At 36.4% G+C, this 144,179-nt stretch overlaps 1 protein-coding gene across 1 annotated transcript; it reads left to right on the top strand.

Annotated features, from left to right (window-relative positions):
• Positions 1-32,429: 32,429 nt before the first annotated feature.
• On the top strand, positions 32,430-143,779 carry LOC106872643 (UDP-glucose 6-dehydrogenase). The gene is made up of 11 exons (XM_089355152.1): positions 32,430-32,627; positions 38,804-38,941; positions 94,787-94,951; positions 100,763-100,960; positions 102,463-102,610; positions 103,927-104,021; positions 116,652-116,782; positions 128,476-128,571; positions 132,074-132,114; positions 139,736-139,827; positions 142,151-143,779. Exons 1-11 carry the CDS (start codon positions 32,469-32,471, stop codon positions 142,322-142,324), a joined length of 1,437 nt encoding a protein of 478 aa, XP_089211278.1. The 5' UTR covers positions 32,430-32,468; the 3' UTR covers positions 142,325-143,779.
• The last annotated feature ends 400 nt before the right edge of the window (positions 143,780-144,179 follow it).

The raw sequence follows: 144,179 nt of genomic DNA, 5'->3' as shown, positions 1-144,179 counted from the left end.
CCCAGGACTTATTCTTTGTAAGCCTAGTACTTATTCTGTCGGTCTCTTTAGCCATATCACTAAGTTACGGCGATGTAAACACACCAGCAACAGTTATCAAGTGATGTTGCGGGTAGAAAGACAGACACACAAAAATATACACACACATACTTATATATATTTGACAGGCTTTGTTATGCTTCTGTCTACCAAATCCACTCACAAAGCTTTGGTGAGCCCAAGGCTATATTAGGAGACACATGCCAAAGGTGATTGGTAAGCAGGCTACTTACCACACAGCCACTCCTGCGCCAGCACAGTCACTCCTGTATATTTATGTAAATCAAAGGTTAGTTGAGATAGAAGTTAAAATAACTGTCTAAGGGATAAAAGTATCCATTATGCTACCTGTATATTACCTATATTTAACCATGGGCATACATATGCAAACACATTATGCTCATAAATTATAGGTAGAGACATGAATAAACATGGGTTTATCAAGAATCAAAATTTAAAGCAAACAGAAAATGGAGAAGTACTGATGAACAACAATTGACTTACATCAATTATTATTTATTAATTCAATGCAAATAGACTGTATCCCATCTAACAGCTGTTTCTGCTTCCAATGTTGTACTGTATTGCCATTGATATGCAAAAGTATGTAAAAATATTTATCAAATCTATATTCAAAACTATAAATAAACACTTTGTTAAAAATAGCAGGTACTCGGAAAATATTAATAGTAAAACAATTAAGATAGGCTAGTCTGACACATAACTTAGCTAGCATCATTTCCTCCCTAAATAATAAAAAACTAGATACTTTTTATTTAGATAGAAGTAACAATAGTAACAATACCAATAATAACAACCTCAATAACAACTCCAAACATAGTAATTATAATACCAACAACTATAATAAGTTTATTAATCATAATGCACACCTTCATACAATGTAAAAAATAAGGGATCTTTTCAATCTCAGTCACAGATTTTTTAATTAATCTTTTTTAACAAACAGTTTGAAACTTCGGATACTGGTTGAATGTGTCACGTAGAACACGGTTTACTCAATGTCTTTGACAAAATTTTGTATTCTAGAAGTTATTTTGTGTTAAAGTTGTCATATTTGGGTGATTTTAACCAATCAATAACATATATTCAGCTGAAGAAAGTTACTGCTGTTGGTGAACGTAATGGAAGAGCAACAACTACTGGGTCATTGGGTCATGAAAGAGAGGGAGAGAGTTGGGAGAAAAGTATAAAAGATAAGAAGGGTGGGTAAGAAGAACAGAAAGTTCTTTTATAGGGAATACATACATGTGTGTATGCATGTGTATTTTTTTCCATCTTATCCAATGTGTCCTCTCGTTTATATAATGTTAGCATGTGGCACTTAGAGAGATTTGGGTGTTATTTCCAACAAATCGTAGAGAGAGAGAATGGAGAGAGTGATGGTGTGTTGACGATCTGAACGACAGCTTATATAAACTTACCAATCCCCTACCACTGCATATTAATTTATTAAACACTCTCCTTTTCCTTGCTTCCATTTGTGGTTTTATCAGCTTTACATATGAATGTGTATGTGTGTGATGGATAGCAGAAACGCTGCATCAACAACTGTCATCAACTTGACAATCCCCCTCCCTCCTTAAAGCTATGTATTCCTCACACCCACCTCCCTTTCCTTTCCTCAGCATTCTAAAAGTTACATGTGTGTGTATGTATTGCTCAGTGTGTGTGTGTGTATTTACATTTGTCTGTGTATTTATGTACATATATGTATGCAGCATCCAAAACAGATGACCCCAAATCGCAGTAACTTTCTTCAGCTGAATACACTTTATTGATTGGTTAAAATTACCCAAATACGACAATTTTAACACGAAATAACTTCTAAAATACAAAGTTTTGTCAAAAACGTTAAGAGTAAACCGTGTTCTACATGACACATTCAACCAGTATCCGAAGTTTCAAACTGTTTATTTAAAAAGAAAAAGAAAATTAATTTAAAAATCTGTGACTGAGATTGAAAAAAATCCAAAATAAGAAATGCCACTTGTGCATCAATGAAAAAAATGTTCATATTAAAGGCTAGACTACCACTGCTTAACACTAGGAAAGAGTGAAACAATGTCTGCCTGCACAAGATAAATTTGCTTTCTCTAGATATAGGCATCTAATAGGCATTTTCTCCACTAATGGCACCCATAGTTCTTCACCATAGAAATAGTAGAATTTGATTCTTAATGTTGGCATAAACTACTTGTAATTAAGTTTGGTTAATAGATTTACTTACCTAAGCCCCTTTTAAGTAACCCAGTATTAATACCCTTTCACTAACCTGTCTGAATTTTAAGACCCTTCTCCTATGCATAATAACTAAATCATATTATATTGCATTATTTTACTACTCCTCAAAATAACCTTTACACCCTCTTATAAACCATATAATGCCAGTTCTCTTAACTTGTAACATAAATTTAGACTATAAAGTGCACAAGTATCTATTCCCCTACCATACACCCTCCCCCTTAATAGTATCTTGATCCTCCACCATAATAAGGAATGAAGTTGTCTATTTGTAACATACTTTACCACCCCATACTTTGTTTGCTTGTTTCACTCTAGTTTATTGTAGACCACTCTAAGTCAGTATTGGTCTACTTCTATTTAATGAAGACTTCCTATCGGATTTATACACTTCACTACTCCCCACATAACTAAATATTTATTTAACACTTGAATACTAACTTGACACCCTACACCCCCTTTTAGTTATGTATTTGCTTGTTCTTTGTTTTGCAGTTAGCACTTATCTACATGCTATTAATGCTGTTATTATTGTTATTATGTGTATTAGTAATTGCATGTGGGATTATTTGTTGAAATAGACATATGTATGTAAACCGTGTGTGTGTTAATATAACTATATGATATATTATAATTGTTTGGGCACATAGACGCTGTGCACGTGAGTGGATAGATGCTGTATGCAAGTGTGCATATGTGTATAGTAGTGTACATAGGTGTATATAATACACATATATATATTTATACGTGTGTGCATATGCATTTATATGTATGTTGAATTTTTTTGTGTGTATGAATGCATGAGCAAATTGTAGCAAGAGCTTACATCTGTAAAAACAACTTGCAAGTATTCTAATTTTGAATTTTAACTCAAAATTGTAACCATTAGTTTAATTAGGGATATCTACTTTTACTTATTTAATTGACCACTAGGCTAACTGATTTATAGATTATTTAACCAATTAGCTGGAAAATTAGCTGTTAGTTAGGCTAGTCAACTCATTTTTTACGTGTACTGAATGGCAAACAGCAGTCCCTAATTATGGCCACTTACCCTAGTTATTACCTCCCCTTAACCAGAAATATTTCCATAACTTTCCTACAAAATAAATTTGTTGCATCGTTTTTACTAATTTCACATTCCTATTAATAAACTTTTACTCCATTTCCGACCCTAACCGTCTCACTTCCTAAATGTCCGAATAGGTTCCTCTTTTAATATTTATTCCATAATATATTTTTAATCTAGTATTTACTATTTTAAGCATTTTAGGGTCCCTTACAACATACACCATTTCCCTATTCATTTATTTATTTATTTATCTTACCCCATATAACTGTCTCAATAGCTGGTATTTTGTTTTTAAATTTCAACTGACCAATTACATCAAACGTTGGATCTTGGCCTATCTCGCTTCAGGTTGAAGGGCTTAACCACCTACTAGTAAATAAATAAAAAATTACATTTAACCGATTAGCACTTTATTATGATTAATACTATTAATTCCATATTGATGACATAACTGAGTTTTATTAACCCTCTAGACCTAGAATTAGCTTTAATTCTGATAATGAAAACTTTGAGATTGATCCAAAAGTAAGGCTTATTTGCCCTTGTAAATCAGACCTAGCAAAATTATTATATTGGGTTGGCAACTAAATTCCCGCCGTTGTTTTAAATTAAAAATTTTTTCTAAGGTTTAATAAAAAAATGACAACTAATTAATCAATAATGTATACACTCTTGTTGTTTACAACTTCTTCCCAACGTTCAACATGATTTTCAATACCTCGTTTGGTAGAAATCATCCAATTTCGACTTGAAAAATTGATCCAACCAAGGTCTCAATTCTGCATCAGTATTGAACAAAACTCTGTGCATAGCATTTGAAAGAGATTGAAAAAGGTGGAAATCTGTTGGTGCCAAATCAAGAGAGTACGGCGGGTGTGGCAGCACTTCCCAGTAATGCGTTTGAATGGCTTCCTTGGTCATATTGGCGATATGACGGCAGGCGTTGCCGTGCAGCAGCAGAACTCCATGCTGCCGATTAGGTCTTTTCTCTTGAATAGCCATGTTGAGTCATTCCATCTGTTGAACATAGAGTTCCGTGTTGACCGTTTGGTTCCGTTCAAGCAATTCATAATGGATAATCCTTTCCCAGTTCCACCGTATGCACAACATTGTTTTATGCAGATGAAGATCTTGTTTCACATGCGGTGTTGCTTGTTTACTGGGGCTAAGCCATTCCTTATGCAGCTTCATATTTTCATCGCCAGTAACGATTTGCTAAAGAAATCGTTGCTTGTGTCCATGAGTTGAGCGGTGATGAGCAAGCAAACCAGTAGTGATTGTGACTCGTTGATTTTTGTTGTTGTCACTTAAAGCATGCAGAACCCCTGCTCCATACTTCTGAACCTTTCCCATTGAATGAAGATGCTTTTCTATAGCAGTGTGGGAGCATTCTATTTTCTCTGCCAGTTTCCTTGTCATTTGATGAAAATTTTCATACAAAAGTTGGTTTAATCGCTCTTCATTGAACTCAACTGGACGGCCAGAATGAGGTGCATCTTTGAGATCAAAATTTCCATTTTTGAACTTGGCATACCAATCACGAGCGGTCCTTTCAGCTATGGCACCCTCTCCATACACAGCACAAATGTTGTGAGCAGTTTTTGTGGCCTTAGAACCTTGATTAAAAGCAAAAAGAAGGAGGTGTCAAAAATGCTCATTTTTCTTAGCTTGACATTCCATTTTAATGATCTGAAAATAAACAAAATTTAACTAAAATTAACTAGAAAAGAAAAAAAATAGATTCCAAAATGATTCAAAAATAGAATTCTCGAAAAAAATAGATTCCAAAATTTAAAAATGCAATAAATTCCAAAATTTAAAAAAACCATGGGAACTTAGTTGCCAACCCAATAGATAAATATCTACACTCACTTCAATCAAAAATAAAACTCAGCCTTTGGTCCAAAACACTAGATGCAATAAACTGGTTTACCAACATGCATGACAAGAAAAAATGAAAATTCATTCAATTGGACATTAACAAATATTACCAGTCAGTTAACCCAATATTATTAAATAAGGCGCTAATCTTCACCAAGAACAGAACTAAACTTATCTATGAAGGAAATTAAAATTATACTTGCAGCTAGGAAGACAGTAATATTCCATGAAGGAAAATATTGGACTAGGAAAGATACACCTGAATGCTTTGATATACCTATGGGCACGCAAGATTCCGCCGAAGTAACTGACTTAGTCGGAATATACCTACTGCACAAATTTAAGGAAGAATTCCCAGAATTTGAAGGTTGATTATACGGAGACGACACCCTATTAGTCAGGAACACTTCAAATAGAAAATTAGAACTCTACAAAAAAAAAAAAAAACTGCATACATTTTGTAAAAACCAAGGACTCTCTATTTCCATTGAAATAGATAACTTTGTTAACTTCCTTGACATCAACTTCAACCTTAATCTTTCTACCTACCAGATTTACCATAAACCTAACACCAATATAACATACATAAATGTGTACAACAACCATCCACACAACATTATAGGAAACCTGACCACTAACATAGAGAGAAGAATAAATTTACTATCATCTAACGAAGAAATATTTAATAAGCATAAGGACTATTATAACCTAGCACTTAAGATGGCAGGATATAAATATGAAATGAAGTATAACAAAAATGATGACGCTAGTATAAATCATTCAACATAATTACCAAAATAATAAAGTTAAAATTAGTGAATCTAATACATATAATGAAATAGTATATCCTAATGAACAAATAATAGAAATTCCCAATGATAGTCATAAACATAACATCAACAATAGACATGATCATCATCATTATAATAACAGTACAAAAAAACTCAAGCATTACAAGCACCACAACAGAAATAAAACTCAGAAAATTAATAAAAATCTTCGTAATTACCACCTTCCCAACCACACTAATGTAAACAAACCTAAATATACTAGCAACATACACCATAACTGTATAATTAATGATAAAAATAGGAACATAAAGGCAACAAACAGAAAAAAACAGGAATAATCAAAATAAGACAATTTACGATGATGATATGTATAACCATAATACTCTAATAAGGATAGGAAGAATATAGTAAAAAAGAAATCTATACCATGTATGAGAAAATTTGACTCTAAATACAACCCAATTCTTTACTAACGCAGACTAGAAAACCATTTGGATGATAATTCTCTTTGCAAAACACATAAAATCAAACTTTATTAGATCCATCAGAATGATAATTAATAAAAACTTCAAAAACACTAAATACACAAAAATATTTAATAATAAACATATTACATTTTGGATTTTCAGTTTCTCCAAATCTTTTTAGGTTAATATCTTCATATATGTGTGTGTGTGTGTGTGTGTATATAGGGAGAATTCACAAAAAAACAACAGACAAAGACAGGTGGTGTAGAAAACAAACAGATGTATTAGTATAACGCTCGGGAATTGAAAAAGTCTTTAACATTTCAAGCCTATGCTCTTCCACAGAAGGAACACAGAAAGAAACAAGGACAGAAGAAAGGAAAGAAAAAAATGTGTGTAGTGGTTAGCGATCTATCCTGGTGAATGATATATATATCATTGTATATGTATATATATATATATATATATATATATATATTAGAAAAAATAATAAGGTACTCAGATATCTGGATGGTTGTACATTTACAAATTTTTATTAATATGTCATATGTCTTTATAAAATAGGTCTTGCATCTATTCTAGTAGATTCTCCAGATTTAATTTTTCTTGAGAGGATTTGTCTCTTTTTATAGTATTATTGAATGTGTGGGGGTGGAGAGAGATGTATAGGATAGTAAGAGAGATGTATAGGATAGTAAGAGAGGATGAAGAATTGGGGGGAAAGTGAGAGAGAGTGTGTGTGTGTGTGCCTGTGTATCTGAAAGGAGTGTCAATGGGAAAGAGAAGGAAAGAAAGAAAGAAGAGTGAAAGAAGGAAGAAAATTGTGTTTACAGCTGGTCAGTTCTTTCAATGACAAGTTGATTCTTGGCCTTCAAAAATGGCAAAACCAGGTGGCTATTTAAGGTGGGGCATTGTTTGGAAGAAAGTTGTTTTTCAAAAAGTTGCCATCATTGTCCAGTGAGAGAGTAGGTGTGTTTTTGTGTGTGTGTGTGTGTGTATGTGTGCGCATGTGTGTGTGTGTGTGCCTGTGTATCTGAAAGGAGTGTCAATGGAAAAGAGAAGGAAAGAAAGAAGGAAGAAAGGAAGAAGAAGGAATTGTGTTTACATCTATACAGCTGGTTAGTTCAAAAAAGGAAGGAGACAAATATGAAAACCAAGTTAACCAGGTTCAATTCTAGTTGGCACGAAAATGCCCCATTATCTGGGTTTCTTGCCTTCTTTAGGCTCTGTTGTTCCAAAGTTGAATAACGATTAAGAATAATGAAATCAATGAATCAATGAGTGAGCTATCTAAATATTGGTAAGTTCATTTTGTCATAGGCATGGATCAAAAATAAATATAAAATAGCATTTCTGTAGTCATTTACCAATATAAATTGGCAAATGGTGCCATTGTTTTAGATACTGAAATAACAAGTTCTAAAATAGTTTTGGATTCACTTTTAGGATCAAATCTGTTATGGAATAAGAATACAAATAGCTATAATTACAAAGATAAAGTAAGTATATGTAAAGGTATGAAAATATAAAGATAGTGAAGTACATGAAAGGATGAAAATTGTTGGTGAAATATTAAAAAAACTCCAAAAAAGAAAAACAAAGAAAACATCATCCCTTTCATAAACACACACAACCCTGGAATCACCAACATGTTTCACATTATACATTCAAACTTACCAGTAGTCCTCCAAAGCCCCAAAATGGGAAACCTACTAAACAAATATTGCATAAAAGACAGTAAATGCCAAGAGAAAAACCTAAAGAAACACCTAACAAGAGCAAAATTCTTATCAGAGAATAAAACCGAATTCTTTGTAAAAGAGTGTGGAGATGGTAGATGTGGAACCTGCAGTAACCCCATCTACAAATATATAGAGGGGAACAAACAAATAAAATTTAAGTGTGGTCACACATTCAGAGTAATTGCAGACATGAATTGCAAGACACGGAATGTAATATACTGCATCACCTGCCCCACATGCAAGGAGAATTATATAGGCGAAACTGGAAATTCTTTATGCCAACGAGCCAGAATTCGCTGATATGTCCAACAGAAGGAACTACGAAAGATTCCACTGAGTGAACACTTAGAAGCATGTGGAGAAGGAAAATTTAAGATCTTTCCCTTCTATAAATGCCCAAAGAATGACACCTCCTTCGGGAAAAATATGGTAAAATACTTCATAACAAAATTCTCACCCAAACTGAATGGCTGAAAACATGAAAATCACAACCCATCTAGAACTATTAACTTAGTCTGTATAATAATGTCCTCACAATGTACAAGAAACTGTATGCATATCTGTTTCATTGAGCTCCTCCACAAGACATTGTCCCTTGTACATTATTGCCCATCCTAATATCTTCATTTTTGTAAAGAATTGTTCCTTATCTTCATTCCTCTTGAAAAATATATACATGTGTGTGTATGTATATATATATGTGTGTATATGTATATATATGTGTGTGTGTAGGTATATGTGTGTATGTATATATATGTATGTATGTATATATATATATATGTATATATATATATATATATATATATATATATATATATATATATATATATATACACACACTTCACTATCTTCACTATCTTTGTATTTTCATACCTTTACACATACTTTATCTTTGTAATTATATTTATTTGTATTCTTATTCCATAACAGATTTGATCCTAAAAGTGAATCCAAAACTATTTTAGAACTTGTTATTTCAGTATCTAAAACAATGGCACCATTTGCCAATTTTTATTGGTAAATGACTACAGAAATGCTATTTTATATTTATTTTTGATCCATGCCTATGACAAAATTAAATCTGGAGAATCTACTAGAATAGATGCAAGCGCTAATTTATAAAAACATGTGACATATTCATAAAAATTTGTGAATGTACAACCATCCAGATATCTGAGTACCTTATTATCTTTTCTAGAATATAATTCCTGTACGTCACCTCCAAACCTTCTAATATATATATATATATATATATATATATATATATGTATATATGTATATATATATGTATATATAATAATATTAGGGAAAAATTCCAAATTTACAAAGAAAAATTTAATTTAATTTATTAAAATTAAATTAAATTCCACAATATATAATATATAAATATATAATTTAGAGAAAAAGACCACAATTATTCAATTCATCCATGAAAATCCACAATCACATATAGAAAAGTTTAGTAAGTAAATACACTAAAAAGACCTGTAATAAAAATCAAAGAAGTACAAAGTAATAAATATTAAATAGTAAAAATGACTACACATGCTTCATAACCATATTTTCAAATAGAAAATAAAATAAAAATCAAATTGATTCAAAATAAATTGATCAAAATCAATTCTATTCAAAAATATAGCTAATCGTCAGGTCAAAATACAATAATAATAACAAAATCAATGTATATATATCGACTAACAATAAATATCAAATGAATTTATATAAAAAAAATACTTATTTAACCAATAAATAAAAGAAAAACATTTAACATCATTACTGAAAATAAATGCAATACTTATCTTATTGAAGCTTTAGTTTAAACTAAAATTTTAAATTTTATACTTAGCGTTTATTAGAATTAAGTCTCGTGAAAATATGGCGTAAAGAAAAGTAATAGAATAAAGAGATATTTAAATATGTATTTAAGTTTTATTTATAAAGTCAAAATGTATTTTAGCTATAATCATAATAAAAAATTAACTGTATTATAAAGATTTACTGGAAAATATTAAATTCTAAATAATTTTAAAGTCTAATAAATAAAACTAAAATACGTAAATTAGATAATATACATGAAAGAAGCTAAAATACTATAAATTAATATATTTACATTAAATAAATTAATTAAAATATTTAAATTATTTATTTTATAAAAATCATAGTATCATTTAATTATTAATATATAATATTCACTAAAAATATTATCGTACTAATTAATACACACTTTATAAGTACAAATTATAACTACTACAATGAGTAAACATAAAATAGGGTTATATATATATATATATATATATATATATATATATATATATATATATATATATATATATATATATATAAACATATGGTCATCTAGAACTATCAATTAGCACATATTTATATTGATAATTGAAACTTTATAACATATATTCCTGATCTCTATCCTTAACATCTAATCTACTTAAATCAATCATCAGATTCCTGTATTGATTATCCTTGTTATTTCCTAACATCCTTCCTTTTGTCAGTCCCTTAAACATTAGTAAACACATTATTATAAACTAATATAAATCCGATAATAATTTTTATCTTTTATTCACATTATATAAATAAAGCTTACCTATGTGTCTCCTAAATAGTATCATTATCTTATCGTCAGCTAATAAGTTTCTTTAAAGATAATTCAAAATAGTGTTCCTGATCACTATATACTTAATACCCTTAAATTTTACACCCTATCCAGAGCCCCTGAATTCAATATTGACATTATTTCATGATTTTTGTGGAAGATAATTATTTTATTTTATTAACATACCTCTTATTATGTAAACATTAGTTAGAGTTCTGTTGTTGTCTGTACCACTATACTGTTACTCTATTCAGACTAAAAGTAAAATACCTATTTGACCCATATACCTAGGGCTATAATTCCTCAACATTAATTCCTCAACATTTTGATAGTAATAAAATGACCTGATACTACTATGACCAGTGAAACCTCTAGATTCTAATACTTTTATAGCCTTGTCCATGCATACTGCTTACACCTTCCCTCTCTTTAGAAGTAATTGTCCCTCTGCTATCACCACTAGATAAGAAACAATAGAATTCTGAGACAGTTAAAACTTTTGTCTAGAATCAATTACTAGCCTGATAGACTCCGCTATGTCAAGATAGACTTATATATTCTTCCTCACATTTGGATTTTATGTATGCTCTCTCCCACTTGGATTTAATATGTTGCCACATTTATATGTCTTTTTTTTCTGCATTTTCGTGCAGCTGAAGATTGCTCTTCATATTGCATTTAAGGTAATGCTCACATTACTTAAATAAATTGAAGTAGCATGAAACGTGCGTACTGCAATCACTTTTGAAATCCGTGTTGCTTATTATTTGATTTTAATCACCCATCCTTTTGGGATGCGATATTCGGGTGCCTTCGCATAAGTACCATATTCAAGCCTTGAATCTATATATAAACATATATATATATATACACACACACACAATTAACTAAACTTATTATATAAACAATTTAACTTATGTCTACATTTAATTTTACATTCATCAAGGGAGTTAATCAAAGTATTATTATTATTTAATACTATCTCCTTAAATTTATTAGTACACAACTTACAAAAATTACTACCTATACGATAAGATTTTGCCTTACAAACTATCTCCCAATTTAAAATGTCCTTAATATTTTTAGATTTTAGTTCCCAAATATATTTACTAAAGGCCAGTAGAATTAATCAAATTTCTATTCTTAAAGGAATTCATGTGTTGAGCCACACGTAATTTAATTTTATTTGAAGTCGATCCTATGTAAATCTTATTTAAATTATAACCATTAAATTTATTCCCATCAATTAAAGTCACTATACATTTATATACCACATTCTTCAAATCACATTTATTATTAAATTTACCTTTGGTTATATCTCTAAATGTACAATTAATTATATCCTGGTCCTTATTCTTATTATTAGAATAAGTATTTAATTTATATTTGTAAAACTTATTTAACTTAAATCTATTAAAAGAAAAATAATCTTACCAACATTATTAGTAGAAGAATAACCAACTCCCAAATTATTACTAGAAAAAAATATTTTTTATTATCTCTAAGGAATATATCAATTATATTTAAAATCTCTTTAATAATGTTAGTTTTAATTTGAATGCCATAAGGAATAATTAGCCAAATTTTGTTCTTATTATTGATATTATTATATTTATTATTTATATTATTAAATCTATTATTATCATTAAATGAGTTAAATTTAACCTTATTATTTTGTCCATTATAATTATGCTTATGTTTTTTATTATCATAATACCTATTATTCTTACCATTATTACCGAAGTATACCTTATCATAATTCTTAATGTTATGTTTATTATTATAGAAAATAAATGGATCATTAATATTATAATCTTTGATATTATAATTATATTTCGAATTATTAAAGAATTTTATTTTATTAGTTTATCCCGCCTCATGAAGGGCTTCATTATATAATAAGGTGCATGTTTTTGGAAAATCTCAAAATTAGAAGAAAGTAACGATATTCTCTTACCTATATTATATGTTAACGATTTCTTAATTGAGGGTGGATGATTACTATTAGCATTAATATATCCAATGTTTTCATTAATTTTATGGAGTGGTTGGGTTTTACCTGTTATTAAATTAAAATTAGCATCTAAATAATTAACATTATAGTTCTCATTATATATAGTAATCATTAATCTATTTCTTTTTTTAAAAAAACTATATAGTTTCTTCTTATATAATTCTATTCTATTGGTGCAATTCTTAGTAATAAAAGGTCATCCCTTTATAAACCACTCTCCAATTTTAAGTTTTCCAATTGAAGTTCTGATAATAAATATATACCTACTAAATCAGTTACCTGTGCTGAATTGGGTGCCCCTTTTGGTATATCAAAATAGTCCCTAGTATCCTTCCTAGCCCACAATTTATTATTATATTTAATCAACGATTTCCTAGTCATTTTAACTACATTAACTTCATCATAAGTCATACCTACCTTCTTCATTGCATAAATTAGGGCCTTATTAAGTACAATCTCATTAATAGAAGAATAATAATTATCTATATCTATTTGAATAAATTTATGTGTATTTTTATTTTTAATATTATTAAACCATTTTAAAAATATCATTTAATCTATCGATATATTTATCTAAAATGATCTTACTTAATTTACCTAGATCTGATTTGCAAGGACTTTAGGGTCAGAATAAAAATTATCCTTATGGTCTTTCTAAGTAATTCTGAGGTGCATAGGTACATAAGGTTCAATTTTATTATCTAACTCATATTTCATCATTATTAATTTAGAGGCCTTATTTATGGAATAAAGAGTATTTTCTGGAACAATTTTATATGTTTTATTAATTTCTTTCTCTAATAGGTTATCATATAATTTAACATCTAGTTTATACAGGTTCCTAGTTTTATCTGATTGTACTATAATTCCTTCCATATTTCACATTTCTTTTATTTTAATAGCTAGATTTCTTAAATAATCATTATGTCTATTTAGGTATTTATGAAATTTAATATTTTTCACCACCTTCCAAATATTATATCATAATACAGATAATTATTATGATTATAGCTAAAATACATTTTGATTTTATAAATAAAACTTAAATAATTATTTGAATATCTCTTTATTCTATTACTTTTCTTTATGCCATATTTTCATGCGACTTAATTCTAATAAACGTTAAGTTAAAAGTATAACGTTTAAAATTTTAGTTTAAACTAAAGCTTCAATAAGATAAGTAATGCATTTATTTTCAGTAATATTGTTAAATGTTTTTCTTTTATTTATTGGTAAAACAAGTATTTTTTTAATATAAATTCATTTGATATTTATTGTTAGTCGATATACATACATTGATTTTGTTATTATTATTGTATATTGACCTGACAACTAGGTCTATTTTTGAATAGAATTGATTTTGATCAATTTATTTTGAATCCATTTGATTTTTATTTTATTTTCTATTTGAAAATATGGTTATGAAATACATGTAGTCTTAATTTTTACTATTTAATATTTATTACTTTGTACTTTTTTGATTTTTATTACAGGTCTATTTAGTGTATTTACTTATAAAATTTTTCTATGTGATTGTGGATTTTCATGGATGAATTGAATAATTATGGTTTTTTCTCTAAATTATATATGTATATATATATGTGTGTGTGTGTGTGTGTGTGTTTATATATATATATATATATATAGTTCAAAAAAACAATAACAAAAAAACAAAAAAACAACAAAGTGAGGACGTGATATGGATAGTATTATTGGACGCTCAGGAAAGGAAAGAGAGAGTGTATGACGTTTCGGGCGTAGCCCTTCGTCGGAAAGATGGAAAGTTCGGAGAATGGAAGAACGGAGAAAGAGGAAAATGGTACCGATGCCCACGAGGTTACATGATGAAAAGACCGGAAGAGGAGGTGGTGGGGGAAAAGTTCTTTCTAAGATAGGAGAGTGAAAAAGGGAGATGAATATCGGTGCGCGTGCGAAAGTCTGTGAGTGTGTGTGTGATAACAGAACGTGTGTGTGCGTATGTATGTGTGTGTGTGTGTGTGTGTGTGTGCATGGTTTGGTGGTTTATCTGTTAGTGTGTTTGTGTGTGTGTGTGTGTGTGTGTATGACGTAGTGGAAGAAATTAGTAGCAGGACTGGTTAGTGGACGCTGTAGACAGTGTAGGTAGAAGGTCAACAGGTGGTTATTTGTGTGTGTGTGTGTTCGTGTTTGTGTGGGGTTGTCGGTGTTAGGTACGTGTACGTGTATATATATATATATATACTAGACTACCCATGACCCATTGGGTCATCAATAGTTCAAGGTACCCAAAGAAATTACATAGTTTGGTAATCCATGGTCCAATTTATGCAAAACTTGTTTTATTCTGTTTGTATTCACATGAACACCTGAGTCATGACATCTGCTTTTCTCTCTTTCCCTCTGTTTCACCAGATGCTCAGTTTTCTGAGTGTCCAACTCCTGATCTCTCCTGCTTTTGTCTCTTTCCCTCTGTTCTTCCAGATGCTCAGCCTTTTGTATTCTCAAAAAGACCCATTCGTACTTTCGTGTGAACTCATTTTTTTGCACAGGTTTTTAGGAGTGCATTCAATGTTTCTCACCTCCATATCCACCACAAACCACTTTCTTCTGGAAAAGAAGGGGGAGGGGTGGTGGGGACCTTGGAGTTTCCCACTCCAGGTTATTTCATATGCTTTCAACAAATGTGACATCGAAATCACACATAAACAACTTCTTTCCCCTGAAAAGAAAAGATTTGGTTGCTATTTCTTGCATGCCTTGCTACCAAATAACAGCTGTTTCAGGTCCTTTATTACAAATAGCTGTTACATGGTAGCAGGTCATGCTCAGAATAGCAGCCAAATCTTTGGAGGTGAGATACATTGAATGCACTGGGAAAAATCCTATGGAAAAAAATTATTTCACACCAAGATTAGGAACAGGTCTTTTATGAAATATTTACTGTATTTTTAAAGTCATTTTCACTTCAAAATATTTTTTAAATATACCAAAAAAAATTTTTGTAATGGTATTCACTTGAAAATAATCTTTAAAAAGATTAAAATATTGTTTGTTTAAATAAAACTAAGCAAAGTTGTAGTAGTGAGAATGGGTATTAAAAACACCCATTCCCATCACTACAACTGTCTAAGGCAGGATATGACCAGGAAATTACTTTTCTTAGTCCTGAAAGTTTAGCACCTATTAATAGTAGAAATAATGAGAGTTTGATTGATGGAGTGACTACTAACTTACTTAGTTGTGAAAAAATACCAAATGAAAAAGCATCCTACAAACCCAACAATTTAAATAATAATAAAATAAGCAACAACAGGAAATTAGATGCTAAAACTGGCAGGAAGCTTAGGTTAGATAATAAAGGTAGTGAAGAGAAAGAGTTGGTTACTCCTTCCTACATAGATATGAAAACTACTAGAATTGGGGACATACCTAATAATCAAGTCACAATTCTGGGAAGCAGTGATAGAACAGGTAGATCCTGCCCGTACTTACACCATAAGTTTGAACGTAAGGACTTCGTCTGGTTCAATATTCCTTACAACTGTGCCATACCCACAGACATATATGAAATTTATGGATATTTTAGAAAAAAAACTTCCCTACTTCCCATGGATATAACAAAATCTTTTCCTGTAAGACAGTTAGAATCTCGTATTCTACTCTTCCCAATATGGGTACTATCATAGCTAGATTAAATAAGGAGAATATAAAATTAGCAAGAGGTGATAATAATGACTGGTGTAGCAGCACCATAGTCAACTGCTACAAAGGTAAAGGTGACGCTTTAGATACAAATAATTACAGAGGTATCAAGTTGTTAGATCAGGTAATGAAAGTCATGGAGAGGGTCATAGCCCAACTAATTAGGGAGAGAGTCAGTTTAGATGAGATGCAGTTTGGGTTTGTGCCAGAGAAAAGCACCACTGATGCTATATTTCTGGTAAGGCAGCTGCAGGAGAAATACCTAGCCAAAGATAAACCTCTGTACCTGGCTTTCATTGACATGGAGAAAGTCTTTGACAGGGTCCCCCGATCCCTTATTTGTTGGTCAATGAGGAAACTAGGGATAGAAGAATGGTTAGTGAGAGCTGTGCGAGCCATGTACAGAGATGCTATCAGTAAGGTGAGGGTTGGCAACGAGTACAGTGAAGAATTCCGGGTAGAGGTAGGGGTCCACCAAGGTTCAGTTCTCAGCCCCCTCCTATTTATCATAGTCCTCCAGGCGATAACAGAGGAATTCAAGACAGGATGTCCCTGGGAGCTCCTCTATGCTGATGACCTTGCACTAATTGATAAGTCACTATCAGAACTAGAGGAGAAGTTTCAGGTGTGGAAGCAAAGATTAGAATCGAAGGGCCTTAGAGTCAACCTAGCTAAAACCAAAGTCCTAATAAGTAGGAAGGTAGACAACACACAAACCCCTTCAGGTAGATGGCCCTGCTCGGTCTGTAGAAAAGGCGTAGGTAGAAACTCTATAAGATGCACCCAGTGCAAGCTATGGACACATAAGAGGTGCAGCAATATCAAAGGCAGGTTAACTAGGAAGTTAGTTTTTGTATGTGGCAGATGTTCAGGAGCTATAAACACTGTAAATGTGCAGAAAACAACTTCTGCCACATTCCAGGGAGAAAAACTAGACGTAGTTGATAGCTTCCGCTATCTAGGTGACCAAGTTAGTAGTGGGGGAGGGTGTGCTGAAAGTGTAGCTGCTAGAATAAGAATAGCCTGGGCAAAGTTCAGAGAGCTCTTACTTCTGCTGGTGACAAGGGGCCTCTCACTCAGAGTAAAAGGCAGACTGTATGATGCATGTGTACGAACAGCCATGCTTCATGGCAGTGAAACATGGGCTGTGACTGCTGAGTACATGTGTAGGCTCGCAAGGAATGAAGCCAGTATGCTCCGATGGATGTGTAATGTCAGTGTGCATACTAGACAGAGTATTAGTACCTTCAGAGAAAAGTTGAACTTACGAAGCCTTAGTTGTGGTGTGCAAGAGAGACGATTGCGCTGGTATGGTCATGTAGCGAGAATGAATGAGGATAGCTGTGTGAAAAAGTGCCACACCCTAGCAGTTGAGGGAACCTGTGGAAGAGGTAGGCCCAGGAAGACCTGGGATGAGGTGGTGAGGCACGGCCCTCAAACATTGGGCCTCACCGAGGCGATGACTTCTGACCGAGACCTTTGGAAATATGCTTTGTGTGAGAAAACCCGGCAAGCCAAGTGAGACCTAAATCTAAGGCTTCAGCCAGTCCACTTATGTGTACCTTCCTTCATTGGACACTAGACTCCACTTGCGAAGACCTGTTGAGGCAAGTGAAATCGAAATCAAGTTAAATTCGATGACTGGCACCCATGCTAACGTCGTCTCCTTCATTGGACACGAAACTCAGTTTGCGAAGACTTATTGGGGCAAGCGAAAACGAAATCGTGATGGCACCTGTGCCCAGCGTCGCCTTTCTGGCACTTGTGCCCGTGGCATGTGTAAGGACTTTCAAGAGAGATCGTTGCCAGTGCCCCTGGACTGGCTCTTGTGTGGGTGGCACATAAAATACACCATTTTGAGCGTAGCCGTTGCCAGTACCGCCTGACTGGCCTTCGTGCGGGTGGCACGTAAAAGCACCCACCACACTCTCTGAGTGGTTGGTGTTAGGAAGGGCATCCAGCTGTAGAAACTCTGCCAAATCAGATTGGAGCCTGGTGTAGCCATCTGGTTTCACTAGTCCTCAGTCAAATCGTCCAACCCATGCTAGAATGGAAAGCGGACGTTAAACGACGATGAATAATAATAATAATAATAATAATAATAATAATAATAATAATAATAATAATAACATTAATAATAGTACTGTCAATAATCGTAAACCCTCACAATGAGAATAGTAACATTAATGGTAAAGTGGCAGATAGAAATGGCAGTGTTAATACTTCTAATATACACAATATAGACTGTAGCTCTGGTGCCTATACTAGCATAGAAATTAATGATATGCCTGTTGATGTTGAAGCAGATTTGAATAATACTACAGTTGAAGGAGGAATAGATAATAGCAGACTTGAACATAACACACTCGATAATAGTAGTAGGATTAATAATAATAGTGATAATATTAATAATAACAACAATATGAATATCAATAATATTAATATTAACAGTAGTAATTCTCCTAGTTGCAATTGTAGAGTTAGATCCTACTATCTGTTATTAGGCCGATGTCTTACCCAGAACGTAATTTATAAATGTACAGTCATAACTATAATTAGTAACTTTATATATATAGGATGTTCGATTAATATGAAAAAACGTATTTATAATAATTTTTCCTCTTTTAGACTTAAGCACAATGCTAATTGTACATCATTATCTAGTAAGATTTGGGAACTGAAGGAAAGCAGGATTGAGTCTAATCTTAAATGGGATATAATAAGGAAAGCACAGCCTTATAGAAATAGTAGATACGGATGTGAGCTGTGCTGTATGGAAACATATGAGATTTTTAAGCATAAGGATAAGAGCAACCTGATTAACAATAGATTAGACCTAAGGGTATCATGCATACATAGTGTCACCTGTACATTTAAATATTTTCGAAAATCGCATTTTATAGGCGTTGTGCTTCAACTGAATTGATGGAAACTAATTTTAAAAATTTTTTATTGTTGTATCTAATTATACTTACCCTCTAGTATTATATATATATAATTAATCAGGTTACACGAGGCATTAAAATATATTGCATATAATATAAGCTATATAGTATAGTGAGTTTGTGTTCTACATGGAATTAGTATACTATCCTATGAATATTCATCATGGTTTTAGTAATTAAACTATTTATTCCTTTCTATAGTGTTCCACCCTTCTGATCATATTATTTTTATAAAGACCTTTATGTAAGTAGTCCTCCTAATTATGTACCCCTAGGAAACTATATTATCATGTATATATTAACACTGGAAACTTTACAATGTATATTATACCTCTTAGCTTATAATTAATATATAGTTAGCATGTTCTATTGTCCCCAATATTCCATTAGTAAATACCAGTGATAAGTCTTTATAGATACCACCTAATAAATAAATAATTAAGTAAAATTATACAATTATTAAACAAATTCTATATAATCTTCTCTTTTCTATTGATGATAATATGATATATATACTTCATCATGGGTTTAGTGATTAAACTATTTATTCCTTTCTATGGTATTCTACCCTACTGATCATATTATTTTTATAACAGCCTTTATGTAAGTAAACCTCCTAATTTTGAATTTTATATAAGCTTGTATATAATAGCACCGGTAACTTCACAACTTATAATATACCTCTTAGATTTAGATTATAATTAATATATAGTTTGCATGTTCTATCGCCCTGGTGTTCCTTTATAGATACTAACTAATAAGTAAATAATTAAGTATATGAATGAATACTAAAGTAATTCCATATTAAAAAAATTTCTCTCTCTATTGTTGAAAATTTTAGTATATATTCAAAATTATTCAAAATTTATCTCTTTGGTTATAATATTTTTGTTGGTAACCGTAAATTTTATCATTATACAATATAACAATATTGTTTAAATCAATCACCTGTAGTACTCCATGATAAAATTTTGTCTGTATTATCATCATTGATTTTATTAGTGTCTTGCCCCTTTAACTGGTAATTAACATCTTGATTTGAGTTCTTCCACTACCCAACCTCATTATAGCCAGTTATTTTATACTACTTCAAACAAGTTTTATGACTATACCCATTATGATTCTGTCAACTCCCTCATGCCCTTTCCTAACAGACACTATTCTCTAGTCTTAGATTTGAATATACAAAGATTTGATAAACAAGACTAATGAATTAAAACTGAACCGAAATCAGTGACAAGCTATGACCCTAACAAATTCTTTTTCCTGATGTCTTAGAAGCTTCTAAGCTGAAGTGAAAACAGTCTGTCTTCTTACCCTCTTAGAGGATTTAAGTAAAAATTATACAAATATGTCCAACTGATTAAATAAATTCTATATATTTATTTATTCATGAAGCTGAAGATAGCCCTGCATTTAAATTGCTGTAATGATTGCATTGTTCAATTAAATGGAGCCGCATAAAACAGTCGTACTGCATCACCTCTGGATATCCTGTTGCTTATTTTGATTTTGTGTGTGTGTGTGTGTGCGTGTGTGTGTGTGCGTGTGTGTGTGTGTATCTAAAAATCAAATGAATAGCCTATAATTTGTCTGAAGTCAAATTATTCATGCATCACAATTATCAAAGCAATTGGTGAAGCTGTTTTCGCGTGAAAAGTGAATATGCACACATCTCTATTTTATATATTAGATTAATTAATTAATTTCTTCTGAACAGGTATTACTCCCTTCTTTACTCAAGGTTTTTTCGATATTATATAATATAATGTATTCATATTGTACTATTCAATTTACACCCCCTTCACCCTGATCAGCCCAACCATTAGCTAAAACAAAACCATTTATGTTTTTAAAAATAAGTTAACCAATCAAATCCAAATGCTTATTCATTAAAATCGATTATATCAAATCATATGTTACATGTACCATAACAATTTCATTCCAGTCTTGATCGCAACTGTCTGACAAACAGGAACAGGAAACTCTGAGTAACAGTTTTTTGTGATGTTTTTGCGGGTTTAATAAAAATGTATATTACTCTACCTTTGATATTTGAGTACTATTTTTTCCACCTTTTTTTGCATTTATATGCTTACTTGTGTGTGTGTGTGTGTGTGTGTGTGTGTGTGTGTGTGTGTGTGTGTGTAATGTAGAGAGAGGGGGAACAACTCTTTCTATTTGATTTATCCTATTCTGTTTCTATTATTTCTTTTCCTTCTCTGTCCTTCTCTGAATTTTCACTGAGAACTTTGCTAGTCTGTGATTTAATTAAAGCTTATATTCTATTAGTTCTGCAATAAGTAATCAGAGCATTTTTATCAAGACCAATTAAGTGCTGGAATTTATTTTTCTTAAATGCTGTTAATTCTGATTAGAAATTTCACTTGTTGATGATAATGGTATTTGATGATCATCTTCATCATTTAACATCCATTTTCCATGCTGGCATGGATTGAATTGTTCTATAGGAACTGGCATATTAGAAAATTGCATCAGTCTCTGCTATCTGCTTTGCTATGGATGCTTTTCCTAATGTCAATCACATTAAGGAGTGTACTGGGTGCTTTTTTATATCGCATAACAGTGGCAATGTAACCAAGTAACAGGCAAGACAAGACCCCTCAACTGAGAGTGTGGGGTGTATCGAAGGACAGAAAAAGTAGTCTTGCATTAGAAGGGAAACATGGTGGGTAGAGAGGAGGGAGAATGAGAGAGAAGATGGTGCTGCTGGCGATTGGTGAGGATGAGGGGTTGTGAAGTAGAGTAGTGGATGCAGGTGTGGTGCAGTGAGTGGGCACAGGTAGGGGGAAGAGGAATTGGGAGGATAATTTGTGGGGAAGAGATTTGGTGGGAATATAATATATGCAGGCTGGTATTTGAGGGAGAGTGGGGTGAATGCAGCATTTGGTGAACATTGATGAAGGGAAAGGGGTTTGGGAAGATGGGTTGTGGCAGAATTTGGTGTGTTGGGAGACAGATTGCATGCTGGTGGTGGAGGGGGACATAAAAGACATGCCTTTATGGCCTCGATTTTACTTAGTGGGTTTTCTTAATCCCAGTGAAATGCAAATTGTCTTAGTCCTTTGTTATCTCCTCTCTTAGGCTCAGTATCTGAAGATCACTTTTCACCACTTTGTCCCATGTATTCCTGGGTTTGCCTTTTCCTGAGGTACCCTCCACATTTTGAGATTGGCACTTCTTTATTCGGCTGTCCTCATCTATATGCATCATATGACCATACCAGTGCAGTCTTCTCTCTTGCATACTACATCTAATGCTTCTTATATCCAATGTTTCTCTTAAAACATTTATGCTCTGTCATACCTGCACATTGACATTGCACTGCAAGCCTTTTCATGTTCTCTGCAGTCACAGCCTATGTTTCACTGCCGTGTAGCATGGCTGTCCATACTCAGGTTTCTTACAATCTGCCATTCACTCTGAAGTTGTTACCTCCTTTTGAGGTCTGCTGTTCTTGGTCAGAGCTGGCCCTTGGTACTTGAAAGTATCCACTTTGTCAACTCTCTCTGTTCAACATGATGTTGGTTGCTGTTTTCAGGTTGTTAATGTTAAACCAGTATGTTGTTTTTTTCTAGGCTGATCTCCATCCTGTATGCATCTTGTCATACACCCTCTGTTGCCCTGAAGAATTCTCTGATGTTTAGGAAAAATGCACCATTTTTTGTGCTTGTCTATTATACTCTGTAATTATATACTGATGTTATGATGTTATACTGAATTCATTCATTATCTAAACTTTGGATTTACAAATTGGACTGGTGGCAGAAAAGGAATTTACAGCCTATGTGGTTACTGTGGCATTCTCTGATCAGTTAGGTAGCTGGGCTTGATTTTTACAGAGTGCTTAAAAAGTATTCGCCTTGGTTCTTTAATCCATTTTTCTTCAAATATATATATATATATATATATATATATATATATATATACTTTATTTAAAAGCAGCAGAAATCTAACAAAAAAAACCGTTACTCTGAGTTTCACGTTCCCGATGAACGGGAACGGGAAACTCAGAGTAACGGTTTTTTTGTTATATTTCTGCTGCTTTTAAATAAAGCATATTACTCTACCTCTGGTATTTGAGTACTCTTTTTTCCACCTTGTTGCACATTTCATGTGCTTACTCCGGTATATATATATATATATATATATATATATATGCACACACACATATAGGGTGTGTCAGCTATTTGAGAACAAAAATTTAATTTAAGGCAATCAACAATATTTATTAGAAAAATCTTTATATTTTTATAGAATTTGGTACATATATTCTTACATATACATACCAAAAAGCTATTTCATAAATCTACCATCAATCTCAATTACTGCATCAATATGACTTCTGAAATGACCATATGCCTTGATCAGGTGATCTTTCTTCATGCTGGCTGTAATATCCTTGTAGACGACCGTGCGAACCAAAGGAGAAATGGTGACGAATGGAAACAGGCTCCTTTTAATGCGTCGCACAGTTGACACAAAATATATGATATGTTATAATACTATAACATAATAGAACGTGGAGATGCCAGTAAGGAAAAGATATGGACTCAACCGATAAAGATTTATATAGAGAATAGGGCTCGCACAAAACCGATAATTCCCAAAACCGAGTTTAAGTACAAGTAATTCTCAAAACCGGTTAAAAACCAGTTTTCGTGGATTTAGAGCGGTGTCCCTGTAACGAAGAAGTTTGTCATATATTGTATTTTGTTTATATACATACACAGAGAAAGAGAGAAAGTAACAGTTTGACTGATATCCACAAATATGTTGGTGGTGCCTGTATCTGTATCTATGTACAAACAATAACAAAAAATAATGGTATTATATTTATTTAATCAGGAATACAACGTTTTTCCAAGTCGTTGTATTTCTGAGAATCAATCAAGTTTCTTGACTTGCTTGATAATTCACTTTCCTTTGAAAATAATCTTTTAAAAAACACAATGCATTCAGTGTTTTACCTGACAAACTTGTCCTAATTTTTGTGTTGAAAAGTCCAGTAACTGAAAAAGCTCTTTCCGACTGGACACTAGTTACTTTAGTTGTAAGCAATGCTCTATAAAATTTCTCGAGCTTTTCACTTCTGTTCGAAGTTGCTTCAAAATATTCAAATTCTTTAGAGATTTCAAATCCATCTGCTACTATCTTGGGCTCTTAGTTCATTTTCTTCATTGCGCTTGTGTATTCACGCATGTGTTCGTTACCTTCGTAAGTAGATGGGACAACAGTAACATTTGTTTTTAGGTCTCCTCCTATTTCATTTTTTTTGTATAATTCTGTTGTGTTCTCAGTGTCATGTTCAGGAAATAATCTCCTATATGTTTGTTCAGCATACTTCCTTAAATGTTGTTTCGTTAAAAAAAGAAAAGGTCCAGAAATTAATTCATCTTTAAACTTCCTTGGGTTATGTAAATACCTCAAGAGAATCAAGGTTTCAACATTTCTTCTCTTATTATATCTATGCATAAGTCTTTCACGAAGATTTAGAGCCAAAGGGTTACCGACGATATTAAGCTTATTCAATAAAATTCTATAGAATATTCCGCTTTCAGTAAATCCATATCATCAGTGCAAATAGCCTTCAAAATAATTTCTACTGGATGCAGAATTTCATTTAGTAAATCGAGAGATTTCCATTCTTCGTCAGCCACGGCATCTGTGGAAAGTACTGCTTGTAGAAGCATTTGGAATGCAGCTTTTCAATTTCAAAAATCTCTCAATCATATGGAATGTGCTATTCCACCTAATTCTGCAATCCAGTATAAGTTTATACTCTCTGTTATCAAACTTCGCTCGTACAAAATCTTGCAAAATTTCGTTTTTTTGTAGGCAATGTGTGAGACATTGTTGGTGATCAGGTCTTATTTCTTTTCCGAATTTCACCATCATAGAAGCACCATCCGTCGTACAGCCAACAATGTGTATATCCAAATCCAATCCAAATTCACGAAGATGTCCTCTCACAAATTGCTCTGTTTTCCTGCTATTAAGGGAGCCGTGGATCTCAATAAGACCCAACGACCAATGATTGTCTTTCCCATGAACATTTATGTTCATATATCGTTTATTTTGAATTGATGTGTATTCATCCAATGTCAATGAGTAGCGAATCCCCAGCGCTACTTCTTTTTCGAAATAATGAATAAGTTCTTCTTTCTTGGTTATGTAATAATTCATTACCATATTCCTGACTCCGTTTGCAGATGTTGGTTGTAATTTATCATATTTGCCTCTCTGACTATGAAGATTTCTCTGTATAAAATCGCTTTTGGCGATTGAATTGAAAGAGAATCCATCCATAGCAGCTAACTTTGAAACTTCTTCTTCCGTTGATTTCTTTGTTAAAAAGTGTTCCATTGTTCTTGTCATCTTCACAGGAGGCTGGTTTGCATCTTGATTTATGTCGATTTGATGAATTTTCTTCAAGTGCAAAATCAAAGACGTAGTAGATCCTCCAGAAGACTTCATGATCTTATCACACTTATTGCATTGAGCTTCATCTTTGTTTTTCCTATTGAAAAAATTCCAAACAGTTGATTTTCTTTTTATCATGTTAGGGCTAATGAAAATTATTAAGAAAAAATTTAGTTAGTGTTACTTCCTTGAAATGAATCTGGAACTGATTATTACATATGTTCAACGGGAAAGATCACCTGACTGAAGACTAACAGCGTCCCCTTGACTTGCTATGAATAAACTCGGTTACCTCCAAATTCAAAGAGTCAGCCAGGGGTTAGCGAAGGAAATGACAAGGTGCTGATTTAAGGTTCAAGGGGAGAGAAGGTGAGAATTGATATGTTGCGATATGTTTCAATGAAACAGACAGCGCTCTCAACTAAAGGTGACCAACAACAGTTCAGTTAGTTCAGTTTCAACGATATTTCTTCAAAAGAAAAAAATGGAGAAATGTTTTGTAAAAAAAAAAATAGAAACAACAAGCATTAAAATCGGTTTTGGCAAATCCGTTTCAGTTTTACTGATCATAATATAAAACCGGTTTTAACCGATTTTATAAAACCGGTTTCGAGCCCTAATAGAGAAGGTTTTATTAGAGCATTAAACTGTATGTCTGTGTGTGTGTGAATGCGACATAATAAAACACAATATAAGACAGGCCGTCATGTAAACAAAGAGTGTGTATACAAATATATGTATGTGAATGCAAGAGATACAAAGAATAGAAAAGAGTCTGTAATAAGGACGTTAAAAGTAAGTCCAGACACCAGGATGTGAAATACCAGTTCTCAGTTAAAGTACACAGTAGTTGAAAGTCTGTATATAAGAGGTTTAGGCGTTGAGGCAGAGCTAAGTCACTTGTCGTGCAGTTGAGGCTTCTATGCCGGGCCGGGCTACTTGATACAGATGGTTGCTCGCAGGTGTCGAATTCTGGCTGTTATTTCGTGGTGAACAATTCACACAAACAGGGTTGAGAAGAGAAGCTGCAGTTGCTGTTTGGTTGCTTGTGTACATAGGGTCGTGTTGACGCTGGCGACGTTGGAGACAAAAGTTGTAGTAAACAGTTGAATGATGGAGTTGATGTCGTTGCTGGAAACTGGCTGGTTGGTGTTACGTGGTCAACGACCAGATCTTAGAAGATCTGAAGCCGCAACAAAGTGGCGCGTATAAAGCAGGCTATTTATAGGTACAAGGAGGTTCCAGAGAGCATCAGAAAACACTCTCTCACGTGACCTTATCAGATGCCCACGATTGGCCGGTTTGCACCTTGGCGCGAAAGGACTGGAGACAATTGCCGCGCAAATAATAGTCAGTCAGGTGATGGACAACAGCCGGGGTCCAAGGCGGGAAAGAGATGTTACCTGCTACGTTTGCATTTGTAAATAAATAACCGTGAGAGAGGTGGTTTCACTACATCCTCAATAGCAGATATCAATGGGTCTTTGGTATTGTGAGCATACTTGTTGATCTTCATCTTAATGATACCCCAAACATAGTAGTTGAGGGGGGTTAAATCAAGAGAGCTAAGAGGTTAGATGAGATAAATGATCATGAAAATCTTCAGCTATCCACTTTTGGGTCATGCAGGCTATGTGAGGAGAAGATTCTTACTGGGACACTTACAGCCTCCTACTAGCAACTCTCTCAATCCAGGGCTTGACAACCATCTCCGTTGTCTTGATGTAGGCTTCCACATTGGCCCTGAGACCTCACAAGAAAAAGTGAGGAAGTATGACATGGCCCTCATTGCTCATAGCCCCCAAGACCATCACAGATAATGAAAACTTGGTGTTATAACAATGGGGACTTCAGTGGCGCTGGTAACAAGCCATCTGTCACTCTTCTGGTTCTATTTTTGATCTCAGACAAAGTTAATTTCTGTGAAGAACCAGAACATATCAGGCTCCATGTGGTGCTTTAGTTTGTTCAGCAGGCACTTTGATCAAATCACATAATTCTCCCTGGACTTATGAGACCTGAACTGCCCTTTTCTCATGACAAAGGGGTGCATGGTGTCTTCATGCAGCACATGTCTAACACACGGAGATGACTGGTAATAGCATTGATTTACTGGGACTTTCATTGATGATGCTCTAGACTTGCTGGACAAATTCAACTTTTCTGACAATGTCTGACTGTCAGAATGTTTACTTTTGGTCAGGGAATGCATATTCTAGGCAGAGGTCAGGAGCTTTTTTTTAAGCTTAAACACGAAGGACCTGTTCACATTTAAGGAGGATGCAATCTCAGTCACTGTGCTTGGTGGTTAAGGTGATGGGAATGGCATACCTTTTCATCATCTGTGTTATATTCAAAGCTTCCATTCTTCAGCTGAAAAAGAAGAGGACACAAAGTTTGTGCCACTTATAGTTTTGTTCTGAAATAGCTGATGCACCCTGTGTATACACACACACACACACACATATATATATATATATATCATCATCATCATCATTATTATCATCATCTTTTAACATCTGTTGTCCATGCTGGCATGGATTGGACAGTTTGACCAGGGTTGGTAAGCTGAGGGGCTGCACCAGACTCCAGTCTGATTTAGCATGGTTTCTATGTCTGGATGCCCTTCTTAACACCATTCACTCTGAGAGTGTAATTGGTGCTTTTATGTGCCACCAGCATGTATGCCAGCTGCATGATGCCAGTATCTGCCATGACTATGATTTCACTTGGTTTGATGGGTCTTCTCAAGCACAGCTTAATGCCAAAGGTTTCAATCATTTGTCATTGCCTCTATGAGTCTCAGCATTTGAAAGGTGCTTTCTATGTGCCACTGGCACGGGTGCTAGTTACGCAACACTGGCATTGGCCACATTGCCTCTGTGAGGCCCAACGCTCAAAAGGTGCTTTTTATGAGCCACTGGCATGGATGCCAGTTATGTGATACTAACAACAGCCACAACTATGATTTCACTTAGCTTGTCAGGTCTTCTCAAGCACAGCATATCGCCAAAGGTCTTGGTCATTAGTCATTGCCTCCATGAGGCTCAACATTCAAAGATCTTGCTTCACCACCTTGTCCCATGTCTTCCGGGGTCTCCCTCTTCCACAGCATCCTTCCACTGGTAGAGATTGGCACTTCTTCACACAGCTGTCCACATCTATACACATCATATGACGATACCAATACAGTCTGATGCCTCTTATGTCCAACTTTTCTCTCAATACATTTACACTGTCGTACATGCACACTGACATTGCACATCCAGTGAAGCATATTAGCTTCATTTCTTTCAAGTCTACAACACATCCTCAGGCAGCCACAGCTCATGTTTCGCTACCATGTAGCATGGCTGTTCACACACAGGCATCATGCAATCTGCCTTTCACTCTGAGAGAAAGGTCCTTTGTTACCAACAGAGGTAGGAGTTCTCTGAACTTTGCCCAGCCTATTCTTTTTCTTACAGCTACACTCTCAGAGCATCCACCCCAGCTACCAGCTTGGTCACCTAGGTAATGGAAACTATCAACTATTTCTAGTTTTTGCCCCTGGCATTTGATGGAGTTTATTTTCTGTACATTTTTAGTGTTAATTGTACCTGTGCACCTTCCACACACAAAAACTAGTTTCCCTGTTAACCTTCCTCTGATATTATTGCACCTCTTATGTGTCTATAGCTTATACCAGGTACATCTTATGGAATGTCTACCTACTCCTTTCATATCTTATGGAATTTCTACCTCAGTTGACTGCAAGTCATTGGAGCCTTTCACTTCACAAACTCCAATGGCACAATGAAAGCAAGAACATGACACATCATCATCACATACAGTGACACGTCGCTGCATGGGTGGCAACTCAAAGTATCATTCCCAGGTCAAGTTCATGTGTTCACATGGCTCTCAGGCCATGCGTTCCTACTTTGACTCAGGTGTAGCAGGTGGCCTGGGACCCAAAAGATGGTGATCCACACCTCATTGGGATGAGGCCAGAGGAAACTCTGGTAGAAGTCCAAAGCGCCTCTGATGTACAAATCGATCGTTGGAACCAGGGGTAGGGATGAAAGACTCTTTGAGCCATCTAGTAGCTGGTTCCCTCCAAAGTTTCCTTCAGGATAGCTGGTGCCAGTGGGAGAATGATATGCAATTCTCTCTGGTAAAGCGAATAGGATATATATATATAACAACAAATGGATAATGTGTCAATTCACTACAGTTGTTTCCAATGAATTTTTAATTGATTAATAGAGATATTACATCATTAGAACAAAACATTTCCATCAGGTGAATACATGAACTATAACACTCTAAAACATTCAAAATGTTTCTAATGCTGTAATGTTTCCCTTAATCAATTAAAAATCCGTCAGAACAGTTATAGTGAATTGACATATTATCCATCTTATTTTTCATTTATTTATTATTCACCTTCCTTAGAATGTGCTTCTTGCATAGATCTGAAATATATTATGGACCGCATATTTAGTGCAATGTGCGTTACTTGATTAGCCTCAGGGCTATTGATATACACAGTTGGGTACACTTAAACGTATACATAGCCTAAATATCTTTCTGCCTGTACCCCAGCACTCATGTATGTATTCCTCTATTTTTGTTGTGTACACATTCTGCTCTTTGATCCGACCTGCTGCCTTACCGTTTAAGTGCTTGATTCATTTGAATCCTGTTCTATCTCTCTCTTTCTCTCTCTCTCTCTCTCTCTCTCTCTCTCTCTCTCTCTCTCTCTCTCTCTCTCTCTCTCTCTCCCTCTCTCTCTCTCTCTCTCTCTCTCTCTCTCTCTCTCTCTCTCTCTCTCTCTCTCTCTCTCTCACACACACACACACACACACACACACACACACACACACACACACACTAGGATCGGCTGGAAAATTAATACGTAAACCAAGATACTCTTATGGAATGTGACCACATGAGGTTTTATTTTTCAACATAGTCTCTCTTGTGTCTACACACTTCTTTGGTTGGTGTTACAGTGCTTGAATCCTATTGCTGAAGAAGCTTTCATCCTGTTGGTCAAAAAAGTCATTAACAGTAGATATGTTGTCATCATCACTGTGATACTGGTTCCTAGCCAAGTGTTTATTCATGTTAGGGGAATAGATGATAGTCAGATAGGGCCAAATCAGAAGTACAGAGAGGGTGATCAGCCATTGAAACCAAGAACTTGTGTACTGGAGCATTGTCCTGATGAAACAAGACCCCTTTTGTTGGTTTTCCTGGGCAAATGGCCTTGAAACCAGCTGGATCTGCCTCAAACTATGTCAGATTTTCCTGTGATGTGATCAACCTAGTGCACTTTTGATCAGATGTCAGAAGACATGGCACCCACCAAGCAGAGCCCTTCATCACACCAAGTTCATTGTGCAGATTATTCTAAACTCCCTCATGGGATATGTTAATGGCATTGGATATTTGATTTATAGTCAATTGCCTGTCATCCATCACCATGTAGTGAACACAGTCAATGTTTTCCTTGGGGGTGGCAATTTCAGGACATCCAGACTTTGGGTCATCTTCAAGACTCTCCTTTCGCCTCGTAAATTCAGCTGCCTACTTTTTCACCTGGAGTACCCTCCCTTAATATAGCAACCATGTCAGGATGAATGTCTTTGTGAGCTAAACCCTTTTTTTGCAGGTACTTGATAATACCATGATGGCAAATTTTGTGCATTTTCAAGAGAAGTTGTTACTAGTAACTTTTGATGTATTTTTTAAACAGTGAGATTCAGTTTACCTAGAAAGCAACAATGAGGTTATTAACAAGATTTCACAACTCTAGCATTATTCCTACATAGTCTGCCTATGAACTTTTCAGCCCACCTTTATATGTATAGAAATTCCTTTACAACTTCCTTCCCCTCATTGGTTTGTGCAGTGTGCTATTCAACACATTAATTCCTTTGCCAAGATGGTAGGGCATTGTTACAGGAGATTTAGTTGCTATTTTTAACAAGTTGAATGACTACATTGAGGTTCTTTCATTTGCTTATCATTGGCGATGTAAAGAAAAGAGGTGGGGTGAATATATTGATTTGCAGCTGGTTCAGAAGAGTAGGAACTACTATGGTGAAAGACATATGGATGTATGGATATGCAAATGTGTATTCAAACTTTTTTTACTATGTGCGTATACATTGCATACACATGCGCACACACACACCCACATTAAACTTTTACAAGGAAAAGTTCAACAACTTCAAAGCTTTGGCTTATTCACATTTGTCAGACTATATATTCATATAGTAACTAAAATTTTAATGCACATATCCACACATACCAACATCTTTTCTATCCAGACAGTTCTGATGAAGGTGGGCAAGCCAAAACTCTGAAGCCACTGTGAATGCTTTCCTTGTAAACGTTTGAAAACATGCACTCTATTAAAACATTTTGAGTAAACTTTCAATTCAATGTTACATTGTTTTTATACATAACTTGATGTAAAACTAAACACTTACAGATATTTGTTTTCTTTTATATTGCAGACATTGGAAAATGAAATTGAAAAAAATCTGTTGTATTGGTGCTGGTTATGTTGGGGGTCCAAGTTGTAGTGTTATTGCCATGAAATGCCCTGATGTTATTGTTACAGTTGTTGACAAAAGTGAACAAAGGATTGCTCAGTGGAACTCTGATGAACTCCCAATATTCGAAGTATGGTTTAGCTGATTTTGTTATTGATTAAAATAGAATTCTTATTGTAATTATGCAGTTTATTATGATTAGAAATTGTTTTTGGTTTTGTTTTCTGTACCTTGTTAAAATCATTTTATCATGTTTGCTAGGTTTGTAAATTCAGATATTTTTGTATAATAGTAGAGTTACTGCTTAATGTTTGAGTGGATATCTGTCCTTGTTTAACTTAGTTGAAATACTGTATTTGCTAACTTATAAGACACTTTAAAAAAATTTTTAAATGTATCAAAAAAGTACCCTGCATCTAATGAACTGTGTTATAGATGATACACCCAATGCCATAGTCTAGGGAACTAGATCAGCATATAAAACATTGAAAGCAAGCCAAATTATCATTGCCTGTAAGCACAAACTTATAAAAAATTGCTTACAAAACATTAGAAGTTATGTGGTTAAGTCAATTTATCTCACTGTACTTTGTTCTCCAACATAAAATAAAACACCTGATGTATGTTTTACATTATTTATATGTTTGTGCATGTGTGTGTGTATGTTCTATGTTTATGTGTGTGTATATGTGTATATCATCATCATCATCATCATCGTTTAACGTCCGCTTTCCATGCTAGCATGGGTTGGACGATTTGACTGAGGACTGGTGCAACCGGATGGCTACACCAGGCTCCAATCTAATTTGGCAGAGTTTCTACAGCTGGATGCCCTTCCTAACGCCAACCACTCAGAGAGTGTAGTGGGTGCTTTTACGTGTCACCCGCACGAAAACGGCCACGCTCGAAATGGTGTCTTTTATGTGCCACCCGCACAAGTGCCAGTCCAGGGGCACTGGCAACGATCTCGCTCGAAAACCCTACAAGGCCAGTCAAGCGGTACTGGCAACGGTCACGCTCAGGATGGTACATCTTATGTGCCACCCGCACAAGAGCCAGTCCAGGGGCACTGGCAACGATCTCACTTGGCTTGCCGGGTCTTCTCACGCACAGCACATTTCCAAAGGTCTCGGTCAGTAGTCATCGCCTCGATGAGGCCCAATGTTCGAAGGTCTTGCCTCACCACCTCAGCCCAGGTCTTCCTGGGCCTACCTCTTCCACGGGTTCCCTCAACTGTTAGGGAGTGGCACTTTTTCACGCAGCTATCCTCATTCATTCTTACCACATGTCCAAACCAGCGCAATCGTCTCTCTTGCACACCACTACTGACGCTTCTTATGTTCAGCTTTTCTCTCAAGATACTTACACTCTGACGGGTATGCACATTTACATTACACATCCAGCGGAGCATACTGGTTTCATTCCTTGCGAGCTTACGCATGTCCTCAGCAGTCACAGCCCATGTTTCACTGCCATGTAGCATGGCTGTTCGTACACATGCGTCATACAGTCTGCCATTTATGATTTTCCTATTTTCTCTTTCCTTTTTATCATACATTATAATTGGTTCTAGGGAGAATTTGTCTACAATTCATCTGTGTATGATTGTATGTGTGTATGTGTGTGTGTGTGCTTGTATGTATGTGTGTGTGTGTGTGTGTGTGTGGTTGTAGATGAATTGTATCCATAGATGAATTGCTGTAGATGAATTGTTGTAGACAAATTCATCAGTTACCATTATAATTAGTTCTTCTGAAATTTTATTCCTTAGTTCTTGATGAGCCATAAATGAAAGAAGATATTTTGTCAGATTAACAGTTGTGGATTAAATATTTTTATTCACTCTCAGACTTATCTTTTATTCTAAGGAGCTGGACATAACCTCCTTTTGAACTTGTCACCTCTGGAATATATGTGTATGTGTATGTGGCATTAAAAAAAAAACAGTCTATGGTTGGCATTAGGAAAGACATCCAGTCATAGAAACCATACCAAAGCAGACATTAAAGCACAAGAGATCCTATCAAACCATCCAGTCCATGCCAGCATGGAACATAATAATATCTAAAAAAATAAACATTTGTGATAGACACCAGCATGGCTATATGTTTGAGAAATTTGCTTTGCAAAGACATGGTTTCAGATTCAGTTGCTGTGTGTTACATCTTGGGCAAGTGTCATCAATTACAACCCTGGGTTGACCAATATCTTCTGAATGTATGGAAACCCATTAAATGTGCATGCATGCGTGCATGAATGATTCAGTTTTCTTTTCCTTTCAAGTGAGTTTATTATTATTAAAAAATTAATAAGCAAGACTTAAGGTTATCTCCCTGAATGTTTTCAACCATTTTTCAATGATACATCATCGAAGTCATATTTTAGTTTGTTGAATCTGTAGATAAATAGTTAATATTAATTAGTGAAGAAAATTTCTATTCATCAGATGCAGAAGATGAAATATAGAATGAACTATTGCATTTATTTTAGTTCAACAGTAATCTGATTGTTAAGCCAAGTTTCATCAATTTGTATGTTTGTGTAAGTCTAAACTAAATATAAACAAAGACATAATGCAGTAAAAATAACAAACATAATACAGTGCTATAACACTGACATAACATAATAACATAATATACTAACACGACATAGACATAATGCAGTAACATAATACAGTAATTTAACGCTGGAATAAAAATACAGTAACAATAACATAGACATAACATAGAAAGAACAACAAATAAGGGCTGGATCATTGTCATCTTGTCTCACTATTTATTCTTTCTCTTTCATTGTCCTTCATTAGTCTATTTTTCTACTTCAGTGTACTTTTGTCCCTTCTCCTTCAATTTCCTTTGTTTATTCTTTCTCCTTCGGTGTCTTTCCTTAGTTTATTCTTTGTCTTTCAATGCCCCTCCTTGCTTAGTTTGGAAATATACAAATGTGTATTAAAAGTGGATGTTAACAACTTTATTCTTTTGTATGTAATGGTGCTCCAGCTTAGCCAGAACTGTAATAATTCAGATAACAAGTGAACTCGTCTTGTAATTCTGGATTCTAGCAAAATATGTTAACCGAGGTACTGTAGCTTATTTATTAGTACTTCTATGTTGTCAGTGGAACTCTATTTATTCTAAACTGGTCCTCTTTTAACCCACCATTATCACACACAATGTAAACAAACTGCAAACTTTCATCAGTTTTCTCTAATGTATACCTAACTACCCATTTTCTTTTTCTATCAATCTGGCTTTCTCCTACTAAATCTTTTGTTTTTGTTTGTTTCTTTCTCTTTGTCTTAGTATGCATAGGTGCCTGCCTTGTCTTCTACTGCCACCTTCCACATAACACAATGAATATATAATATTTCTAACTCCACCATAACTACCTCTACTGACTTCTGCCAAGACTGATTAATTTTCACAGGTATTCATTGAAGCACATGACATTGATAAGGCATAGCTAAACAAGGTCTTAACTCTGTTTGAATTATAAGAACCTCTTGTAAAAGTGTCTGGCTCTGGTTACTCAGCTGGTAGTTTCGAAATTCATTCAATTTTTTTTACATGCAAATATCTATTACACTCCAGTAGAAAGAGAAAAAGACAAACAAAGACTCCACATGCTTAGATCTAAACATTAATGTATGTTACACACAGCAGTCTCTTATTTGTCAATCTGACAAAGTAGAGTGTGTGGGGAAGAGAGAGAGAGAGAGAGAGAGAGAACTCGTAGTCTTTTCAGGGAATAACTAGATGAAGGTAGTGTAATAAATATTTAATTAGTCTGAGATGCTATCCATATGATAATTAACAGGAGGTTTTGTGGGGAAGAGGTTTATCAGTTTGTCAAAAAATGGGGATTTATCACTTAATTAAAGGCGGACCTCTGAAGCTAATTGGAAGAAGAGAGGAAGTTATCCTCAAAACCAAGACCCAGTCATATCGAATTCAACAGTGAACTTCACTAACAGCATTCTGGGGATGTTAAAGCAGGCAACACTTTTAAGTCTGTCAATGAAATAGGTGAAAACATATTTAAATGCAAAGAGCATAAAACAATCAAAGGAAAATCAAATTTGAGATAAAATAAAATTGATGACTTGAGTAATTTTTATCCTCAATAAACATGGGAGATAATCATGTGTACATTTCTATATAGATGGAAATCTTCTCCAGAAGGGAGAAGCTCAACATCACTCTCTTGAAGTATTTAGCAACTGGGACCCTAACTAAGCATACAGAAATGTTTGTTAGCAACAAATGAAATAAAGAACAAAATTTTGAATTCTTCTGATACAGTATCTACAAAAATGTACTGAACGAATGAATGTCACAGGTTCTATGCAGTTACTCCTTGCTAGAAAGAGCAGCCAGATTTCTGCAAAAAAAAAAAAAAAAAGAAAAGAAAAGAAAAGAAAAATAAAGGGTTTCAGCTGTAATGCACTTGATAATAGGTTTATTCAAATAGTTCATTGCTGCTGTTAAACAATGACCTGTTTAACGTTTGTGGTTGAAGAGAAAAACAGAAGTGTGATATATATTTCAGATATTTTCTGGCATACAAATCAGATTCTTCAAACCAATATTTGCAGGGGCTTTAGCTACTATTTCCAAGAAGTATGGTGACCATGCAACAGTTACCCTGATATATTTAAGGAAGAAAAAGTGATTTTAGGAAGAGGCAGTTGTTGTTAACTCTCAAGTTAACTCTTGAGACATTAAAGATAATCCAACCATGACTATACCATCTTTTCACTATGTACAGGGTATCTTGGACCACAGAACCATAAGGTGTGATTTGAAGGTATTTTAGTTGCTATTTCTAGCAGGCTGGGCACCCATATGAAGGCTCTCATTGGTTTGATGCTGCTGTGGTAGTGTTCAGGGGTATTGTACTTGTGTATTTGTATGGTAGTTTGCAGGTGATTTTTCATGTAGTGGCAGGAATTGTATGGATTGGAGTTTACTGCGGTAACAAACTTTGCTGCTTACAGTTGCACATTATCTTTCTTTGGTATTTTTGTCTGGTTGTGTTTTGAGTACAACCTGTGATGATCAAGACAAGAACTAGCATAATCTATAATGTCTCCAACATTATTTCTGCTGGACAAATGAGGTACTTGTGAGTAGTCAAAGTATGTCTATCATTTTGCTTTATTTACTATGTCTTCTCTGTGTTGTAGGGTGTTGTAGTATTGTTATATCCTGGGGTGTCTCATGTTTATGTTATTGAGTATCATGATTGATTGTATTTGATGTTTTCTGATGTCATATGTGAAAGGGGATAAAGTTCCAAAACAAGAGACTTAAAGTGTTGTTTTGGAGTTATGTTGGGCTGAAGTAGTTGTGTTGTTATATGTCTGGAGAATAGTGGTGGGGGAGGGTGATGTACCATATTATGTGTGTCTTGAGGAGATGTGGAACGGTCCCATAGGTTTTAAAGAGTGGCTAGAGTATAGATGGTCAAGGTGAAGTGTGGTGTGACCATCTGATAGCGACTCAGATCAGAAGGCTGTAATAATGCATGTAATGTGCCAGTTGGAAAAAGAGAAGAGACACAACTGACTAGAATGTTCGAGAGAGATTTTATTGGTATGTTAGCATGTGTGTGTCATGTATACAAAATAAATGACAGGCTGTCATGAGAACAAAGTGTATGTGTATCTGTGTGTGTATTAAGTACATATAAGAACAATGAAGAGGAAGAAAGTGAAAGTCTAAAATGAGAAGTTAGACGAATGTTCATAGACACATGAATGAAAAATAGCAGTTTGTAGTCAATTGTACATGGTGATATAAATACTGTATCAAGAAGTTGTGGCAATGGTGCAGAGCCAGTTGCGGTATGTGTCGTATGAAGTTGTGGCTGTAATATTGCTGCCTGGGTCACTCATACAGTTATTGCGGGTTGTATCTTTGCTGTTAACCATGGTGAAGTAGTTCATGAACAGTGCTATTTTAGAACCTTTCTAAGCAATGTTCTGGCATGAAAGGATTGCTCTCTCAACATGTACCCTAAATAACAATATCACAATTTGGCCTTAATTTCAAAATCAGTGAGAGCAGACTTGTCCAAAAATAATGTGATTTGATTGTTTTTGATTTTGTTTTGTACTATTTAGTGTTAATTAGTAACATTATGTTTATTATCTAGCATTGTTTAAAATGCTATAGAGTAAGAAGTAAGGTTCACTTGTTTTAACTTGGAGAAAGGCATAAGCAATGTAAAATCATTTCTGTCATTCTCAAAATGTTGGCTTTATAACTATGTAAAAAAACATTGTTATTATTGAAATTTTTGTAGCCTGGTCTGGATGAAGTGGTTCGAAAATGTCGCAACAAGAATCTCTTCTTCTCTACAGATGTTGATAAAGCTATTTTGGAAGCGGAACTGATTTTCATCTGTGTGAACACTCCTACAAAAAATTATGGACTCGGCAAGGTAAGATGTGTGTGTGTGTGAGATGTGTGCCATATATATGTACATACATATATAAATTCATTTGAGCATCAGTATATATTTTCTGTACTGAGTAGATCTAGCTCTCACCTATATACACCCACCCACATACATACATACATACATACATACATACATACATACATACATACACACACACACACACACACACACACACACACACACATACACACATATACATATGGCTTCTTTTCAGTTTTCATCTACCAAATCCACTCACAAGGCTTTGGTCAGTCCAAAGCTACAGTAGAAGACACTTGCCCAAGGTGCCACTCAGTGGGACTGAACCCAGAACCATGTCATTGGTAATGTATATATACACTCAAACATACATAAGCATATTTAATCCATCTATGCATGTGCATGCATATACAAAATAATAGTGATTACACCACCAACCATGGCAACCATGCAAGATCTCTCAGTGGATAGGAATAGCTATGTTCTCTATCACCAATACTTATAATAATGGCATGGATGACATAGAAAATAGCACATATGAGGAGAGCAAATCAAATGGACCTAACCCATCATATGTATTCTAGTTACACGAATACACTTAATAGAAAGATCCCTAAACTAAATAGTTCCAATTGTAATTTCAAAATACAGGATAATTATCAATTACAAGCCTACTGCAGAAGATATTATATAAATATTTGGTCCTAAATAGAGAGCAAAACTCCTCTAAGGTTTATATGGGAGCTACTGTTAATTTTACAATGTGGTATCAAAAAAGTTCCTGGACTAATTCTGTAACACACCAACAGATGGCAGCATATGGTTGCATGCACAGTGAGAGCTAGCAGTAACCTTCTTGAGGCAGTGTGCCAAATGACATTGCTGTGTTTACTTAAGAAAGTCCTGAAATTTGTGTTTTTGTGATCATGCATATGCTGTAGTCTGCAATTTTGTTATGGACAGGAACAAAGAGCCAACGTGAAATTTTGCATTAAACTTGGCAAGTCTGCTAAATGGCATTGAGCATGTCTCAACAAACTTACGGTGATGAAGCAATGGGTCATATGCAAGGTTTTGAGTGGTACAGGTGCTTTAAAAGCAAAAGAATATTACTTGAAGATGATGAATGATCTGGAAGACCTGCCACAAACATTACCCTGGGAAATGTGGTATTGTGCATCAAGAATTCACCCCATCAGTGATCTGGAAAACCTACCATGAGTATCACTGCCTGGAAATGTGGTATTGTGCATTGAGAATTTCATCCCCCAGGGCCAGACTATCAACCAAGAGTTCTGCTGCGATGTTTTGAAGTGTTTGAGGGAGGATATTTGGTGAAGGTGACCAATCTGTGGAGCACAAAGAATTGGATTCTTCATGAAGACAATACACCCTGTCATCGAGCTCTCCTCATGAGTTTCTTGCCAAAAACAACATAGTATTGCTTCTGCACCCACCCTATTCACCAGATTTAGCACCTGCTGACCTCCATCTCTTCCCCAAGATGAAAATGCAGCTCAAAGGTCGCCATTTTAACATTGTTGTTGAGATCCAGAGTGAATTGCTGAAGATCCTTAACTTGTTTATAGAAAATGACTTGCAGGCTATATTCCAAAAGTGCGCAAGGTGACTATTTTGAAGGAGATGATGTTAAATAAGTTATTTTTTATTAAGCATAACTAGTCTGTGAACCTTTTGATACTACCTCATAAGCAATGATACTCAGCACATTTAAACTCATTTAGATATGAAAAACAGAGTAAAGTACTTTATGGGACAATGTCATCTCTAAGCTACTCAATGAACACGTACACTACCTTAGGAAATAAAAATGTACCATACAATATAACTCACTCCATCATTGACTCCTGTCCTTCACATCAAGGCCAAAATGCTCTGTGTTGGTTATGCTGAAAAGAATCTATATGAATACTGTTACATAACCCAGCACAGTTATTAAATAAACAACACAAAGCATTCTCCTCTTGTGTTCATAGATTCTTTTAGACTTTTAGATTTTACCACAAGTTCAAATGCAGTAAGACAACTACCTCTAGATAGCTCTCTATCACATTATTGTTACTAATACATAATTAATATATGGCATAAGCTTCCTTAATTAAATTGGTATGTTTACCTCGTCTTATTTTATTTTATTTTATTCTTCTCTCTTAACTCATCATATAACATGTAATTCCTGTAGCAACCTTATTGTATTTCAACTTTTCATTTAGCTTATAATTTAAATTAAATGCTAGTTAAATTAAATTTTATATATTTACTTTATCAGATGTTTTTATTCAACCTATTTATTTACTCTGCTTTATTCTATTGTATTTTATTTTATTTCATCTACTCTATTTCATTTTATCTTTATATTTTTTCTGAGGCCATCAGTATTTTAATTAAAATGACACTGCAAATTTTTACTGTAAATTATACTGAATTTATCAATTTATCATTCAACTGCTACTGTAGTTGAATAATGTTCTTAACGGAGCTTTTTTGCCGCAGTCGGCCTCTTCCAAGCAGTCTCACTATTTCAGTTTTAATCGAAATCAAATTTAGTTTATTGAATTATGTTTGACTAGTGATAAGCTACATAAAATATTTAAAATCTGGTGTAGTAGAACAAAAAGTTAAAAGATAAAATATATAGACCAAACTGCTTGACTGATGGGTAGTAATGCCTGACATCAACACTTTGAATCCACACCATTCTTTTAATTTTGATCAAGAATTATTACATTGGTATTAATATGAAAGAGAAATGTGAAGGGAATATATTAACAAAGGTTTCGTAAAATTTTATCCATTAGAAAAAACAGCATGGCCACAGCTCATGAGCTGAAACTAGATAAAATGAAAAAAATGAATCTAATTTTGATTCTCAAATTTTTATCAATTTTCGCGTGATATTAAAGGGACACTACTCAGGCATAACTACAGATTTCTGCTCCTCCGAATTTCGATGATCATAACTTTCAGAAAAATGAATATTTTTTAATGAAATTTTCTAAGAATATGTGTTATATCATGTAGATTCCGAATATATAAAATTTGGTGGGAAAAGTGTTTTAGGAGGGGTGGGGTGGAGAATTTCGGAAAATTCACTGGAGTCCACTTTAATTTGTCTTAACTTTCAAAGAAAATGGGTATTTTTTAATGAAATCCTTTACAGATATACCTTGGAATATGTAGATAGTGAGGATATAGGAATTTGTGGGGGAAACAATTGTGGGTTATTTTTGAGAACTGTTCCCCACTCGGGGGTGTTTCGGAACAAGTCGTCCATATTTATTTCTTTTTGTCCTCTTTGTGCGTTTACGCACCCATAGATTTCTACTGAAGCAACAAACAGGCAATGAAGGCAAATGAAGCCCTTACCAGAAAACTCGTTATGCTAAAAATAACAGCTAAAGGTCTGGTACACAGAAATATGTTATTAAGACAACTTATCCATTGCATATGATTTTTTAAAGTAAATTCCCAAGTAAACGTTTCTAATAGAAAGGCAGAAGACACCAGAAGCAAAGATAAGGAATATACACACAGTTAAATAGAGAAGTGTAAAGTATAATTTGTTATATAATCTCTACAATAAACGTGATATTGAATGAAATAATTCCCCGTTTGAACTATTTTCATTACACGTATGTGTGTGTATGGTAGAAATCTACAGATGCACAAATGTACAAAACGGAGAAAATGAAACAAATATGGACAACTTGTTCTGAAACACCCCCGAGTGGGGAACAGTTCTCAGAAATAACCCCCAATTGTTTTCCCCCAAAATTGCTGTGTCCTCAGAATCTATATAGTCCAAGGTATATTTGTAGAGAATTTCATAAAAAAAATATCCATTTTCTTGAAAGTTAAGACGAATTGAAGTGGACTCCGGTGAATTTTCCAAAATTCCTCACCCCCCTCCTAAAACACTTACCCCCCCCCCAAAAAAAAAAAATTGTATATTCGGAATCTACATGGCATAATACATATTTGTAGAAAATTTCATTAAAAAATAACCATTTTTCTGAAAGTTATGATCATCCAAAATCAGGTGGGGTGGGGGGAAAGAAATCTGTAGTTATGCCCACTAATTGTGTATGAACTAAACCATTTCTTAGGCACACACACAACAAAAGATAAAAGACAACACAAATTGATACAAAGAGTTCTAATATTTATTTTTCATTAGTTTAAATTATTTTGTATAAAAAAATGAAATTTTTTGGCTCAATTATTTGTAGTATAGCTTTTTAAAGTCCATTTTTGAATAAATTATTTTAATAACAAGATTTTTAATGAAATATTAAAATTTTTTTTTTGATTTTATCTCCGTGAGTACTACTGAATCATTTAGCAGGCCTGTTCAGAAAATGATAAAAATTCAAATATTTTAACAGTCAATTTTCACTATTTTTAAATTTTCAAACATGGAGTTAATTATTTGCATGCTAAAAATGACTTTATTTATAATTTATTTATTAATTTTATAGTAAATAGAAGATGATTATTTGTGGCTTTGTATCTATGAGCAGTACTGAAGTCAGTAGTAAGGCTGTTGAGAAAAGGCAAATGCTACTTGTAATTATATTCTATTCAATATTAATTTAATTCAATTTATTTAAAATAAAGTCAGTTTTTCTTTCATTATTTTTAAAATTCTTTAAATATGTACATTTGTAACTTTGTCTCTGAACAATACCGAAATTACAGTATGTATACTATGTCCAGAAAAGGCAAAGTTGCAATGATTATCATTCATTTTTATTTGATTTCTAAATAAGAAACTCAAATGAAAAAATCAAAATTTTGTTTGAATTTTCTTGGAAATTTTTGAATTCAAAATGACTGCAAAAAATGGTAATTCTATATATTTTTAATTAAAATTTTATTGTTACTGCAATGCTTGTAAAAACACTGGACTAGCCAATGAAAAATCAGATGCATACTAACAATATTCTTAACAATTAAACCGGGAAAAGTAGAAGACAAGAAAAAGACTCATTAAAATTAGAGCTTAAAATATTGCTGCTAAAATTAAAATTTTAAATTTTTTTATTCATTTAGTACAAAAAATAAAATAAAAAATGAAAAGTGAAATTAATTGAATTTAAAAAAAAATATGAAAAAGTACCTAAGAGGTACTTTTTAATTTTAATTTTAGCAGCAATAGTTTAAACTCTAAGTTTAATGAGTTTGTTCTTGTCTTCTACTTTTCCAGGTTTAATTGTTAAGAATATTGTTAGTATGCATCCGCATTTTTCATTGGCTAGTATACATATACACACACATATGCATATGATGGGTTTCTTTTTGTCTATCAAATTCGCTCACAAGGCTTTGTTTGACCCTAACCTATTGTAGGAGACACCTGTGCATGGTGCTATGCAGTGGGACTGAACCTGAAAACACATAGTTGGGAAGCAAGCTTCTTAACCCACAACTTTTCCTGTGCCAGTTGTAATTAAAAAATACTTCTCCTAGCAGTCATTGTCCCATAGAGTAGTTTTGGGATGTCTGTCCCATGGAATAGCTTAGGGAAGTCTTTGTCCCATGGAGTAGGTAGAGTAATTTTGCAATGTCATTGTCACATGGGGCGGCTTAGTGATGTCATTAGCCCACGGAGTAGTTTAGTGATGTCATTGTCCCATGAAATAGTTTGGGGGTGTCATTGACCCAGTAGTTTTTGGATGTCAATGTCCCATAGAGTAGTTTGGGGATGTTATCATCTCATGGAGTAGCTTATGAATGTCGTTGTCCAATATAGTCATTTTGAGATGCCAATGTCCCATCAAGTAGATGAAGTATGTCATTGTTCCATGTGGTGGCTCAAGGATATTGTCCCATAATGTAGGTTGGTGATGTCATTATGCTATAGTGTACTTTTGGGATGTCCTTATCTCATTGAGTAGCTCAGAGATGACATTGTTCCATAAAGTACTTTTGGGATGTTATTGTCCTATGGAGTAGTTTAGTGATGTCAGTTGTTCTGTGGTGTAGTTTTGGGATATCATTGTCCAATGGATTAGCTTCAGGTTGTCATTGTTCCATTATATAGGTTAGGTATGTCAATTTCCTATTGAGTAGTTTTAGGATGTCACTATCTCATGGATTAGATTCAGGATGTCTTTGTCCCATTGAGTAGCTTTAGGATGTCATTGTTCCATAGAGTAGTTTAGGTGATATCATTGTCCCATGGAGTACTTTAGTCAAGTCATTGTCCCATGGAGTTGTTTACTGTTGCCATTGCCTCATGGAGTACCTTAGCTATTTCAATAATATATATATTTACTACAACCTGCCACCAACCCTTACCCTTTTTTAAGCAAGGTAAAAGAATTACCTATATTAGGATGATTTGTGCTGGGTATCATAATGCAATATCATGACTGCTACTCAGTGCTCTGTGAATACTGTAAAGGCTGATATGGGCAGCTGCAACAGAGAATACAAAGCTGTGGCAAGCAGGAAGGGACATAGTAGGTATTCTGACTGTGTGAGCATGTCAGAGTTTATCCCCGCATCTTTGAACAGAGCCTTACACCCAATTTAGACAGCCTACTAATTCCCTCAGTTGTATGTAATCCCATAGGTTACTAAATGTAGGGCACAGTTGAGAATGACACCAACTGCTCTGCCTGAAACAGCAAGGCCAAGATCAAGGAGGTGTTCAAAGATCTTCCCAGGGACATATCTAAATTGATATGTTTTGGGGTTTTTTAAATATTTTTATTTTGGGATGAGATATTGTGTTTTCTTTTCTGTTTATGTAAACTGTGTAATTTTGCCCAACCACCTTGTATATTCACAACTATATAAAGGGATGGAGATCGTTCTCAGGAAACTGATGCCTCCCCCCCAACACACACACACTAAAGAATGCAACTAGTGACGAGACACTGTACTGGAGAAGATTCATTCAACTTAAATAAGCGTCTCAAAACAGATGTAAAATGGTGGTTGTGGTGGTGATAGTGGTGATGATGATAACAACATAATGTCAATATACAAAACCTCTTCAATTTATATCAAAAGTACTTCAGTATGTATCAAAAAATGTATTTGTGTGGTAGTCAGTTTTTACCTGAGTGTTTTGTTGCCAAATATAAAATATAAACAGAATAGTATAGAAGAAAATAAAGTTGGAATATTGGTGGAATAAATCTGTCACCTATATTAAAAGGTGGCATATAAAACACTCAAACGGGAAAGACCAATTCTACGACACCCTCCTGCAAACTACCTCATTGACGAATGACAGGAACCTTCTCTTTATGGCTGGTGACTTCAATGGTCATGTTGGACGTCATGCAGGGGGCTTCCATGGCATTCATGGAGGTTATGGCTTCGGTTTCTGCAATGAGGAGGGAACCAGACTGCTGGAGTTCTGTGATGCAAACGATCTTATAGTTTGCAATACCAACTTCAGGAAACCAGCTTGTCACTTAGTCACCTACCGTTCCAGCAGACACTCTAGTCAAATCAACTACATCCTCGCCAGAAATAGGGAAAGAGGGTGGCTTATAAATGCCAAAACCTTCCCCGTCGAAGAATGTACCCCTCAGCACAGATTAATAGTTAGCGACTTTGGGATCAAGGCAAAAAGGATGCGCAGAAGTAGACCGGCTTGGAGGAGAAGGGTTTGGAAGCTTAAAGATCCTGCAAATGGACAAAGGTTTAGAGACATACTACTTGAAGCATTTAACGAAATAGGAGGGGATATAGCATCATAAAATGTGGAAGACAACTGGAGGTTTCTACGGGACAACCTGCTGAGAGCCACCAACGAGATCTGTGGCTGGTGTAAAGTCCCCTCTTGACCCAAAGTAAGATGGTGGTGGAACAATGTGATTGACAGGGCTATTAGACAAAAGAAACATGCTTGGAAGAACAGAGGTAGCAAGGAATTGTATCAGACTGCTAGAAAAGAAGCTAGGAGACAGGTTTATTTAGCCAGAGGGGAAGCATATAAGAAAAAGTTTGCCAATGTTCTGCGCCGTTAGGACCAAAGACTTGAAGTATTTCATGTTGCAAGACAGTGTGTCAGAGAGAATCGTGATGTTGTGGGAGAGAAATGTGTTCGCATGGATGATGGTACACTTGCACTAAACGAGGATGCAAAGAAAGAGGTTTGGAGACGCCACTGCGAAATATTGCTCAATAAAGAGAATAAATGGGAGAAAGAGAGTCTGCTGAATGTCAACCCAACAGAGGGACCAGCTATCCGAATTGACAGTACCATGGTAGATAAAGCAATTAAGAGTATGAAGACTGGGAAAGCCCCCAGCCTATCAGGAATCACTGCAGAGATGCTCAAAATATCTGGCAGTGTCGGCTATAGCCTAGTCACCCGTATTGTTTACCAAGTGATACACAAATGAGTCATACCCAATGACTGGTGTAGTAGCACCATAGTCAACTGCTACAAAGGTAAAGGTGACGCTTTAGATACAAATAATTACAGAGGTATCAAGTTGTTAGATCAGGTAAGGGTCATAGCCCAACTAATTAGGGAGCGAGTCAGTTTAGATGAGATGCAGTTTGGGTTCGTGCCAGGGAAAAGCAGCACTGATGCTATATTTCTGGTAAGACAGCTGCAGGAGAAATACCTAGCCAAAGATAAACCTCTGTACCTGGCTTTCGTTGACATGGAGAAAGCCTTTGACAGGATCCCCCGATCCCTTATCTGGTGGTCAATGAGGAAACTAGGGATAGAAGAATGGTTAGTGAGAGCTGTGCAAGCCATGTACAGAGACACTGTCAGTAAGGTGAGGGTTGGCAATGAGTACAGTGAAGAATTCCGGGTAGAGGTAGGGGTCCACCAAGGTTCTGTCCTCAGCCCCCTCCTATTTATCATAGTCCTCCAGGCGATAACAGAGGAATTCAAGACAAGATGCCCCTGGGAGCTCCTCTATGCTGACGACCTTGCACTAATTGCTGAGTCACTATCAGAACTAGAGGAGAGGTTTCAGGTGTGGAAGCAGGAACTAGAATCAAAGGGCCTTAGAGCCAACCTAGCTAAAACCAAACTCCTAATAAGTAGCAAAGTAGACAAAACACAAACCCCTTCAAGTAGATGGCCCTGCTCGATCTGTAGAAAAGGTGTAGGTAGAAACTCTATAAGATGTACCCAGTTCAAGCAATGGACACATAAAAGGTGCAGCAATATCAAAGACAAGTTAACTAAGAAGTTAGTTTTTGTATGTGGCAGATGTTCAGGTGCAATAAACACTGAAAATGTGCAGAAAACAACTTCTGTCACACTCCAGGGAGAAAAACTGGATGTAGTTGATAGCTTCCGATATCTGGGTGACCAAGTTAGTAGTGGGGGAGGGTGTGCTGAAAGTGTAGCTGCTAGAATAAGAATAGCCTGGGCAAAGTTCAGAGAGCTCTTACCTCTGCTGGCGACAAAGGGCCTCTCACTCAGAGTAAAAGGCAGACTGTATGATGCATGTGTACAAACAGCCATGCTACATGGCAGTTAAACATGGGCCGTGACTGCTGAGTACATGCGTAAGCTCGCAAGGAATGAAGCCAGTATGCTCCGATGGATGAGTAATGTCAGTGTGCATACTCGACAGAGTGTAAGTATCTTGAGAGAAAAGTTGAACCTAAGAAGCATCAGTTGTGGTATGCAAGAGAGACGATTGCGTTGGTATGGACATGTGGTGAGAGTGGATGAGGATAGCTGTGTGAAAAACTGCCACACCCTATCGGTTGAGCGAACCCGTGGAAGAGGCAGGCCCAGGAAGACCTGGGATGAGGTGGTGAAACTCGACCTCCGAACTTTAGGCCTCACCGAGGCAATGACTTCTGACCGAGACCTTTGGAAATATGCTGTGCGTGAGAAGACCCGGCAAGCCAAGTGAGACCAAAATCCAAAACCTCTGCCAGGGATGTAGCCAGCCCACTTACGCGTAACATTCCTTCTTTGGACACTAAACTTCGCTTGCAGAGACCTGTTGAGGCAAGTGAAATCGAACTAAATTTGTAGACTGGCACCCATGCCAATGAATCTTCATTGAACACTAAACTCGGCTTGCGAAGACCTGTTGGAGCAAGCGAAAGCAAAATCGTGATGGTACCAGTAGATCACTAAGAGTACCGTCTGAGCGTGATCATTGCCAGAGTACCAGCTGTCTGGCTTCTGTGCAGGTGGCACGTAAATAGCACCATTTGAGCGTGATCGTTACCAACGTCGCCTTCCTGGCACGTGAAAAGACATTCGAGTGAGTTCGTTGCCAGTACCGCTGGACTGGCTCCTGTGCAGGTGGCATGTAAGATACACCATTTCGAGCGTGGCCGTTGCCAGTACCTCCTGACTGACCTTCGTGCCGGTGGCACATAAAAGCACCCACTCCACTCTTGGAGTGGTTGGCGTTAGGAAGGGCATTTAGCTGTAGAAACTCTGCCAAATCAGATTGGAGCCAGGTGTAGCCATCTGTTTCACCAATCCTCAGTCAAATCGTCCAACCCATGCTAGCATGGAAAGTGAACGTTAAACAATGATGATGATGATGATGTGTGGGAGCATAGGAGGAATCTGGTTTCAATGTGGTTAGACTACAAGAAAGCTGTTGATTCTGTCCTACTTAAGAAGAGATGAAAGCGGTAAAGGCTTGTGATCAGTGCATGCAGTCTTTGAATGTCATATAGTTTCTCTTAGACAGCACCTGCTAAACAACAGCAGTGAAAATACATTAATCTAGCGCTGAATGCTGAGCAACATCCTACCTGTCAGTAGTGAGTTCTTCAGGAAGCACTCTCTTTTTGACAACCTCCTCTACAACCCCAAAACAGATGGACTAACATACCTCAAAGAAACTGGATGTAAAATGTTCAGCATATCAAAAGAGACTATGCATGTGTATGTTTTCCTAAAACTTAAAAATAATCACACTAATATCAACATGAAGTACAGCCTTTATTGCACTCATGACACTACATAAGATCACACTTCAAATCTGTCCTCCTCCTTGCACTATTTTTATTAATCATCTACTTGTTTTCCTTTCTTCTGATCTTCACTCCCTCCATTCCTCCATTTTCACAAATTTGCATTTTTTCTCATTTATTACCTCCTTTCTTTGATCACTGTTCACTTGTAACCTCCCTTTCCTTTATTTCTTAATATTTCCTTCTCTTCTCCTCCTCCTCCAATCTGTCATAAATCATTTTTCTCTGGCAAAGGAGGTACTATTTAGAGTAATAGATTTTCCCTCATATCCACAGCAAATCAATGTATACTACTTTTGAAGTGTTATTCTCACAGACCAACACCACTTTCCTAGTTTATTACAGATAGGTCCTTCCATTGGCACAGATCACTTCCATGTTAATTAATGACTGTGGTTTAGCCTTATTTCTTTTACCTCTCTATCTATTTTATTGAAAAGTGATTGTAATTGGAATGTGATCAGAATATTTTAATGCAAGGAATGTATCTCTCTCAGTTTTGTTCCTTCCACTTCCTTCAAATATCATTTCCACTTTACAATTTGACAATTTACTCTATCATGTTTATTCCATCTTCCATGTTTTATATGCTTCTAAGTTTTGACTAAATAAGTCTTATGCTGATACGAGGAGACTGGTTGGCTGTGATAATTTTATGGTCATGTGGTCATTGCAGTAAAAGAGATGGAATGGATGAGTGTGGTTTGATTTGAGCATGTTAGTTTCACAGAAAAGATATAGTAAGATTTAGAAGAGTGGCAGTGTACCATACTATAGACTGGAAGGAATAAAATAGCAATGTACCATACTGTGTTTTTAATTATTTATTTCCACCTAGATAACTAGTTAATTATTTAAACAATTAAATGGAAGAGTATCCTTCAAAAAAAAAAAAAGGAAAAGAAAAATCTCTAAACCCCCCCCCTCCCCGGTGGACGTTGAGACAGTCCAGGTGGGTGCTGATGCCTAAGGGGGAGGTGGAGAAAAAGGAAGCGTTGAGAGAAAGGCAGTGAATTGGGGGACACTATGAATTTATTATATTATTATAGTATCGTAAACAAATTGTATAATATTATATTAAATATCAAAAGATTCATTTTAATATATAAAATCTGTTCTGTCTGTCTGTCTGTTTGTGCGCTTATAACTTGAGTATTGTTCATCCGATTGCACTGAAATTTTAAACATGGATACATGAGAGAGTGGGGCGTTCTGTAATCTAAAAAGATTTTCAAAATCATTAGTTTCAAAGTAAGACTCACTATTTTTGTAATCTTTAATTTCCTGTTTGTTCCTCCATTAAAACAACTAGTTGCTTAGACAGCCGGCACATACCATTTCGCTAGCAACAATGGGAGTACAGGATGACAGTCAGCCAAAACCGTCACTATGCTGTCTCTCCTCTTTCCTCTCTCTCTGCAGTTATTATCTTTAGTTACAGTTTCTCATTCAAACTACATAATAGGCAGAATTGTCGGATTAAGACAGTAGGGTGTTTTGAGAGAGATTTGACTGCTATTTCTACCAGGTCTTATGTCTGTATTGTTATGTGACATACTGTCCTATAATATATTCCGCATGCTTTCCAAAACCAAGTTACAGATTTTGACGTATGGGTATCAAAAGATTCAGTACTATTTTGGCTACAAATTAAACTTAATTTCCATTCACATATTTGCATTTCAAATAATCTTTTCCATAAATCAGCTATTGTAAAAATTTTATACGATGACATCACATTTTCTATATGTGTGTGTACCTTAAAAGGCATCAATCATCACAACACACACCTTCACTCACTCACTCTATATCTCTTTCTCTCTCATATACACACGTGCAAGCACGCATGCACGCACACATACACACACACACGCACGTCCATTTCAGATAAACATACATACATCTTTCACTTTCTTTCTCTGTTCTTTTCGCTTATCTTCTTTCAATTTCTGCTCTCTTGAAATAAAATTTGTGCTAAATACAGATTGTCTTTTCTGTAGAGCTTTAAAATTTTCAAATGAAACAAATGGTATTTGCTGCTCAGGTGGTCAGGTAACATCACCAGCACTACCAGCTCCTTCTCAACTTCTTATGGATCTTCTAGAAAGCATTTCCATCCAGTCAAAGGATTTTCTGAACAATATCAGACAATACAACTCTGCAAATGACATCGTTTAATGCATCTAAGAAGGTAGATAAACATGAATTTACGCCAATGTCAAAGTTCAAGGGCAAGACTATTACCCCATTGGTTCCCTGGTACCTGCAAATGAACAACCACAGTTCCTCCAAATTTACTTTATGAATGATGTAGGACAACAAACCCAAAGGAGGTGTCAACATTTCAGATGATGGATTGTGTTAGGCACAGCGCTGACTGCTGAAAAAGAGAGTATATCCACTGACAGCTTCTCGGTGCATTCAAAAATCACATAGCCCCCACAGGTTAGGGCCTGAAATACTCCAAACAGACGCATAGCATGTTACTTGGTCGAATTAGCCCATCATTTACTCCACAAATGTTTTGTTGTCAATGCTACACTTTCCCATATCACCTGTTTCAACATAACTGTAATATATTATATACAAACTATGCCATTTTAATCCCGAGCAACGCCGGGTTTCTCTGCTAGTAATATATATATATATAAATTAGTAAAATATAAAATATTTATACATAAAAATAGGGGTGGGGTCACTGAGAGTATTATGTGGCCATGAGTTGGGTGGTGGCCCAAAACATTTGAGCACCTCTGGACTAAGAAAAGATGCAGCCTTTTTAATCATTAATGACTGATTAATATAACCCACAAGACCATTTGGAATAATTGGGATGTACATCTTCATTATTTTCATTGATATTGTAATGGTTTGCTCATGTTCTTTATGACAGCATGTGGACAAAAGAATTAATGTTTATATATTGCCATATCGGGTAATAAATCATGAGATGTATTGATTTTTATCTGTCTGATCACCTAGACTTTCATTTACAATTTATTTATTTCATTTAGTATCATATTGTCGTCTTGCTGACTGAAGGTCACAATATTTTTTATTGATTCAAATAGACAACAGCTATACTTTAAATGGACGTCAATGTGTGAGGAGTTTTTAATGTGAGATTATTTGTACACAGACACAATAGTTTATTAGTTTTGCTTGGTCAGTCCCAGCTAGTTACAACCAATGGTAAACAAGCAGCTAATAAATTATAACAAACAATTGATGTTAAACTAAGCTTTTCAACCTTGGTCTTCCCATCTGTATCAGCATAATTACTTTCATATATATTTCATATGTGTGTCACTGACATTCCTTTGTCATTCTCTCTGTGGTAAATGAGTGATCAATTGTTAGAAACCCTTACTGTGGTGAATCCATGATTGGCTTTAACCAATTATTGATCTCAAATGCATCATATAAGATAGATAAAATAAAAAAATCATATATGATAGATAAAATAAAAATATCCTATGTAAATATTTTAGAATAATTTCTAGTAGGAAAAAAGCATTGAAAATAAATGAGTGGCATATTATTATATCAGAAATTCTCTATGTTAGGAATAAATGCTGTCAAAATATGGATTGACTAAAAGAGAAAGTTACAGCAAAGCAAACTTTCTTAAATTTTACAAAGTACAAATGTTTTAATCGACCTTCATAATGATTGCTACCATAGCTAGCAAAAGTGTGACTAATTGGTAGTGTGGAAAGGGCAATGATGTCAACAGCTGAGAGGCCCTACCAGAAGAGGAAGTGGGAGCAAAGAAGTGAGGGAAATAGGACCAGTGTGGTCCTATTTGGCCTTGAGGCAGTCTTGGTGAACAGATGCATATGGACACATGGGTGAAACAGTAGCTACTAGCAATAGGTAAGATGGGTAGGGCATGTCTTGGATTTAACACAGCTAGACAGCCAACACTGAGAGGTAGGTGAAACATTGTAGTTCCCTCATACTACAAGGTATTTCAGCTCTCGTATATACATATATTTTTCTGTTGTTATTGTCCCCTTCTACAAGATGGCAGCAAAAATAATGATCAGCAGCAAAGCTATCAGACCTTTTCATGACAAAGGAGATTTGATTGCCCGAATCCGTAAGATGAAGGTGGTGGCTAGGTTGCAAGGCATTGACGATGTAGCAGGTCTCATGGCTTCGAAGGGAAATACGTTGGCTCTGTACCTCGAGATGGATGAAACAGACCAATCGGATGCAGTGAAGATCAAGCAGCACTTAAAGGAGGCCTTTACGAAAGATCATACGCTGTATTCGCCAAGCTGAGATCGGCCAGGTGAACAGGGGAACAGGTAGATGTAAATGCAGTGGAAGTTCGGAGACAGGCCATGCTATCTGGTTTTACTGGAGAGGGACTAGAAAAGGTGGCATTCATAAGTGGCTTTTCTGATGATATATTGGTGTGACTGAAACAACTGCCAGGCAGTGAGAAAATGGTGATGAGCAAGCTCATTGCTCAAGCCCACGTGTCAACACAAACCACCAGGCAGAATGCAGTGGCAATGGCAGCTTCAGAAGCCCATGACATTACACGATGATCAGTAAAGAATGAGGAGAGAAAAACTGCCATGGAGTGGCAGTGACTGTTTATGGGCCAGTGTTTTAAGTACCAGAGAATGAACATGGCAAGGTACTGTGCAGAGACAAAGCCCAAACATGTTTGCTTCCAGTGCAGGCAGACAGGGCATATCACTTGAAACTGCAGCTGGGAAAAGGCCATGGGGGAGTTTCTGCCTCTCAAATTTTCCCTGCAAGCAAGTAGAGGCTCTCGTGCAGTTACTGCCCATAATTGAAGTCTGGTCATTGGAAAGGTGTTCAGAGCCCTCGTAGATACAGGTTGTACAACATCTATTGTGACCACAACGGTAACAAGAAAATAGAAGGGGATGAGTAATGTTTGGGTGGTCAATGGCTGTGAAATTGGATGTAAGGGTAACAGCAAAGTGGAGATAGCAGTGTGGAGCACAACACTAAAGCTGCAGGCAAATGTGATTGATCATGTCGTAGATGGAATTGATGTGGTGTTGGGTATGGATGTGATCAACCACCTTGTCAGTGTCAGTGAAGACATGGTTTCATTTGGTGGTGCAGGGACATCATATGCTGTGAGTCTGCAACATGAGAGGGGGTAAAGTAGAGATTGTACTGCTTACACCATTGAGGATAATGATTTTCAGGTTGTGTTCAATGGTCAGCGATGGATAGTAGACTGGTGCTGGAAAGGGGAGCCCCCAATGCTGAAGAACAGGCTGAGCTGCTATCAGCATACCTTGAAAGGAGATACCAGGAGTGAGTTTGAAGGAGAGTTAGAGAGATGAATCAAGGAGGGTATCCTTATCTCATGGAAGGAAGAAGTGAAGAGCAGAGTACTTCCACTAATGGCAGTGGTGCAGCCAACAATGGGCAAAGTCAGGCTGGTACTGGACTTTCAAGAGATGAATGGCCATGTATCGTGCCACATGGGTGATGAGGTGACTGACGTTTGCAGAGAGACATTACAAGAATGGAGACAGATGACAAGGGCGGAAATGATTGTTGGCTTGAAGTCAGCATATCTAGAGCCTCATGTAAGTGAGAAACTGGCAGGATCAGCTGGTGCGATACAAGGACCAGACATACTGTTTATACCAGGCTGGGTTTGGGGCTGAATTCTGCACCAAAGATCACAGCAACAGTGCTCAAATCTATCCTGGGAAAGATGAACAAGATAAAAAAAATGTCCTATATAGAAGACCTCTTGGTAGGCAAGATTGTAGTGTCTGCCACACAGGTCATAAGTCACCTAAAGAAGTTTGAGCTGACTGTGAAACCACCAGAGCTAATGATTGGAGGAGCTGCCCTGGGGCCCAAGCTTCAAAGAAACAAAACGGGTGTGTTGGTATTTTAGAGAGGAAATAAGATTCCAGAACTGGATACCAGCATCAGCAGACAAGAACTATTCTTGATGTGGGGGAAACTAGTAGGTCAATATCCAATCACAGGGTGGCTCTAAACAGTATGCAGCTACGTCAAGAGATGAGTTGATGGGGCAAGCTGGGGAGATGGAGTGAGAGAGAGGACAGTGGCAGTGATGCAGGAGATCCTAGAGAGTGTGTAAGAGTAGAAGGCCCAGTAAGAGGAAGCTGGTATATGCCCAAATTGGAGAACAGGACCATATCGTGTGATGCTAGCAGCATAGCGATAGGGGTTGTCCTGGAAATCAGAGGTGTTGAAGTAGAGAACACAGCCTGACTCTGAAAAGCAGATGATTACAACCACATCAACTTGGCTGAGTTGGATGCAGTGCTGAAGGGGATGAATCAGGCCCTGAGATGGGGGCTGCACTCTATTGAAATTCAAACTGATTCAGCTACTGTGCTTGGATGGGTAGGATCAGTGATCACTACTGAAAAGAGGATTTTAACCAAAGGGGCTGCAGAGATGTTAGTAAAGTACCATCTAGAGGTTCTGGGAGAGCTTGCTGCCAAATTTGGTTTGAAGCTGAGCATGATCTTTGTGCCCTCAGAAAGGAATAAGGCAGACATTCTAACTAGGGTGAAAATGGCTTGGTTGGTGATGCTGGAAGATTTAGAGTGGGGGATAGCTGCAGTGTGTCAGCTAGGTGACTCAAAACTAAGGAGACTGCATGCCATGCATCACATGGACATGGATAGTACCCTGTATCTTGCCAGGAGGGTTGGTTGACTCCAACATTACTAGGCAGAGCATTCAGAAGGTGGTTGGGAGCTAATCCATCAACCTTGCTATGGGTGTGCATGAGCCAAGAAACATCTCAGTAGAGCACAACTGGAGACGATTGTTGGAGGGAAACTAGTTTCTCCTGCATCATTGCCACTGTCCTCTCTTCCACTCCGTCTCCCCAGCTTGCCCTATCAGCTCATCTCTTGACATAGCTGCATGCTGCTTAAAGCCACCCTGCAATTGCATATTGACCTACTAGTTTCCCACACTATCGACAGGGGACATATCTCTTGATGGTTGACTGTGGACCTGGTCGGATGGCCATATAGAGGAAAATGAAGATGGGCACTGCAGGTGAGGTTTCACATATCCTGAATGAGATATTCCTGGAGGAGGGCCCTGTGGATGAATCGCTGATGGACAATGGCGCCACATTTCATTTGGAGATGCTGAAGGAGATGCTTAATAAGTGGAATGTACACCACTCCTTCCAAGCAGCATGCAGGCGGAATGGAAATGGGATTGTGGAAAGACACCATGGCAGAGAGGGAACTCATCTCACCACTGGAAGCAGTATTCCAATACAATATGTCAGCTTGATCAGGACAGGTTGAAGAGTCTGTGCCACACAGTGATATTCAGGTATGAATGGCAGCACCTGAGTACAACATCAGAATGCCTTGTGGAAGAGAGAGGGCCTGTGTTCATGCAGTTAGGAGATGAAGTCTGAGTCAAGCCCCCAAAGGTACACTGCACATCTCAGTGGAACAGAGGAACAGTGACGGCTGTTAATTCCAAAAATAATGTTTCTGTGGATGGAATGCTGTGTCACATTTTGGATGGTCACAGAATTGTCATTTTGTCGAACAATGAAGATTTAAGGAGAGGAAGGGAGCAGAGCTCCATCCCTGTGGAGATCACAGCGAGTGGATGGCAGGTTTTGACATAGAGTGAAGGAGGTGATCTTTGAGATGGGAGGGGGGTGAGGTGAACCAAAAGGAAAGGATAGTGATGTCAACAGCCAAGGGGCCCCACTGAAGAGGAAGAGGGAGTGACAAAGTGAGGGATGTAGGACCAGTGTGGTCCTCTTTGGCCTTTAGGCACTCGTTGTGAATGGACACATGTGGACATGTGGGTGAGACAAGGCTTTAGCAGTAGCTACTAACGATAGGTGAGACAGGTAGGGCACAACTTGATTTTAACACAACTGGACAGTCAACACTGAGAGGTAGGTGAACCATATTTTGTTCTGCACATTGCAGCTTCCTCATACTACAGGTAGGAAGATTGAGAACAAAGCAATGACATTCTTGACTAACTGAAATCTTTTGAACAAAATTATTTATAAAAACAGTTTAAAATATTTAAGGCAAAGCAGCAGTTTATGTTATATAAATTTATTTTATATATAGTTTTAAAGAATTTAGAATAACATTTATTTCTCTTTTACCCATGGATTACTATGTGTGAAGTGCGACTGAGAAAAACACCAACCAATCTACCTGCAACAGCAAGGCCAAGCTGGTGGCCAAAGTCAAGGAGGTGTTCAAAGATCTTCCTGGGGATACAGTGAGGAATGCACACACCAAGTTGTGGAGCTGTTTAGAGGCAGCTACTTTCCCATCTGAGGGTGATTACTTTGAGCAAACTGTAATCTCCCAACCATAATCTAGTTGATATTTTTGATATTTTTAGAATACTTTTCTTTTTGGATGAGATATTGTATTTTCTTTTTATGCAAACTGTCAAATTTAGTCCAAACACTCTGTGTTTATTTACAGGGGATTGGTATACTGACCAAGTGACATTTGAAACCAACTCTAATGAATTCTCAGATGATTAATTTAATAAATTCCTTTTCATTTAGAAGCAAAATTAAGTTCTACCTACAGTTACTGATGTGAGTGTGTGTGTGTGTGTATGTGTGTGTGTTTGTACATTAATATGTAAATTCCTGATTTACAAAGATTAACTGTGGCTTTAGACTATGTCAAAACCTGCTCCAGATGAGATAATCTCAGGAATCAGTAATTCTTCAAAGTTAACATGCCATTAAGGAAAAGTACAAGTTTACGGTATTTGACACACCTGCAATTGTTTGTTATTCAAAAACATGCCACCAACCACTCTGATTTATTTCTCTGAACTCATTAAAGTCCCTTGGCTACTAGAGACAAGGCTGGGTAATTGTCAGGCTGATGATTAGTAATTGAGCCAGAAACACATGTTCACAACTGTCCTTTTATCTCTGGACAATAAGCTTGGTCTTTTCATTAATGGGAAAATTCTTGATTCTTGAGATTATCTGTCTTCTCATGTGGAGCTGGCCTTAGTTGCCACTTGGTAATAATGACACATTCTCTAACGGTAGAAATAACTTTATTAAATCAAGATTTTACATTGTATAGTGTTTAATATACCTGTATTTGTCTATGTTATTCAAATACATGCCATTGGCCACTCAGAGTTATTTCTCTTAGCTCCTTTTTGTTTAAATTACACACACTCACACTCACATATAAATGTGTGAAAGAGGTTTACTTCCACAGAAGTAGAGTATGGGAAAATTGGTTTTGTAGTTGAAAATGCATCTATGTATTAAAATGAATTGTAGTTTTTTCATGGCTGTTTGATTAAAAAGTTTGATTTCTAACCATGTTCAGTCCTACTGTGCAGCACCTTGGGCAAGTGTCTTCTACTACAGTCCCAGGCCCACCAAAGTCTTGTGAGTGGGTGTATTTAGTGGACAGAAATTGAAAGAAGCCCATCGTGTATGTGTGTGTTTATTTGTCTCCCAACATTGCTTGACAAATGATGTTGGTTTGTTTATGGCCAAGAGGAACCTATAGAATAAGTACCAGGTTTAGAAAATAAAATTGAGTATTGTAGTCGATTTGTTTGACCGAACCCTTCAAGGAGGTGCCCCAGCACACCTGCAATCATGAAACAAGAAAAAGATGAAAGAAATTTATCAAAATACCATACAGCTTTTGACGAATTTGTTGCTTTTCCATGATAAACAGGAAACACATATAAGATGAAAATGTAAAAGAAAGAATGCACAGGAAAAAGTCTCATAGTGATGAAACATGCTCAAAAATCAACTGTTCAATAAGTTTCATGGTGGAAATAAGTTATTATTAAGGTGGCGAACTGGAAGAAACGTTAGCATGCCGGGTGAAATGCTTAGCAGTATTTTGCCTGTCTTTACGTTCTGAGTTCAAATTCTGCCACGGTCAACTTTGCCTTTCATCCTTTTGGGGTTGATAATTTAAATACCAGTTTCATACTGGGATTAATCTAATCGACCAGCCCCCTCCCCCAAAATTTCAGGACTTGTGCCTAGAGTAGAAAAGAATAAGTTTTACAGCAATAAGAAATTATGAAAGTTCCAATGTTTGATAAATTTCATAGTAAAGATACATGATAGAAATATAAAATCAATAAATTATGTTAGCAGATATGATGAAGATTATAAAGTATAAAGAAAAAATTTTTTTCCTACAAGCTCTGTCATGTCGTTTTAAGGAGAATGTTCATCATTTGCATTACTTATTTGAATGTGGAACTTGAAATAATTTTCAAGCCAATATTGCTTTGTACTTACAGGTTTTAAGATACAGGTTAAGGTCTAATAAGCTACTTACTAAAAGGTATCACTTGTTTTCTTCCTGGTCACTTGGTTTTGTCTGGCAGTAGCCTTCTAGTTGGCAGTAGCCTTCTAGAATGTTTAATAGCTTCACTTTTATTTTTCATTTTATTTTTCTCACTTTCCAGTTTTGACCAAAAACTTAATCCAATTGGTAAATCCTTGGGTGACATTAACAAATAGTATCAAAAAGATGGTACTGCACAATGGTTTGAAATTAGGGTTTCAAATCCCAGTGGAAGCCCATTACTCAACTTTTGATTTTTTGTTTTCTGCTTCTATTGTATTGTTATAAAGTATTCTATTTTGGTTTATATTTCTTTATATATGTTCCTTATTTAATCAGAATTGGACTAAGATATTCCCAGTGCATTGATATAAAAGGAAAATTTGATATTTGGGATATTTGTACGTTGAACAATGATCTACGTTTTTAGCAATTGCTTTTTTATCTGGTCCTAGGGTCTCATATCTGTTGCCATTGAACTATCATTCTATGTCCCAAAGTTAATCCCATTTGTCTTATGTCACCTTCACCACACTCACTGCATTTGATAAGATAGATCAAATTTCTTGATGCACAAGTGAAATAACTTTTCAAGGTAAATGTCTGTCCTGATTTTAATTTGTATGTTGAGCTCTCAATGAGCAGATTCTGCAATAGGATGGTTACAATTTTAGACGATTGGGTTTCTATTTTTGGTAGAGTAGCTAATAAGTAGTTTTTAAAAAATTTTGGTTGTTTTTTACTTTTAATTGTTTTATGTGTCTGGAGTACTTTTTTCATTTTTAGATCGTTCATCAAAAAAGGGATATTCTGATAGATGATGTATGTTTCTATATTTTTTGGATTGCATGTTGATAATACAGGTAAAGTATTGGGTGTATAAAGAGAGTTTCTTGCTTTTTGTAATTCAACCATTTTTGCACATTCTGTTCCATTATTGGTTAAAGTTACTGGGTATTGTTTTTTCAGTAATATATTTTATATTTTCTTGAAGTTGTTTCTCTCAGGCTTGGGGATTGGATACAGATTCTTCTTACCAAGTGAAAAGGAATTTACATATACTTTGGATGGCAGAAAGAAAGTAACAGATATTGTTTTGAGTCTATTGGTTTGAAGTAGATGTTAGTTTCAATGTTCATATGATTAAAATGTCCAAAAAGGGCATTGTTCTCGACAATATTCATTGTGAATTGGATATTTTCAGTTATATTATTAATTAGAGTTTTAAACTCATAACGTTGATCCAGTCTGTGTGTCCAAAGGATGGAACAATCATTCAGATAGCATTTCCAGTTGTCAAATAGGTATTTATGGAAATTATTGGCAAGTGAAATCATAAAATAAGAAGTAGAATTTATGAATTACTTTCATCAACAATTTGTGTACAAAAAATAAACTCCTTAACATTTTCATACTAATCTTCAATTGTGACCCTGACTTGTTAGCTATATTATGTTTTGGACCTTTGTACATATTTGCAGATCATCTTCCCTTATATATATGTGTGTGTGTGTATGTATATATATATATATATATATATATCCTTTCTACTATAGGCACAAGGCCTGAAATTTGGGGGAGGGGAATAGTCAGTTACATCGACCCCAGTGTTTCACCGATGCTAATTTATTGACCCCAAAAGAATGAATGGCAAAGTTGACCTCGGCGGAATTTGAACTCAGAACATAGCAGCAGACGAAATACCACTAAGCATTTCACCCGGTGTGCTAACGATCCTGCCAGCCCGTAAGCATAAATCTGAAAAAAGAAGCACACAAGTTATAGTGCAGTATATATTAAAGTTAGATAAGGCCAGTTGATGGGATTACCTTAAGTTTCATATCCATAAAGGGCTCAGTTTCATGGCATATCAGCAAATCCCTAAACCTGTTGGCTAAAGGCCTCTCTAGCAAGTGGCTTCCCTAGAATATAGAGGAGGAAAGGGCCCCTTTACTCAATGTCAACAAAAGGGATTGTCTCCCCTTGGTTATTGATCACCAATGTCACCAAAGGGGATTGTATCTCTTTGGCTAGTGATCACTGGTAACCCTGTCATCCTGTGGGTTCCAATAGGCTAGCAGGAATTTCCTGAAATGTAAGCTCAGTCTGAAGACCTCCGTTCTGGAGTTTAGAATGTTCCCTGGGTAGAGGGAGTTCATTAGGATCCTTGCCCATTCCACTCTGCATAATTTACAGCGATTGGTCTCGTTAATGTAGGGACCTGGATTTTCTAGGATTCTTCATGATATTGTGTATGGAATCCCGTTATCTATCAGCTGCCATACATGGCTGGCTAATGATGTGACAAATCTTCTTTCCAGTATCCTTGAGGAGGATCTATGGTTGGAGAGGTGTTGTTTGAACAAGTTCCTGGACAACCAATGTATCTCCATGGTCGGCTGTTGGCGGCAGTGTGTCTGTTGGTGTTGGCGGCCTTGCCACCACTGTTGTTGGAACTGGCACTGAAGTCAATTCCAACAGAATTAAGTTTGTGTCTAGTAATTCTTAGATAAAAAAACTCTATATACCAGTGTAAAATTACTTCAGGTACCGATGTCTTTTTTTATATAGGTAGTTCTTCTTCTCAGTTATCTAAAAGAATTTCTAATCATTACTCTACATTTAGGGATAGGAATAAATGTAACAGCACAGGACTTAGTAAATTAATTTGGTATCTAAAAGACCATAATTAACAGTTTAATTTAGATTGGTTGATTCTCTCCATGTCATTCCCATACAATAAAGGCAAAGAATTCTGCCAACTCTGTAATAGTGAACTATTTTATATTCTGTTTTCTAAGAATCCCCTTGTAAATACGTTTATAGAGCATACTTATCAATGTAAACATTGGCAGAAACATACCTTTAGTTCATATATGTGATATCTACCATTATATATAATTTGAACATTGATTTTCTTCTTATATTTCACTTCCACTATTTCCAAACCTTTAAGCTTTTATTTTAATTCACATGTCACTCTATATTTCTGCTTATTTCTTTCCTTTACCTTTCTCTTTCTATAGGCTACCTTCTTTTATTGGTAAATTTTTTTACCAATATATTATAGTAGACCATTATGAAATAACAAGTACATTTTTTATGTCAGTTTTTGTAGATTTTTCGTCGATTTAGGGAATCTTTCTTCATTGTTTCAGGAGCACAAAAAGCACATCATTCCACAACAAAACTGGAAGTACATGTATATACACATAAATATATAATACATATATATATGTATAATAAATATATATAACTAGCTGACGTACCGGTAATAAATTATCATTAATAAGATGTCTGTTTATAGCCATGAAACATTTTTCGTCAAATTTCAACATTTTTCAAAAATTTTAAATCTATATTAATGGGTAGGACCAATTTGATGAAAAAATGAGCAGAATCTCGACCTGTGTCATCGTCATTTTTGTGCATGTGTGTAAAATGGCGAAATTTTACGCTTTGGGGAAGATTTTGTCAAATTGATGTCACCACAGCTAGTGTGCAAAATGCCTACGTTTTGCTTGAGAAATAAAATGCTCTTACCTAATCAAAACCAGAAATGGTGGGGAATTAGAACGGTGAATTGAAATAATAAGCTTTAACATATTAAAACAATTCGCATTGAAATGCTGAATTAGCAAATACTAAATAAATTACCGTTAATAAGATGTCTGTTGATAGCCATGAAACATTTTTTGCCAAATTTCGGCATTTTTCAAGAAATTAAAATCTATATTAATGTGTAGGATCAATTTGATGAAAAAATGAGCATAGTCATCGTCACTTTTGTTCATGTGCGTAAAATGTTACGCTTTGGGGCAGATTTCGTCGAACTGATATCACAATGGCTAGTGCGCAAAATGCCTAAATTTCGCTTGAGAAATGAAATGCTCTTACCTAATCAAAACCTGTAACACTGGGGAATTAAAACAACGAATTGAAATAAGTTTTAGCAAATCAAAACAATTCACATTGAAATGTTGAATTAGCAAATACTAAATAGATTACCATTAATAAGCTGTCTGTTTATACCCATGAAACATTTTTCATCAAATTGATGTCACGATGGCTGGTGTGAAAAATGCCAAAATTTTACAATTTTTGAAAAATCAATGCAGATTAAAAATCAATTTTTTAAGAATTCCAAGTGTGTAAGTGACCTCATAGGCATAAGCCCTATACATGTGTCAAGTTTCTTCAAGGTCTGTTGGATAGTCTGGGAGGAGTTAAAGTAACAAATTCACAAACACTCAAACTTGACATTTATTATTATATATATATATAATATATAAAAGAAAAAAACAAAATAATATCTGTAATATAATATGTGACAATTATTCGGTTGCCATAATAAAACTTCAAGTTTCAGATGTCAGGGTGGAAATCTGCTCCGGCATCTCGTATGTTATTAAGACAAACACAAATGCTATGAAAATGACTGTTAAACAAAGGGAAATTACTATGTAAATGACCATTATTAAGACAAACAAAAGAGCTATTAGAATGACCGTTAAATAAATGTAAAAACCCGAAGGAGAAAAAGTAAAAAGCACTCGTAGAATCCATGTATGCGTGCATGTACATACATATGCATTTAAATCTAAGGATACACCTTGGAAATTGACGACTGTCAGGTTGGTATCTGTAGTTATGCTAAGACCGAAAGTTTTCATCATTTGGATAATGTCCTTCCTAAACCAATCTTTTATTAGTCTATTAGCATTTGTGGTTAAAGCTAGGGCATCATCTTTGTAAATGGTGAAATATACATCAGGAAAAGTCTTGCCCAACGTATTGAGTAGGAATAGTCCAATGAGATTGCATATGACTCCTCCATCATATGACTCCATGCTCACATTGAAGGTACCCTCTGTATCGGTAGTCTTGACCCCCTCTGCATTCTCACTGAAGAGTAAGGTCTTTCTAGAAAAATGAAACCAGCTGTTCATGCAGGGATAAAAATTTGTGCCTGCTAAATGGAGCTTGCATGTCCGAGACCATCATTTATGAAGCCATTGTAGACTCTACAACCACTAAGGACAAAACTTCATCAAAGAAATATGTGGGTTTCACAGAAGGGAATTTTAAAGCCAAGTTCAACAATCACACCTTGAGCTTCAGGCACTGGGATAAAAGAAAAACAGCCAAATTATCTAGTCATATATGGTCCTTAAAAGAAAAAGGTGTTAATTACTACATCCATTGGAAGATCTTAGCCAGGTGTAAGCCTTACACCAATGGAAATGGAAAGTGTGGTCTTTTGTGATATGGAAAGATGGCTCATCTGGAAAAGCAGCTTAGACCTTGCTACATGTCTAAATTCAAGGAAGGGCATCCAGCTGTAGAAACTCTGCCAAATCAGACTGGAGCCTGGTGTAGCCATCTGGTTTCACCAGTCCTCAGTCAAATCGTCCAACCCATGCTAGCATGGAAAGCGGACGTTAAACCATGATGATGATGATGAAGGTTATAAAATTATTTTAGCATTTTCTACCTTAACTTCTTTTCTATACATATTACATATATATATATCATCATCATCATCATCATCACCGTTTAATGTCTGTTTTCCATGCTGGCATGGGTTAGAAGGTTTGACTGGGGACTGGCAAGCTAGGCAGCCACACCAAAGTTTCTACAGCTGGATGCCCTTCCTAATGTCAACTACTCCGAGATTGTGATTTGATGTTTCATTTTTGAGTTTGCTTGACTCTATAGGTCTCCTCAAGTATGGTGTGTTGCACAACAATTCAAAGGTACTTTTTAAATGGGCTAGTTATGCGAGACTGGTATAGGCTACGGCTGTGATCTCACTTTACTTGCCAGGTCTTCTGAATCACAGCACATCTCCAGAGGTCTCGGTTTCTTGTCATCGCCTCTGTGAAGCCCAACGTTTGAAGGTCATGCTTCACCATCTCATCCCATGTCTTCCTAGGTCTCCCTCTTCCATGAGTTCCTTCCACTGTTAGGGAGTGACACTTCTTCACACAGTTCTCCTCATCCATATGCAGCACATGACCATACCAGTGCAGTCATCTCTCTTCCACACCACATCTGATACTTCTTATGTCCAACATTTCTCTCAGGGCGCTTACACTCTGTTGTGTGTACACACTGACATTACACATTCAGCAGATCATACTAGCTTCATTTCTTCAAAGCCTATGCATGTCTTCGGCAGTCATGGCCCATGTTTCACTGCAGTGTAGCAGGGCAGTTCGCACATGCATCATACAGTCTACCTTTCACTCTGAGTGAGAAGCCCTTTGTTACCAGAAGAGGTAAGAGTTCTCTGAACTTTGCCCAGGCTATTCTTATTCTAGTGACAACGCCCTCCGAGCATCCACCTCCACTACAGACTTGGTCACCTAGGTAATGGAAGCTATCAACTACTTCTAGTTTCTCCCTCTGGCATGTGATGGAATCCGTTTTCTGAGCCTCTGCCGCACACAAAAGCTATCATCCTGATTAACCTTCCTTTGATGTTGCTGCACCTCTTATGTGTGCATAGCTTACACTGGGTAAATCTTATGGAGTTTCTACCTACACCTTTTCTACAGATTGAGCAGGACCATCTATCTGAAGGGGTTTGTGATTTGTTCGCCTTCCTACTTACTAGGACCTTGGTTTTTACAACATTGACTCGATTCTGAACCTTGCTTCCACACCTGAAATTTCTTCTCTAGTTCTGGTAGTGATTCTGCTTTGAGAGCAAGGTCATCAGCATAGAGGAGCTCACAGAGGCAGCCTGTCTTGAATTCCTCTGTTATTGCCTGGAGGACTATGATGAATAAGAGGGGGCTGAGGGCTGATCCTTGGTGAACCCCTTACTTCTACCTGGAATTCTTCACTGTACAGCTCTTATTAACCACTTGTCTATCCTGAGTTTCTGCATAGCCCACCAGATAAGGAATCGGGGGACCCTGTCTAAAGCTTTCTCCAATTAACAACAGCCAGGTATAGGGGTTTATCTTTGGCTAAGTATTTCTCCTACAGTTGCTTTACCAGGAATATAGCATCAGTGGTGCTTCTACTTGTCACAAAATCGAACTGCATCTCATCTAAGCAGACTCTCTCCCTAATTAGTTGGGCTATGACCCTCTCCATGACATTCATCACCTGATCCCCTGTAGTTATTTCTATTTAAAGCATCACCTTTACTTTTGTTGCAGTTGACTATGGTGCTGCTATGCCAGTCATTAGGTATGACTCCTTTGTCAACTACCTGGTTTACAATGCAGGTGACTAGACCATAACCCACGCCACCAGATATTTTAAGCATCTCAGCAGTGATTTCTGATGGGCTGGGGGCTTTTCCTGACTTCATATCCTTAATTGCTTTATCTACCAGGGTGCTATTGATTCGGGTCGCTGATACCTCGACTGGGTCAACATTTGGCAGGTTCTCCTCCTCCTATTCATTCTCCACATTCAGCAGCCTTTCATAATGGCTTCTCCAAGCCTCTTTCTTTGCAGAATCATTAAAAGTGTACCATCATCCATGCGGTACTCAAATCATACAAGCGAGCCCTTACAAAACCACTGCAGCTTCTCCTCCAGAGCTTCCTTGCAAGTGGTAAGCTCCCAAACAAACTGAAGGAAGGGATAATATGCCCTATCCATAAGGGAGGAAGCAGAGCAGATGCTAAAAATTATAGGCCTATCTCTCTGACCTCACACATCAATAAAGTCATGGAACAAATAGTTTGCAAGAAACTAATCATGTTCCTAGAAGAAAATCACTTGCTAACAGACACCCAGAATGGATTTCGTCCAGGTAGAAGCTATCTGACACAGCTCCTGCAACACTACGACTGGGTGTTAAAACAGCTGCTGAATGTCTCAAGCGTGCATGTGATATATCTCAACTTTGCAAAAGCCTTTGACAAAGTTGACCATGGTAAGATATGTCACAAACTGTGCGATCTCGGCACATGCAGAAAACTTGGAGAATGGTTGCACAACTTCCTAAAGGATAGACGTCAGGCATTAGTGGCCAATGGAGCCACCTCCAGGGAAACACAAATAGCAAGTGGTGTTCCACAGGGCACTGTCTTGGGGCCAGTGCTGTTCATAGTGGCCCTCTCAAACATGTCCTTGGCTGCTCAGATAGCTGCCCTTGCTAGCTATGCAGATAACACAAAAGTCTCTCAGACAATACAAAATCCTGGAAATATTGCACATCTGCAACAGGAGTTGGACGCAATATACACGTGGGCTGAGGACAACAACATGCAGTTTAATGCAGGAAAATTCCAGGCCCAACACTACCAGCACAAAGCTAAATGACATGCAGACAGGACACACTGGCCTAGGAAGAATTGAGATCCCTGAATCAAAATCAGTGTGTGATCTGGGCTTTGACATGAGCTATGATGCATCTTTCCAACTGCATATTACCAATTTGGTAATAAAATGCAGACAGCTGGCTGGCTGGATCCTCTGAACTTTCAAAACAAGAAAAAAAGAGATATTGATGATCCTTTGGAGGACATACGTTCTCAGCCGCTTAGACTATTGCTCCCAACTATGGTCACCACATAATAAAAAATCCACAGTGGGAACTTGAAGCAATCCAACAAAGCTACATCGTCTCGATGCAACATATCAGCTACTGGGAAAGACTGAAAGAATTAAAGCTCTTCTCCCTGAAATGAATGTGGAAGAGATATGCAGTGATACACATCTGGAAAATCCTTGAAAGCCTTGTACCAAACTTTGGCATTGTAAGTTACTCAAACTGCAGAACAGGGCGCCACTGCATAGTGCCAAAGATCCCAGCATTGCCATCAAAATACAGAACCAGATACTGCAACAGCTTCGGCATCAAGGGCCCACAGCTCTTTAATATCCTTCCAAAATTCCTGAGAGACCTGCATAGTGTGGATATAAGTGTCTTTAAAACAAAACTGGATCTCTTCCTGTTATGGGTTCCAGACAAGCCTACCTCACGGCAGGAAACATAGATGAATGCAGCAGCATCAAACTCCCTCATTGACCAAATGCCACATACCAGAGGTTTCAAATAATAGTGTAGCTCAGTCAACGGTGGTGCTCCAGCATGACCACAGCTTTGCAGCTGAAACCTAAAAATTTTTTTTATATATGTATATATATCATATATATATATATTTTATATATGTATAGAATATATGTATATATATTATATACATATATATATATATATTGATGTATGTATGTGTGAATGTATGTATGTAGGGATGATAATACATACAGATACACCTATATATGGGTGTGCATGTGTACATATACACATGAGTACGAGTTGTATATGTAGATAGTGATATGTATAAACATCTGTATAAATATATATATATACATGTCTAATATATACATATGTATACATCTTCACATATATATTTTCTTCTACTACTAAGCACTAACCTGTCCAACCACCTAATCTATATTCCTAAATTCTTCATTCCATACTACTACCCCTCTCTTTGCCCCATTACTTAGACTCTATCACTACTTAACTGACACTCCTTTACTTTTTATCACCCCACCATTCCTTCTATCTTTTTACATGCTAATACCTTTCTCTCTCTATCACCCTCATCTCCGCATTCCTACTTTCAAATTGACTGACCACTAACTGGTACCCTTTCCCTTATTATCTCTCTCCTTGGTTTTCTTTTTTCTTTCTTTTCTTTATTCCTCTCTTCCGGGGTAGGGGTTTCTTCTCTCTTTTTTTTCTGTTTTCTTTTTTTCTCTTTTTTTTTATTCCTCTCTTCCTGTTTTCGATTTGGCCTTACAAATACATTTCCTACTTTTAGGTCACTTTAAATAAAACCCTTGATTTATTAGCACTGTGTACAAACTCTATACTTGGAATGACCAATTTTAGATACTATTGGATTTTACTCATTAGGTACTGGAATCTTATATGTATACCATTCCACCTAAATAACGGATCTACAAATGCAATATCCCTGCATATCTCACATCTATTTTCATTCCTTCACTTCACTCTCTATTTCTTATCTTATCTAAATTAACTATTGCTTAACCATTCTCTCACACCATCTCCGATGAAGGGATATAATAAATATCCTGGAAACAGCTGTAAAACCTATTTATAAATGTTCTAAAATCTTCACAGCCTTGGTTTTTTTATCTCATTCTGAAAAATAATTTTTTATGTATTATATATATATATATATATATATATATATATATATATATATATATATATACATATATATATATATATATATATATAAATCATCATCATCATCATCGTTTAACGTCCGCTTTCCATGCTAGCATGGGTTGGACGATTTGACTGAGGACTGGCAAGCCAGAAGGCTACACCAGGCTCCAATCTGATCTGGCAGAGTTTCTACAGCTGGATGCCCTTCCTAACGCCAACCACTCCAAGAGTGTAGTGGGTGCTTTTATGTGCCACCGGCACGAGGGCCAGTCACATGGTACTGGCAATGGCTGCGCTCAAAAAGGTGTTTTTTACATGCCACCTGCATGGGAGCCAGTCCAGCAGCACTGGCAATGACCTCGCACAAATGATTTTCTAATGTGCCACCAGCACAAGTGCTTGAAGGCAACGATTACGCTCAAATGGTGCTATTTACGGGCCACTAGCACGGAAGCCAGACAGCTGCTCTGGCAATGAACACGCTCCGACAGTGCTGTTTAGTGCTCCACTGGCACAGGTGCCAGTCATCGAGTATGGTTCAATTATGATTTCACTTGCCCCAACAGGTCTTCGCAAGCAGAGTTTAGTGTCCAATGAAAGAGAGGTTGGCATGAGTGCCAGTCGTCGGATTTGGTTCGATTTCAGATTTCAAATTTCAAATTTCAAATTCCAAATTCCAAATTCACTTGCCTCAACAGGTCTTTGCAAGCAGGGTTTTTAGTGTCCTATGAAGTAAAGATAGGAATTAATGAGCTGGCTACACTTCTGGCAGAGGTCACAGATATATATATTATTTATATATATATATATGTGTGTGTGTGTGTGTGTATCTATATATATTATTTTACTTGTTTCAGTCTTTTAACTGCAGCTATGCTGGAGCACCGCCTTTAGTTGAACAAATTGTGAATTAAAAGCCTCATAGATAATTTTTATATACTATATTAATAAATTATATACATAATTATATCAAGGGACTGGACAAGCCTCTCCAACACACTGACTACTTGATAAAATCATTAAAGTGATTTTATCCTTTATTTTATATTGGACTAGCAGAGGTGCCTGGCGTTGCTCGGGGCTGAATTGCTTTAAAGTACTGTTATTGATTCTATTCAATTATGATTATTGAGGCAAAGATTGATATAAGTTAACGCCCAACCAATCGATTTGCAACTGGATAGAAAGCCCTGCAAAGAGCATTGCAACACTCTAAGAATGTAAGGTGGCCCTGAAAAGGCTGTGTTATCATTCTCACAATCGTAACAATTTGGTAGGTAGTCCTAGAAGGGTGTGTAAAACGTTCGCAGATGAATATGGTGTGTTCCTTTTCCACCAACAGCAGCAGACATGCTGTTACAAAACTTCATGCTCTGTGAAAACAGAATGGATGCCCTATGGAGGAAAGAGGGGGATTAATCATGGGTAAGTAAATATGGGTAAGTTTGAAAATATACAACAATAGCATCTACTCACCATATGTCAGACCGTCAAGAGTGTAGTGGTGCTGAATAGATGAATCACAACACTTCTGTCATGGAGATGTTGTGTAAAATGACCTGTTACTTTTGAATATTTTGTATTTGATATAAAATGTAATGGTGTAAAATATAATAGTGAGAGAGAGGATGTATGTATTTAGTTTTATCAACTTTTGAAGTCTTGTTATTTGATGTAAATTGTAATGGCGTGTAAGAGATAGTTACTTCATGTAATTATTTTTATCCATTTGTTTCATTGATCGTCGTTATGATTACATTTGTTGTTGTATAAAATGATATGTTGCTTGGTTTTGAAATTGTATGTCGTGATCCTGTTGCCACTGATGTAAACTGTAATGTTGAGAGAGGAGATGGAAAGGGGGAGATGTTCCATGTACATCGGATGTAGAAGATAAGGCTGTTGTGCTGACGAAGGGAGGGAAATAGAGCTGAGTGGAGGCCAGGTGTTGGTGAAGTGTGAAGTAATTGCAGGGAACCACCTAAAAATGTAAATGTTGTCATAAAAGCATTGTTGACCTTTGAGAGTTGTACGGAAGTGAAATAGTAATGTGCCCATGGTCCTCCAATGCCCGCCGAATGGGGGTTGGTGAAGAAGAACAGCTGATTTTTGAGCAGGGTCTGATTTGTAATGAAGCTTTGTAACATCGCGAGAATCAGCCTTTTTACAGCTGATGGTTGGGAGTGTCAAGTGCACTGCAATGAATATTAACCTACACCTACTTAGAAACTTCTGACGAAAAGGCAAAAATTTTTTTTAAATTCGAAAAAGTTATAAAATTAGGAAGTGAAGTAATCCTATAAAACCTCCTTGTACACAATGTTTTTTGTTTTTCCTTGTGGAACGAACGTGAAAGCATGACTCTTGCTGCCCACACATGAGCAGCCAACGTAAAGCTGACCATGAGAGAAACATGGCTCCCCCAAATGTATTCCCACGACAGACAGCATTTGCCCCTGTGCTTTGTTAATTGACATTGCGAAGCATGGCCTGACTGGAAACTAGGACCTCCGAAATGTAAAAGATAAGTCTGCTCCTGATGGGGAAAGATGCATCCTTGGTATGAGCACAACGTTGCCTCGACCGCACCCTGTGATTACTGTGGCCTCAATTAGATTGGGAGATAAGGACTTAACAATCAAACGTGTCCCATTGCATTGTTTTGGCAGAACCAAATTTCGAATGAGCATTAATAGGGGCACCAAGTTTAAATTTCAGAATGTGTGGGGTTAGTCCAGGGGGCTGAAAGGAATTTAGTACCTCTATTGGATAGTTGATGATGTCCTCGGGGTCAGGAGTTCTATCGATAGACTTATATATATATAGCAATCCCCAGGAATGAGTTTTAGCATTTGATCATTAATATGGTTAACAGTTTTATTTTTCGGGGCCAAAATAGCTCTTTGGCCAATCCAATCCATATTCTGATAATTTGCTTGGAGATCTGGGAACACTGCATCTGTGAGATCAGAAGGTGTATTAACAATGGTACAAAGTGAATCAATGGCAACATTACCCTTTTCGTCGCAGGGAGTTTTGCCTTCGCCAAGTGCAAGGAGGGTATTCTGCTGATGCTATGTCACCTCGCATATGAGCACGCATGTTAGTGTTAAGTTTGAGAGTCTTCACCAGGGGCCACAATGTGGATGACTTAAGACACAGACATACTGTATCAGCTCTAGTTGAAAACGACTGTCACTGCTATGAATAAGTATGTATCGCTTATTGTGCTGTTCACCATGGAGAAGTACAGCCACTTCATTGCTTGAAAGAGCGTTTTAACGGCATGCGTGCTCTCCAGAAGATCTTTTGTCAGTATCGATGACAATGGTGAAGTTTGGTGAAGGGGCTGTTTGCAAGGCGTATTTGAAACTGCGAATATAGCTGTTGTGCTCATGAAGCATATTTGAGTAGAACGTCCCTGTCAAAAGTATCAGCGTCAGTGTTTGCAGGTGGTGGAATAACGCCAAACCGCACATCAAGTTGCCTACTGTAGTGGGAAATGAAGTAAATTTAAAGGAACGAAGGCTTGCAATTTTGTAGTGGCTGGAGTGACCCAATAAAATGGTACATCTGTCCCTGGACCTTGAAAGTAGGCATCCAGTCACTGTTTATGACAACATTAGCCCCAAAAGAAGTCATCTGAAACGCACAATTGTAATTTCTGATGATTTGAAGGAATTTTGATGACTTTGTGGTAGAAGCAGTAAGTAGTTCCTTCAAAGGCTGTGGCAGTTCTGGAAGAGGGGGCAAGCTGGCCTTACTGTTTAAGCAGCACATTCCAGGTGTCTCCCTAGCCCACTTTTTAGCATTGCAGAATTGGCAATTGAAGCACATTTCCCCTATATTTATGTCAGCGTGGATGGAGTAATTAAAGTTTGGCTCATACTTGAAAGTCCGTAGGAGCCAGTAATGGCTGTTGGTACTTGTCACACCGCAGGCAGCTTCTCGCCATCGACTGTTCTACTGCAACGTAGAACATAGCTGGTAGTGGTTGTGTGAAGGTCTCACAGCGGTAGCAGAAGGCACATTTGCAAATGATAATGGACAAATTGCGTTGCACATAAGGCGCTTTGTGAAAGTGTAAAAGCAGTTTGGTCGGAGGACTTGTTTGCTCTAATTGCCTTTAGCGCCAGTGCTGACGCTGTATGGCGACTGAGGCAACTTCTCTTTTTTGGTGGCATTGAATGTCCAAAAGAAATGGTGAAAGTACAGAGAAATTGTCTTGGAAAGTATGTGTAAAATTGAAGGGGGAAAAGGTGATAAGAAACGGCAAATAAATAAATAAATTGACAGGTATTAGTATGTATGTGTGTATTTGTATGTATGTATGTATGTATGTATGTATGTATTAGTGTGTATTCTGTGTATATATATATATATGTTAGTAAGTAAATGTGTTTTAAAAAAGATTTTCAAGAAACTCACAGTTTGTAGGGAAGAAATGTTTGACTGTTGATCGTATTTGGAAAAGACTGACAAGTATTTGTATGTATGTGTGTATTTGTACATTTGTATGTATGTGTGTACTTGTACATATGTATGTATAAGTGTGTATTCTGTGTGTATATATATGGTAGTAAGTAAATGTGTGAAAAAAGATTTTTAAAAAATTCAGTTTGTAGGGAATAAAAGTTTGTCGATCGCATTTATGTATGTATGCCTGTATATATGTGAGATAATAGTTTCTCTTTAATAGATTCAGTATTAAAGTGAAAGTGTCTGACATTAGAATAGAGAGATGTTATTGTTTCACTTTTGACACTTAGTACTGCAATAGTGGAGGAGATGTGATATTGCACTGGGCTTGCACTGGGCAAGAAGTTAAACATTTTGGGGGCCTAAAACACTACCTGGACCCTAAGTAAGGTATGTGTAAAATTTGAATGAAATTGGTTGTGTAGTTCTTAAGTTTTAGGGATTCACACAGACAGACTCACAGACACACATTCTCATCTTTATATATATAGATATATATAGAAGTATTTTTGCTCTGGCTCAAAATCACATTCACTTGGACATTATTTTGATAAATAGCACATGGTTGAAATGAAAAATATAAATTTGACTTTCCCTGTATATACATGCTAATGTATGTATTTGGCTTTGCAACTTTAATGCTCATATGGATATGTATAAGCGCTTGTAATGCTATACTATGGAATATTTGTACTGATGATAGCAGTAAGTATTTTATTACTTTAAACTTGAAATTGGTTCCGATACACAATTAACGAGAAAGTTTGATTTATTCTTTTTCATTTGCCCGCTTGCAACCTGTGCTATAGGACATTTAAGGTAGTTTTTAGCACCATTTTGCATCTACTTTCAGTGTTTTGGAGAGGCTCATCTGATCCCTTTATATAATTATGTATATAATTATTAATATAGTATATCTTATGTGTATATATATATATATATATATATTATATATATATATATATATATATATATATATATATATATATATATATTGGAAAATATGTGAAATCCTTGGTACAGTTAGGTATATTTGAAAAAGGAAAAGAGTGACTTTACTGGTAGTTGTAATCAATTTAATTTATTAATAATAAAATTTTACAGTTTGGTTTGTAGATCTAGTAAGTTCTTAGTTAAGTTCAGTGGGGAGATTTTTTTAAGATTCCTTGCTAACTTTTCTGGAGAACTTTTTCACATTCATCGGTGGTGATTATCAAACTGATCTCAGGTTGTGTTGTGCTGTGTGATTCTATATATAAGAGATTTAGGTGTATCTGGGTTGGGGTTGGAGTAAACACTTCACTACCTCCCAACTTCACTTTCAATCAATTATTTTGTTTTTACCATTCACTAATTTCTTTCAGCTCTTGCTCATCACCACCCCTTCACTCCTACACTTATTAACAAACCCCAGATACACCCAAATCACCATTGAGGTGAGATTTAGGATGGGAGAAGAAGCTAAATGTAATCTTCTTGTGAAGATTAGGGAAATATCCATTACCTGATGGGAGGCGGCCATCTTGGCAGGTTTAGAAGACAAAATCACAATACTGAAGGTCAAGAAACTACCTAAGCAAAACTGGTTAGGTATAGGTATGGAACTGACCTTGCAATGCAAGCAGGACCATATCAATCAGCTGTGCGATCTAATTGGTCTCCTGGGTGGTACTCACCTGTCAGTGTTCATGGAAGGTAGAAAGCCAAGATGCCACAAATGTGGATCTGTAAATCACTTAAAGGTTTTATACCCTCAAACAAAGAAAAATAAAGTCCCACTGCTGCCAACATTACAAATACAAGTGCAAAATCATAAACAAGTGCTCAAGACTCCTGCACCTATTCTCACAAACATACTTACACCCACTCCCAAACCAAGACAAAGGAGTCTACCCCCCGGTTGCCATGGAAAGACAAGTTTATTTTGAATGCTCTTCCTCCCAAACCAACATCAACTGCAATGACATGGAGAAGGAAGAGCTGAAGGATCAATGGATCACAGTGACAAAAGGGGGAAGGTGAAAGAGAAGGAGAGTACTCCAAGAAATCAACAAAAGCTTATTCTGAAACCACAACTGCAACACAATTCACAACCACTCTAACAAAAACAAGAACAGGATCAACAACTTCAAAAACAGCAGCATCATCAACAACAGCATGAAATCACTAGAACACAGGAACTATCAATTACAAAACTTCAAAAATATTCATGAGACTGTAAAAGAATTGTCTCCATCAATTTCACTGTTGTGAACAAGTGTTACAGTAAAATGATGGATTTTATTAGCCAAAACAAAAACAGTATAGAGACAGAGGGAAAGGAATTTGAGGATTTCATCCTCAAAACCCCCAAAGACAGACTTTTGATTAAAACATTGTCAGACATTTATAAAACTGTGATAGAAAAATTCCCAGGTAGTGTGGGGATTTTAAAAAAATCTGTTGATAAAAGGCTTTTTGCCAGTAGAGAAGGCTGGAAGTTCCAGACTTCTCAAAAATCAAAGTGAGTAACCTCCTCATTTTCTTTCTCTGACTAGCAAGGCTGTGCTAAGAATGGGGTGTGTGAATGTGCATGGCCTGAGGTCAGCTTGGAAGCAAGGTTACTTGCTCAATGATTTCAGGAGGTCACTTGATTTGGATGTGGCTGCCATTAGTGAAATAAGAATCTCTGGAAAACACTCTCTGTGAGTCTGAAGAAAGAAGTTGGAGGGGGCTCTCATCTTTAGTATCCAGAGTTATATTGGATGGTGGGGTTCCTTGATTATCCCTAGAGGTCCTCCTGAATCAGGGGGATACCATTACGATCGCTTTTTTTCCTATCTTTTACTAGTGTCATAGACTATGTATACTATCCTTCTTCTAATGTATACCAAGTATACTTTTATATTTTATCATTCCATTATATGTAAATCCCCACACTTTGTCTTTGTATTGTCCCCCTCATCATTCGCCCTAGTAGCAAATGAAAGAGATCATTGTTATTATTCTTACTACTATAAGGGGTGTAATGAATTTTCCCATGGTATCCCGTCTTAGCTACAGCTGTGTTATTATAGGGTGTGTGTTTGTTGAATATATTCTCATTGGTGGATAATCTAGACATTCTGGCCAAGATGTTCTTAACTAGTCCCCTAATTATTGATGGTGAATGATTAGATCCTACATTTATGTATGTTAGGCTCTCATTATGTCTATGAAACGGTTTGTGTAGACCTATATCGAAAGTAGCATCTAAAAAATTTACTTTACAGTATTCACTATTTATGGTGATAGAGAGTCCAAATTTTTTTAAAAACTTAAATTAAGATTTCTTGTATTTTTCTTGCTGTACTTTATTGCATTTATATATGAAGAATAATGCGTTGTCCCTGTATAGACCACCAACCATACCTGGAATATATAACTGTATCTGGGATAGGATGTAGATTCCCACAAGGTCTGTTACTTCTGCAGAATCTGATGATCCCATAGCTATATCAAATGCATTTGGAGTATCGGACTGGTTCCATAGTTATTTTGTGATTTGAATTCACATTGAAATGTTTTATGTAATACAACTCATTTTGTTGATTAACTTTTTTCTCAAAGAAGTAAGCTTTCCATCACATTCTGCGAATGAATTGGCTTGTCTTCTCAAGAAGTGATCTCCTGTATTCCTTTCTACCTGGTGTAGGTTTCTCTGAGTGAGACGTATAATACCATTTTTTCCATCTTATAATGATCTTATCGGTGGCCAGCATGTAATAAAAACCATACAGATATATAAGTATATGATTATAATTAAGGGTACTGAGAAAGCAGCACCTACACACTAGAAATAGACATCAAATGACTCTCAAACCACATAATTTTTTTCACTCCATTAGCACAGGTTGAAAGTGAGGTAAATGAATAAAAAACGATTTGGCAAAATGTTTTTCAGGTTAATTCTGGATTGAACGATTTCTGTTTTAAAAATATAAAAATTACTTTACCTTTGCCAGTAGAACGTACCAAAATATACATACATGCAACTATATATATATATATATATATATATATATATATATACCCATACAAATACATGCTTATATGCACAAATACATACATATATTCACATGTATATACAAGGCAGCTCCTATTATTCATCTCAACTACATGCATATTTGATCAAAATAATATGGAGTGAAAAAATGTTGGGCTTTTAAAGTCATTTGACGTCTATTTCTAGCATGTAGGTGCTGCTTTCTCAGTATCCTTAATTATAATTATATCTATATAATTATATAGCTGTATATATAATATATATTGTATTTATATATATGCATATTTGTATACTATATATATATATATATGTATATTTATGTATTATATATGATATTTATCATCATCGTCATGCTGGCATGGGTGGGATGGTTTGACAATAGCTGTTTTGACAGGACTTTTACAGCTGGATGCCTTTCCTAACAGCAACCACTCAGCTGCGTGGACTTAGTGCTTTTTATGTGGCGCAGGCAAGGTCAGTTTTTACAACTACATGCCCTTCCAAATGCCAACCACTTTACAGTGTGGATTGGCTACTTTTACATGGCACCTGTACTGACAGGGTCACCAAGTACTTTGCAAGACAAAAAAAAAAGCTCTTTTGAGAGAGAAGGGAGCATTGGAGGAGGTGATCTTGTGTCGGATGATGAAAGGTTATAGTGTGGTAGAGAGACAGAAACAGGTGTCTTGCTGTAGAGGAGGTACAAGGTTACTTGGCCGGAGGGAGAGTGAGACAGAGATCAGGAATGAAGACAGAAACAAGTACACTGCCACAAAGGAAATACATGGTTACCCAACCTGAGGGAAGTGCAGGAGAAGGAGAGAGAGAGTGGGAGACAGCTGGATAGAGATGGTAGCAAACTGCCGGGCATACGCACTGATACAGTCAGACTGGGCATGGGTGTAACACACAGGTCGAAGCTAGCGGAGAGCAATGATACAGTGGTACAGGGCCAAGAAGACAGGATTGGAGAGTGGGAGGTAAGCCTAGTGCATAAAGTAGAAATGGAGAATACTATCTTCATTTCTCTCCAGTCCATGCATGTCTTCTGCATTCAGAGCTCATGTCTCACTACCATGGAGTATAGCCGTCCACACACAAGCATCATATGGTCTACCTTTCACTCTGAGAGAGAGTCTTTTTGTTGCTAACAGAGGTAATAGCTCTCTGAACTTCCCCCACCCAATTCTTATTCTAGAAACAATACTTTCAGAACATCCTCCACCATTGCTAGTTTGGTTACCTAGCTAACAGAAGCTATCTACAACCTCAAGAGAGCCTCCTGGGCATTTGAGAGAATTTAAGTCCTGTGCGCTCTTAGTGCTTATTGTTCCTGCCCATCTGCCACATACAAAGACAACTTTATCTGTTAATCAACCTGTGATTCCACTGCACCTCTTATGTGTCTATAGTTTACTCTGGGTGCAGTGAATGGAATTTCTTCCAACTCCTTTCCCACATACTGAACAGGGCTATTTACCTGACAGAAAGAGAGTTTTATCTTCTTTCTTACTAACAACAATTTTGGTCTTAGCCAGGTTAACATTAAGGCCCTTTGATTCCAGGTTTTGTTTCCATACCTGGAATTTCATCTCCAATTCTGCTAAGGATTCTGCAATAAGAACAAGGTCATCAGCATATAGCAGTTCCCACAGGCACCCAGTTTTGAATTCCTCTGTTATGGCCTGGAGGATTATAATGAATAAGAGTGGGCTGAGAACTGAGCCCTGGTGAACCCCTACTTGTATGCTAAATACATTACTGTATTCATAGCCGATTCTTGCCTTACTGACAGCACCACTGTACATGGTTTGTACAGCTCTAACAAGCTACTCCTACTCTTAACTTCCTTAGAGACCACCATATAACAGAACAGGGAACTCTGTTAAAAGCTTTCTCCACGTCAACGAAGGCTAAGTACAATGGCTTACTTTTGGCCAAGTACTTTCTCTGCAGCTGTCTCACTAAGAAGATGGCATCTGTGGTACTCTTCCCAGGTACAAAACCAAACTGCATCTCATCTAGTTTAATTCTATTTCTAATCAATTGAGCTATAACCCTCTCAGTAACTTTCATGACTTGGCCTAGCAATTTAATGTCTCTGTAGTTGTTTCTATCTAAGGCATCACCTTTACCTTTGTAGCAGCTAACTATGATACTACTACACTAGTCATTGGGGATGGTGACCTCCTAATTAACTATACAGGTGATGGAGCTGTATCCTACACCAACAGAGATTTTAATCATCTCAGCAGTGATTCCTGATGGCCTAGGGGCTTTCCCTGTCTTCATGTCCTTAATTGCCTTATCTATTATGCTGCTATCAACTCTAATGGCTGATCCCTAAATTGGTTCGATATTTGGTACACTCTCCTCCCATTCCACATTTAGTAACCTTTCATAGTGACACTTTCATGCATCTTTCTTCTTTGAGTTACTAAGTGCAAGAATACTATTATCCATTTGTGCACATTTCTCATCTACCACATTTTTATTCTCTCTGATACACTACGTTGCAATCCTCAACACCTCATGCCTCTGATTCTCATACTGTAGAACATTTGCAAATATCTTACCTTCAGCTACCCCTTTTGCTATGTAAACCTGATGCCTAACAGCCCTTTTGGCTACCTTATATAATTGTCTGCTTCCACCATTTTCTCAGTCTTTTCAGGCCTGTCTTTTTGCTTTTATAGAACTGTCAACCTCCGTGTTCCACCACCATATCACCCTTGGTCTAGCTGGGACTCTGCACCAACCACAGATTTCGTCTGCAGGAAGTTCTACTTGTCCTCTAAGCTATATGTCACCAACTCTTCCTCTCTTCCATTAGTAAATCTCTAAATTTTTGTCTGTTTGGTGGGTCTTTGAACTTACATAGTCTTCTTTTCCAGATTGGTTGAGTCTTTCTAGCTCTAATTCTGAAGTCACTAACTAGTAACCTATGCTGGGTTGTTCACTCTTCACCTGGGAAAGACTTTGCATTTTTAAGCATCTATTTATCTCGTGGTGAGGAGGTAGTCAATCTGGCTTATGTGCTCACCAGATTGATAAGTGATTAGGTGGATGGCTGGTTTTTTTAAGTTAGTGTTGCAGATCACAAGATTATTTGTGTTACAGAACTTCAGCAGTTTTGTTCCCTCCTCATTTCTTGGTCCAAAGCTATAGCCACCATGCACTCCTTGGAATCCATGGGGATGCTGTCCAACATGTCCATTGAAGTCACCAGTCACAATAACAAAGTCTCTGTCATTTGTCGTTGAGGTGGTCTGCAAAAGACCTCATAGAATTGGTCCTTCTGCTCATCAGTCAGCCCAGACTGAGGAGCATAGGTTGAGATAAATGTAACTGTTAATTTACCTATGATAAGTCTCATCTTAATTACCCTGTCACATACTCTGACTACCTCAATTACCTTATCTACCCACTTTTCTGCTAACAGTATGCCTACACCACCTACTCTATCCTTCCTGCCAAATTAGAACTATTTGAATCTTTGTCTCTTACACATGAGGAATCTAACTGATGCTCCCTTCCATCTTACTTCTTGCACACCACACACATCAAATGGCATCACTCCAACATTTCAATCCTCTCTCCACTCCTTCCTTTCAATGTGCCGACATTGATGGTAGTGGCTCTGAGATTGAGTGCTTGGGAATGATGGTGGCAAGGTAGTTGTGGAAATTTTGTCAACACCTGATATGAAGATCTCCAAAAGCGCTTGCCAGCTAATATAAAGCTTTGGTGCATAGTCTATTCAGTGAATTACAATGAATCACAGTTTTCCCTCCACCTCATCCAACAACTAGAGCAAAAGCCAACAAGTGGGTATGAGAATAGAGTGGTTACATAGGACAGTTTAAGTATTGTATGCCTAAATATATATATGTATATATATATATATATATATATATATATATATATATCAATTAATAATTAAAGGTACTAGCAAGCAGTACCAGCATGCTGGCATAGCAGTCAAACTGACCAAACCACAAGTTAAACTTGATATTCTATCTAGATCCTTTCCATATGATAAAAGTAAATCTTTTTGTCTGCTCTGTAACGAAGAATAGTATCTCATTCTGTTCTCAGAGAATTCTTTTGTAAACACGTTTAAAGAATGTGTTTATCATTGTAAATGTTGACAAAAACATACCTTTAGTTCCTATAAGTAATTTCTACCAATCTGTAAAATTCGACTTTTATCTGTTTTCTTACATTTCATTTCCACTACATATATCTATTTACACACCTTTAAGCTTTATTTCCACTCTAATTTTCTGTTACTTTCTTTCTTTCTCCTCCTCTTTCTCTAAATTGCCTTTCCCTTCATCATGTATATATGCGGTAATCACATACGGTTAAAATGGCTTATTGATATGTTTTGTTTCTCTTTTTTTCCCTGATGAGATGATTGCATTGTTTTACATAATTTTATTCCCTCAGGAATAATACCAATGTTTTCTTGGAAACATGTTGGAAGTATAAAGATCTGAATAATAGCTGCATTCAATCACTGTAGTGGTTGAACATATTCTTCAGTTCTCAACTAAATTGCAAAAGGTTAACAGTTTTAAAGAGAACACCTCCTCAGCTACACTTTGGCATAAATAGTTTGAGATTTGGTTCAGTAGAAAAAAAGTTACATCAAAATATTTGAAGTCTAAAGGTGGGCAGTAAGACACCTATTCATCTTCAATTAACATAAACTTTTTTATTTTAAAATAAAAGTATACTTTTCTTAGACTTAAATGATAGAAAAATGCATGAGGAATTCAGAATTGTTAGTCACATTGAACAAAAATTAGTAGGAAAAAAGTCATGAGGTAAAATGTCATGAAATTTACTGTCGGTAAGTGAGGAAGTAAGAAGTAACACCTCGAGCAATAATGCTAAGATAAGAGTATATTTCTAAAATGAATGTTTACATTCTAATGTGGCGAGTTGGCAGAAACGTTAGTGCACCAAGCAAAATGCTTAGTGGTCTTGATGAACTAGCCTGATTAAATAATTAACTGAAAAGAAAAGGAAAGCAACTAAAAAGGAAAAGCAAAAAAAGCAGAAAACAAGTTAATTAAAGTTGAAAGAGAAAATTAATAATAACAGTTAAACTTACACTAATTCAATAGCATATTAAAAATAAGTTTACTAAATACTTAATTGAAAAAATAAAATATATGAAATGTGGCAAATTGGCAGAAACGTTAGTGCACCAGGCGAAATGCTTAGTGGTCTTTCGTATGTCTTTTCGTTGAGTTCAAATTCTACCGAGGTTGACTTTACCTATCGTATATTTTTAATTAAGTACTTAGTAAACTTATTTTTAATATGCTGTTGAATTAGCGAAAGTTTAACTGTTATTATTAATTTTTTCTTTCAGCTTTAATTAACTTGCTTTCTGCTTTTTATGCTTTTCCTTTTAAGTTGCTTTCCTTTTCTTTTTAGTTAATTATTTAATCAGGCTAGTTCATCAATGTGTTATATGCTTCAGATATGTGCATCTAAATTTATTAGGGCAGGAATATAGTCATTTCTTGCTGTGTCTCTTTGGGCAGACCTGAAAGCATGTAGTAAGGCTGTCCAGAAAAGGCACTGGTTAAAAGTGCTTATATTCCAAATTTACTTTTTAAATTTCAAAATTAATTAAAAAGGATTTTTCATAAATCAAATTTATATTAATGGGATTTAGGTAATTTCAACTTGTGTGTATCTGATATGCTTTTATAATTACTGTTGTATTGAATAATTATTGATAGATCTACATTAGCAGCAGTCAGTACTATTATCACCAACTCAAAATCTAGGTTACTTAAGGTGAGCCTGGTAACTGATGGTTTTGGAGTCTTGTTGTTTGTAACTTTTGGTGAGCCATGGTGCAATCAACAACATGGTAAAATGCCCTGCCATTAATTTGGTGTGGATGAATAATATCAAATAATTCAACCACAACGTTTATTAAGTATGAAAAAAATTGAAATATTTTCATCACTTACATGGAAAAATTGAAATATTATCTTTCAGTATTTTATAAGGTAAAATCTTAAATTATTAATTGACACATTATTAATTATCTTATAACAGCAATGCCTGGAAAAATCATGGATTACATGGAAAAATGTGAGCATGAAAAGTAATATTCTTAAGATTATAAACCTGGAAAAGTACAGGACAAGTTATTACACCTGGAAAAGTATAGGACAAGCTATTACTTCCAGTAAAGTAAAGAATAAGAAACTTTTTACTTAAAATATTGCAGCTAAAATTAAAATTTGAATATTAAAATTTATTTTATTATAGTTTACAAATAACACTATACTTATTTAAATAGAATTTAGCTAATTTACTACCTTAAATACAGAAAAAAGTGACTAATTATACAAACTTACAAATTAGCTAAACAGTTTTGTACAATGATAAATTAGAAGAACTGGCATTCTTTGCTGCAATATTTTAAGTAAAAAGTTTCTTATTCATTACTTTACTAGAAGTAATAGCTTGACCTATACTTTTCCAGGTGTAATAATTTGTCCTGTACTTTTATATAATCATATATAAAGTAAGAATGGTCCTTCAATTTGTAAATAATAATATTGATTAGTGTATCGAGAAAAGTCCTTAATACTTGTTTGGTTTATTTTATTGATTTTTATTGATTCACTAAAGTCTCCCTTCCATGATATATGAATAACAATCATTATTTAAGTAACTTCAAATCTTGTTACCCTTAAAAAATTAGTAAGTTTGATTTCCATTACTATAGCCTAAATATATATCTATGGGTTACTTTGGTTACTGCATTTACAGCCTTAAGTTTGTATTAATGTTTATTACGGAACTCTCCTTACAATAAATTAAGTACATGCGGGTATTTTACTTCCTTGTTTACTTTCTCCCCTTCGGTTTTTTCCCCTTATTTAACAGTCATTCTAACAGCTCTTTTGTCTTAATAACAATCAATTACATAGTAATTTCCCTTTGTTTAATGGTAATTTTCATAGCAATTTTTGATTGCCTCGATGACTGACGAGATGCCAGAGCAGTTTTCTGCCCCAACATCCAAAACTCAGAGTTTTATTATGACAACCAAATAATTGTCACATATTATATTACAGATATATATTATTTCTATATATATAGTACCTATATATATTATATATATATGTAATATATTATATATATATATATATATATATATATATATATATATATATATATATATATATATATATATATATATATATATGACCCCCTCCTCTTCACACATCTTTCCTAACTGACCTCTCCCCTCCTTCAAACAAGCCCACAACCTATGAGACCTCTTGGTCCACAGCTTCATTAACCCAACCTCCCAACTCGGCTTGTTCTCCTGCTCCCGCCCATGCTGCCGCACTTGCTCTTACTGCTCCAACACCATCCTCCTCACCAGCACCCATCATCGACCCTATCACTATCACATCACCAACTCCTTCACCTGTACTTCTACCAATATCATCTACTGCATATCCTGCTCTCTCTGCTCTTGTCTATACATCGCGCTAACAGGACGCCGCTTGGCTGACTGGTTTGCAGAACACCTCCGAGACATCTGACTTGGCAATGACACCCCGGTCTCGCACCATTTCCACTCTACCGGTCAGTCTTTACAACACCAGTCTGTGTTTGGATTGTCCTTGCACAAGGGCCATCCGCACTCCCGTTTGCGCCATGAACAGGGATTAATTGTCTCTCTTCACTCCTTTGCGCCACATGGGCTCAATTCTCCTCCCCTCTTCATCTAACCTCCTCCCCTCTCCTCTCTCCCCCTCACTCCTACTTCCTCCCACCCACCCACCCTCTCTTGCTCTGACTCCTACTCTCCTCTATTCTCTTCACTTCTACCCACCTTCTCCCTTCCCCCTTCATCATCACCCCTCCCTCGTAACCCCACCCCACCCTTACAAAATTCAACCCCTCCTTCCCTATCCACCCCATCCCACCCCATCCCTTACACTCATTCCTACATACCCCACCTCTACCCCCACCTCTACCCCCACCCTCAGCCTAACCCCCACCCACCCTTGCTTTCCCCACTCTCGCCTCCCTCACCTCCCAACACCATCACACCACACAACACTACATCATATCACACCACCATGCACACACTAGCACTGACCACTTCCCAGCCCCACATCCATACAGATACACACAAGCACACGTCAAGGTAACCAGCCCTCTTCCACACGCACATACATACTCTCTTACACACATGCACGCACACCTTCGTTTTGGGATCACTACTACTTTATTATTTCCCCTTTTTCTTAGCTCTCCTGTGTGACCCCTCTGTCCGGCATTCGCCATGATAGATCGCTAGCCATTACACATTCTATATTTTCTCTCCTTGTTTCTTTCTGTGTTCCTTTCTGTGGAAGAGCATAGGCTCAAAATGTTAAAGACTTTTTCACTTCCTGAACGTTAAACTAATATTTCTGTTTGTTGTCTACACCACATGTCTTTGTCTTTTGTTTTTTTGTGAATTCTCCCCTAATATATTATATATATATGTATGTATCATGTATATATATTTTTTTATCATCATCATTCAATGTCCATTTTCCATGCTGGCAAGGGTTGGACAGTTTGACTGAGGACTGGCAAGTCAGGAGACTGCACCAGGCTCCATTCTAATCTGGCCATGTTTCTACAGCTGGATGCCCTTCGTAATGCCAACCACTCCAGGAGTGTAGTGGGTGCTTTTTATGTGCCACTGGCATCAACCATACTTGAATAGTGCATTGTACGTGCACCGGCACAGGTTCCAGTCAGGCAGCACTGGCATCAGCCATGACTTCGATTTCACTTGACTCTACAGGTCTTCTTAAGCATAGCATATTGCTTGATGATTGAAGGGTACTTTTAAATGAGCCAGTTATGCAACACTGGCATCAGGCATGGCTACGATCTCACTTGGCTTGCTGGATCTTCTCAAGCATAGTCTCCAAATGCCTCTGTGAGGCCCAATGTTCAAAGGTCGTGCTTCAGCATGTCATCTCATATCTTCCTGGATCCACCTCTTTCACAGGTTTCCTCCACTGTTAGGGTGTGACACTTCTTTACACCACCATCCTCATCCATATGCAACATCCATATGATCATACCAGTGCAGTTGTTCCTCTTGCACATCACATCTGATGCTTCTTATGTCTAACTTTTTTCTCGGGGTGCTTAACTCTGTCATGTATGCACACTGACATTACACATCCAGCAGAGCATACTAGCTTCATTTCTTTCAAGCCTATGCATGTCCTCAGCAGTCACAGCCCATGTTTCATAGCCGTGTAGCATGGCTGTTAGCACACATGCTTCATACAGTCTCCCTTTCACTTTGAGTGAGAGGCCCTTTCTTACAAGCATGAACTTTGTCCAGGCTATTCTTATTCTAGCTGCTATGCTCTCAGAGCATCTCCCCCTGCTACTGACTTGGTCACTGAGGTAATGGAAGCTATTGTAGCAAACTCATAAGAGAGAACGTAGGTTCGTTTGCCTGAACAGGAAAAATTACTGATTTCTCATTGGTTAAAAATTACTGCCCATATGCGAATTCTGAACTTCATTGAAGAAGTCTTTCGTGAAGTACGGTTCTAGAATTCGTGTATGAGCAGTTATAAAAACCCCGATTTTTGGGAAACTCTCCAGTGATCGTTGGACTGTCATTCAAATCAATGACACTCACTCTCAAGTGATCGTTGGATTGCCATTCAAATCCACGACACTCACCCTCTTGAGTATCGGCTAATATTTATGCCATGTTCAATACTCAATTCCAACAATATTGAATTGTTGTGAATTCTTGTAGTTAGAATTGAAAGATTAGTTAGTGTAAATTTTAAGTCGTAATTCTCTACGACAAAATGACTTTATTTCTAATGGTTCTATAAATGCCAAATGTTTATAATAAACTAATGTAGAAATTTAATTCCTTTTACTTCTCATTTCTTTCAACTTGTTGCATTTATTTCTGTATATTTATGAAACTGTATTTTTTTATGTAACGGTCAAAAGAATACGAATCTATATCTTCAACATACATGTACGTATTGAACATTCAGCGTCTTGGTATGTATGCATCATAACATTTACGCAGCCTAAAATAAGAGTTATACTTAGTGATAAATATTTATAATTAAGTTATAAGTAACAAGATTATCATCATAGCTTTTAATTAAGAAACAATAGTATTTGTTATAACTTACGATCGAAAACATTTTAAATAAGATATAGTATTCACGCTTCCCGACCTGTACAACATAAAACTATCAACTACTTCTAGGTTTTCCCCCTGACATGTAGTGGAATCTGTTTTCTGTACATCTTCGGTGTTTATTGCCCCTGTGCATCCGCCACACACAAAACTATCTTCCCAGTTAACCTTCCTTTGATATTGCTGCACCTTTTATGTGTCCATAGCTTACAAGCTTACACTGGGTATATCTTATGGAGTTTCTACCTTCGCCTTATATATATATATATATATAAAAATTGAAGGAATGGAGAAAACGCATGTTATAATTGCATACTTTATTACAACCTATGTGATCCATAGGGATCTGTGATATTAAAATTGTAACCTCATCAGGGAAAGTATCGGAAATAACATTAAATTTAAACTAGACTGGCTTATTCTTTCTATTTCTAAGCCATATGAAAAGGGTGGAAAATCTTGCAATATTTGTGTTACAGAACTCCTCTTCATTTTATTTTCAAAGAATAATCTGGTAAATACTTTCATAGAACATTCTTACAGATGTAAACACTGGCAAAAACATACATTTTCAGCATTTAAATAACAGTCAATTTTTTTTAAACGCTATCATATTTACCCGTAATAAGTAAATTCTTCAAATAGTTCTAATAAAACATACTATTATTCCCTCAAAGGTTAGTAGATTAAAATTATTTACGATTCAAATTATTTATCTAAACTTTCGTAATTTATTAACCTAAATTAGAGCATATTTTAAATCTTGATAAACTCTTGTAACAACCAAAACATACAAAATTTATGTACGTTTGAATATACCGGTATGGGTGTTTTTTTATATATACGCGTGTATCTGTGAGAGAAAATGTATATGTGTGTGTCTGTGTATACATATTCAGGGTTTTGTATAAACTAGAGGTGTTTCTATTGACTTTTTTGTGTACATATACGCATTATCATTTATATTTTTACTTTTACCCTTATGTTTACTCTTATTAATATTATTTTTTAAAAAATATATCAATATGCATTTACGTATGATTTTTTGGATGTATGTACATTTTCGTGTAAAGATGTATTTATTTACACATAGGTTTATCTAAATATTCATATATGAGTGTACTTGTGAATAAGTATGGGAGCATATTTGTGTAGATGTATTTTTTATAAAAAAATACATGTCCATATTTAGATGTATGTGTGTGTGTAAATATACATGTGTGTATATGATTCTGTATACAAGTTTATGTGAGTGTGTATGTCCACATGTGTATGTATATGTATGTATGTATATGTATATATATATGTGTGTGTCTGTGTATCCCTCTTGCAAACTACCTCGTCGACGAGTGACAGGGACCTTCTCTTTGTGGCTGGAGACTTCAATGGTCATGTCGGACGTCGTGCTGGAGGCTTCCATGGCATACATGGAGGCTATGGCTTCGGTTCCCGCAACGAGGAGGGAACCAGACTGCTGGAGTTCTGTGATGCAACCGATCTTATGGTCTGCAATACCAACTTCAGGAAACCTGCCAGTCACCTAATCACCTACCGCTCCGGCAGACACTCTAGCCAAATCGACTACATCCTCGCCAGAAATAGGGAAAGAGGGCAGCTTATAAATGCCAAAACCTACCCTGGCAAAGAATGTACCCCACAACATAGATTAGTAGTTAGCGACTTTGGGATCAAGGCAAAATGGGTGCCCAGAATTAGACCGGCTTGGAGGAGAAGGGTGTGGAAGCTTAAAGACCCTGCAAATGGACAGAGACTTAGAGACAAGTTACTTGAAGCATTTAACGAAATAGGAGGGGATATAGCATCATACAACGTGGAAGACAATTGGAGATTTCTGCAGGACAACCTGTTGAAAGCCACCGACCAGATCTGTGGGTGGTGTAAGGTCCCCTCTCGACCCAGAGTAACGTGGTGGTGGAACAAGGAGGTAGACAGGGCTATTAGACAAAAGAAACAGGCTTGGAAGGACTGGAAGAACGGTGGTAGCAGGGAATTGTACCAATGTGCCAGAAGGGAGGCTAGGCGACAGGTTTATTTAGCCAGAGGGGAAGCAGATAAGAAAAGATTTGCCAATGTTCTGCGCCGTGAGGACCAAAGACTCGAGGTATTTCGTGTTGCAAGACAGTGTAGGAGAGAGAATAGTGATGTCGTAGGAGAGAAATGTGTTCGCATGGATGATGGTACGCTTGCACTAAACGAGGATGCAAAGAAAGAGGTTTGGAGATGCCACTACGATAGATTGCTTAATAAAGAGAATGAATGGGAGGAAGAGAGCCTGCCGTATGTCGACCCAACAGAGGGACCAGCTATCCGAGTTGATAGTACCAGGGTAGATAAAGCAATCAAGAGTATGAAGACCGGGAAAGCCCCCGGCCCATCAGGAATCACTGCAGAGATGCTCAAAATATCTGGCAGTGTTGGCTATAGCCTAGTCACCCGTATTACGAACCAGGTGATACACGAAGGAGTCATACCCAATGACTGGTGTAGCAGCATCATAGTCAACTGCTACAAAGGTAAAGGTGACGCTTTAGATTACAAATAATTACAAAGGCATCAAGCTGTTAGATCAGGTTATGAAAGTTACAGAGAGGGAGCGAATCAATTTAGATGAGATGCAGTTTGGGTTTGTGCCAGGTAAAAGCACTACTGATGCCTTATTTCTACTAAGACAGCTGCAGGAGAAATACCTAGCCAAGGATAAACCTCTGTACCTGGCTTTCGTTGACATGGAGAAAGCCTTTGACAGGGTCCCCCGATCCCTTATCTGGTGGTCAATGAGGAAACTTGGGATAGAAGAATGGTTAGTGAGAGCCGTGCAAGCCATGTACAGAGATGCTGCCAGTAAGGTGAGGGTTGGAAATGAGTACAGCAATGACTTCCGGGTAGAGGTAGGGGTCCACCAAGGTTCCGTCCTCAGCCCCCTCTTATTTATCATCGTCCTCCAGGCAATCACAGAGGAGTTCAAGACAGGTTGCCCCTGGGAGCTCCTCTATGCTGATGACCTTGCCCTAATTGCGGAGTCACTATCAGAACTAGAGGAGAAGTTTCAGGTGTGGAAGCAAGGTCTAGAATTGAAGGGCCTTAGAGTCAACCTAGCTAAAACCAAAATCCTAATAAGTAGGAAGGTAGATAAAACACAAACTCCTACAGGTAGATGGCCCTGCTCAGTATGTAGAAAAGGAGTAGGTAGTAACTCTATAAGATGTACCCGGTGCAAGCTATGGACACATAAGAGGTGCAGCAACATCAAAGGCAGGTTAACTAGGAAGTTAGTTTTTCTTTGTGGCAGATGTTCAGGTGCAATAAAGACTGTAAACAAACAGGAAACAACTTCTATCTCATTCCAGGGTGAAAAACTAGAGGTAGTCGATAGCTTCCGCTATCTGAGCGACCAAGTTAGTAGTAGGGGTGGGTGCACTGAAAGTGTAGCTGCTAGAATAAGAATAGCCTGGGCAAAGTTTAGAGAGCTCTTATCCCTGCTGGCGACAAAGGGACTCTCACTCAGAGTAAAAGGCAGACTGTATGACGCATGTGTACGAACAGCCATGCTACATGGCAGTGAAACATGGGCTGTAACTGCTGAGGACATACGTAAGCTCGCAAGGAATGAAGCCAGTATGCTCCATTGGATGTGTAATGTCAATGTGAATACCCGTCAGAGTGTAAGTATCTTGAGAGAAAAGCTGAACATTAGAAGCATCAGTTGTGGTGTGCAAGAGAGACGATTGCGCTGGTATGGACATGTGGTGAGAATGGATGAGGATAGCTGTGTGAAAAAGTGTCACACCCTAACAGTTGAGGGAACCCGTGGAAGAGGTAGGCCCAGGAAGACCTAGGCTGAGGTGGTGAGGCAAGACCTTCGTACATTGGGCCTCACCGAGGCGATGACTACTGACCAAGACCTTTGGAAATGTGCTGTGTGTGAGAAGACCCGGCAAGCCAAGTGAGATCGTTGCCAGTGCCCCTGGACTGGCTCTTGTGCGGGTGGCACATAAGATGCACCATTTTGAGCGTGGCCGTTGCCAGTACCGCCTGACTGGCTTCTGTAGGATTTTCGAGCGAGATCGTTGCCAGTGCCCCTGGACTGGCTTGTGCGGGTGGCACATAAAAGACACCATTTCGAGCGTGGCCGTTGCCAGTATCGCCTGACTGGCCTTCGTGCAGGTGACACGTAAAAGCACCTACTACACTCTCTGAGTGGTTGGCGTTAGGAAGGGCATCCAGCTGTAGAAACTCTGCCAAATTTAGATTGGAGCCTGGTGTTGCCATCCGGTTTCACCAGTCCTCAGTCAAGTCGTCCAACCCATGCTAGCATGGAAAGCGGACGTTAAATGATGATGATGATTATGATGATATATTTATATATATGTATATATATATATATATATATATATATATATATATATATATATATATATATATATATGTGTATATTTTTATTTATATATATATATAGATATGTGTGTGTGTGAGTGTATCTGTGTGTATGTATGTGTATATGTATACTTGTGTGGGTGTGTGTACGTACGTTTGTAGGTATATATGTGTGTATATGTGTACATATCTATGTATATGTATGTATATATAATTGTGTATGTATTTGTATAAATCCATATGTATGCGTGATTAGCGTCTGTATGTATGTACATATATCTGTATGTATGTGTGTGTATATATATATATATATATATATATATATATATATATACACACATACATATGTGTATATATATGTATGTATGTGTGTATATGTGTATATATATTTATGTATGCATGTATGTTTTCATACATTTATATGTATGTGTTGTCCAACCTACTATCTGGTAGCGTCCAATTCTCTAACGGTTTTTTTCAAATGAATCACGTCATAACCTTATCCATCTATTGTTTTCATACTCGGTCATAATGTCTTACGTTTAAGATGATTCCCATGCTTTCCCTGATGAGAAGGTTACAATTTTAATATCACAGATCCCTATGGATCACATAGGTTGTAATCCTTTGAAACATATGTAGGAATAAAGTATGCAATTATAACATGCGTTTTCTCCATTCCTTAAATTTTTAAATATACTCAAATACCCAAAATTTCAAGGAGTTCCTGCCTTAAAAACAGGAACAACACCAAAGTTATTTTGTGTTCCTTGCAACATTGGTTTCTATTAACCCATTTATTCTATCCGAAGAATTTTTATTCATTAAGATAGAAGAAATACATATAATTATATATATGTATATAATAGTTATCGCCAAGCCAACATGGCAGTCCCAAAATTAGGACGAAAGCTGCCGTGAATTAGCTCCAAGAAGCCATCGCCTCTAGCTAGCTATGTGACACACGAAACCTGTGTCCTTTATAACCTTCGAACAGGGGAGGTCAGCAGTTTCCCCTTGCTGGTTTGGCATCTGCAGACTATATACACACACACACACACACACACACACACACACACACACACATACATATATATATATATATATATATATATATATATATATATATATATATATATATATATTTATTTATTTGTCAATAATTTTATTTTATTCAAAGTTGAATTCTCATCTTTTCTGTTTTCAGGGTCGAGCTGCTGATCTTAAATATATTGAAGGAGCAGCTCGGCAGATTGCTGAGGTGGCAAAAAGCTCCAAGATTGTCGTAGAAAAGAGCACTGTACCAGTAAAAGCTGCTGAAAGTATCACCAATATTCTTAGGGCTAATATCAAGTCTGGCCTGATGTACACAGTTAGTTGGGTTTTTTCATTTTTATTTTTATTTTTCTATTAAAGTACTGATTCATTTGACTGTGTGTGAGATGATTGTGGGATTAACAGGGATAAAAGAGATAATATTTCATTTACACATCACTCAATTAAAGAATCCTTTGTTCAATTACTGACCCTTTAAGTATATCTGCTGTCTTTAACCATCTTTGAACCAACAAAAGAGTTTCAATGTGATTTTTCAACTTCTAGAAACAGTTGCCAAATCTTCATTAAATTATACCTTACTGTTTTACACAAGGAAGGTCACTTTGGACACTGTAATCCTAGATACCGATAAAAATATTGGATTGTCAAAGGTTGTTTGCTTTTCATAAGACTGCTTCATCAGGATTGATATAGTAACAACATCTAACTTGTCTATAGGTGGTTTGTTTACACATAACCATGCACTCTCTCTCTCTGTCTATCTGTCTGTCTGTCTGTCTCTCTCTCTCTCTCTCTATATATATATATATATATATATATATATATATATCATCATCATCATCGTTGTTTAACATCCACTTTCCATGCTGGCATGAGTTGGACGGTTTGATTGAGGACTGGTGAGCCAGTGGCTGCACCAGGCTCAATCTGATCTGGCAAAGTTTCTACAGCTGGATGCGCTTCCTAACGCCAACCACTCCAAGAGTGTAGTGGGTGCTTTTTATGTGCAACCGGCACGAAGGCCAGTCAGGCGGTTCTGGCAACAACCACACACAAAAGGTGTTTTTATGTGCTACCTGCATGGGATCTAGTCCAGCAGCACTGGCAACGACCACACTCGAATGTTATTTTTCACGTGCCACCGGCACATGCAGCCTCTGGTTCACCAGTCCTCAGTCAAACTATTCAAAATTAAAGAAGCATGACCAATTATCCAGCAGATGATTCAATATATATGTGTATATTCTTCCATATTAATAAAACAATATAAACATTCCTAATAATACAAGTATAAAATCATACATAGACATATGAACACGTAAATATATAAAAAAATACGTTGACATTTAAAAATATATAAATATATAATAGATATATAGATACATAAATAGATATGAAGAAATCGATATGAAATAACCCACGGTGAATTATAAATTCACACGATATGATATTATGAAATAAAAATTTACAAGTTACAATACAAAGGTATAGCAAAAAGTTTGATATAAAACATTAAAAGGACATATTAAAATACCAGGATAATATTTAAAGGAACCAAAAATTCCATTGACGGGCCGTTTCGGAGATGTGTCTAGGTAACATGATATATATTTCATATTTTAAATTTTAAAAGAAACAGACACTCCCCTCATCAGGATGTTTATATGATACAAAAAAATATAAAGAATATACAGAAAACATAGAAAAGGACAAATCACATAATTACCCTCCAGCCATTAAAACAAATTCCTATAGTTTCCTGCTTACTTTGCCTCCATTCGAATTATATATATATATATATCATCATCATCTTCAAACTGCAGAAAAGAACAATTCTCTATTCTGCAAGAATCCTAAGAAAGATTCTTGAGATTTGAGGAGGCTTGTTTTTGCAAAACATCAAAACAACATCCCTGTTAATTTATGTAGCATGTAATAACTTCAATAATAATAAAATTTAAATACAAATAGATATTAGGTTCATGTAAATATATGTATCAGTGAAGAATATAAATAAGAATTAATTTATCCATTTTTTTGCTTAATAATGTAGAAGGAAATACCATATAGGATATAGTGCTGTTTTGGAGGAAGACTAGATATTAGTAAATATTTGATACTTTTTATTTGGAAAATATGATTTCCTGACATTCTATTGTATATAACTGGCCTTTGTTTTTTCTTTTCTCATGTTAGTATGATGATCAAATGCTGGAGTTAGCACATTCCTATGCCAACACCTGCAATTCTAGCATCCAATTCAACCTCCCGCTTCCCATCACTTATGATTATGGCCCTAAGTTACTTTAGCTTCCTTCTTCAGCATGCAGTGAATGGATTTGCTGACAAATGCTGCAAGGTAGGGATCAGAATTAGTGTTGCAAAGACTAGAACATTGGTCATCTCAAGAAAGTCTTCTCAGTGCACCCTGCATGTTAATGGAACATCACTGAGACAAGTTGAGAAGTTTAAGTATCTTCAAGGCCAGTGAAAGAACCTTGGTGGAAAAGATGGATAAAGCAATCAGTGAATGAACTATGAAAGCATATCAACACCCTACAAAGAAAGAAACAAGGGGAAAGGACCAAGCTAAAGGGGTTAAATGTGGTATTTGAAGAGCTGAAACAAAGACTGCAGGCTAAAGTTACACCTGATGGGAACAGCGAATTTTAATACTTTGTTCTCTAAATTTTACCTATCATTTAACACATATGCTTTAGTGAATGAACTATTATATGCTCAGTCAAAACTTTTACAATATGTCCAACAACAGATGTAAAACTAACAAGTGAAAGGTAAAGTGTTTTTATATTTGTTTTCAAATCACTGTATTAAGATTTATTATAACTTTACCAATGTAGTGAAACAATAAAACTATAGATAATGTCTTTCATTTTCTTCCATAGATGTCGGGAAATTTTTACAATAGAATGTCTTATATAAATTTTTGTTTATTCCATGTCAGCCCATGCCTTCCCTGGCAGATAGGCCTCTTGATCAGGACAGATTTCTGCAATTTTTTGAAAAAAATTCTTTGACAGTCTTTTTTCTTTTTAAATTATTTACATGTTTGTTCAACTGTTTCACATGACTTTATTTATTAAAATCTATTAAGACTTCAGAAGTTCTTACAACTTTGGTCGTTGTAATGCTTTGCTTTTGTTTGTTTAATAAAAATTCCTCCTCATAATGATTTTACTTTCATTTTGTGATAGCTATCATGCAGGCCCCAAAAAGGGCATTAAATAGCTGAATGATTAAAATTAATCAAAGGACACACTAAGTATGTCCACCTGCTGAAAATAACAGTCAAAACTCTTATTTAAATCGTCAAAATACACTGATGACAACAACAGAAATCGCCTATATTATTGATTCTGTTATTATCATTTTTGAATTGTTACTGGATAATAACAGAATTAATGATATCTTCACAAATTATATATGTATATCATCATCATCATCATCATCGTCATCATCGTTTAACATTCACTTTCCATGCTGGCATGGTTGGACGGTTTGACTGAGGGCTGGCAAGCCAGAAGGCTGCACCAGGCTCCAATCTGATCTCTTAATGTTTCTACAGCTGGATGCCCTTCCTAACACCAACTGCTCTAAGAGTATAGTGGGTGTTTTTTACGTGCCACTGGCACTAGGGCCAGTCAGGTGGTACTGGCCTCGGCCACTGTTGAATGGTGCTTTTTACATGCCACTGGCATGGGACCAGTCAGCAGGCACTAGCATTGACCATGGTTGTGATCTCACTTGGCTTGCTGGGTCTTCTTAGGCATAGCATATCTCTAAAGGTCTTGGTCACTTATCGGCATATATATGTGTGTGTATGTATCATCATTGTCATTTAACGTCCGCTTTCCATGCTAGCATGGATTGGACGGTTTGACTGAGGACTGGCTAGCCAGAAGGCTGCACCAGGCTCCAATCTGATCTGGCAAAGTTACTACACCGGGATGCCCTTCTTTATGTCAACCACTCCAAGAGTATAGTGGGTGCTTTTATGTGCCACTGTCACGAGAGCCAGTGAGTATCCCTGGCAACGATCATGCACATATGGTGCTTTTAATGTTCCACTGGCATGAGTGCCAATCAGGTGGTACTGTCATCGGCCACATCACCAATTTTGATTTCACTTGCCTCAACAGGTCCTTGTAAGCAAAGTTTATTGTCTAATGAATGAAGGGTACTCATAAGTGGGTTGGTTATACACCATTGGCATAGGCCACAGGTTATGGTCTCACTTAGCTTGTCGGGTCTTCTCAAGCACACCATATCTCTAAAGGTCTCGGTCACTAGTCATTTCCTCAGTGAGGCCCAATGTTCGAAGGTCGTGCTTCACAAAAGTCCACAAAAGCTAAGTATAGGGGTTTATCTTTAGCTAGGTATTTCTCCTGCAGTTGCCGCACCAGGAATATAGCATCAGTGGTGTTTTTACCTGGTACAAAACTGAACTGCATCTCATCTAAGCAGACTCTCTCCCTAATGAGTTGGGCTATGACCCTCTCTGTGACCTTTATCACCTGATCCAGCAGTTTGATACCCCTGTAGGTATTTCTATCTAAAGCATCACCTTTACCCTTGTAGCAATTGACTATGATACTGCTACACCAGTCATTGGGTATGACTCCACCATGAACAACCTGGTTTACAATGTAGGTGACTAAGTCATAGCCCACACCATCAGATATTTTAAGTATCTCAGCAGTGATTCCTGATGGTCCTGGGGGCTTTTCCTGGCTTCATACCCTTAATTGCTTTATCTACCAGGGAGCTGACTATTCGGATAGCTGGTCCCTCTACTGGGTCAACATTTGGCAGGCTCTCCTCCTCCCATTCATTCTTCATATTCAGCAGTCTTTCATAATGGCTTCTCCAAGCCTCTTTCTTTTCTGAATCATTAAATGCAAGTACACCATCATCCATGCGGACACATTTCTCTCCTGTGACATCACAATTATCTCTCACACACTGTATTGCAATCCGAAATACTTCAGTTCTTTGGTCCTCACGTCACTGGACATTGGCAAACTTCTTTTCTGCTTAACCCTTGGCTATGTATACCTGCCGCCCAACCTCCCTTTTGGCTACCTGGTACAGTTGTCCGCTACCCCCACCCTTCCACGCTTTCCAGGCCTGTTTCTTTGCTCTAATGGCTTTGTTCCCGTACTATTCCACCACCACGTAACTCTAGGTCTAGAAGAGACTTTGCACCATCCGCAGACTTGGCCTGTGGCACTCAGCAAACACGCACGCACAGACACACACACACACACACACACTTCTCAAAATTCTGAAGAGATCTGCCAAACCATTTGGCACATCGAAACGATCGTAAATGACTCTATATAATCTCCACATAATTAAATCAATGGCTAACTAGCCCAATTGACTTGCTTCTTCTTGTGTTTGTTTCTCCATTACCTGCCTCTGGATACCTTCTAACAAAGAGGGTACCCACACAAGTAATCTCCAGGAGTGCCTTCGGATTTAACTATCCCTTGGTTGCTTAGATATTTCAGACTACCCCTGAAATATTGAAGCAATCCTATCATATACCTATATATGCATATATATATACACACACACATACATACAAATATATATATATATATATATATATATATATATATATATATATATATATATATATATATATATATGTACAAGTACATCTTGCTTTGACCTGCAACTGCAGATACTTAGGACAAGTTGAAATTAGTTATAATCTATATATATATATATATATATATATATATATATATATGCAAATATATATATATATATATATATACATACATACAAATATATATACATATATGCAAATATACATCTTTCTATCTATCTATCTATCTATCTTTATATATATATATATATATATATATATATATATATATATATATATATATTTATAAAGAGTAAAAATGGTGGTTTGACAGAAAGTCTAAATAAATAGCTAAAGAGAGAGATAACATTCTAAACGTATGCACAAATATATAACATGTGGAGATGATTAAAAAATTTTGTGTAAAGTGAAATAATATTTTTGCTTTGTGTGTGTGGTTGTTGTTAGTTAAAAGATTCCCTCCTTTAAGTTGGTTTCTTGTTTCAGATTCTGTCCAATCCAGAGTTCTTGGCTGAAGGAACAGCCATTAAGGATCTTCTTTGCCCAGACCGGGTCCTCATTGGTGGTGACCCAACCCCAGAAGGTCAAGAAGCTATCATGGCCCTTCAGTGGATATACCAACATTGGGTAGCTCCAGAGAAAATCATCACCATGAACACATGGTCTTCAGAACTATCAAAACTGGTATGTTTTCACACTTGTTTTGATTTCCTTGCACTGCTGTAGAGTCAGAATATGGTAGCTCTGTATGGTAGTCTAACCTTTTAAGTCGAGTTAGCAGCCAGATGTCCCTTAATGTTGGTGAAAACTTTAATTACTGTATAGATTGTTATTCAAACATAATTCAATTGTTATATTAAAGCAAATCATAAACTGATTATTTTATATTTCATTTCTTGATCTCCTTCATTTTCTTTTGTTTTTCTTTTCACAATTTCAGTCTTGTTTCCTCCTGTTTTTACCTTTCAACATCTCATTAAATCAGTATTTCAAAGATGATTAAATCTATCTTTTATCTTCTCTATGCAATTGTTATACTTACACCAAACTGTTGTTTGGTCTTCTTTGTAACACTGAATTATATATATATATATATATATATATATATATATAGGTGTGTGTATTTTTCCCTTGTTAACAATTAATACGGAAAGAATAGCTAAATAGTTACCAGGGTAGCAAAGAATCCACACAAGTAAAATGTTGTAATTCCTTGTTTTTAAAGGTAGAAACTCCGGGTTTACGTGAAATATTTGTATGTGTGTGTGTGTATATATATATATATATACACACACACACATAATTATTGTTAGGTCTATCATGAGACTAAATTTCTAAACTCCTGTTAGGTTTATTGTGTATCACTAAATTGCCAAGTTATTATTTAAATCAGTGCATTCACTAAAATCATTAAACTGTTGTTATTGCTACTGCATTGTTAGCTTTACTGTTAACACACTAAATCATTAAATTGTTAACTACTAAATTGTTGTTAGGTTCACTTCTAATACCAATCCACTTGAGACTACCTCTAATTCTACAATACAAACTTCTTGTTTTAAAGTTATCAAAACTAAAATCCTCTATTGAAATTACATATAAATCTACGTTCCAATCACCAGTCTAATAATGGCAAAGTCATTTTACTAAATTATTTCATTAGAAATATGTTAACAAAAGGGTTGATGTGAAACACAATGAATCACTAAATTGTTATGTTTACTGTGTAACACACTAAACCATTAAATTGTTGTAAGTTGTACTTGTAATACTAAATCACTAAACTATTGTTAGTTTCATTGTATAACACATTAACCCTTTTGGCATTCAGTTGACTTTTTGTCAAATGCAATGCTTGTTTATTCCCACTGTTTTGAATTAATTGTGCATTATCTCATAGCTTCAAGAGTTTGATGATGGGATTGTTTATTTTTAGAATGACATTGTTGAGTAAGCATGAAAGTTCAGATCTAGCTGATTTGAACATAAAATGGGTAGAATATTTGGGCTTCACATGGATGATTTAATTGCTAAAGGCTTAAACCATTGAACTATTAAGTTCACTGTTACATAGAATTTAACCTGTCAAAACTATAGTGGAACTGTAAAATACATATGAAATTGTTTTTGATGATGATGATGGTGAGGTTGTTGATACATATATGTTATTTTAAATATTATTTTAGGCAGCAAATGCATTTTTAGCTCAGCGTATATCTAGCATCAATGCTGTATCTGCAATCTGTGAAGCTACAGGGGCTGATGTGTCAGAAGTGGCTCATGCTGTTGGAACTGACACCAGGATTGGGCCAAAGTTTTTGAAAGCCAGTGTTGGTAAGTATATAGCATACACATACAAATATGTACATCTCACTTTAACCTGTAACTGAAGATACTTAGGACAAGTTGAAATTAGTTATAGTTTATATTAATAATAGCTGATATATAAATTGGTTGGTTGCTTACTTGCTAGTTTGGTTGATTTCTTCAGTCACACTTTACATCATATTAGAGAAAGTAAGAGAGAGAAAAAGAAAGATAAAGAGAGAGTTAATATAAGAGGTGCAGGATGAGCATCTTATAACTTACTAAAAGATTCATGTTTTTTTATGAAATTTTACAGAAATTAGTTTTCAATTATGTTGATAAGATTTCGAAAAATAATGACATATTTATTGCAAAAATTTGAATAAGAAATTTCTTTCATTTAATTCTGAAAATTGATATTCAATTAATCATTTTCTATAAGCACAAAGAAATTTAAAAGTTAAATTATAGATATTGCATGAATGCCATATTTTCTGATATTACGTGTGGTGGCTAAAGTATATTCGAAAGTTACTTGTCATATGATGGGTAATATGCTTGTCCTTCATATCTGTCAATCATCATCTATTGATCTTGGATATGATTGAAGTAAAGTTGTTTAATTATTGGTGGTTAACAACTATGGTTAGTTTTTTTAGGATATTGATTCACATACCACTGATTTAATTAATTAACTCAGCGTCCTTTAGTTCATTGCCCTCTGTGAAAATGGAAAGCAGAATTCACTCACAACAGTGAATTAGTTGATAAAGCAGCTAGTCTAGCAGCAGAACAGAAAATTTAGCCACTTTTGCATGTATTATCTGTTAATATTTTAAAATGTTGTTAAGATGTTAGAGCATAATGGATTTATACAGGTTGAAACAAATGGTTAAAAATAATTATAATTGATGCTTATGCTATTAACAGAAATATATTCAAGCATGATTAATATGAATATTTATTTGACAACTTTTGCATAAAATGTGGCTTGTAGTATAATTTATATCAGAAGTTCAAGTCCCAGTCTGATTGGAACTTTCAGTTTCTTATAAAATAATACCCAACCCATGCCAGCATGGAATACATATGCTAAATAATGATGAACATAGCAATCATATACTAGGATTAATATAATCAGCTATATATATTCTGCCTCTGTTTCCTTATATTACAAATCATTATTCAAAATTCTGTAAAAGAATCTCCACAGATATTGGAAATTACATATTCTTGATATATCAACTTGTCTTTCAAACACATAAAACCATAAACTGATAGATCTGTCTGATAATCTTATAAGGGTTAAATAGTATCCTTATACAGTGTTGTTGTTGTTTCAGGTTTTGGCGGGAGTTGTTTTCAAAAAGATGTACTCAATTTGGTTTACCTCTGTGAGTGTTTAAATCTTCCTGAGATAGCAGCATACTGGCAACAGGTGAGTTTTACAATCACACTGCTATTTGGGGAGGTTTGGTTTTATGTGATGCAGTAACTTCATGCTTTATACAATATATCAGGTCATCCCATAAGTAATGTCTGAATTTTGGATAAGGGAAAAAGTGATTTAATTTTACATTTTATTAAAATTCAATCCTGTTAATAATTCCCATCATTATCAATAACTTCCTTCCATCTACTCATGTTTTTTTTAAAATTCCATTGGTTTTGATGAGAAGAAGGAAGAGAGGTCAGTTTTGACCTCTATGCAAATCTTGAGTACTAATCCATCTAAATGATTCTGTAAGCTTCAAAACAAATGGTAATCAGAAGGAGCAAGGTCTGGGAATAAAGTGGGTGAAAGATTTTTTTACCAGCCAAGTTCTTCAATTTTATCTGATGTAATCTTTAGTATGGGACCTTACATTATCCTGATGAAACACCATTCCTTTATGATTCATCAAAGCAGGCCTTTTGTTTAGAAATTATACATTTCTAAATCTCTCAGAGAGATTTATGCAGTAGTGATACGATGAAGTAGTTGTATGCTGTCAACTTAATGTGACAGTCCCCTGAAGGGAATAATAAGGCCTCAAACCCTCTAATTATTGGCAATAGGTGTGAGCAGTAATTGTTTCATTAGTTGGTAGCAGCTCAAAGTGGATCACTCCAATGCAATCCCACCAAACTGAAAGAAGAACCTTTTTTGCGAGGAGGTCCTTTTTGTGTTGTGGTTTAATCTGTTCTCCACAACTAAGCCATTACCTGTGTTGCTTCATGTTTTCATAAAAATCCGTTTTTTATCACTAGTCATTAATCTGTCCAAAAATAGTGAGATACATTCAAGAGAGGAGATGTCCACTTGTGATTTTCGGTTGGCGTCTGTCAAATCATGGGGAACCCATTTTCCAAGTTTGGGCACCTTTCCAAGTGGTTGAAGATGGTGGTAAATAGTTGAATGGCTTGAATTGAGCTTGTTCTCAATTCTTCATCTGACACAGCATTATCCTTCTCAAGCTTTGATAAAAGAAGTACATCATCAAATTCAACAAAGCATCCTATTCATGGCCTCTCTCTCTTATGCTGAAATCAACATTTTAGAAGTTTACAAACCATTTTCTGCAACCACTTTCATTCAGGTACTCTTCCCCGTTAACAGAATGGATATTTCAGGTTGCTGCTGCTGCATTGTTTCTCTTTTTGAACTCTTAAAGCATTATGTGCCTTAAATGCTCCTTCGATACATCCATCTTTGAGGGGTTAATATTAGTAATTAATTCAGTTACATTATTTTGTAAAAAGAAATTATACTAAGTTAAAGGTTTCCAAATTCATATGAGTCTCAATTAATACCATTTGACATTTAAGAATACTGTAAAATTTGATAGAAATTACATATATGATATTTCAAACATTATTTATGAGATGACCTGGTATATGTGGCTGTTTGTGTGTGTGTGTGACATTTTTATGTCTATATGTATAGATGTAAGAAACATATATGCATACACACACGCACATTTTTATGGTTATATGTATAGATATAATAAAAAAGCACCTAGCACATGCTGCAAAGTTGTTGGTGTCTGGAAGGGCATGCAGCTATCAAACTCATACCAAAGAAGACATTAGCTCATGATGCAGTCAGATCCTGTCAAACCATCCAACCCCTGCCAGCATGAAATACTGATGTTAAATGATGATGATGATGATGATATACATGTGTGTGGTGTGTGTATGTATGTGTGTGTGTGTATATATATATATATATATATATATATATATATATACTTGTGTATATAAGATTGACCAGTGACCTGTCTGTCAATATGCTAGAAGAAGCTCACTTAAAAAATTCTCAAATACGGATTCAGCGGAGCAAAAACAGGTGGGCTAGACCAGTGAAAATTGTACATACCTCGATTATCTGCAGACTATAGTTTCAAAATCAATACTTCCAAATTAAAGTATCTATTTATCTTCAGTACACATTGCCAATATTCTTATAATCGAACAGAATCTCGTGCTAGTTGTCTTCAACCAGTGAAAACGTGCACGTGATTCTATCCATTATAAAGATTAAAATTCAAAAGTCTTAGTTTTGGCACGCTGAATCCGGAAAATATCTCTGCAGAAAATAATTTCTGCTTTGAATTTACCAACTTTGAGAAATGTGATTATGGTTAATTAACATAATATGGTAAAAATTCGATATTAATTAATATCAATTTAATACCAGGAAACTAGCACATTAAAAGAATCAGAAGGTTCAGGAAAAAATTTTTTGAGATCCTAAAAAGATTATAGTACTTGTGTATATAAGATTGACCAGTGACTGGTCTGTCAATATGCTAGAAGAAGCTCACTTAAAAAATTCTCAAATACGGATTCAGCGGAGCAAAAACAGGTGGGCTAGACCAGTGAAAATTGTACATACCTCGATTATCTGCAGACTATAGTTTCAAAATCAATACTTCCAAATTAAAGTATCTATTTATCTTCAGTACACATTGCCGATATTCTTATAATCGAACAGAATCTCATGCTAGTTGTCTTCAACCAGTGAAAACGTGCACGTGATTCTATCCATTATAAAGATTAAAATTCAAAAGTCTTAGTTTTGGCGCGCTGAATCTGGAATATATATATATATATATATATATATATATATATATATATATATATATATATTAAATTAATGATTATATATATTAAAGGGATCAGGATAAAAAACCTCCAATATGCTGAAAATAGATGCCAGAGGCACTAAAAAACTACCATATAACTCAAAAAAGCACAGATTGTAAGCAGGCAAATGAAGACTACTAAATAAAACTTCACAGTTGTGTATTGGGTCCAATTTGGTGATTAAAGCAATAAAAAAGCTTATTTCCTATCATCAGCACAATATTCAAGGTGTATAATCACAGATACTTATACATACCCATATGAAGCAATGTTCATATACAAATATTTGCATGTCAAATTAATATTTTTCATTTCAACCTTGTGTTTTTTTTTTGAAATAGCCTTGCAGGAAATGTGATTTCAATCAGGAGTAAAAATATTTTATTATCAATTTTTAATAGAACTGAGGATAAAACCACGTTAATGATTATATCAAGTGGTCAGCATGAAATAAAACCTTGTAGGTAATCTATATACTAAATTGACAATTATATATATAATCATATTAAAGGGATCAGGATAAAAACCTTCTTCAACATGATGAAAATAGACACTAAAAGATGCTAAAGGTGCTAAAAGATCACTGTATAACTCCAAAAAACACAGGTTGTAAGCGAGCAAATGAAAAATACTAAATGAAACTTCACAGTTAATTTTGTATTGGGTCCAATTTCGGGATTAAAGCAATAAAAAGTTTTATTTAGTATTTAGATTAAAGTTTATTTAGTATTTAGATTAAAGCAATAAAAAGTTTTATTCAGAATTTTTCATTTGCCTGCTTACAGCCTGTTTTTTTTTTAGTTATATGGTGGTTTTTCTGGTGCCTTTGGCATCTGTTTTCAGCATGTTAGAGAAGGTCTTTTTTTATCCATATTCCTGTAATATAATTATATATATAATTATTAATAATATATACAAATTACCTACAAGGTTTTATTTCATGCTGACCACTTGATATAATCATTAACATGATTTTATCCTCAATTCTATTAAGAATAAATAATAATCATCATCATATTTATATATGAAAACAGTTTGATTCAAATTCCATGCTACTTGAAGTTTCAAAGCTCGTGAAGCTTATCGTTGGGCAGTGGAAATTTGAATCAAATTTGGATTCAAATTTCCACTGCCCAGCGATAAGCTTCAAAAGCTTTGAAACTTTAAGTTTCACAGAATTTGAATCAAACTGTTTTGATCCATACATGTAACTCCCAATAAATGTGTTGAGTGCCCTTCCATTGTTTGTTTACTCACTTGTATATATATATATATATATATATATATATATATATATATATATATATATATATATACATATATATATATATATAAATGAAGAAGAAAATGCTTTGAGAACTTTATCATGAATAAAAAATGTATTTATATTTTTAGCAAAATACGCAATTGGTTTCAATCATTTATAAAGATGCTTAGTTATGTTGAAATAAAAGATAAAATAAACTGAAATAAGTAAAATAAAATTAATCTTGCATGGTATCAGTTCTAGAAGTTCACATGTTTTTCTTACAAAAAAAAACCCCACAGTACTGGTGTTTCCTTTCTTTCTGATTGTGATCGTTGCTATGTTGTGGTGGTAGCGGTAGCAGCAGGGGTGTCAATAGCAGTAGCAGCAGCAGTGATAGTGGCTGTAGTAGCGGTTTTGTCAGTCTCACTTATAGCAGTAGTAGATGTGGCAATTTCAGCTAAGTTTGCAGTAAGGTTGGTGGCAGTTGTCTCCCTTGCACCTGCCATAGATATTTAGTTCATTAATTGAGGATGGTGAGTAAATCCTCTCCAGTAGTCTATCCTTCCACTATTCTTAATTGATAATGGAATTCAATTAGCCAAGAAATGCAATATTCAAGAACTAAGGCAAGCAAAACAAAGAAATATATCTTAAACATCTTGTTTCTCTTGGCGTTAAACATACTGAAGCTTTGACATGTAGGTAGCTGACTTGGTAGTCCAACAACAAATTTGATCACTTTTTTTTAATTCAATATCTCCATTACCCATGGTAGGTCTGGTGACATTGTTGAAATGTTAAAGTGAAGGTATGTAGATGTGTGCTGTGTGCATGAGGTGCAATGGAGGGGAGTCTCAGTTTGCTTGTGGGCAAGGAATATAGATACAAATTCTTCTGGAAGGGCAGTAGTAATAGAGTAGGTATTCTTTTGGAAGAGAAATGGGTGGGTAAGGTGATTGAGATAATCAGGCTGTGTGATAGGATTATTAAGCTCAAAATAGTCTTGTTTAATGTAACAATGACATTTCTGCATATGTCGACATGCCAGACTGGCAGATGATCAAAAGGACCATTTCAATAAATTCCATTTGCAGACTACTTTGATAACAAAAGACATTATCATTGTGGTTTGTGACTTCAATGGTCATGTTGGGCAGCACTTCAATGGATTTCAGGGTGTGCATGGAGGTTACAGCTTTGGTTCTAGAAATAAGGCTGCTGGAGTTTTGTAAAGCAAATGACTTACTGGTCCACAATACTAACCTCAGGAAACCTGAAAGCCATCTGATCACCTATCAATCCAGTAGTTACATGAATCAGATTGACTACATTCTTATCAGAAACAGAGATAACCAGATGCTTGTAATTACAAAGTTGCTCCCAGATGAAGAATGTACAACTCCACATAGGTTAGTGGCTAGCAACTTCAGACTTTGGGCTAGAAATACCCAAAGACACAAACCAATATTGAAAAGGAGATTACGGAAGCCCAAGAATCCTTCAGATGGCCAGAGATGTTCTAATCAAAGCATTTGATGAGAAGTGATAGAGATGTATGAATTAAAGGAGAGCTGGCTGATCTTGTGGGATAACCTACTGGGAGGAACAGAGCAAATCTGTGGTAGGAATAAAGCTTCTGTTACACTAATAGTGACATGATAGTGGAAGAATGAGGTTGACAGGGCTATAAAAGAGAAGAAACAGGTTAGGAAAGAGTAGAAAAGTAGAGGTAGTGAAGAATCATATCAGGCAGCTAAAGGGAAGCTAAGCAACAGGTTTATCTAGCAGTGGCAGAAGCAGAAAAGAAGAGGTTAGCCAATATCTTACAGTATAAAGATCAGAGATTTGAGGTGTTCCAGATTGCTAGACGATGTGTCTGAGAGAATCGGGATGTTGTTGGAGAGAAGTGTGTTTGGATGGATAATGATATGCTTGTACTTAGTGGTTCTGAAAAGAAAGAGGTGTGGAAGTGCTACTGTAAAAGGTTATAAAATGTGAAGAATGAATGGGAGAGAAAGGGTCTCCTTTATGTGAACCCAACAGAGAGGCCAGCCATTCTGGTTGACAGTAGTATGATAGATAAGGCAATTAAAAGCATGAAGAAAAGGAAAACCCCTGGTCTGTTGGGAGTTACTGCTGAGATGCTTAAAATATCTGGTAGAGTAAGATACTGTCTAGTCATCTATATAGTTTAATCAGGTTATTCGAGAAGGTCATCCCCAATGACTGGTGTAACAGCATTACTGTTAGCTGCTACAAGGGTAAAGGAGATGACTTAGATAAAAGTAATTACAGAAGCATCAAATTACTGGACCATGTGATGAAAGTTTCAAAGAGAATTACCGCCCAATTAGTTCGGAAAAAAATTAGACTTGATGAAATGCAGTTTGGCTTTGTGCCAAAGAGAAGCATTACTGACATTGTATTCATAGTTAGGCAACTGTAGGAGAAGTATTTATCTAAGATTAAACCATTGTATTCGGTATTTGTTGACTTGGAGGAGGCTTTCGATAGAGCACCTTACTCTGTGATATGGTGGTCTCTGAGGAAGATAGAGATAGATGACTGGCTTGTGAAAGCTATACAAACCATGTGCAGGAGTGCTCTTAGTAAGATAAGATTTAATCATGAATACAGTGATGAATTTAGTGTACAAGTAGGTGTTCACCAGAGCTTGGTTCTCACCCACCCCTTCATCATTGCTCTCCAGGCCATCTCAGAGAAATTTAAGACCAGCTGCCCATAAGAATTACTATATGCTAATGATCTTAATCTCATAGCAGAATCTATAATTGAACTAGAAAAGAGATTCCAGATGTGAAAAGAAAACCTGGAATCAAAGAGCCTTAAAGTTAAGTTAGTAAAGACCAAGATTCTAGTAAGCAAGAAAACACACAGAACACTACCCACTTCAGATAAATGGCCCTGTTCAATATGTGGGGAAAGCATAGACAGGAATTCTATTTGGTGTACCCAGTGCAAGATACAAGAGATGCAATAGAAGCACTGGAAGATTAACAGATAAAGTAGTGTTTGTGTGTGGAAGATGCTCAGGAGCCTTAAAGTCTATAGATACATGGGAAATTGATTTTCTCAAATGTCCCAGAAGTTCTTTAGAAGTAGCAGATAGATAATTTTCATTGCCTAGGTAACCTAATTAGCAGTATAATTGCTAGGATAGGAAAAGGAAGGAAAAAATTCAGGTAATTCAGAAAGCCTCTACTTCTGTTAGCAACCAAAGGTCTCTCTCTCTTTCTCTCTCTCTCTCTGTCTCTCTCTCCAAGTGAATGGAAAATTGTATGATGCTTGTGTATGAACAGCAATGCTACATGTTAGTGAGACATGGACCCTAAATGCAGAGGACATGTGAAGACTAGAGTGGAATGAAGCTAGTATGCTCTGCTGGATGTGCAATGTCAGTGCACATGTATGACAGGGCACTCGTATATTGAGAGAAAAGTTAAGCATAGGAGAAATTAGATGTAGTGTACAAGAGAGAAGACTGCACTGGTTTGATCATGTGATGCATGTGGATGAGGACAGTTGCATAAAGAAGCGCTGATTACTTAAAGTAGATGGAAGTTGTGGAAGGAAGAGACCCAGGAAGATATTGAATGAAGTATTGAAGGCTGATGTCATGATACTGAGCCTTATGGAGGAGATGACAAAGGAACAAGATGTCTGGCGATTTGCTGTGCTCAAGAAGACCCATTCACCACAGCAGAATTGATATCCTAAAACCACCTTGGTAAATGCTTGTACATATGGGACTCTGTCCCACCTCAATTCTATCTGTTCCATCAAGCTTCCCCAGCATTTCATCCTCTTCTCTATTATTCAGCTACCATAATCATCTGAGAGCAGAACAGACACATACTACATTCCCTCCCTTTGGTTACCCTCTTCTTCCCTGCCCACTATTTCCACCAATCACCTCCTGTCTGTGCATTCAGCCATTCTTTCTACCTTCTGTTATACTCTATCCTTAATTCCTCTTTCATCTGCTATCACTTCCAGTGCCCTCACATATCTACCATTACTCCCCCACCCTAAGTCACTCTTATATCTCTCATCATCACTTCCTAAATTCAACTCTATTCCATCTCTCACTCTCTATCTTTCTCTCCTCTCTTTTCCAGCTTAGATATCCTTGTATCTCCTCTACAGCAAGGCATCTACCTCTATCCCTCTGTTCTTTTTAACATCTCATCAACTGGCACAAAGCCATTTCCTTCAATATCACTCTTCCTCCCAGGTGAGGGATCTTTGTCTTGCAAGTTGTTTGGTGACCCTAATGCTGGTGCCATGAAACAAGCACCCTCTACACTCGCTTTACCCTGGTTAGGACGTCTGCCCTGTTCTTTTCGGAAGGCACAAAAATTACGCTCAGCTCCAGATCGAACTCAGCGGTTAGCTCCCGCAATATTCCCAATCGGCGCTTTACCAGCATCTCCGCATCCCCTTTGGTTCGCACCCTCCGCTCATTGGTGATGACTGCCGTCACCCAACCAAGCACAGTGGCCGAATCGGTTCTAATTTCGATGGTGCACAGCCCCCACTTCAAGGCCAGGTTCACCCCCTTCAGTACGGCATCCAACTCCGCCATGTTGATATGGTTGCAGTCATCCATCTTCCTGAGCCAGGCTGCATCTTCCACCACGGTGCCTCCCATTTCCAAGACAACCCCTATTGCGATGCTACTGGCGTCACACCAAACGATCCCACTCTTTGATTTGGGAACATACCAACTGCCCCTCACTGGATCCTCTGCTCTCACTCTGACCAAGACTTCCTGCATCATGTCGGTCGTTTTCTCCCCAACTCTGTCATTCCACTTTGCTCCTTCGGCTCGTCTCTTGATGAAGTTACATGCTGTCCGGAGCCATCCTGCAACCGGGTAGTGTCCCACCAGCTTCCCGCACACCGAGAACAGTTCCCGTCTACTCATGCTGGTGCCCAGTTCAGGGATCTTGTTCCCACACCGAAACACCAACGCACCAGCCTTGTCTCTCCGTAGCTTGAGGCCCAGTGCAGCGCCTCCCTCCATGGCCTCTGGTGGCTTGGCGACCAGTCCGAACTTCTTCAGGTGGCCTATGACCTCCGTTGCTGGCATTATGGTTACATCCACAAGGATGTCATCAATGTATGAATTGGTGGCCCTTTTTACTCTGTCCACCTTTCCCAGGATGGCCTTGAGAATTGTTACCATAATTTTTGGCGCTGAATCTAGCCCAAACCCCAGCCTGGTTAAGCAGTATGTCCGGCCCTTATACCTGACAAGCTGATGCTTCCACAGTCTCTCAGCCACATGCACCTGCAGGTATGCCGACTTCAAATCGACGATCGTGGAGTCCCCTGTCATCTGCCTCCATTCTCGCAAGGTGTCCCCGCAGACATCTGTGGCCTCGCCGCCCGTATGACATATGTGGTCATTCAGCTTTCGGAAGTCAAGCACTGGTCTGACCTTATGCTTCGTGGGCTGTACCACCGCCATCAGCGGCAGGACTCCGTTCTCTCCTTCTTCTTCCCAAGGGATCAATATGCCCTCCTTAATCCACCGCTCCACCCCCCACCCCTCAAACTCGCTTCTGGCATCTCCTTTCAAAGTATGCTGGTAGCAGCCCACTTTATTTTTTAACGTCGGGGGCTCTCCCCTCCAGTGCCACTCCACTGTCCACCTCTGGCCATCGAAGGCGGCATGAAAATCCTGGTCTTCAATAGTGTGCGCGGCATAGTTTTCTTCGCAGTTCTCACCAATGCACGGCGTCGCCATACACGGTTTCCCCGTGACCCCGAAAGTCACACCGGCCTCGTTGACAGTGACACCTCCTAAACGGGTGATTGCATCCATCCCCATCACCACGTCAATTTCATCCACCAAGTGGCCAACTACAATTGCTCCCTGCACCTCAATCTGCACGTCAGTAATGCCTTCACAGCGTACCTCTCTTCCGTCGACTGCCCTCACACTGCTTTCTCCACTCCATATCTCTACCACTCCCGGAGTCATCAGGGTCGTTGTACAGCCTGTGTCCACGAGGGTACGCGACATCTTCCCATCCACTAGCACATCAACAACGGGTAGAAAAAAATGTGCCTTTATTGATCTGAAGGGACGACCACTGGCGCAGTAGTCTCCCTTAGACTGTTTCCCTGCAGACATTCACTGGCTATATGTCCCGTTTCTCGACAACGGTAGCAAATGACCTCAGGCTTGGGTAACTTGCAGTCTCGCACCATGTGCGGGCCCTGACACCGGAAACACTGTCCTTTGAATAGTCGCACACGTTCCTTGTTCGACCCCTCTCCGCTACTCCTTGGTCGGCCACCTTTTGCTGTGGCCATTGCTGCCAACGGTGTCGATCTACAACACGAAAGTAACATACGAGCCCTCGTTATTATATCCGCCATGGGCATGGCGTTCACGTCCGGCAGTTTCTGCAATTCGACCGACATGTGGTCAGGAAACCCAGTTACAAATCCCAACTTTACTGTTCGATCCAGCGATTCTCCCTCGTACCCCGCCAGTCTAGCCAACCTCCTAAGTTCGTTGGCAAACACGTCGACCTGTTCGCCAGTCCACTTCGCTTTCCCCAGGCGAGCGTACGCCTCAAACATTCCTTCTGCGAAGGCCTCCATCAAGCGGATTTCTATTTTCTCCACGCTAACTTGGTCCCTCTCTTCCATCTCTAAAAATAGCGTCAACGCCGGACCATCCGAGTACAGCGGTAGAAAGCTTGCCAAGTCGCCTATCCCTTGGAGCTTCGCGGCCAGCTTCATCTTTTTTAGCCATGCGACCACGTCCGTGTCGCCGCAAAACGGTTTAATGATATCACTTGAAATCCGGACAACACTCATTTTTTTTTTTTTTTTTTTTTTTTTTTCTTATGGGCCGAAATAGCTTGTGGTGTGATGGAGGGAAAAGACAACAAGAAGCAAAAGGACAGAATGAAGCGTTGTCGACCGCAGTGGAGTACACAATCGCTCCTGATCAAAGCACGTCTTTCTCATAACCTCTCTGTTTTCTAACTGACCCACGTGCTGACCTTCGACCGCATGTGTCCGACTTCCAGCCTGACCCTTCCGGTCTGGCTTCACTTCTGTTTGCCTCACCTCTCTCCACCAACAACACACAGCTCATCACAGCCCATAACACCACAGTCTTGCAAGTTGTTTGGTGACCCTAATGCTGGTGCCATGAAACAAGCACCCTCTACACTCTGTAAAGTGCTTGGCATTAAGAAAAGCATCCAACCACAGACACCAGAGTTTGACATGGTCTTTTGGCTTGCCAGCTCTTGTCCAACCATTGAGCCCCTACTAGTATGGAAAACAGATATTGAATGATGATGATATATGAGAGGTCTTTCTCTTAGCAACACTTTTCCATAACAAAAACAAGAATTTATACCTTCAAAATATATTAGAATTTTTGATGTTCTAAATCTTTTCTGAAAAATTCAGTGAAGCTGCAAGGTTACAGTTTACAATCTTTTAACACTTGGCTAGTTGTTGAGTCACTTTCCAAAGCATTACCTCTGTATGGTATGTCACAATTAGATCATCTTTACTGATATGAACTCTCTAAACTCTTGAATGATCTAACTCAAAATATCATCAGCATCATTAACAAAGGTAATGGATAGCAAAATGAATAAATTCCTCTCTGTAATTATCTTATTAATTAAAATAAGATGAGCCAAGGACAGAGTCTATATATAATCATTTGTCTTTTTGCCCTATTAATGTTAGAGTAGGAGATGGCCAAGAATAGTTAGAGCATCAAACAAAATGTGGTATTTGTTCTAGTCTTCTATGTTGACTAGAACAAATACTGCAATGTTCAACTTTGAGGCCAATAAAATAAAGTACCAACCAGTAAGTACTAGCATTGATAAACAACTAGCTCCCCTCAAAAATAAATACCACTCAAATTATATCAGAAATTACTGAAATTGAGACTAAGTAAATGAACATCATCATCATCATTTAATTTCCATATTCTATATTGGCATGGGTGAATTGGTTGGTTCTGTTCAACCAGGAATTAAGTTTGCATTAAAAAACTTACAAGGCAGATGCTTGCCATCATTCTGTGGCATTTTTATGGAAAATAGGTAAAAAAAAATGGAGTAAAACTTTATTTAAATTGGTAATTTATTGTGATGAGATTAGAAACCCAGTATTAGTTTCAACATTGAGAAAGTTTACTTGTGATAGCTTGACTTGCTGTAACTAGTAGCCAAATGTTCCTTAAAATCACATACAGTTTTAAGGGAGCAACATATCAGATAATTGATCCTAGAAAGAAATTATCTGTAAAAACACGAAATGATGAGTTGTTTATGACTTGAATGTCTTTTGATCTCTTATTGATCAGAGTGCAATCAGACAGATTGATGAGAGTTTAGTCATATTGGGCTTAAAGAACAAGAACAAAAATATTTTATGTTCTTTTTGGTTTTTGGTGCAGTTTTTAATTTTGTGCACCTTCTGCATATGCTTGTACATGTGCACAATTTCAGGGAATCCCCTCAGTTATTTTTTACCTGGAAGTTGACTGGAGGACATTCAACTTCCAAGTTAGTTCATGCTAACATAAAAACAATAAAACTATACAAAAACAAAAAATAAAAGATAATTAATTCAGCAGTTTACCTTTGTCATTGGAATCATTATTTCTATTTTCAGGTAATTGATATTAATGATTTTCAAAGACGTCGTTTTGCTAATCGAATTATTGAAGCTCTCTTTAATACAGTGACAAACAAAAAAATTGCAGTTTTTGGTTTTGCTTTTAAGAAAGACACTGCGGACACAAGGTAAAAATCCTTCATTTTCCTTAAATTATTATTAAGTTGGTTGTTAAAATGCCACATGGTATTTGTTCCAGTTCTTTATGTCCTGGTTTCAAATCTTGCCACAGTCAGTTTTGCTTGTTATCCTTTTGGGGTTGGAGTCAATGGTATAGACTAACCCCTCCTCCAAAAATTGCTGGCTTTGTGACAAAATTAGAAATAATTATTATTGTTGCTGTTGTCTGCTTGTGGCATTTTTCTAGCTCTTTATTATTGTTATTGTAGAGTAGTGTATTGGCAGAATCATTACAACTTCATAAAAAATGCCTTGTAGTTTTGTCTCTTCTCTTTCTATTCTGAGTTCAAATCCTATCGTGGTCAACCTTGCCTTTCATCTTATTGAGTCAGTAAAATGAAATATCAGTCAAGTATTGATGTTAATATTATCAACTAACCTCTCCTCTACTAATTTCTATGCAAAACTCATTATTATTATTATTATTATTATTATTATTATTATTATTATTATTATTGAGTGAGTGAGAGAGCAGTGCATCCCATCAAAGTGACACTGGGGTACAAATATATGAAGCCCAATATACCAATCATGACTACCTGTCTGATAAAGGTACACCAGGCACATGCATCACAACCATATGTGCATGACATGGTGATCTCATATCAAGATAAACAGCACATGACCTTGCAGGTGGGGCCCACTTAGAATTTTTTTCAGGTCAAGTAGCCCATCTCAGTCAACAGATCACTGACTAAGGTTTGTTTTAAGGATGATGAACAAAACACCCATGTTTCCAGAGGTGAATTATTCAAGCCTCAAAGAATTCTTCTTAACACATGGCTATGATGCTCCTCCACTACTTCTGCTCGTGATCAAAGATGCACATATTATCAACCACTTAGGGACATGCTCAACTGTTTAAGGTCAAACAACTGACAAGCAAATCTGTGGTATTGATCAGAATATTTGCTGTAGCGCATCTTTTATACCAAGACAAAACAATATACATGATAACACTTCCAATCAGTTAAAATCAAAAGCCATGAGAACTACTGCCTGGTACTGCATCATCATCATCATCATCATCATCATCATCATCATTTTAATCTGCATGTTTGATGCAATCACTTGCTGGGAGATACCCTAGGGTAAGTGAAGTTAAAGAATTGTTGAAATATAGCTGAAAGCTTGGGTAAGAGAAGTGGGGAGGGCAGTACAGAGATGCATGAATATAATACAACACAAACATTTAAATTGATTGGGCTTTTCTATTTTTTTTATAGGGCACCTAAGACGACAACTTTTGCTTTAAGATACCACATCTTTTGTATTTCAATTTCCAAGTCCTTACTAAGTTTATCAAATTCCTTTACAGATATTTTTATCAGTGTGGACATTTACATCTATTAGTGTACAAGTATTTTCTTCTTTGTCTTTAATAATTATGTCTGGTAAGTTAGCCTAGATTGTTCTGACAGTGTTGACTGGAAAATCCCAGAAGATGGTGACATTTTTGCCTATAAATACTGGCTCAGGATGCAGTTCATACCAGAGCAGAAGTGCTGATTTGTCAGTATTTACATATTTGCCAATGTAAATATTTTCCTACCTATTGTGGTGATTAGCATAAGACAGCCCAAAACAAGATGATCTATTGTTTCATCAAACATGTTGCAGAATCTGCATTTTAGGTCAACATCGTTTTAAAGAACATTAAGCTGGTAATTTCTGGTAAACAAGCTTTGATCTTGTGCTGCCAGTATGATGCCTTCAGTCTCTGTTTTCAATCCTTACCTCCTCAGTCACTGATGGGTTGTTGCTTGGTCTACATCAACATTTTGACTTTTAAGAATATATTGTCCATGCAGGGATTTCTGGCTTCACAACTCCTCGATTCTGCTTGATTTGATTTGCTTGTTTGGTAGCAGTGGTTTCAGGTTCTTCATCTAATTCAGAGTTAACACCAAGTTCCCTTGTAAATTTACAACTTTCCTTGACAATACTCTTTCATGTTTGCACACAAGCAACAGCATCCGGTCCTCTGTACTAGAAAGTACCTTTTCATTCCTATAGTGGAGGTTTTATAAGAGAGCTCTCATTGTATCATTCCTCTTCCCCTGTTGCTTATAGGTAGGTACTGACGGTTAATGTCTGCCTTAGGATGGTGCATGTTATTAGATATCAATAATTGCCTTACCTTCCTGTTTATGTATTGGAGTTGTTTATGTATTGGAGTTCTGTAAGATTCCAGTTAATGATATTAAAACTACTGGACTATTGGAAGTGCTGGGTGTTAATGTCTTCAATACAATTTTTAGAGTTATGTTTGGTCTTCAATACAAGTCTTATTCTCCTATAGTACTCCTTTCTTATCTTTTCCTTCATAGTGGCATGATTTATGCCATCTCCATTTATTCCCAGGTATTTATAAGTTTCTTGTGGGTCAAGGTCCTTGATGGTAGTGTCAATATTTAATTTAATGAACATTGTCTGAGCTTGCCTCTCACAAAAGTTGCTTTGGCACACTTATCAAGGTCAAAATCCATCTCAGTGTCATTGCTGAACTTTTTAATAGTTGTTAGCAGCTCTTCTAGTTTTTGGCCATTCCTTGTAAACAGCTTCAGATCATCCATGTAAAAAGATGGTTTATCTTGTAAAGAATGTTGTCCCCATATCCAGTGTTATTCAATTCCTTTAAGAGTGGGATCAGCTCCATGCAGAAAAGTAATGGAGTGAGAAAGTCACCTTGAAAGGTGCCTCATATGATGTTGATGATGTCAGACTGGCTCATCTCATTGCTATGGATTAGAAAGAAATGTGTTCCATTTGACCATGCTACTTTGTAAGGATTTGGAGATGACAAGAAAGATCTTGTATATCTCAAAGGCATTTATGTAGGACGCTATCAAACACTTTCCTGTAATCTATCCATGCCGCCATATGTGGGTTCTTGTTTTTGTACCGGCAGTTCTCTAAAATCATTCTGTTTATGAGCAACTGGTCTTTTCACCCATGGGAATTTCTTTTACAATCATTTTGAGCTTGTGAAAGGATAGAGTTCTCCAAGGAAAGTGTACATTTTTTCAGATATTATGGATACGAGGATCTTGTGAGTAGTGTTATTTGTCGGTAATTCTTCATGTTTTTTGTGTCATCAGTTTTTGGTAGTAGTAGTTCCTTCAGTCAGCCAGGCAGGTATTTGCTCTGTATTCTGAGTGATATCAGTTTGAGATGCAGCAAGATTTTCATATACTTCTGTCAAACAGTTCATTCAGAAGTTTGAGACCTAGTCCAGTCTTGGGGTTTTCCATTTATGAGACTTTCACAAATGTAGAGATCTGTCAACGTTTGGCAACTACAACAAAGAAAGCAAAGCTTTTTTGGAGAAAATAGTAATTGGAGATAAGAATGGGCCTGTCACTTTTAGCCAGAATCCAAAAAGCAGAATACCAAAGAGAATGGAGGGGAAACACACAGAATTACCAGAGAGAAAAGAAATTCAAGACTTAACCTTTTGCAGAAAAAGTGATGCTAACAGTTTTTGGGGACAAAAATGGCCCATACTTGAATTATTATCTGGAAAAGGGGTCTACAGTCACCAGTGTGGGCTCTAGTGAAATGCTGGCTAACAAAGTGTAACCAGCAATTTGCATCAAACACTGAGGTCTATTGTCAAAGTAGTTATTGTTGTACAACAATGCACACCTGCATAAGGGTGCCTATTCTGTTGAAACCATTGAAAAATTGGGTTTTGAGTTGTTGGAACGCCAGATCTCTCTCCTTCTAACTATCACCTCTTTGGACCACTCAAACATCCTTTACAGAGTTGTTGATTTGCTACAAACAAAGAAGTGTAATTATTCAACTCCTGCTTTTGTTTTAATAAATTACAGAAACAAGAGAGCATATAATTTTTGAACATGAACAAGCAAGAAAAAACATGAAAGAACAACATTAGGGTTGAATAAGTGATGATGTCAGTTTTCCCCATTTAAAAGTTGCTTTTTCCCATTTATTGAGACCAAAATCAATACTGACATCATTACTGAACTGTTTTACCATTGTTAAAAGTCCTTCTAATTCTTGGTAATTCTTAGAATGCAACTTCAAATCATCCATATAAAAAGATCAACTATTGGTGTTGTTATTGCTAAGTTTATATCTATACATTGTGTTGTGTAGTTTGTTTCAAAGAGGGAAGAGTGCAATACAGAAAAGTGGTGAGAGGTAATCATCTTAGGAAATTCCACAGATTATTTTGGTTTTGCTAGATTGCCTGACCCCATTACTATGGTTAAGAAAAAGAGATGTTAACCATTTTATCCAAACTATGTTAAAGATGACTGGGATGACTGGAAAGATTTTGTATTTGTCTAGAGCTTTCAATGTACACTCATGGGAGATGCTGCCAAAAGCTTTATTATTATTATTAAGGCATCAAGCTAGCAGAATTGCTAGCATGCCAGGTAAACTGCTTAGCAGTATTTTGTCCACTTTATCTTCTGAGTTCAAATTTTACCAAATCTGACTTTGCCTTTCATCCTTTCAAGGTCAATAAAATAAGTATCAGTTGAGAACCGGGGTCAATGTAATCAACTTACACCCCTCCCCTGAAATTTCTGCGCTTGTGCCAAGATTTGAAGCCATTATTATTATTATCATTTATTGTCTTTGCACAGTTTCTAATGCTGGAGATGTACTATGGTGCCAGCTGTTCACTACCAGTGAACTTAGGTAATACCCCTTATTTTTCAAGCACTATCTGGAGTATTTATTATTATTATTATTATTAATATTATCATTATGTCATATAACTGGCACCTGTGCCATTGGCACATAAAAACATCCATACTGCTGGCATGTAAAAAGCACCCATTACACTCTTGGAGTGCTTGGCATTAGGAAAGGCATCTAGCTGTAGAAACCATGCCAAATCAGACTAGAACCTGGTGCAACTCATCAGCTTACCAGTTCCAGTCAAACCATCTAACCCATACCAGCATGGAAAGCAGACGCTAAATGATGATGACGATGATGAGGTTGATTGTTATTGTTGTTGTTGTTGTTATTATTATTATTATTATTAGGATAGCAAGTTGTCAGAATCATAAGCACACTGGACAAAATGCTTAGCCATATTTCATTCATCTGAGTCCAAATGTCACTGAAGTCAACTTTGCCTTTCATCCTTTTGGGGCTGATAAAATAAGTATCAGTCAAGCACTGGGGTCAATGTCCCTTCCCCAAAATTTCAGGCTTTGTGTCTATAGTAGAAATAATAATAATAATAATAATAATGATAATAATAATAATAATAATAATAACAAAATACAAAGACCTGGAAATAGAGGTAACTCGAATGTGGAATCTAAAAACAGAAACAATTCCTATCATAGTAGGTGCCTTAGGTATAATAAAAAAATATTCAGACAAATACATAACAAAAACACCAGGACTTACAAATATATATAACATACAGAAAATTGCACTACTGGGCACTGCACACATCCTACGCAAAACACTTTCAATACAGTAATCATAAGAACATCACAGCAAACCACAGCACATACCCAAGGCACACAGAGCTGCGCTCGGTAGTGAAGTGAAAGCACGTTATAAAAATGAAACTACTGAACAATAATAATAATAATAATAATTGTTGTTGTTGTTGTTGTTATCATCATCATCATCATCATCATCTAATGGTATGCATAAACTTGTTACTTTTGGAATCAGTGTCCTTGATACTGATGAGTCATAACTAGTCTCCTTAGATGTCAAGGGCTTCTCAAACAATCCTTGCTGTTCATATAAAAGCAAATTTCTGTATTAATACAATTCTCATAGTTACACCAATCTTAATAAAGGAACTATCAAGTCTGTTAGAGACAGTACCTCAGGAACATAGCTATTAGGCATATTTTTGCCGAAGCTCTCCACTGTCTTCACATTTCCCTTGCTAAGTCTTGGTATTTTCCTATTTTTTCTTGTCTTTAACCACTTATCTGCAGATACAGCCACATTTATGATGCACTCTTTTGACATCTTGTGTAGAATGATAATATGTGGTCATCTTGCTTGAATTTTGTGATCGATTCTAACTGTAAAGTCACATAAGACCTTAATCTGGTTGTTCTTTGTCACACTCTCTGGTTGGTGTTGGCACCATATTCGGCTTATTTGAAACCGCTTTGATGTAAAATGTCCCAGTGTAATACCTTAGCTACACAACCATGTTTGCATTTATATCCTTTCTGAGCCACAGGACTAAAAGAACTTATGTGTACAGCAGACTCATTTTTCTTGTTATAGATTCTGCATTTAGCACTTTCTATGGTTCTGTCTGACTGGCTTTGAACAGCCATAATGAGTCTTTCTGTTTCTTTCTTGAGTCCCCCATGCTTAAGTTCACCATTCTTCAATCATAACCAAGATTTGTCTTCTGCAGTATCCTATGTTTGCCTGAGATTATTATTATTAGAGCTGGCTGAACAAAATGCTGCTGAGCATTTTGTATGTCTTGGATCTTTTCCCTTTGAACGGCAGATTGAGAAATTAATTTTTTGTAACTAAACACTTTCAAACTTCGGACACTGGTAGAATGTATCATATACAACATCTTTTACCCTTAGTGTTGTTGAGAAAAGTTTATATTTTCAAAGTTATTTTGTGTTAAAGTTGTCGTATTTTGGTCATTTCAACCATTCAATGACGTGTATTCAACTGAATAAAATTACTGCCGTTGTTTGTCAACAACTACTATCGGCAGTGTATATTTCGTTTGTCACTGTTATTTATTACATCGTTCGTGTACTTGTACTGGTTTTAGCTTTAGAGTTTTAGGATTAGGGTTTTAGGGTTAGGGTTGGGATTTTAGGGTTAGAATTACGGAAAAAAGTGAAAAATGAAGAAATTGGAGGGGAGTGATGGGGGGCAAAAAAGTCTTTCTGAAAATAGTAGCTGAAAAACAGGAAAAAAAGAAAACTAAAAGCAGTCGAAATGCACGAACGATTGTGGTGGTGCCATGAAGTAAATATGCTTCATATACACTCGTTTATTTCTACAAAAGTAACTGAGATGAAATAGGTCATGAATAACAGTGACAAACGAAATATACACTGCCGGAAGTTGTTGTTGACAAACAACAACAGTAATTTTATTCAGCTGAATACACTTCATTTATTGGTTGAAATTACCGAAATACAACAACTTTAGCATGAAATAACTTTGAAAATACAAGCTTTCCTCAACAACACTAAGAGTAAAAGATGTTTTATTTGACACATTCTACCAGTGTCTGAAGTTTGAAAGTGTTTAGTTACAAAAAATTAATTTCTCGATCTGCTGTTGAAAGGGTAAAGATCCTATGTCTTTGTTCTGAGTTCAAATTCCACCAGTTAACTTTGTCATTTGTCCATTCAGGGTTGATAAAATAAGTACTAGTTGAACACTGGGGTTGATGTAATCAACTACCTACCTCCTCTCAAATTGCTTGCCTATTATTATTATACTAGTGCATGCTAATTGCTAATTTAGTTAGCAGATATTTTATCTTAAGGTTTGATCACAAGTCTCCTTAAATCTGAAGAATCTTCCTTCGAATTCTTGTAGAATATAGGATGGTACTTTTCTGCAGATTGACAATGTGATTTTCAATTCCAATCTCTTTCAGTCTTTTAGGTAGATTTTGGGTGTTGTGCCAAGTGCACTAATTACTATAGGAATAATTGCTGTCTTGATCTTCCACAGTCTCCTCAGTTCTCAAGCTAGATCCTGATATTTCTCATTTTTTTTTTCAATTTCTTTGATATTAACTCTGCTGTCATAGGGAATTGCAAAATCTATGATCTTACATTATTTGTTTATTTTATCTTCTATGATCATATCCAGTTTCTTCGCTTCAATAGTATGGTCAGTTTTTATGGGGAAATCTCACAAAATCTTATAATTCTCAATTTCTATCACAGTCTCTGGCTTGTGTTCATACCACTTTTCTGTTGTTTTGAAGCAATACACTCAGTTAACATTCCAATGCACTTTGTGGCCTACATAGTCATATGTGTGTTTATACTCCTTTTGCACTAGTGTACTGCATTTTCTCAAAAGGTGATTGATACTTTCCTGTAGATTCTACATTTGCTGTCTGACTGAGTTTTGTCAATCTTTGCCTTTATCAGGTTTGTTCTAAGGACTTGTTCCCGAGCAGCTATAATTAGTGTTTCTATCTCTAATTTAAGGCCCGTCTGTACACCAGAGATGGTGGTCTTTACTTCCAACAGTCTCAGTTTGTTACATGAATTGGCCGTGTAGTTGCATCTCTTTCTATCTGTTTGCTGTTATTTCTTTTCTCCTTGAATTCTTCTATTGTTTTGATCACTTTTTGGGTTATCTCTAGCTGCCAATAGCATTCTTTCTTTACTTAGCTCAACATAATTTTGATTATTGTTGTTATTATTATTATTATTATTATTATTGGAAGGCAGCAAGCTGGCAGAATTGTTAGCATACCAGGCAAAATGCTTAAGCAGTATTTCACTTGTCTTTATGTTCTGAGTTCAAATGCTGCCAGGGTCAACTTTGCCTTTTATCCTTTCAGGGTCAATAAATTAAGTACAAGTGAAACACTGGGGTTGATGTAATCGACTAGTCCCCTCTCTCAAAATTTCAGGCCTTGTGCCTATTTTAGAAAGGATTATTGTTATTATTCAGTAGTTTTATTTTTATAACGTGTTTTCACTTCACTACCGAGCACAGCTCTGTGTGCCTTGGGTATGTGCTGTGGTTTGCTGTGATGCTCTTATGGTTACTGTATTGAAAGTGTTTTTTGTAGGATGTGTGCAGTGCCCAGTAGTGCAATTTTCTGTGTTATATATACTTGTAAGTCCTGGTGTTATGTATTTGTCTGAATATTTTTTTATCATACCTAATGCGCCTACTATGATAGGAACTGTTTCTGTTTTTAGATTCCACATTCGAGTTACCTCTATTATTATTATTATTATTATTATTATTATTATTATTATTATTATTATTATTATTATTATTATTATTATTATTGTTATTATTATTAAGGTGGCAAGCTGGCAGAATTGTTAGCACACTGGATGAAATGCTTAACAGTATTTCGCTTGTCACTACATTCCGAGTTCAAATTCCACCAGTTGAGTACCGGGGTTGATGTAATTGACTATCCCCCTCCCCCAAATTTCAGACTTTGTGCCTATGATAGAAAGGTTATTATCATTATTATTATTATTATTAAGGTAGCGAGCTGGCAGAATTGGTGGCATGCTAGACAAAATGCTTAGCAGTATTTCGCCCGTTGCTTCAATCTGAGTTCAATTTCCACCAGGGTTGACTTTACCTTTCATCCTTTCAGGGTTGATGAAATAAGTACCAGTTGAGCACTGGGGTCGATGTGATCGACTAGTCCCCCTCCCCACTAAATTTCAGGCTTTATGCCTGTATTAGAAAGGATTATTACTATTAAGGTGACGAGCTGGCAGAATTGTTAGCATGCCAGGTAAAATGCTTAGCGGCATTTCGTTTGTCTTTACGTTCAGTTTCCGCCAGGGTTGACTCCGCCTTTCATCCTTTTGGGGTCAATAAATTAAGTACCAGTGAAACACTGGGATTGATCTAATTGACCTGCCCTCTCCCCCAAATTTTCAGGCCTTATCCCTTTAGTAGAAAGGATTATTATTATTATAAAATCTCAAGAAGTGATAGAGTAGTAATGTATACTAAACAGTACAGCAAGTCACCACATCAAAGTAGCAGTTGAATGTTACTACCAGTTTAACCCCAGGCAGATTCTCCACCAGCTGGTTTTCGGTGCAATGCTCTGCACCCTTTATAGTATTCGTTACTACTCTATAATCTTCTTGAGATTTTATAACTAGCTATTTTGCTTGTTGCAAATCAGTGACCAATGGTCACTTTATTTACAATATATCGTTAGCAGAAGCAGATCTTAGCTATCACTCAAGTGCACATGTGCTCACACCTGAGGATGAGCCAAATAGCTCGAAACTGGGCCAGTCCTGTGATCCTGTTAGCTGCTGGAGGATAGTAGAGGTTCGCTCCCCCTGCTAGCAGTGTATTGTATATAAAGGGTGCAGAGCGTTGTACCGAAAACCAGCTGGCGAAGAATCTGCCTGAGGTTAAACTAGTAGTAACATTCAACTGCCACTTTGATGTGATGACTTGCTTTACTACTATTATTATTATTATTATTGCTGCAATGTCTGAAGCAATAGATTGCTGGTTTCATCCCATTTGACTTCAACTTCAAATTCTTTAGTCAACCCCTACAACAATGAGTGTGTAGTGAAACCTCTCTCTCGGGTATTCATTTACGAATGATAATGTAGCGGCTAACATCTAGCTTTCGGCCGCTTGGACCCTTGTGTCCACCACCCTGATTGGTTCTTATTTGCGCAGCATTTGTCAACAGTTCTGTTTCACGCCAGGGTGCATACCGACCAATTGTGGCCTTCTAATAAGGTCACGTGAGAGAGTGCTTTCTGGAGCCCTTTTTCATCTATAAATAAGCCTGCTTCAAACACGCCAGTTTGTCTCGGCTTTAGACCTCTCACAGGTCTAGTCGTAGACCACACACAGAATACAGCTCCAGCCAGTTTCCAGCGACGACATCAACACCACCGATCTACTGTCTACCACAATGTTGTCGCCACCAGCACCACCACCAGAGTACACACTACCAACAACAACCACGGTTTCATCTCAACACTGTTTGAGTGGATTGTTTCCACCACGAAGTTAACAGCCAGAACAACCTGTGAAAATCTTCTGTACCAAGTAACCGGTCTACAGCATCAACGCTCAACTTCACACACAACATGTGACACCACAGCTCTGCTCTTCGGTCACAACTTCTTGCATACGAACATTCTATCTACTGTAACTCTTCTGTGAACTGGTACTTTCTTATCTTGTGTTCAGGACTCTTATAGTCTTTGTTACAGACACTCTTTCAATGCTCTGTATTTCTCACTCACTCACACACACACACACATATTATTGTATACATATTCTTTATACGACGGTCTGTCATCTATATTGTATTGTTTATATTGCTGCACGCACACACACACACAGTTCGCTACGTCAATAAACCTACTCTTTATATATATATCTAACGGTTGTCTCTCATCTCTCTCTGTTCCTTTGTTGGCACTCGCTCGCATCTCACATTGCGAGCCATCTTATGTCATATTATATGTTTTGTAGCGACCGTGCGATGCATGAAAAGGAGCTTCTTCCGTTCGTCGCAGTTCTCCTTTGGTTCGCACGGTCATTCTTTTACAAGTGACAGACATATTTTAAAGTCAATGTGATTGTGTATGAATACTGTAAAAGTATAATCTAGTCTTTAAGTTGGTATTGAATAAGTAGCTGCTATTGTTTAGAAGTGGGTCAACCCTAACAGACTTTTGATCCAAGGTATTCTTGAAATTAACATAGTGTCTTTTTGTGTATTAAGGACTACATAATCCAGTGTGTCTTTATTTAAGACAATAAGGTATGGTTTAAGGTAGATTTAGCTACTTTTTCTAGCAGGTTGAACAATTCATTGTCTCTTCTCTAATGAGAAGTGTCTTTGATGTTAGACTGTAGTGGTTTAGACAATTTTCTATTTTCTGTGCCATATCAAAATGTCTTTTCTTCTTCACAGAGAATCATCATCAATCTATGTATGCAAGCATCTCTTGGAAGAAGGTGCTAATGTGTTTATATATGATCCAAAAGTTGACCCAAAACAGATATATGCGTAAGTTACCTTCACTTGATTTTGGCTTTTGCTCTTCCTTCTCTCTCCCTCTTCCTTCTCTCTCCCCTTGCTCACTTCATCTCCCCTCTCTCTTCCTTCTTTCTCTTCTCTCCCCTCTCCTTCTCCAACCATCTCCCTTCTCTCTCCACCCTTCTCCCCTCTCTCTTCTTTCCCCTCTGTTCTCCCTTCTTGCTTTATATTTTCTGGGGGGGTTTTCTGTTTGTCTCTTTTTCATTAATTTGTTTTTGTCTTATTATCTTCTATATTTTCCTTTTTTTTTTTCATTTGTTTAATTCATTTGTTTTTCTACTTCTTCCCACTCTCTCTCTCTTTCTTCTCCTGCAGGAGGATGAAGGGAAAGGTTTAGCTATGTTTGTAAACTTCAATTTGGACCTTACTCTCTGCAATTTTCAAACTTGTTCCACTTCAAAAAAATTGATGGATGTGTGTGTGTGTGTGCATGCAAGTGTGCTGAGGTAAGGTATCATAACAGCTGTCACATTTTGGGATTTATTTATGCATAAAGCTACTGTATACTTGGTTTTTCCATGTAATTTTACCTCTGGATTTTAGGGTTAGTTTGTTGCTTATTTTAGAGTAGGTATCACTCTGAATTCTTGAAAATATTTTAAATGTAACTTCTACTGTACTTTCTTCTTGGAGAGCATCCAAAAAGAAACATTTTGATACATCATTTGTGAAATTTGGATGAATATTTTCTAAGTGAAAATTAACAATAAAGCTTTCACTTATATATTTCATAACAATTAACTTACCCACCCCCATCAATTTTTATATCAAAACAAAGCAAGAAAAGTCCTTTTCATAACTGTATGCTTTTCAACACAACTTGAGTTCTAGTGCTCCAACACATTGAACTAGAACAAGTGTTACCATTCAGCAGTCAAAAACAAAAAGAGAACAAACATTGTGATTGGTTGGAAATACGTGAGTGATTGAGGGAACCTGGCATGATATGTAAATGTGAGATTTTGATCAAAAATATATGAGAATACAGTTCACATCCAGAACTTTCACATGATATATGATTGTTAGAGAAAAAACTGTATTATGACATGATCAAACAAAAAGTAGGTTTTTGTGTGGTCAAATTGTGCTTGTTTCCTTTTCTACACAGCTCCACAGTGATACCTATTCAGAGGGAAATGATTTTTTCATAAGAGTTGAAACCATTTTTATTTGAAAATCTATGTTCTGTTGATATTATTTCAAAAAACATTTCCTGAAACAAAATGGTCCCACTTTGAATTTCCAAAGGTCAAACATGGTGGGTTTGAATATTGGGGTTATTATTCTATGATTAATAATTCCAGATCTAAATATTTTCAATATCTGAATTTTGGTAGCGTAATAGACATATCTACTCTTCAGAATATAATTAACTTAATTACCTGAAACGGTTATAATGGCTGTACTGGGTGCCAAAATTACATATTTGAAATATTTTTCTCATTTTTGAGACCATTTAAAAAACAGTTGGGACACCTATAGTCCTTTTTTTAATATTTATTTATGTATTCATGGAGTATGTCACATGTACAGTGTTTCAAAGGTTGAAAATGTTTCAATCATGAAATATTAGGGATCAAATTTGGTTCCAAGTTTAGCAAAGTCCTGAAATTCAGCTCAGTTCCCTGCTTTGACTGCTCACAAAATCAGAACCATATACAGAAGATAAAATTTTCAGGAGTGACTAGAAACAGGAGCCACATCACTTAGGAAACATTTCTGGCAATTTAAAAGACACCACCTTTCAAGCTTGGTTCACTATTAGCTGGAATGCCCCTTTTATCTTCACTAAAAGTCAAGAGGGAAAGCAGTGCCCATAACCCTTTACAGGGCCTCCAAGACCAGTGAGGTATCCTCAAGGTGGAGACCTGGTTAGATTTCTTGCAACAGAGTGACCTCTCTTTAAGGCATCCTAAATGTTAGATAGTGGTATTAAGTCTACCATTGAAAAGCAAATTATCTTTGTATACTACTTTAGTACATGTATAGGTCCAAGTATGACCATGTGGCTAAGAAGTTAACTTAATAATAACATAGTTCCAGAATTAATACCACTCCACAGAATCTTTGGCAACTATTTTTTACCATAGCCTTGGATTGATCATTGTCTCCATGGGTGAAATTAGGTAGGTAGAAGCTGCATGGGAGCTCATTGTGTGTGCGTGTGTGTGTGTGTACTGGTGGAACATCTACATGTCATTGAGAAATTACTAATAAATCAAAACATTAAACAAAAGCATGTTGTGGTAATTATTCTGCCCAAGTTGCACAGATACTCTCTTCATCATTCTCATTATTAGAAATGCAGTAAGCCAACTAATGTTGGTTTATTGCATGATATAAAATATGTAAAGTACCTGGATGTACTATCTTGAGATATCTAAGGTACCTAGTGTATCATTTGGGTACATATGAAATGTTACTGGGTACTGTATGGCGATATCTGTTGTATAGTCTACTGTATAGGGTTATCTAATGGTACCATTAATGTATTATGTAGGAATATTTAAATTATCATCCACGCTTAGATGGTTCACACAGAATTTGTTGAGGTAGATTTTCTACAGCTGGGTACTCTACCAATCCTCACCTGTTTTAATAACATAATACTTCCTCATGGCCAGACATGTTTTAACAGAAGATTGGAAAGAAGGACACTGTTTGTATGATGGTGACACTCACATACAGCCATCACATTATGTTAAAACATGAAGTAACAAACACACACACATACTTGCCAAGCATTTTTTAGTTTCTGTCTACCACATCCACGCACAAGGTTTTGGTCAACCCAAAGCTATAGAAGACATCTAAGGTGCCACATAGTAGAACTGAACCAGAAACTGTACTTAGGAACCAAACTTCCTAATCACACAATCATGTCTGTGCCTATGACCATGACTTACTTTAATTTACTGTTTGTGTATATTTGGAGACTGTATGGGTGGGGAATATATCTGTAATGGACCTTGGTTTATTGTTAGGGTCCATGTAAAGTACCTCAATGCAGTTTTTCTCATAGTGGTGACAGTTTGAGAAGATGAAAAAGTTGTTGGGGAAGGGACAAATTATCAAGTTAAATAAAATTAATATGTTCTTAAACTTTTTAAATGTGTCCAACTTCATGGTGAAGAAAGACAAATTATATGGGAAAGGAAGATATTCAATAACAAGCTACATGACAAGCTCACTAGAGCTTGTGGCACAAAAAATGCACCTAGTACATAGTTAACATTAAGAAAGACATCTAGCCGTAAACCCCATGCCAAAGTAGACAGAAGAGCACAATGCAGTCCTTAGACCTGTCATATTCTGTTAAGCCATCCAATAAATGGAACATGAACATTAAAAATGATGATGATGAAGTGGGGGAGGGCAAAACTTTTCCCTTTTTTCAGTGCTTGCCATACTACTTGTGTACATGTCTAACTCTTTTATTTACCTGTTATATCATATTGACATTACTTTGCAGGGAGCTGATGCATCCCACAATTACAGACAAACCAGAAATGGGTATGTTTTCCAATTCTTTTTTGTTTCTTTAGTGCCAGTATCACAAAAAAAGCACCCAATGCACACTGTAAACCTGTTGGTGTTAGGAAAGGCCTCCAACTGTAAAAACCATGCCAAAGCTGACATTAAGACCTGACGCAGCTCATCAGATCCTGTCAAATCATCCAACCCATGCTAACATGGAAAACAGACATTAAATGATGGTGATCATGATGTTGTTATATATATACATAACTCAGTGAACAAATGAATGGAAGCAGCACTCAACAAGTTGACTTAGCTTTTCATGTCACTTAAAGTTGCATGGATATGAAAATAAACAAGACCAGTTCCTCAGACATTTTTCATGTCCATGAAACTTTCAGTAACATGCCTGTTAATATATATGAGGGTAATCCCAAAAGTAAGGTCTCCAAAAATATTTAGAAATTACAGAAACGTTTATTGTTAATGATGTTTACAACATTTTAAAGTTTGAACATTTATCTATTTTTCTACATAATCACCATTTCAGTCAATGCATTTTTGTAGGAGCTGTGGCAGTTTTTGTATGTCTATGTCATACCAGCTCACTACCATATCATTGAGGAAGTGGTGAACCTCATCTTTCACCTCATCGTCATTGCTGAAGTATGTTCTGGCCAATTGTTCTTTCAACTTAGGGGACTGGTGGTAGTCACTGAGTGCCAAGTCCAGACTATAAGGTGGGTGGGTTATGATGTCCCGTTATGGTCTTCTATGAGTATTTGTGGGTACCATCTTGCGCACACCTTCCAATATTGCAACTTTTCATTGAAAACCTTATGAATGGTGCTTCAGGAAACCTCAGGAACCAAAATGCGGAGATCATCCAGAATGATCTTCCGATTTTCACACAAGATTTGCTCAACCTTCGCAACTGTCAAAAAACCAAATAACTGCATAAGCTTCACACTTGGCAGTAGTGTCAATCGGGAGCTCCATCAGATATGACTGCCAAGCCAAGACTAAGTGTGGCAGCAAGGCGCACGCAGGGGCAGGCACATGCACAACAAACACAACAGTGTTGCCAATAGCCACATGCACAGTTTTCCTGTAGCTCCAGTGCTTTGGAGACCTTACTTTGGGGATTACCCTCATATATATATATATATATATATATATATATATATATATATATCTTAGTAATTTCATTTGGATGTTAACCCTGAAGTTTGCTCCTTTAAACTCATCAGTGGGTAGGTATAGGCTGTAAGATATGACTATAAATCAGAGGTCAAGTTTTTACAGATCATACTTCCAAAAATTCATAATATCCATAGAATTAGTATAATTATTAACAAGGAGCATTCAAACTGAAACGTATTGTTATATTATCATATAATATATGCAACTATAGACTCAAGGTGTGTCATTATATCAATACAACTGAAAGTCAGCTCATCAGAATCCTGTATATAATATATTTGCTGCAAAAGACCTGTATTATCATTGATTTATACCTATAACTAGTAGGGATGTTTATATTAGCATATTTACATATCACTAGTAAAGCTAAGAAAGAAAAAATAAAAAGTGATAAATACAGAATAAACCACAATTTCAATATACCTGTCAATACATATGATGGAGGAATAGAGGAAGTAATGAATATAAAACAATAGAAGCAACAGAAAATTAATAATGCCAATAGTTTCAATATATCTAATATTATTGGTTTCAAATTTTGACATAAGGCCAGCAATTTTGGGGGAGGGATAAGTCAGTTAAATTGACACCAGTGCTTAACTGGTACTTATTGTATTGACCCTGAAAGGATGAAAGACAAAATAAACCTCAGCAGAATTTAAACCTAAAGATGGACAACATACTGCTAAGCATTTTGCCTGGTGTAGTAATGATTCTGCCAGCTTTATGCCTTACTACATCTAATAATATTCTTTTCTACTCTAGGCACAAGGCCAGAAATTTTTGAGGAAGGGGCCAGTCGATTAGATCGACCCCAGTATGCAACTGGTACTTAATTTATCGGCCCCGAAAGGATGAAAGGCAAAGTTGATCTCAGTGGAATTTGAACTCAGAATGTAAAGACAGACAAAATAACCACTAAGCATTTCACCCGGCATGCTAACATTTTTGCCAGCTCGCCACCTTTACATCTAATAATATTAAGAAATGTAATTTTAGAAAACAAATGTCTCTGCTAAAACATTGTATGCAAATGCTATGAACTAAAGCAAAGGAATACACATATATTGGTGCAACAGGGAGTTCTTTCAAGGATTGTTGGCATGACCATGTTGTGCCATTTACAAATGTAAATAAGAGGCATAACACTTCTGTGGCTAACCTAATCTGGAATTTAAGGGAAAAGAAAATTCAACACACTATTTCATGGTATGACATAAGAACTGCATACCACATGATGGCATCTCTAGGTAATGCAATCTTTGCCTGGAAGAAAGTTTATGTATATTACTATCTAAAGAATGACTCATTAACAAAGACTGAACTTATTATGTGATGCAACCATATAGTTGGCAAAACTTTCAGAAAATTCAAAAGGAAATATTGAATGAAGAATGACTAATTATTCCAGTTAATGTCTAAAATCCATCTTGGAAAATGGCTGAACAGAATTATGCAACAATATTTATTGAGTATTTGTATAATGTATTAGAAAGGAGTATACCTGTAAACATATAAACGATTAAATTGGATTATACATTCTTTTGAGAGAAAGAAATATATATGCTAGTGCACAAGCATATACAATATGTGTAAATATATAGATCATCATCATTGTTTAACGTCCGCTTTCCATGCTAGCATGGGTTGGATGATTTGACTGAGAACTGGTGAAACCAGATGGCTACACCAGGCTCCAATCTGATTTGGCAGAGTTTCTACAGCTGGATGCCCTTCCTAACGCCAACCACTATATAGATATTTATATATTTGTATATCTGTGTCTGTGTGTATGTGTCTGTTTTATACAGTTATTTGATTTACAGTGGACTGTTCTATGATTTTGATAAATTTACTATCAGTTACCATGAATGCAGGAAGGAGAATTATAATTTGGTTCTTTATTCTTTTATTTGTTTCAGTCACTATGACTGTGGCTATGCTGGAGCACCATCTTTAGTCGAATAAATTGACCCCAAGACTTATTCTTTGTAAGCCTAGTACTTATTCTGTCGGTCTGTTTTGGCAAACCGCTAAGTTACAAGGACATGAACACACCAGCATCAGTTGTTGAGTGATGTTGGGACACGCACACACACACACACACACACACACACAAACATTTACACACACACACACACAAACATTTACACACACACACACACATATATATACACGGTGGGCTTCTTTCAGTTTCCATCTACCAAATCCACTCACAAGGCTTTGGGTCACCCCGAGGCTATAGTAGAAGACACTTGCCCAAGGTGCTACACAGTGGGACTAAACCCACAACCATGTGGTTGGTAAGCAAGCTACTTACCACACAGCCACTTCTGTGCCTGTTCTTTATCATTTTTTATTTTCATCTTTCAAAATTTTTAAATTGTTATTTTCATAGATTATATACATAGCAACACAAGAATTATAATTCAAGTCTGTACAAGGATCAGCTGAAAAGTTCATAGGCTGACCAAGATACTCTCATGGAATTTAAATAAATAAGGTTTATTCTTCAACACAGTCCCCCACCCCCACCCCCTGCTGTCCACACACATCTTCCATCAGTGTTGAAAGCTTCTTCTCATTGGTGAAGAAGCTTTCATCCTGTTGGTCAAAAAAGTCATCACCAGCAGATATGATGTCATCATCAGTAGATATGACATCATTACTGTGCTACTGGTTCCCAGACAAGTGTTTTTTCATATTGGGGCACAGATGATAGTCAGATGAGGCAAAATCAAGAGAATAGAGATGGTGATCAACCAGCTGAAAGCCACAGTCATGCACAGCAGTCATTGAAACCAAGAAGTTGTATGCTGGAGCATTTTCCTGATGAAACAAGACCCCTTTCATCAATTTTCCTGGCCATTTGACCTTGATAGCATTTGTAACTGCCTCAGCAAGCTGGCATAGTACTTTCTATTGATAGTATGGCTCAGCTGAAGACAGTCAATAAACAATGCCTTTTGCATCCCAAAAAACCAAGGCCATCACATTCCCTGCTGATGAAACAACCTTGACCTTTGGAGCAGATAAGGATGCATGTTTCCACTGCATGAATTGTCTCTCTGCCTCTGGCTCAAAGTAATGAAGCCAACACTGATCCTCGATTAGGAAATGTCAAGAAAACCAGCTGGACCTCGCTGAAACAATGTCAGATTTTCCTGTGATGTAGTAAGCCTGGTGTGCTTTTGATCTGGTGTCAGAAGACATGGCACCCACCAAGCAGAAATTTTCATCATGCCAAATTCACCAAGCTCATTGTGCAGAATATTCTGAACTCTCACACATCATCATCATCATCGTCGTCGTTTAACGTCCGCTTTCCATGCTAGCATGGGTTGGACGATTTGACTGAGTACTGGTGAACCAGATGGCTACACCAGACTCCAATCTGATTTGGCAGAGTTCCTACAGCTGGATGCCCTTCCTAATGCCAACCACTCCGAGAGTGTAGTGGGTGCTTTTACGTGCCACCGGCATGAAGGCCTGGCTATTTGCTTTATAGTCAATCACCATGTGGTGAGCACAATCAATGCTTTCTTCAGTAGTGGCAGTTGCAGGATGTCCAGAACTTGGGTAATTTTCAAGACTCTCCCTTCCCCACTTAAATTCAGCTGTCCACTTTTGCAGTGTTGATAAAGCTGGAAAATCATCTTCTAATATAACAATGATGTCAGCATGATTGTCCTTGTGAGCTAAACCCTATTTCTGCAGGTACTTCATGACAGCACAATGCCAAATTTTGTCGATTTTCAAGAGAAGTCACTAATAGTTACTTCTGAAGTGTTCTTTGTACAATGAGATGTCAGTTTACCTAAAAAGAAACAATGCAGTTATTAATAAGAAGAGTTGAAATAATTGCACACAAATTTTCACAGCCTAGCATATTTTTTTTTCATAGTCAGCCTATGAACTTTTCAGCCCACCTTTGTATGCATAGAAATTCCTTTACAACTTCCTTCCTCTCGTTGGTTCATGAAGTGTGCTATTAAACACATTAATTACTTTATCTTTGTCCCCTATCTAGGTGTATATCTCGCCACTGGATTTAGTAGCCATTTGCACTTAGCCTCTGTGTTGACAAATTTACAAGCTGTCTTTACATCTGATATTCCTAAAAACTGTGTCTGCAGATGTCTACTGTAAAATAGGATAATTAAAAACATATACCTTTTGATTTATACATTTTCTGGAGACAGAATTATCTCTACTGACTTATTCTATTTCCTCTATCCCTCATTGACAGGTGTATTTAAATTTCTATTTTTTCTTTCTTAGCTTTACTTGTGATATGTAAATGTGTTAATATAAACACCCCTACTGGCTATACTTATAAATCAATGATGAGCCTAGTGTAGCCATCTGGTTTCACCAGTCCTCAGTCAAATCGTCCAACCCATGCTAGCATGGAAAGCAGACGTTAAACGACGATGATGATGATGATGAATACAAGTCATCTGTAACAAATGTATTATATACAGGATTCTGATGAGCTGACTTTTGGTTGTATCGGTATAATGATACACTTAAAGCCTATAGTTGCATGATAATATAGCAATACTCTTCAGTTCAAATTATAGTGAAAAAATTGTAAATTTATGTAATAAGCAATTTACTGACTTCACTCTTGTTCATAATTATATATAAATATATACGTACATATATGTATATATTTATTGATATATTTTTGTGTATATTTTTATGATGCAATTGACCTAACAATTCACAGCACACACTTTAAGAAACCAACCAACTACTTCATCACTTACATGGTTACATTCTCACATGGAAACTGAACAGAATGGTCATTGTGAATACCATAACATTTCCTAGTGAAGAATGTACCACATAGCATAGGTTAGTGGTTAATGAACTTGTGTCAGAGCTAGGTTGACACAGAAAAGACAATCAGTAAGGTTTAGAAATAAAAAGATTCAGCATTGGGAATGGGTTCAGAAAAATTCTGATGCACATTAATGTAGGGAAGTAGATTTAAATACTTGTAGCATAGACGACAACTGGGAATTTTTACATAATAACCTGCTTAGGGCTGCAGATGAAACATGACTGGAGAAATGTCTTAAATAAGCCAAAAGTAACATGGTAGTGGAACGATAAGGTTGATAGGGCAATCAAGGCTAAGGAGACTAGCTTGGATATACTGGAAAGATGTTGATAATAAGGAGTACTAAATAACTAGAAGGACATCTAGGTGTCAGGTGTACTTGGCCAAATGTGAGGCAGAAAGGAAGAAATTTGCACAAGTCCTACAATGTGAGGATCAGACACTCAAAGTGTTCAAAATTGTGAGATAATGTGTGAGAAAGTTTGTGATATCATTGGTGACAAGTATGTTCAGAATTATAAAGGTAAACTCACTATCAATATGGAACAAAAGAAGTTGGTTTGCAAGTGCTATTATGAAAGGCTGCTGAATGTGGCGAACATGTGACTGGAACCTGCAGAAGAGAAAGACCCAGGAAGACATGGGATAAAGTAGTAAAAGCCACCCTCAGAACCTTGAACCTGATAGATGAAATGACAGAGGACTGGGATCTCTGGCAGTATGCAGTTCTCAAAAAGAGTTGCCCTTTTCACAGGACTGAGTTCTGGAAGTGCTATATTTTTTGGTCCTCCATCTGTTACAGTGACACACTCCCCTCATGCATTATATCTATGTCTATCTCTTCTCCCTCCCTCTCTCTTGTCCTTCCTCCACCACCACTACCAGCAACTGTATCATCTTTATTACTACTGCTACATGCTGACTCCACTTTTCTGCATCTCTCTATCATCCCCAGCTCATTACATTTGTCTCATACTACCCCATCCTTGTTCACCTTCCCAAATAAGCATATAAACTCATCCACTTCTACCCAGCTTGTACCTTGTTGAGTGGCTTGGGTGCCTCATCATCATTATATGTAGCTCCTACTGACCATTTTTTCTTCTCTCTCTCAAACTACATGTGAGTATACATGCAGATGCAGATTCCTCTGCAAGAACCTTCTCTGCTCCCACCTCATGATAATCCCTTTGTCCTCTAACATGAAGTTACCTCACTGGCTACTCCAGGACTTGTAATCTTGTTGCAAACTGCATGGCAATCTCAATAGTGCTGGAGACACAAAAAAAGTACCCAGTCCATGCTGTAAAGTGGTTGGTATTAGGAAGGATATCCAGCCATAAAAACCATGCCAAAGCAGACATTGCAGCTCAGTACAGTCCTTGGACACATCAGTTCCTGTGAAACTGCCCAGCCCATGTCTGCATGAAACATGGATGTTAAATGATGATAACGGTGATGATGACATGCATATCAGGCACACTCACATACATCCACGTTTGTGTAAGTACTTTTGCATGAAACATTTTGAACTGCACATATGAGCACTTGTAACCAATAAAGAAACATTTATCCGTATTGTTATTTTTTCTTTTTTCCTTTTAGTGAAAGAATTTGTTACAATATGTCCTTGCCCTTATAAAGCTGCTGAGGCTGCCCATGCTGTGGTGATATGTACTGAATGGGATGAATTTATAGTAAGTTGCCATTTCTTCCTCTCCCTACTCATCTTTTGTGGGTCTAGTTGTATGACACATACATCCCCATGTATGTTCAGTTTTTTAAAGTAAAAATAAGACACAAGTTTTAAACACAAAGTGATTTATTCAATCAATGATATAATCACTGTTTCATTCCACTACCTTCTGCCATCTTGTGGGCAGATCCATTATTCCTTGCTCTAAGAACTTCTTGTTTTACTGGCAAGACACTTTTCCAGATAAATTTTTACAACCTCTTCAGAGTTGAAGGTCTGTCCATTCAATGAATTTTGAAGAGAACAAAACAGATGGAAATTTGAAGGCACAAAGTTGGGCAAATATGGAGGATGTGGCAAAACTTCCCTGTAACTTCTTTCACATCTGCAAAGGAGTGTGCAGTCTGGCATTGTGATGAAAGTCAGTGCCTTTATGATTAGCAAAACACTACATTTAATTTGCTCAATTTGGTCAATTGCTAGATTTAATTTGTCCAGCTGGTCACAGGACTCATTCAAATTGCTAGTCCTATCCATGGGAAGAAGCTTGTTAAAAACTACAACCTTCCAATCCCACCAAATTGGGTGAAGTGCTATTTCCCCCATGATCATTTGTGCTCCACATTATTATAGATGACCCATTTTTTGTCCCCTATCACCATCCTCTTCAAAAGAGGATTGTTTTCTTCATGTTTCTGTAATGAATCACAGATGGAAATCCATTGGGTGAGGTTAGCTTCATTTAGTTGATGTGAAACCCACACATTGAGCCTGCTGATGTAACCAAGTTGATGCAGATGGTTTTCAACACTTGATTTGGATAATTTGGGGAATATGTGTGATCATTCTGACTGTATGATGGGGGATGATGTCACTGTTTATCTCAGTTGGCTGACCAGTATGAGATGAGTGTTGAACTGAAAAATTTTCTGATCAGAATTAAAAAAAAACATTTCTGGTTCACATGCTCCATAACAGCATCCTCTCCATACACAGCACATATCTCCTTGCAGGTTTCTGCCACTTTTTTGCCTTTTTAAAAATATAAAAAGCATAAGGTATCAATAATGTTTATTTTGGTTCTTCGTTTTCAAGGTGATCCCAAGCACACAAAATACAACCTGCTTCATCACATGTTTGAATCAAACTACATTGAAGTGTCAAGTACCTAATGAGTGCACATATGCAGAGACTAGCTGCAGTTAGCTATTTGTTAGTGTGCTTTAAGTTTACTGCCAATGAAAGCTGAACTGACATTTTGGTCAACTCAACATGTGCACGCGCGCACACACACACATACACACACACACACACACACACACACACACACACACACACACACACACATAGGTGTAAGACATATATACAACTAACTGAAAAAATTGTTGTTTAGCATCAGGTCAGCAGCAATTCCTGCTGTTGTTGTTGTTTAGCCCCATACCAACCTTGGATGGAGAGACATGATCAAAGAAATATAGCTCTGATTATCTTTTGCCTAGAAACAGAAAGCAAATTGAGAAAGGTGATTTTTAGTTGCAACCTTCTCTAATCAAAGTTCAAATCCTGCTAGGATCAGATTTGCTTTTCATCATCAAAGAATAGATAGAATAATCAGCAATATACTGGGGGTTGTTTCAATCAATTATACTCTTGTTCTACAAATTGATATTTTGGTGCCAATAGTAGATATTAAAATTGCTGACTCAACAAGAGAGGCAAAATTTAACAGTGAAGTAATAGTCGTAGTAGTAGTAGTAGTAGTAGTAGTAGTAGTAGTAGTGTGTGTGTGTGCTAGAGCTTGATAAATAAACTAACATATTTTTATGGATATAGTAGAGTGAGAGAGAGCATAATCTATGATAATAGAACTATTGTAAATACATGGGCAATAACCTAATGTTGAAGTTAACTTTGTTGTATGCTTACCAACTAAAGTATATTTGACTCTGTGAAAGAAGTCAGTTTTTCTGGTATAGTTGTGTCTATCAATGTTTCTAGTCTATATTTCTCTTTTATAGATCAATGCATGTGTGCTATATGGTGGGTGTATGACTGAATCAATAAAGTGTTGGTCAAAATACCTAGTGGCATTTGTTTACTTCCTTTTATATTCTGAGTTCAAATCCCAATCTGATTCACTTTGCCTTTCATTTTTCCATTGTCAGTAAAATGCTGGAATTTATGTAACTGAATATATTCTCAGAGTTGGTGCTCCAACATGGCCAATGCTGAAACCAGTTAAAAAATTAATATGCAATTTAAAATAAATTCTTGTCCCTGTACAAAGAGCCTCATTTAACCTTCTTTAACATTTTCTCTTTCAGACCCTTGATTATAGCCAAATCTACAAGTTCATGTTGAAACCTGCCTTTGTTTTTGATGGACGAATCATATTGGACCATCAGGCACTTATCAATATTGGATTTCATGTTGAAACTGTGGGCAAAAGACTTAGTAGGTGGAATGCCTCTCGCCCAATAGCTACTGCAATGCCTTAACTCTGTAATGACACACTTCAGTCAACTGGGTGAAATATTCTTTTAGTTCATTTATTTGTTTTTATCTGGGTTTGCTAGGGAAGGGTGTCATTTTTATTTTATATTTTATTTTTTGCCATTTGTTTTTAAATGATCCCTCTTCTCTTAAATCATGGTTTTAATTATTTCCTCCCCTCAATTTCCATGTTATCCCTAACCATCAAACATTCATCTTCTCACTTCTTTTACTTTTTTTTTCAATTTTCATTTTCGTTAGTTTAAGGTAAATTGCTATTAAGATATCAACAAATCAGATCTGAAGTTTGGTGTCAATCCTCTTCAACTATCACACAAAATGTTCTCCAGAAAGGCATGAACATCATGCAGTCTCTTTATTTTCCTCTATTGCATTTACTATTTTGTATCTTTTTCTTCTAAGAAATCAATAATACTGTTATTGATTTCTTAGTTCTGTGGAACTGGTAAATACTGAGAAAACCATGACACCACCATTAAACAGATTTCAATTCCCATTGGAACCGTTTCCCATTAACCCTTTAAACTCGCCATCCTACCCATCCTCCAGTGTTACTCTGGGAATTCCTGCCTATTTAACAATATTACTGTTTTTTTTTATTTTTTACATTTTCATTTTCAAAATTTGATGACTGAAATTTTATCACAAATTACTAAGCTATATATATTGGGGAGTTATATTCAGACTGAATAACATAGGCTTTTATTAACCTTTTGCCTAAGGGTGTGTATGCCTGTCAAATTGTCTACAAGTCACATTTATGTTTGTATATCTTGTTTTCCCTCAAGGTACTGTAAATAAACCCCATCACTCAGTGTACAGTGTGAAAACCCTGTTATAAAACATACTATGTGAGTCCTAACTGGCTCTGTTAACATATGTCTGTTTAAGCCATCTTACAGAATGTGTTACTGGCTTTGTTATACAATCTCTACCAACTCTTGATACAAATTATGTGTTATTTTATACACTTTAGTATGTATATATGTCATACACATTATAGTGCATATATATGTTAAACATACTGTAGTGTTTATATATGTTATACACATAATAGAGTACAAAAATGTCATATACATTAGTGTATATATATATTTAATGTGTATATATGTTACAGAATGTCTGAATCATTATAGTGTTTCTGTTCTATGTTATACACTGTGGTGTCATGGTTAACAATAGCATCAAATTTTTTAAATGGTATTTTTTATTGGTGATTGGGGTGGGCCTTTTAAAGTAATTCTGTTTCTTAGAATCCATGGTTCATTTAAAAATGACTTTAAACAAAATTATGTTTGTACATACATGTATGTGTGTAAAAGTATGTGGACACACACACAAATGAGTACTATGTGGTATAATTCACAGAATCATGCAGCTATCACAGAAAGTATAATTCTAAAGGAGTCATGGAGTTAAATAAATCTATATTCACCATTCATATCTCTTGACATTATGGTTATATATATATATATATATATATATATATATATATATATATAAAAGTATGTAATTTAGAGAAAAACCACTATTAAATAATTCAATAATGAAGAATGTAATTCATACCCCACGGAAAATAAAAATATCATAAAAACCTTATTCTAAAAATCAATAAAGTACATAAAAGAATAACTAGTAAATGGTATAAAATGACTATGTACGTTTTGTGGCTATATTTTCAAATAGAAAACTAATAAAACCAATTCAATTAATAATTCGATTAATAATCAAATCGATGTACAATTAAGTATATTCAAAAATATAGTCACTCGTCAGGCCTAAAATAAAATAAGAATAATGATAAGAAAAAATCAATGTACGTATTGTAACTTATGATAA

Source organism: Octopus bimaculoides, chromosome 7, assembly GCF_046866305.1.
Source record: "Octopus bimaculoides isolate indiv1 chromosome 7, ASM4686630v1, whole genome shotgun sequence".
NCBI lineage: Eukaryota > Metazoa > Mollusca > Cephalopoda > Octopoda > Octopodidae > Octopus > Octopus bimaculoides.
The sequence above is the reverse complement of the archived record's forward strand: the minus strand, read 5'-3'. Positions and strand labels throughout refer to the sequence as shown.

Coding starts and splice junctions, on each gene's coding strand:
- LOC106872643 (XM_089355152.1), top strand. CDS start 32,469: ATGAAATTGAAAAAAATCTGTTGTATTGGTGCTGGTTATGTTGGGGGT. Junction 100,961..102,462: donor CTTCAGAACTATCAAAACTG/GTATGTTTTCAC, acceptor ATATTATTTTAG/GCAGCAAATGCATTTTTAGC. Junction 132,115..139,735: donor TACAGACAAACCAGAAATGG/GTATGTTTTCCA, acceptor TTTTCCTTTTAG/TGAAAGAATTTGTTACAATA.